General features: G+C 38.1%; 4 protein-coding genes across 11 annotated transcripts; 3 read left to right on the top strand and 1 right to left on the bottom strand.

The window, feature by feature from the left end:
* Positions 1-54,543: 54,543 nt before the first annotated feature.
* Positions 54,544-62,126, top strand: urp2 (urotensin II-related peptide). The gene is made up of 5 exons (XM_059328331.1): positions 54,544-54,667; positions 59,234-59,539; positions 60,673-60,707; positions 61,403-61,562; positions 62,095-62,126. Exons 1-5 carry the CDS (start codon positions 54,571-54,573, stop codon positions 62,124-62,126), a joined length of 630 nt encoding a protein of 209 aa, XP_059184314.1. The 5' UTR covers positions 54,544-54,570.
* Positions 62,127-68,002: 5,876 nt separating this feature from the next.
* Positions 68,003-82,341, bottom strand: LOC131962578 (chloride intracellular channel protein 4). Of its 3 annotated transcripts, XM_059327525.1 has the most exons (7): positions 81,298-82,341; positions 79,311-81,183; positions 71,393-71,502; positions 70,152-70,277; positions 69,968-70,074; positions 69,658-69,839; positions 68,003-68,485 (listed from the first exon to the last, which is right to left on the bottom strand). In XM_059327525.1, exons 1-7 carry the CDS (start codon positions 81,765-81,767, stop codon positions 68,324-68,326), a joined length of 3,030 nt encoding a protein of 1,009 aa, XP_059183508.1. In that variant the 5' UTR covers positions 81,768-82,341; the 3' UTR covers positions 68,003-68,323. The 3 variants fall into 3 exon arrangements, with proteins under 3 accessions (XP_059183508.1, XP_059183507.1, XP_059183506.1); XM_059327524.1 differs by lacking the exon at positions 79,311-81,183 and having other exon boundaries at positions 81,797-82,341; XM_059327523.1 differs by lacking the exons at positions 79,311-81,183; positions 81,298-82,341 and adding an exon at positions 72,958-73,119.
* A 1,772-nt stretch (positions 82,342-84,113) lies between these two features.
* On the top strand, positions 84,114-105,785 carry LOC131963139 (calcipressin-1-like). 3 transcript variants are annotated; one of them, XM_059328288.1, is made up of 5 exons: positions 84,114-84,178; positions 85,321-85,467; positions 99,142-99,315; positions 103,505-103,664; positions 105,094-105,785. In XM_059328288.1, the coding sequence occupies exons 2-5, from the start codon at positions 85,342-85,344 to the stop codon at positions 105,276-105,278; spliced, it is 645 nt and encodes a 214-aa protein (XP_059184271.1). In that variant the 5' UTR covers positions 84,114-84,178; positions 85,321-85,341; the 3' UTR covers positions 105,279-105,785. The 3 variants fall into 3 exon arrangements, with proteins under 3 accessions (XP_059184271.1, XP_059184272.1, XP_059184273.1); XM_059328289.1 differs by lacking the exon at positions 84,114-84,178 and adding an exon at positions 84,627-84,646; XM_059328290.1 differs by lacking the exons at positions 84,114-84,178; positions 85,321-85,467 and adding an exon at positions 95,217-95,817.
* A 1,550-nt stretch (positions 105,786-107,335) lies between these two features.
* On the top strand, positions 107,336-142,643 carry zgc:65895 (uncharacterized protein LOC393546 homolog). 4 transcript variants are annotated; one of them, XM_059327820.1, is made up of 5 exons: positions 107,336-107,630; positions 110,004-111,501; positions 111,604-112,765; positions 138,300-138,351; positions 140,976-142,643. In XM_059327820.1, exons 2-5 carry the CDS (start codon positions 110,787-110,789, stop codon positions 141,240-141,242), a joined length of 2,196 nt encoding a protein of 731 aa, XP_059183803.1. In that variant the 5' UTR covers positions 107,336-107,630; positions 110,004-110,786; the 3' UTR covers positions 141,243-142,643. The 4 variants fall into 4 exon arrangements, with proteins under 4 accessions (XP_059183803.1, XP_059183802.1, XP_059183805.1 ...); XM_059327819.1 differs by having other exon boundaries at positions 110,004-112,765; XM_059327822.1 differs by lacking the exons at positions 110,004-111,501; positions 111,604-112,765.
* The last annotated feature ends 1,536 nt before the right edge of the window (positions 142,644-144,179 follow it).

Raw genomic sequence — 144,179 nt, 5'->3', positions numbered from 1 at the left:
GGTGAAGGTGAGGACACAAGTGAGAGTAAATTCATTTTATTGTGGTTAATATTCTCCAGTCTGGTGTCCAGCTCTTACTTCAGATGTTTGGATAAGCCCTCGCCATAACAGAGTCAGTCAAACAATAGGACACACGCCGGCGGTGTGCATCACGCTTTGGTTTACTGAGTGTTTGGTGTGGACACACCTCCTGCATCTGTCCACTCTCTCTCCTCATGTCTCTCTACTTCTTTACATCAAAGCTATTCATGACGGTCCAGCTAATTATCAAGCACGCGCACACACACACACACACACACACACACGTGCAGCAACCTGATCATTGGCGCAGTAATTGCAGACTTGTTCTGACACAAGATCGCCACGCTACCTTGAACACCGTAATTATCGCACACACACATACACACACACACCTTATACACTGTGTAATTACAGGTAAGAGGAGCTAAGAAGTGCAGCAGGTGGCTGCTATATCATATTGTCAGACGCCCCTTGATTGGACATTTAAACACAACTCAGGGACACAAACAGAGGTGGAAAGATTTCAGGAGCTCCTTAATAATCATTAAATGTGGGGCGTCCCGGTGGCTCACACTGGTAGAGCACGTACCATTAAGGCTGAGTCCTTCCTGTGGCGGACCCGGGTTCGAATCCGGCCTGAGGTCCCTTTGCCGCATGTCCTCCCCTCTGTCTCCCCCTTTCTATCTATCACTTTCAATAAAAGCAAAAATGTTAAAAAAAAAAAAAAAATCTTAAAAAAAAAAAAAAAAATCATTAAATGTGATGATCTAATGTGGCATGTAGTTTCTACAAATGTACTTATATTTATTATTTTATTGCAACTTAGAACTTAGAATGTTGATATATTGATACTTTTTCAGATTTTGCAGCCCCAAACCTTGTTGGATCTTTGGTTAATTAACGCAATTCAACTTGCTTTGTGCTTGCTACTACTCTGTACAGTGTTCTTTACTCAAACACAGGAAAGTCACTTACCATAGCAAACCCGCCAGACTATGTCACATGTTACCCACATGTTTGTTTTCAGAATAATCTTAACCTGTTTTTTTTTTATAGCATTTTGAAGGCTGAAAATGCTATAAAAAAAAAACAGGTTAAGATTATTCTGAAAACAAAATTATTCCAACTTTATGAGCGACCATGTAGATAGTATAACATTAACACCGGACGACGGAGCACGGCGCATAAATTCAGCACAGAGCAGATTGTTTGGGACAGGAAGTCATGCACAGACACAAAATAAAACATCCGGTATATTTTCCAAATAAAATACCTCGGGTTCACGGCGGATCGTATTTCACAATTTGAAGAAGTCATGATGGCCGGGGACAGACCCGAAGTCAACAGGTTAGAGGTTTTCACTCGTCTTTTCACCCCACTGACACCGCTCACTCCGGTGCTTGTTGTAAACAACCAGAGATCGCTAAGTGAACACCTCCTGCAGCAGCAGCACATACACACTGTACTGCTACAAAGATGACTGTAGCTAATTGCCGCTAACCAGGTCGGCTGGCTCTTGTTAACAAGCCGGCCGAACTCTTTAGCGCTTGTTAAGACCGAGTCGCTGGATTTGTCTCCAGTCTTTAATGAGGAGATGTTGATTCTCTTCTGGTTATATCACTTGATTAGGCGTGAATTCGCGAGATCTCGTGCGTCCTCGGGACTCCGCTGTCCGCAACAGCTCAACACAGACAGATCCGCCGGTGTGTGTTGACGGACTGCAAATACGCAGCCGTTGCGGACGGACCAGTTTCGGAACCACCCCGGGGTTAGGGCGGCTATCAGGACTAACTGTGTACAGGCCTGCAGGTATGTGCGTCTCGTAAAGAAGTCAACAGGGTTGAAAGGCTCTGGCACCACTAGGGCCCTTAGGGACACCAGCACCACCGTCCCTCAATCTTCGGTTGGCTGAAGAACGCCAGTCACTTAAGGTGGAAGGGATAGGACCAAGGTTGAAGACCGTTGGGGATGTTGGTGGATCTGTTTCACAACATTAGCCTTTTGATGAAACCCTTGTCTGGGCTCAACATTGGGTGTGGTCGTAAAATCCAATCCGATGCTCTATTGCTGCTCCATCTCCTCAGACAGAGTGCCTGGACTATGGTCTGCTGCTCCGAGACTGTGGTACACTCTGGATTTACGAACAGTCCAGTTTGTGCTATGTACAGTCGTGCCGAATGCATCCATTATGTCTTCATCAACAGAGAGGTAGTGGAGGGCAATGCCAGACAACACATACTCCAACCTGGTTTGTGTGCCTCCCTACTAAGCTCTGCACCTCAGACAGGTGACTGAGGTTTAAAGCAAATCACCTCTTCACCCTGGAGGTTTATCTCTTGGTGAACATAGTACGAAAGGGTGCATGTTTGTTGCAGGAAGGGGGAGTCCCAGGATGAATTCCACATTAGTGACTCTGCTCCCAATGTACACCAGTAGAAGAACTTCCTCTTGGATTGCCAGACCCTCAGGTTTGCTTACCTACAAACATTGGATGGCTGTACTGTCTAGACTCAGTGGGAATTCCTCCATGCACCAGAGTCTGCCAAAGGACAAAGTTCTCCTGCCACCTAGTGGCCAACAAACCATTGAATTTAAGTTAAACTTGTTTACGACTTTTTTGCACATTCATGGACAATATGTTTTTGGGTTTTTGCAATATTATTATATTGAGGTCAGTGCATGATAATATTGACTTGAAATTCATAATATAATATTATGATCATTTTAATCCAACAAAATGATTATGTCCTTCCAAAATAAAAGGTCTTATTGAGACCATAAAAGGCCATGAAAGGGAACAGTAATAATACATGAAAACCACACACATGCATCCACAGACACAAACACACAGACACACACACACACACACACACAGGCAGGTTGTGAAGCCACACTGTGACTGCCAAGAGGTCTGTGGTGAGTGGTTTGCCACAGTGTTGGACCAATCCAAAAACATACAGAAACAATGTGGTATTAAAAAAGCCAAGATTAGAAATGTGTGTAATGTGTGTACAGTAAGAGTTTCAGTTGAGCCAGCTGTTCTCATCAAATATGACATGGTGTTGAGTCAACACTGTTGAGTCTGTGTTGGGACAGCTGATCCGTTTTGTGCCATGTCAGGACCTGATTACAACATTTCCCAGAATGCATTCCTGAAATTCTTACTGTACTTCAATATAACACTGTATTCCATGCTTCCCACCATACAGTATCTGCATCACTGGGATCAACATGGCTGAAGGGATCTACAGGATTCTGAGAAGGAGGTGAGATCCTGAAGTGACTGCACAGTCCTGGCAGAGTCTTTAGGTATTACTGGAATATCCAGTTGTTAGCAATTGAAACATCTGTTTTCAATGTTATGTGAGCTGCTACCAGCTAATTGTTGAGTAACAAACAGGCCACAGACGCACATTTGGCTTTCATGGCAACTACCTACTGGTGCTGCTTCAAATTAAAGAGATTACACTGTTAGAAACACACAATCCAGCACTCACACAAACAACTCGTTTAATGAAACACTCAGTTTATAAGCTGATTTATAGGAGTGTGTCTCACTCTGGACTTCCTTTAACCCTCTCACCTTCTTGTAAGTTGTTACTCATCACTGACTTGACTAAACACACTGATTTGGATGCAGGGAAACATATGCAATTAGCCACTGCATGATTGTGTGTTCATGTGTACACTGACTCATGCTGCAAGCATTATGAGGACCAACGGCTACTGAGCGACACTATGTGATTCATACTGTGTGTGTGTGTGTGTGTGTTGTGTGTGTACGTGTGTGTGTGTGTGTGTGTGTGTGTGTGTGTGTGTGTGTGTGTGTGGTATCACCTCAGCAGCATGGACTGGGTTTGCAGTGACCCCTACAGGTCACAGATGGCAGAAAACACGACAAACATTATAGAAGTTTGTAAAAAACACACACAGTCAACATTCTTGTGTTTTCTGTGTGCATCCATGAAAAAAGGTTTCTCATTCTTATGAAACCAGAATATGATAAAGACATCCCTTATTTATAAGACAGGTGTGTTCGAGATTGTTAGTACTGTTTGCATGATGCACATTTTTTCTGGGTCTGGCTTTTATTGTTTTAAAATTTGCTACTTTTTTTGACAGGATACTGAATTGAATATGTTTTTGGTTTGGTCTGTTGGTTGGAAAAAGGCCTCTGAGAACTCTGGGTTTCCTCACGTCTTAGACCGGACCATTATCACTAAAAAATCTATGTTAGTCAATGATGAAAATAATCTTTTACATTTTACAATTTTATGAAGACAACGTTTTGTTATGATATACGAGGAAAGGCTATAATGCAGATTTTTAGGGCTTAATACAGCAGGGCCAATTGCGGCCCTCGTGACGATATTTTGTGGCCCTCACCTTGATATGAAAGTTTAATGTGAGTTTTATATGAATGGCTCTTTACCGTGTTGTGTGTGGAAGGTCCCTTTATTGCGCAAGCTGGGGCTTTGTTTCGCTTGTTTCTATGACAACGTTAACAAAAAGAAAGGCAGCTGCTACCGGACCGTTGATTATCTGCCGTGTTGTTGTTACCGGAAGAAGCGGAAATGTTATGTAATGTAATTTTGTGTATTTTTGTGGTAATTATGTGTCTTTTTTTAAATAATTTTGTGTCTTTTTTGGGCCATTTTGTGTCTCTTTTTGGTCATCTTGTGTCTTTTTTAAGTGATTTAGTGTTTTTTCAGTCATTATGTGTCTTTTTTTGGTCATTTTGTGTCTTTTTTGAGTTTGAGACCCCTGATTTAACCGCACCAGAGTTGTAAACTCTTGGTTGTGAAAGCAGTCTAAGTGTATTATTATTTTTTTGTATTAAAGGACAAAAGCAGTATCCAAGTATTCCCATCAAATACACTAAAATTAAATATTCCTGTAACACATTGCCCACAAAATCACATTGATCAAATGCTCAAGCCATACTAGGTTTGACCTGGTCTTGTTTGTTATCACATGTTCAGGTTTGGAAGCCGGTACCCAATATGGTGGTGGCCAACTGTAAACAATCGTTTGATGTGTTTGTGATGTAATTTGCATTTTCATCTATCTGTATTTACACTCAGTTGGTAATGTGGTTGACCACACTGATGGAGTGTGATGTGTGTCTGTTCACATAGGAAGAAGAAAATAAGTCAGCCTGAGAGTTGACTCTGGGCCTATTGTCGGCACTGACAGTTATATGATGCAGGATGAAGGGCAAACCAAAAGAACAACAACAGCAACACAAAGAAATGACTCTGTGTGTGTGTGTGTGTGTGTGTGTGTGTGCAGCCACAGACAGCATGTCTCCTTGTCTGCTGCCCCTCAAATAAATTCTGCATTGTTGTTTTTCCACTAATACAGCTACTGGAACAATCAAATATATTGACCAACACACACACACACACACACACACACACACAGATAAGTCTTGTCATGCATTTGAGATGTGTATTGGTTGAGGCCTCTACAATTTGCAATATGCAACATTATCTGGTAACATACTGGCTCCACTTGGCCACACACGCACGCACGCACACACACACACACGCACACATACACGCACGCACGCACGCACGCACGCACACACACACATTTGTTTTTAAAGAGAAAAAATTATGTACAGATGCACACTTTGATATAGATGTATACTGTAGACTCAAACACACACACTGATATACACACTTGTGGTCTGCTGGTCTAGGCCCATTGATCCCAGGTTCGGTGCCACAGAGCTTTAAATCCAATGATGATAAGAAATACGCGCACACACACACACATAGAGGACAGACACATGGACTCCAGCCACAGCTGGAGTTGCAGTTTTTAGTCATTTATAATAGAGAGGAAAGGAAATGCTGTATTTTGTAGGCCGACCCTGAATAAGCATGGCCATGGGGAATGTTGCATTGTATTTTGGATATTTGAAGATTTAGCAAGTACACACAGACGCATGATTTCAACGTCACTACTATTATGCATCAGAAGGTCAGACAGCTAAGCAGCAGTTTTGACAAGTTAGCAAAACTGTAGCAGAATAAAGACCTTCCGTAAGTGTCCGGCGTGATGATGTTTAATGTCCCAGACGACCACTTAACTCTTATTTAGCCACTTGTTGGCAACAGACTTTTTAAGGGCATATAAAACATATCTCAGGTGGACACATGACCTTATTTCAGGCATCTAAAAACCCATTCAAAATATTCATTGAGTTTGTGAGGATTGACCGCTAAATGTCTTTTGCACCATTTCATCATTTCATGTAATTTATTTATTTTTTACAGTGAAACTGTGTTTTCTCCACATTTATCACAGTAAAAATTAAAGTGTTTCATGTTTTACTGTAATTTAATGTGTCTACTACAGTGATATTCAATTTTAGATTTTATGGGCAATTCTGGTGCAATTTACAAGAAGAAACAGTAATATACTGCAAATTTATTTTTAGTGATAAATTGATTTGCTAAAATAGAGTAAGAATTGTAAAAACTTTACTTTAAAAAGTGCTTTGCAGGTGAAGCTGCTGACTGTTAATAACTGTAAATTGACATTATAAAGTTTTACAGTGTGCCAGGCTTCTCACCAATGTTTGGTCACACTTTACTCAGCAACAATAGAAGACGTTGAATGTTCTATCGGGGTTAAGCCTCTGAAATCTTGGGCAATTATGTCCGTTGAAAAATCAGTCAAAATCTTTACCGTGCCATGTTGCTATCAGTTTTTTCAGCGTTACCTCACCTATATGTCCTGATAATTCATTTTTAACTTTGACTTACTTGATCAAAATGTTGAACCCAAAAGAAACAAAGGAAAACATAAAATCTGATCTTGAAAATTGTGTTTCAAAACGCATAATTTTAAATGTTGCAAATATGAACACAGGTTGCAAATATAACATATAACAGGTAAAATGAGGATAATATCTAGTTCTATATTTTTATACTAAATATATTTGACATTATCTCCGGTTTTACTTGGCCGATTATCATCAGAGAAAAATCTGGTATGGAGTTGCTTTTTATGTCTTCACGTCATGAAGAAGTCATATGCAGGTGCTTAAATGGACTCCAGAGGGTTAACTTTAGTGATGTCGTCTGTTGAGCAGCAGCGAGCCGTGCAGACAGTACTGAGGCTGAACAGCAGCACTCTCCTGCTGGGTTCAAAAGTGAGAAAAAGTGTTTTCCACACGGAGGAGGAGGAAGGAGAGAGAGAGAGAGAGAGACTGATGCCATCACTCTGTCCCCCCCAGGGATGACTGAAACCCTTTTAAGGCTTGTCTCTCTCTCTCTGTCCCTCCATCATCTCTTTCTCCAGTTTTCCTGTTCACTATCTCCCCCTCCCTCCCTCCCCTCTCCCTCTCTCTCTCTCTCTCTCTCTCTCTCTCTGTCACCCTATCAGGCAGGGCAGGCCCTTTAGTCGATAGGGCCATTAGTAAATAACAGATACATAATTTATTAAATATCCTTAGATACATATTTCAGCATCAAATTACCAGGCATGGTGGAGGGGAGAGAGAGAGGACATGCAGCAGAACAGTCGGGAGAGTTGACACGTGGAAATTTACACCAAAAATTGCACAAAATAAACAACACATTAATGTACCATAGCTTAAAAAAAGATGTAATAATATGATGTAAGTAGCTTAAATAAAAAACTAAAAATTCTAAATATGGCAAAATAGTGTTTTGTCTATTTGTGTTCCCATGTGTTTCTAAATGATCAGTGTCTCCAACCTAAATGACCTAAAAGAGGTCTTGTGTAAGTACCTCCCATAACGACACATAGGTACATATCATGGCTCGCAGTACAGCGGCACTTTCTAAAAATAGCAACACATACATAATTGCAGTTGTAAAAAAGGCTGCAGTTTCTGTGGATTTATGTTGTAAAACACTGAGCGAGGTTTAGGACAAAAACATCCTGGTAAGGCGTTAAAAAAAGACAGTTTAAACAGTAAATAAATGTACGTAAATGCCAGAAGTGAAGTAGTTACAAAGGTCATGTGACTACCTCAAATTATGTAAAAACCGTCAGTTATGTTAAAAAACATGATTCACATAACTTACGTAAACAACGTAACTTAAGTTAAAAATGGTTTACTTTTGTTTTCACATGGGATGCGTTGTGGCTGGGGAGAGGGACGTCTGGAAAGCCCTGCTTAGCCTGCTGCCCCCGCGACTCGGCCCCGGATAAGCGGAGGAAAATGGATGGATGGATGGATGGATGGATGGATGGATGGGACGTGAACCCTGCTCTCCTGGGTGAAAGTCCGCCATTTGTTCAACCCAAAGTGTTGCAACTTACTTTTTACTTCTATCAGTCTGTATGTTTATCTAGCTATTGATCTATCTATACGTATAGTTTCTAAGTTACACGGTGGTGTAGTGGTTTGCATTGTTGCCTCACAGCAAGTGGGTCGCCCGTTTGAATCCGGCTCCATGTGGAGTTTGCACGTTCTCCCCCATGTCAGCATGGGTTCGTTCTAGGTTCTCCGGCTTTCTCCTACAGTCCAAAAAGCTTAGGTCTAATTGGTGACTCTAAATTGCCCGTAGGAGTGAATGAGAGCGTGATTGTCTGTCTCTATGTGTCAGCCCGGTGATAGTCTGGTGACCTGTCCAGGATGTACCCCGCTTCTCACCCAATGGCAGCTGGGATCGGCTCCAGCCCCGACATGAGTTTGGATAGTCAGTTAATGGATGAAAACTATAGTTTTATTAAGTAAAACAAACAACGGAGTGGGTAGATCAGTAATGGCAGCAGTCTGTACAGCTGTGGAGGTGTTGAAGGTGCGGATGATGCAGGGTGGATGACAGCTGTAGGAAGGGACACATATCATATGACACTGAACATACATGAGCCTATAATGTGGTAAAGTCAGAAAGCTTTTCGTAAAAACGTGTTGTCCCTGCAATGTTCAAGTCTAAAACTTGTCCAAGTTCTCACAAAGACAGAACGATGAAAACATGGACACACCTTTGCATCCCTCCGACTTCCACTGCACATCGCACATTTTCTCCCTCACATACTAATATGTGAATATTTATTCATATCTGATGCCACTTTAGATAAAAATCAATGATGTAATCAAGTTGTCGCTATGAAATCGGCGATCCGGTGGCATTTTGCATATTTGCCGCTGCTCACATCATTAAAAACAGATCCATCGACGCCACCGCCGCCGACTCGCCTTTAATTAGTTTGAGCAAACATATCGAGCTGCATCACACACACACACACACACACACACACACTAACTAACACGTTCAACTACTAGGATGTCTGCATTGTGATAATGCTGAATCGGTATAATTTTCACTTCAGGTGCAAAACTGCTGTGTTTTGTCAGACAGAAAGGGACAGTGAGCTGATGAGGAGTGTTGCATTCTGGGAGAATCGGAGGTTGCTGGGTTTCCATGGCGAGGGTCAGTTTAGGTCAACGGATAATCTGGGAGGAAATCCAAGTTTGTAATATTATGATGAAGAAATACATGTACTTGAAATCTTAAAAATATATCAGGAACTTATTTCTTTCTTGCTAAGTGCATGCTGGCCTTTGTGTCTATACTAACTGACCCTCTGAACCTGTGGCCTTGTATTTCACTAAAGTATGTAAAACAGTCCTGCACCTCTATGGAAATCAGCTCAATCATGGCTAGAAGTTGGAACAACACAAAAATATTGCAGAATCATAAAGAAAATTTCTCTGTTAAGTTATTTTAAGAACATGGCATTTAAATATACAACACTTTTCAAAATATATTGAACTATTTTCATGCTTCCAGCTTCTCCTGTCCTCTCCTCTCTGCTCTGTGTAAACAGTGAATATTTGTCACGTTCGTATCAGCAGAATTTCAAAGTTTTTAACAGGATCTGGTCAGTGCAAACCAGTGGTGGAATGTAACAAAGTACATTTACTCAAGTACTGTACTTACATACAATTTTGAGGTACTTTTACTTGAGTATTTCCATTTTATATAACTTTATACTTCTACTTCACTATATTTTGAGGCAAATATTGTACTTTTTACACCACATTTAGCTGACAGCTTTAGTTACTTTACAGGTTGAGATTTAACAGTAGTTAAAATGAGCCTTACCTTCAGAAAATCAAAATGCTGCTTACATGAATGCATCAATAATAGTAATCCAATAATATATTAAGAATATATAAAACAATCTGAGTGGGTCCATTCTGCAAAACACGTACTTTTACTTTGATGCTGATACTTTTGTACTTTTACTTCAGTAAGTTTTGAATGCAGGACTTTTACTTGTAGTGGAGTAATTTTACAGTGTGGTATTAGTACTTTTTCTTAAGTAAGGGATCTGAATGCTTCTTCCACCACTGGTGATAAAGCTTTATTTTTAGTGATGTTTTAAAGGACACATGTAGAATAAAGTAATGTTGACAGAAATGTCCCAATTTTAAGCTTCATTTTGGTGACTTTTTGTAATGGAAACAGTAATCTAACAATCTGTTCACATTAGAAGAAAAGGCAGATAGCTTCTGCTGTGATTAATTTCAGGCACTTTCCAACTCTAATGTACATAATGTGTGAATTTCCCCCATTGTGTGTGTGTGTGTGTGTGTGTGTGTGTGTGTAAGTGCCTTTGAAGCGGCTCGCTCAGCCTCTTGCTGCTGATGGAAAACCTCTCAAGTGTCGAAATGACCGCATCACTTCTCGCTGCCCACACACACACACGCACACACACATACACACCCGCATGCACACATTCCCTTGCGCCATACCCGCTCCCACAAAGCCACAATGCATCTTGGGAACCATTAGGGAAACCAGAGACCACCGCATTGGGCAAAGGACACAAACAGAGGGAGAGAGGAGGAGGGCGAGAGAGATAGAGATGAATGATAGAGAGAGAGACAAGGTGAAACACACACACACTTCTTCATTCTGCTGATGATGTACATATTGTAATGTATGGAACAAACTATGATTGTATGGTTAGATGTTAGACGGAGGCCATGATTGTCCTTTCATCAATAAGGCTCCCAGAGGCTGCAATGTTGATTACACCTCACATTATTTTTAACAGTCACACTTTATGCCTTTGGGTCAATAAAAAGAAGCTAAATGAACTGTCATAGAAACCACTTGATTAGATCCTGGCAAGTTAAATTTCTCTGATAAGTTAAAACATGGAAACTAAATATGCAACACTTTTCAAAGTGTCCACAAGTGTCATCATAATCTTCTGCCCGCTCCTCTCTGATCTGTGTAAACAGATTTAAAGTGAATATTTTTCACGTTTGTCCGAGCAGAATTTCTACGTTTTTAACATCTGATCTGATCAGTGCAAATGCTTTTTTTTTTAGTGATGTTTTGAATGACACATGTAGAATAAAGTAATTTTGACAGAAATATGCCAATTTTAAAATAGTCACAGTGGTGGAAAATTGGTGGGACTGTTGGAAGTGGGAATATTTGACGTCGAGGTAGACGTCTAACACACACCTCCCACTTGGTCCGATAGTCATTAAATAACTGTTCAGCAGTACAACAACTGTGGTGGCCGTCGCTAACTGTTCACAGCGTCCACTGCTTATTGTAAACAAACCGGCATCGCTAACTGTGCACAGAGTGTCCGGTACAAACGGAGGTTGCTAACTGAACACATCCTGCTGCAGCACATACACACTGTACTGCTACAGGGCTAACTGTGTAGCCTATTAGCACTGTGCTACTGTGCAGCACTGCTCTCTGTTGCACGTCACTGTCGTTTCCTCCCACCTTCGCAGGATCACTACGAATACCCTAAGGCGAAAAAGCCGGCATAGATGTTTCCGGCAATATTGGCCTTTAGTTTCCACCTCCAGTCTGTTATAGAGGTATACAGCAGGATGCCCTGTGCTAGTACACCGAACTTCATGAGTAAATTGGTAAATTGTCTCTTTACGTAGTGCCATGCCATTGTTTTGATGGACCCAATTGTCTGAACAAGTGATCTTTCTCTAATCTTAATCAAGTGAGTTTGCTTACCAATCCATCAACACAACGTTGTAACATTATTATTATTTAAGAAGCACATCTGCAGTCACTGGACTACAGTGTGTATTTTTGGGAACCAGAAATTACCACAATATGCGCAAGAGTTTTAATTTCTACCCATTTGAATATGTTTTAGGTTAATGGTTAACAACATTAATGTATGGCTTTCTGATGTCCATTTCCATGCTCAATTATGTCCCAATAATAACAAAAAAAGAAAGGAAAATGCAATGAAATAACAGGAGAAATTTAACGGAAAAGAGGTGAACAAGAGGAGGAGGAGGAGGAGGAGCAGGGCTAAGAGTGATGCAGCGGGACAGCTCAGGGATGGTTGCCTGTGATGCTGCTGATATTGACACCAGTGGAACCAGAGAGGCTGCACCTTAATGCTAACCACTGCACTCTGCTGGAGCATCAATCACACACACACACAATACGGCTGGAATAAAGGTTGGTCAGTCAATCTAAACTACTATTGGATGGATTATCATGAACGTTTGTGCAATACCTGTAAATTGATGATGTTCCCCTCAGGTGAACTTTATGTTTAGTGTTACTTTGTAGTGACGAAAAAGTGCATTTGCACTGATTAATACCTCCATACTCATCTCCTCCTCCTTATGTTTCCTTATTCTCCTACATGGTCTTCTCTTCTCTTCTCTTCTCTTCTCTTCTCGTTTGAATTGTTTTTCTGTCGCTGTTCTTTTAGATTTTCCACTGTACTCTTTATCTGTCCCTTGTGCATGATCAGGTAAGCTTTTTCAACATTTTTACCAAGTGTTTGGGGAGTTTTCAGGTGGTTTTCGAGATAATTGGTGTCCTCTGAGATGCCAGATCCATCTATCCTTGATGAAAAGAAACACTTCCACCTTAACAACCCGTACTCTTTCTTTTCTCTGAGTTCTCTATGAGGTACAGTTTCAAGAAAAAGTATGAGAACCCTTTGAAATTACCTAGTTTTCTGCATTAATTGGAGAGTAGCCACAATTCTAAATCATCTCCAACTGTGGGCTGTTGAATACCTAAAGTCTGTGAGATTACTTTGTAACCCCTTAACTCCAAATCAACACTTCTTCATGGAGTTCTCTTTTTTGCAAGGCATGATTCAGATCATGGACCCCTCATTAGCCTAAGGGTTGACTTACTTTTTCTACCAGCACTGTGAATGGTTCATGGATGTGTTCAATAATGACATGAAAGATTATGATTTTTTGCATGGTATTAGGTTAAAGGCATTGGGTTTTCTATACTTGGGACTTGTATCTGACATGTGGAGAAAACTGGGTAATTCCTAAGGGTTTACATACTTTATTCCTGCCACTGTATGTCCCCATTCATGGCCTCAATGGTTTCCAATTTCTACATTTTTTACTTTTTATTAGAGGAGCGGGTCTCTGGCTTTCTATGACAAGTTTGTGACGTCAAGTGATTACGTGACAGTGATCTGGTTTCTTCTTGCAAAGCTAAAATGAAGGGAATTTGAAAACTAAACCTCCCTCTTCTCTCTCCTCTCTCCCTCCTCTCTCCTCTCTCTCTGATGTGACCTGATCTCAGTGGATTGAGTGTCATTTCTCTGCTGTAATTAAAGTCCAGTTTACTGCAGTCCACTCTGGTGTCTGGTGACAAGACAAGAGAGAGAGAGAGTTCACCTCCCTCTCTCCCTTTTCTCTGTTTTTCCTTCCCTCCCCCCACTAGCTCTTTTCATTTTTAATTTTAACTAATCTTCCTCCCTCCCTTCTTTTTCTGCTTTTGTGTTGTTTCTTCATCAGACTTTTTCCTTTACGAGATGTATTTACTTTCATTTAATTTTCTGAAATGTTTGAAAAAAAAAAAATACATTAACAGCAAAACACTTAATGCCTTTCATCTGCCACTAAAGCCAACAGGTGAGTTTTTGGAACTGCAGATAACATACGTTAGTGACAATAATGGATCCAGCAACCTGATAGTGTGACTGCAGTGACCATCACTGATTTCTGTGTCTCCATCATATGTGAGTGATGATGTGGGCAGCTGATAGTCCTACAGAAATACCCAATGATGATTGATGATTGAGCTTCAATGCATCAGGATCATCATTGCATCAATACAGTTGTTCCAGTGAAATGAATCAGAATGAATCAGAAAATAGGGGTTAGGGTTATGGATTAGGTTTAGGGATTAGGGTTATGGATTAGGGTTAGGGTTCGTGTTTAGGGTCAGGGTAGGGTAGGTTAGGGTAAGGGTACATTTAGAGTTTAGGGTTAGGGTTGGAGTTAGAGTTGGTGTTTATCTTCAGGATTAGGGTTTGTGTTTAGGGTTAGGGTTGGTGTTCAGGGTTGGGTTAGGGATTAGGGTTGGTGGTTAGGGTTAGGGGTGTCCAGAGTTTGATGCTGGGGTTTCGGACCAGGGGACGGTCCTGGGAAGAGGGGTGGTGGGATTTGGTGCCCAGGGTAATGATTTCTGGATTGTTGGATTGATACCACTCTCATGTCTGTCCGTTAAGAGTGCCAGGAAAATATTATCGTATCTTAGCATGAACACTGGAACAATTATTCTGGCTCTGTCCAAAATTTAAAAAAAAAACGGTAATCATTCAGCAGCCTTTCAACTGCTTTCATCTTATGTCATGGTCAGTTGTGTCCAAGCACTTTTACCTTTTTAAAATGGGGGAATATAAAGAGAGAAGTTTTTTTTCAGAATGGACACTGTGTTTGAATATTATCTGTGTGATATTGTTCTTTATCCAGTCTTTGTTCCCCACCACCCACTGTGACCTCCTCTTCAGACAGTTGGCGAGCAGCTCTCTTCAGTCTCAGCTGATTCTATTGGCTGTCGCATGCTGCTGTCTTTAGACTTTAAAATGACTAATCTGTGGAGTTGGGATTATGGATCAGGTCTGGCAAAGGCTTCCTCTGATAGGTCTAATTATAGTGGGGCACCACGGCGATATGATAGCCAGGAAGTATCATCTCCCCCCACCCTGGACTGAGCTGATCACATGGCCCGGTTTCACCTGAGGAAGGCAGATTGATGAACAGGTTCTAATTACATTCCACTCAGCACTTAAGACTCAGTTTTAACATGTATACTGTAGCTACTGTACTCACTTTACTGGCAGACTAATCATCTCAGTTCAGTAAGTAAAAAATGAATGACACGTTTAAAGAAATAAACAAGAATTCAAGGTGTCCATTCAGGGTCAGGGTTGTTTTTCAGATCTTATCGTACAGATAGAGAACAAAGGGTAGATGTCAATGGAACATTATCCAGTCCAAAACGTATTACTTGAGGTGTCCCACAAGGGAGTGTTTTAGGTTCAAAAGGTAGCGAGATGAATCCCAGATAACAAACTTCTCGGAAAAACAGAGGCCATCTTCTTCGGGTCACAAACCAAATGTAAATGTAAGGATTGGTTAGACATTCATTTCATCAAAATTGTCTGTAAATTTCCTAGGATGTGTTCTGGATTATATTTTATCAGGGGAGGAAAAATTGCAAATAAAACAAAATTCTTGGCGAGAAAAGCCGAATAATTGGATCTATCAACCCTAAAAGTACTAGCAGGAGCATTGGTATTAAGCCAGTTTTATTATGCTGCCACCTTCTGGTACAATAGTTCACAAAAACAAATTGCGCAAAATACGCTAATAAGAGGGTTTTTTTTAAGTTGTCCCCCGTACTCATCTGGATGCTGTTAATTTAAATTTTATGGCAATACATAACCATTTTCCTTGACAAGGTTTAGGTACTACTTCAGTGCCTGTTCGGAGTATCGCGACTTCTGGTCGAGTGTGCAAGTTGGCGTTTGTTGGTATTGGCTTCAGGGCACTCATACATTTTGATCTGACCAAACAACAAGCAGGAAGAAAGTATTAATTCCTTCCCACTGAAGTCTGATTCTTTCAAGTATATAAGTGTAGAATTGTATATAATGATTACATTCATTTTAATATCACATCCTCATGTTTTTGTCCATATTGGGCTCCATGCATGAATAGCTTATACTCACTGAGTTGATCTTAAATAGTGCATTTTTGCAAATAAAAATCGTTTGTGGCATTCATTTATACTTTATTCCCGCTTGTTCAAAATGTATGAGTGCCCTAGTCAATTTACACAAAAGTTGACTTGAATCTTGTGCTGTTAAATGTTAATATTGGTCGGGAAAAGGCAATTTACTTCAGATTATGTGTTGATAATTATGATTCACTCAAAATGTGCTTGTAGCAGGCCCCCCCAACCCGACTCCTCTAAGGCTTTCTGTTAGACAACAATACACTTAAAGTCCCAGCCAGTCCAAAGAGAGATGAGACGCTGCTCTGTTTTAATGTCACTATAAAGAGATCAAGACTGCACACACACACACACGCCCGCACACACACACACACACACACACACACACACAGAGGGAAATCTGTGTGTGTAAGTGTGGAGGAATGAAGAATAAGAAAGTGAAGGACAGAGAGGGCAACAGTGACAGAGTCCCCCAGTCTCCAAACATCTTTATACAATTAGAACTTACAGTAAGGCTTTATCAGAGAAACATACTGGAAATACTTTTCATTTTTATTCCAATTACTGATACATTTTTCTCTGCCCTCACTGTCACAAAAACATCCATTTATTACTCCATCTAAACATCTGTCATGTAGCTTAGATTCCTCTCTGTTTCTCATCCCTCAGTCTATGTCAGACAGGTTGCAGCTTAGCTTTCCTTTTACTTAATACCATATTTACACCTGCAAAACCTACACACTCACAAAATGAACTTCTCTCTTAATCTTTCATTTGTACGTCGCTTTGGATAAAAGCGTCTGCTACATGATAATGTAAAATTGTATTCCTATCAATTTAAATAGTGGTGTGTTCCGCCTCTCATTGAACATGGACCGTAGAGGTCAGTGTATCATAGAATACTCAAAGTCAAAGTTTATTTTAGAATGACTTAATTTGCAAAACCTCATGGGAAATGTGAGTGCTATGGTTTAGGTGTTAACCCATATAAAATAAAATGAATTCAGTTCACAGAGGACGGTAAAAGTGCAAGCACTATGAAATAAGCAGTGGTCCTAAAACAGAGCCTTGGGGTACCCCACAAAACAGTGTGAGAAAGAGTTGTAAAGATTTTGTGCCCTGCGAGTGACGAAAGAGATTCGAACCTTCGAATCAACCATTTTAATATTGTGTTAATATTCAAATTATTGTCATTGTGTGCTGTTGATTGATATTGTTGTATTTTGATGCTTTGGCAACATTGATATCTAAACTTTAATGCCGAATTAATCAAATTTAGAGAACACATACCTTTTGTCTTGCGTTATAAAAGAGCCACAAAGGCACTGTCACACCACACAAGTGTGTGTGTGTGTGTGTGTGTGTGTGTGTGTGTGTGTGTGTGTGTGTGCGTGCATTAAAAGCATCAGATAACACACAGAACATAATACAAACAAACGCTCGTTTAATATCCAATTTCTTTTGTCCGTGTCTGTTTTTGGTAAGCAGGTACACTTTTTTTGACGTGTAACTGTTATTGGGGGTTGTTTAAGGGAAAGAGCTCCATGGGGAACAGAAGAACTGACTGCTGTATGATAATATCAGTTTCTATTGGAGGGAAATATGAGCAGAAATCTTTAAGAGACAGAGAGGGTCCACATAGATCTCCAGGGCCGCTTCTCACTATGCTCAGCGCTCCACACAGCTTCTCTATCCAGCCCATCCCTGGTGACTATTGCAATCTAAGTGTGTTTCAACATGTGCATGTCTCTGTGTGTGTACGTACTTACCTGGACATCTGAAAACTGATCAGTGCCACAGCTACGTACAGGTGCATGCTGACCTGGTCCTATGCTCCCCTCTTTGTATGAGACTGGGGAACATAGGACACTTTTTCCCTTCTTTTCCCAAAAAAAGATATTCCCCAGTCTGTTACTTTTTCCACCATTGCTGCCAAATTCGATGGCAAATAGGCCTATGTAGGCCTATGGGCTGTTTGACACGCAAATGCAAATAACCTAACTCTAAACCTAATGTAACCCTAACCCTTAAAGGAAAGAGCTAAGCCTTGATGCATGACAATATGATTAGGGGTGGGAATATACAAACATGAGTAATCCTAGATTTGAAAAGAAGAAAAAAAAAAGGACCCCCCAGGGAACACAGGACCCTTTTTGGGAAAAACGGTCGAAACCAAAATGATGAATTATTTTAATTCAAGATGAAGCACCATTAGATTGTTACAGCCAATACAATATATACATAATTGCGTGAAATTATGGAGTCTGTGGCAGAAAGTGGGAGAAAGAAGAAACTGCATGGCATCGCTTGTAGGGACTTTAACATTAACAAGAGGAAACATTCATGTTCCTTCATATCTTCCCTTCTGTCTTCCTTTGTCTCTCCACTATCAATAAAGCCATAAAAGGCCAAAAAAAATACCTCTTGGTCAACAACTTACTGTTACCTCACATCTGACTTGCACTATTGCACAGCATACTGCACAACTTGCACTTTAAAAACTATTTATACCTGTACCTGCCTCTCGCTTGCAAAACCATATATTTACATACATGTATAATTTTCTTTGTATATTTGCACATATTTGTCTTTTTCTATCCTACTTTTTGAAATTATATTTCTCTTACTTTTGTCTTCTCTGGCATCTTTTTCATTGTGCAAGGAAACATGTTTCTATTGTGTATATGACAATAACCTTTGAATTGAATTGAATGAATTGAATTGAATTGAATTGAATTGAATTGAAAAAAATTACTTCCAAAAACAATTTGCTGCAAGCTAAATGCTTGTATGTAACTGGTTGTCAAACAAAATGTGGGTCACCTGTAGGCCGCTGCACCAATTGTATATATGCTTTTATATCAGTACCACAGGCTGGAGGCCTAAGCACAGCCCTGTATATCTTATAGTGACTGAGACAGGGGCAATGGCATCGTTATGAGCCAGCTAACACGGTAACGTTATTGTTGAATATCATCATTCATGCAGACTTTTTCTTTTTGTTAGTGAACTTTTGTTTCTGCATAATTTTACTTGTAGCTCAGGCGACTGTACAGTGAGCTCTACAGACATGCTCATTAGAGGATCCAGTTCTATCCGGAAATTATTGAAAATGATAAAAAAAAGGTCAGATCAGGCTTCCAGTCTTGACTAACATAACTAATTTACTTTGTTATTTATTCTACCAGCTTAGGAAAAATGGATGTTTCTATTTGACTATTGCAGTTCCCTTTTCACCTGCGTTAGCAAGAAGTGGTCCAAAATCCTGCTGCTAAGCTTTAGTCCAAGTACAAGGGGTCACATTATTCCCATTTTAATTTCTTTACACTGGCTTTCAAAAATCCATCAACATTTCATCAACATCTTTCATTTATTTCACTTTTCTGCAGGTCTGGAAGTTTTCTTTCATTTTAGAAGATGGGGAACAAAACTTAAAGGTATCATGGGTGACGGGCCTATTCAGCAATTTACTGTTTCAATGTTAATTGTTTTATCCAAGATGCCATCTGTACAACATTAAAACTGTTCTTTTTATGGGTTATTCCCAGCAGGTGACCAAAACACAAGAACATCAAGTCTCGCTGGTGTTAATATCCTCGGGCCTCAGCTCTTTTATAACTACAACGAAGTTAATTACAATCACCACCCTGTGATTTTGTCAAAAACTTACTTTTTAACCCCCAAATTCAAGCAAACGCTTTTTGCTCAAGGCTCAAGACAAAAGACTTAACATCTGTGGACTCTATGAATACTTTAAGAAAGTAGTGTTCAAGACCTCTTTGTTGGATTTTCTCTTTATTAGTTGTGGAGGTTGTTTTTTTTAATGTTATAGCTGGGTGCTCGCATTTTATATCTGTTGTCAATTATGTGTTTTGTTGCACTTTCTGCTCTTGAAATGTGATATATAAGTAAATAGTATTACTATTATATTTGTTGTTGTTATAGATATATATATTTCTAGATATTATTTTATTACCATTATTGTTAAATCTTATAATTGAAATTAAGACTCATTTTCCAGACTCTCCTCCTCTTGCTGCCGCTCAGCTCTACTGTTGCTGTTTTGGCATCTCGTTGCTGTTATTTGTTTGTGTTTGGCCGTAGTCGGTTCCGCTGGGCCGCCTTTCCTCCAGCGTGTCACGACCAAACGTCTAACCGAGAGCTAACGGGAGGCCTCGTGGGGTCTGAGTGCACGTGTGTGTTTTTGTGTGTGTGTGTGTGTGAGAGAGAGAGAGAGAGAGAGGGAGAAAGAGAGGTTTTATTGTGTCCTTCAGCAAGTGCTTGTATCTGTGTGTGTGTGTGTGTGTGTGTGTGTGTGTGTACGCTGGAGTACAGGTTCCCCAGGGTCAGAGTGAAGGGCTGAGTGCAGTAAAAGTACTGTGTGGCAGGTAAATAAATACACACACACACACACACACACACACACACACACACACACACACACACAGACAGCAGGCCCTGTCTACGAACTAGCCGTGTGAAACCAAAGCAGTGTGGGCTAAGAGGAGGGAGGGTGTGTGTGTGTGTGTGTGTGTGTGTTGGTAGATTCAGTTTTGAGCAGACGTCCAGTTGTGATGATGTGAGTTCGCACCAACAGAACACAAACTCTGATAGGGGAGTGTACAGCATCACTAAAGGTAATTAGAGTCCAGTCTTTCATTTAGTGATGTGGACATGTCTGCTTACTGAGAACTTCACCGTGAGTGTTTCTCTACAATGCAAGGCCACTGCAGATCACGTATGTCTCGGAAGTTTTAAAGAGTTAGGTGCTGTGCAGTTGTGGAATAATACCTTCAGTAGAAGTACTAATACAACACTGTAGAATTACTCCACTGCAAGTAAAAGCCCTTCATTTAAAACTTACTGAAGTAAAAGTACAAAAATATCTCAACTTACTATCAAAAGTAAAAGTACTCATTGTTTTAAATATTCCAAATATATATATATAATATAATAATATAAATATATATATATATCAAGGTAGGGCTCATTTTAACTACTTAATATACTGTTATGAGGTATAATTTAAAAACATGTCTAATTTTAAATCGATCATGTTTTTTATGTTAATACTCGACCTGAGAAGTCCCTAAATGTAGTGGAGTAAAAAGTAGTAGAAGTATAAAGTTGCATAAAATGGAAATACTCAAGTACAGTACAAGTACCTCAAAATTGTACTTGTGTAAATGTACTTAGTTACATTCAAACACTGGCTATGTGTCACAAAGAAGACTACTTTTATTTTTCCCTTTGGTATATTTACAATGTTAAGGCTTACTTACTGTCAACAAATCCCATGAAAAAAGTACTTTTTGACAGGTAGGTGTCATGATTCCTCTGTCTGTTAAGTCTCTTATTTTCCCTTCATGTTCCATGTTTTGTGTTTCCTGTTTTATTTTGAAATCACTCCTGTCTCTGATCAGGTTCCTGTCTGCCCCGCCCCCTCCTCGTCTGTGTGCACCTGATCCCTGATTGTGTCTCCCACACCTGTTTCTCATCACTCCCCATCAGCCCTGTACATAACCCCCTTTGTGTCTTGTCTCGTTGCCAGTTCGTTGTTTTTCCAAACTCATATTACAGCATTTTCACAGTCATAGCCTTGTTGTTTTTGAAACCTTGCTCACCTTTTGATTCTGCCTTTTTGAATACCTTTGCCTGTGTACCAACCTTGTTTTTGGAATAAACGCCTTTTGATAATTGGAACCTGATCTCTGTCGTTGCATTTGAGTCCTGCCTTCTGACAGTAGGGCTGGACAATATTGCCAAAGTCTTCTTTACCATTTTAGGTAAATTTGTACCTCAGTAGTGATATCTGGTCATAGTGTAGCATGTTTTCAATAAACAAATAGACATAGAAATGCTAAAGACATTTTTTTAATAGTCCTGTGTGAATTAAAGACTAGACAGTTCAAAATGATTTAATAAGGAACCTTATTGTATAAAATACACATTACAGTTTCACATATAGAGGGAAAAAAAGATATTTCCAGCCATAAACTGACTGTGTTTACATCCATGTGCACAATAATCTGATTAAGACAATACTTTGATTTAACTAAACAGTAATGCTGAATGAATGAAAATCTTTCACATTTCTGCTGAAAAACAAAACTGTTGTACAGTGGTGGAAGAAGTATTCAGATCTCTTAAGTAAAAGTACTAATACCACAATGTGAAATGACTCCACTACAAGTAAAATCCTGCATTCAAAACTTACTGAAGTAAAAGTACAAAAGTATCAGCATCAAAATGTACTTAAAGTAACAAAGTGTGTGTGTGTGTGTGTATGTGTGTGTCGGTGTGTGAGACTCGCCCTCAGTAACAGTGATTTCCTGTCAGCCTGCAGCATCACAACAGGATGAATCCTTGTTACTGACAGCGACGTGTCACCGTCATTTACACAAACAGTCGGTTCGTCTCCTGCTGACTGACTGACAGCTACTCCAGCAGCTTCACAGAGCTCAGAGAGGACACCGACCTGCACAGACACACAGAGAGAGGTCAACATATGCTTTGTTTTCTGACATAAACAGAGAGAAAGCAGAAGGAGATGACAGAGAATAGGAAACAAAAAAAGAAAGAAGAGAAGCATAGTGGATGTTAGAAAGGGTATATATATATATATATATATATATATATATATATCCCACAGGTACAATATGTTATTGATAAGGACCCCCGGTCGGTTCTCAGGATTATCATATTTATAGAATACAACACAGACGCCTAATGAAGAAAGTCACACAATCTAAATTTATAGACAAATATGAACAGTATTCTACTGTACTGATCTGAGAGAGAAAATATGTGATTGCAGCACATGCCCTAATTACTTTAAACGTACTCTGAAAAGTTTTACAGTGCACAACTGAAATCTTTTTTTCAAAATATAATTGTAAATCAGTGTAAATTATGTAATGGACAGTTGCTTCATGTAAAATGGGAGTTGAATGTCCATCAGTACTAATACCACACTGTGAAGTTACTCCACTACAAGTAAAAGTCCTGCATTCAAAACTTACTAAAGTAAAAGTACAAAAGTATCAGCATCAAAATGTACTTAAAGTATCAAAAGTAAAAGTAGTCTTTATGCCCAGAATGGACCCACTCAGACTGTATATATATATATATATATATATATTCTAAATATATTATTACATTATTTGTATTGATTGTATTGATGCATTTATGTAAGCAGCATTTTAATTTCCTCAATATAGGGCCCATTTTAACTACTGAATATAGTGTTACGAGGTTAAACATTTTTAAAAAGACAATTTTTCACTTTAAATTTATCATGATTTTCATGTCAAAAGTAACTAAAGCTGGCAGCTAAGTAAAAAGTACAATATTTACCTTAAAATGTAGTGAAGTAGAAGTAAAACATAACATAAAATGAAAATACTCAAGTTAATTACAAGTACCTCAAGTACAGTACTTAAGTAAATGTACTCACATTCCACCACTGACCACTACGCATCTGTATCCTCGCTGAACTGCATTTGTATTAACACATTCATCGCTCACACTCATGTGCTGTCTCCACATGGCGCTGAACAACTACGACTACCAAGTAGAATAGAAATGTAGCTCTGTCTCACAGGTCCTACTGCATTCATTTCTTCTGTGCAGAGACAGAGTTTTGCTTTTTCAGCTTTTTTCAGTTTTAAGTCTCACTTAACACAATGCAACGTCCAAAGAGACGGATATGTTTCTCAGGAGTTGGTGGAGACCAAAAACAGAGCAAAAAGTGAGTGTTGTACTCCCACTCAATTAATACCTAATAATAAATACTGCTTTAAACTCAGCATGTCTGCACCACTTACCTAGAAATGTGTTAATAATTTCACTTGATAACAGTTTCATTGATCAGTTTTGAGATAAATCAGCTGATGCTAATGAGGACATGAGTATTCCCTGCTGCCTCGATAACACAGTGACACTTAGTTTTGGTAGCTGCTGCACTCTTTTCATTTCAACTCAATCAACTGTATTGATCTAAGAACCTTGAATCGCCATCTACGAATACTACACACACACACACACACACACACACACACACATTAGAAACCAAAGAGATAAACAGAAAGGAAAAGATCAGAAAGAGAGCAGAAACTCAATCCCTCTGTCACCTTTGAGAGCGAGTGACCTGTGTGTGTGTGTGTGTGTGTGTGTGTGTGTGTGTGTGTGTGTCAAGGGAGGAGAAACTTAAATCAGCAATTAAGGTAAATAATTAACGAGTTTGACAATGTATTATTAATGAGACTGACGGCCTAATTGCCCCCCGCTTAACATGGACAGACAACACCTGAAGATAGATAGAGATAGATAAAGAGAGCAGGGAGAGAGGGAATGAAAGGGATGGGCAGCAGAACAAGAGTTGGAAGAATAGAGAGGAGGAAAGGGAGGTTGGAGTGTGAACAGAGAATTGGACACAGAAATAACTCCAGTTTGTACCTCGCTAGCTGTTTCCACCTGCTTCCAGTCCATATGCTAAGCTAGGCTAAACTATATGCTAACCACAGCAGGGAGATTACAGTGAGTGTTTGTATGAGTGAGCAGTATCAACACTCTATTGGATTGAGCTCAAGTTGACTGCATTAAGCGCCAGTAACATCTCTACACAGCCAAACACGGCGTGTGTGTGTGTTCTTGTACTTCATACATAGTGAGGACCGGAACACGTTTTTAACCAACAGAGTGAGGACATTTTTGCGAAGTGAGGACATTTCTGCTGGTCCTCACTTCTTTAAAGGCTTGTTTGAGAGTTCAGACTTTGTTTTAAGGTTAAGGTTACAATTAGGTTTCTGTTAGGGTTAGACATTTAGTTGTGATGGTGAAAGTTAGGTTAAGGGTTAGGGTAAGGGGCTCAGGAATTCACTATTCCAATGAAGGACCTCACAAAGATAGAAGTACAGAGCTGCTCACGCATCATCTGTTTATCGTCAAACACATTAACTGAACAAAGTAATCCACTACATGTATGTAGTATGTGATTACTGTTACAAAAATATATTTAGGGTTTTAAGACACAACTTTCCATGCTGCAATAAATACTTATACAGTCATAAAAACCCTTTTTCTTCAATTTCCTGTTCATTTTAATGCCTGGTACAACTAAATGTACATTTGTTTGGACAAATATAATAAGAACAAAAATAGCTCATAAGAGTTTAATTTAAGAGCTGATATCTAGACATTTTCAATGGTTTTCTTGTTAATGATTTTGGTTATCATCAAATTGAAGTTGAAGAAAAAGTGTGGTCTAATAATTTTTTCCATGACTGTATGTATGCACTGTAAAACTTTTCAGTCTTTTTCTCCTAGATTGCATTCCAGTATACAGTGTGACATCACTACAGTAGAATACTGTTCAGATTTCACTGTAAATTTACATCTAAGGTTTACATTGCACTCATATAATTGAATAATGATGCATAATTTCAATATTTCAATTTCAACTTTCAATAGTTCAATAAGCCATTCCAAAATAAAGTAAAATTAAATAAAATGTGCCCAACAGCCTGCCCTGTTTTCTTCAATGCTAAATTCTATTTGTGCACTAGTCATTTTACTTATAAGATACCATTTGTTTCTTTCTATTTAAGCTATTTTCATGCTATCGCGGTACAAACTGAACACTTATTTCACAGTTTTAGTATATGTTTTAAAGCTCCCTGTGGCCGAGGATCACTCACCTTTATGCTTCGCTGTGCTCAGCGTGTGACGGGCTGGAGAGGAATGAGTGCTGGTGTCTCCGCCGGGTCTTGTTAACCAGGTACAAGGTAACCTCTGGACTTTACTCGCCGCTGTGGACTTTGAAGAGAAGCATCTAATCTTTATGACTGAGGCCCGAGTGGAGACAGGAACAGAGATAGAGTAAGATATGAGGAGGTGTTGTAAGAGCTCACGGTACCAACACATGAATCACACTCTGTGGCCTTCAACATTTGATTTAGTGGAAAGAGGCTGTTTCTCAAGGAATGCAGAACTCATATCATCACTGTGAAGGCTGAGCCTGGGTCAGTTTGTTGCCTAAGCAACCTTGTTTAGTTCAGTTTAGTTTTTTTGTTGGGGGAATGAATGGAGGGCTGCATTTCCTAACAAAGTGCTTATACCTTTAATCAATACAGGAAATCAATGGGAGTCAAAGCCAAATATCTGGAACCTGATTGTACATTTTGGGTATATTTGAAAGCCTATATTTAGGATTATATAGGAGGATCAACTCATTTTTGCCGCCTTTACTGTGGCTTTTTAGAGAGTGAGAGAGGAGGCAGAAGCAAGGGAGAAATGCTGGAGAAATAAAATCCACTTATGTCATGTTTGTTTGACATATTAGAATATTAGTTACATTTGTTCATTTCACTGTTACTACTACCTTTTGGAATATATATGATAATGTTTGTATGATTGTGAAAAACATTACAGATGAAAGTTGGCTTAGGAGTTCAGAAAATCTCTCTCTCTCTCTCTCTCTCTCTCTCTCTCGTTCTCTCTCTCTCTCTCTCTCTCGTTCTCTCTCTCTCTCATTCTCTCTCTCGTCCTCTCTCTCTCTCTCTCTCGTTCTCTCGTTCTCTCTCGTTCTCTCTCTCTCTCATTCTCTCTCTCGTCCTCTCTCTCTCTCTCTCTCTCTCTCGTTCTCTCGTTCTCTCTCGTTCTCTCGCTCTCTCTCTCGTTCTCTCTCTCTCGTTCTCTCTCTCTCTCTCTCTCTCTCGTCCTCTCTCGTTCTCTCTCTCTCGTTCTCTCGTTCTCTTGTTCTCTCTCTCTCTCTCTCTCATTCTCTCTCTCTCTCTCTCTCTCTCTCTACATTAGCCATATAACTGATGCCACAACCATTATGTGGTCTGTGGGTTGCTCTCTCTTTCTTCACCTCTCCATTTTTTCCCTGCTCCTCTCTGTCTCTGTCTCTCTCTCTTGGTTTTGTCAGGACACAGGGAGTTGTGGTCAGAGGGAATTGTGGGAGGAAGAGGCAGAGAAATAAACACCACATCCCGATGAGGGTAATGTCAAATCTGCCTCATTATCAACATAAACCCTCTTTTCATCTCTTTGTCTTTGTGTGTGTGTGTGTGTGTGTGTGTGTGTGTGTGTGTGTGTGTGTGTGTGTGTGTGTGTTTAGACAAACATTGAAAGTATTATGAAGAAATTCACACTCACAACTTAATATTAAGTATATTAATTATTATTATAAATGCAATATTTAGAGATTGTAATGAGATTAGCTGAAAGCATTCCTCTTTTAAAACAACTTTGTCACATCCAGGAGCCACAGTATGCAAATACAATACATCAGAAATACACACACACACACACACACACACACACACACACACACACACACAATATATGTAAGTGTGTATGTGTATATATACATGGTGCCCATAAAGTTGGAATTAAATATTTGTATATATGCATATGTGTGTGTGTGTGTGTGTGTGTGTGTGTGTGTGCGTTAGTGTGTGTGTGTGTGTATACACACTTAAATAGATAGTACATATCCTCTTACTGTGCATTATGAAAATAAATAATTTCATACTGTATCCTGTTATTATTTCTATTGCTATAATAGTGTTGAGGAGAGGAGAATAGGTGAGGAGAATGAGTGTTCATCTGCTGTAGCTGGACGTTTTAAAAAGACTTTAGGTGCAGGTTTCTGTGAGCAGCAGTACATGAGCTGTTGTGCTGCAGAATAAAGACATACACACAGCTGAAGTGGTTCAGGTGCCTTACACCAGGCCGGCCTTTTATTACAATAATCATTGTATTATAATGAGTGAGTGCTTTTTTTAAAAGTGTTTTTATGTTTGGTCACATCAGAAGGTGGTATAGTGAACTACAAGCCCCCAGGAAGAGCGTCAGACATTGATGCCAATTTGACACAGCGGCGAAAACAGTGGAATTCCTATTTCTCGGTACATCATGTGATGTCAGTGAAACCAGAAAGACTTTTCCCATAGACTTACATTAGTAAAGAAATGTCTGTCAATCAGTCTGTCTGTCAATGACTTGTTTCAGTATCGGAGTTGAATCCATTCGGCCTGATAACATTTAGAAAGACTAGAAGAGCCATAGGACTAAATGGTTTGATAAGCTACATAACAAACTAGAGGGAGCTAGCTCTATCAGTGGTAGTCTTTAGTGTGGAAGTCTAACGGGCCAAACAGATGCAGAAGAGCTACAGATCCAGAATGCAGAGCCCCAACTCCAACACTGTATCCAGTTCTCTATAAATCCATGGTGAAGTACTGTAGCAGGGTAGCTTACTGCAAACACACTAGCAAGCTGAGCACATGCTATCAGTGTAGCTGAAGTCCTGAAGGTGAACTCCAGCTGTCTTTACAGCCCTGACCCTCTTTACTGACTTGCCTCTTTTGTTGAGCCGTGACATTTAAAGCTGTGACGTCTAGACGTCAGAGCTTATAGGGAATGTTTGCTAAAGGCCACTGAAAACAGAGGTATTGTCAAACTGTTAGCTTATTGGATCATTTTTAGGAAAAGAAACCATCCTTATCAGAAATGTTACTGTGGTTTTCAATAGGCTTTTCTTACTTCTGGTAAAGATCCCAGAGTTATGTTCTCCCTTTAGTCCTCTATAGTTCTCTGAGATTCTTTCTGTTCCTCTGTGCTGAGCTGTTTATTTTGCCCTGGCAGTTCAAGTGCTCAGGGTCATATGTAATTTCACTAAATTAGCAGTTAGCATGTCGCTAATATTGCACAGAATTATTCATAATTTCTCTGAATTTGCAGTTAGCATGTTGCTAATGTATATACTGCATACAGTATACATTAGCAACAGTTAGCATGTTGCCATTGCTATTAGCAACATGCTAACTGCAAATTCAGAGAAATTATGTATAATCCTGTGCTATATTAGCACATATGTATGTATGTATATATACTTTTTTTCAGTTTTTTAAAATATTTTATTGGTAGTGACAGTGGGAGAATGGATGACATAGCAGTATGCGCTCCACCAGTCTAAATATATTTTGAATACATTTATTTCAAAGACAGTCTTGTACTGTCAATTATAAATATGTAAAAAATTGAATAAATAAAAAAACATCCTCCTTTTGTGCAGAGCAGAGTTCCATTTTTGCCCTTGCCAATTCTCTGTTTCCTCAGCAAATCTGCATGTCAAAGTTAATTAAAGTATAACTCAACACTAAAGGCTTAGCCCAGGAGTGAATCAGTTGAAACATATTGATTGGATCCTGGTTTGACTGGGACTTAAAGCAGCTTACAGATAACATTTTGTGCCAGTTTATAAACGAGCCTTAATTCGATCCAATTTTGTCCACACCATGCCATAATGATTGACTAAAACGAGCATGTCCTTAGTCTTTTAAAATCCATGACAACAATAAAGGCACCGGTACTCCTGCTGTAATTAGTTGTTCACTTGTGTGCAATCTGATCCAAACACTTTAATTCCATTCGAACATGCTCAGGTTAAGTGGGTCTCCGAAGCCAGCCGGTGTAGTATTGATCAGTTCTACAACAAAGATGTGATCGGATGGAAGTTGGAATGAAAAGCTGAGGATGTGCCTGTGTCATTTCTTCTGCTTGCTACAGTAGAAAAAAGCAGACGGACAGAGAAATATGAGACATTTTATTGTTCCTCCCTGGTGTCTCTAAGCACTTTACAGTTTACAGTTACAGTCAACTTCTAACCAGGCAATTAAAACAGGAGCTGGCAGACACACAGAAACCTGTCCTCACACACACACACACACACACACACACACACACAGACACAGCCTTTTTAAATGGGAGCTGGCAAACATACGGACATCTCCCTCTCTATCTCTCTCTCCCAGTCTTCTTCTATCTTGTACGCCCTCAATCCCTCTCAATTACTTCTCTTCTCTTGCCATCTCTCTTTTCTCTCTTCTGGACTCCCACCCCCCCATCCCAAACCCCCCAGCCAATGCCAATGCCTAATGGCTTTGAGCAAGGCAGCCCACCCCCACCCTCCCACCTCCATCTGAGAGAGATTCAATTGGATTGGAAGCCAATCAATCATGGTGAGTATCGAGCTGTGATTGGATTTGGCTGGGGCTGACGGGGTGAGGTGGGTGGGCAGAGGGGGGCTGGTTTGATTTTAGCTCTGCTCCAATGAAGGTAGATCTGATGTATTATTGCTATGGACGTACAGACAGTGTGTGTGTAGGTGGTGGGGTGAATGGTGTGTGTGATTGTGGTTGACATGTGTCATGGTTTGAGGTTTTGAAGCAGTGCCAGCTGTGACTGATGTCTGCAGTCCACTGCTGGCTATCTGTCATATAGAGATGTACTGTACTCTGTGGCTCATGTTACATTTTACATTTCAGACATTAAGCTAATGTGATCACAAAGAAGTGCGACCGCAGAGTACTCTCTATTTTCTGCATTATACAGACATTTCAAGAAAACTGTCATAAAGGGGAATAAGAGCTGGAAATATCTGAGTAGTGTTCACCACATGTGACCAAAATCAACCTTTAAACATCAGTATAGTCCCTTACTAACGGGTCAGAAGTGCTTGTTGGGTGGTCACCCCTACTCTAACACTGATATAAGCCTCTTTTTCTGGCAGACATCTTTAAATCATAGCTGAATTTCATTCAGCTGCTTCAGTTTCTTTTCTTTTCACTATGTCATGGCTTACTGAGGCTACGTTCAGGCTGCAGGCAGAAATGGCCTAAGGCCGATTTTATGCTCATATGTGACTCAAGTCAGATTTTTTTTTTATAATGGTGTGAACGGCATAAATCACATGGACTCAGATTTTTTCAAATCAGACCTGGGCCACTTTCATAAATCGGATAGCTCTGATGTTTTCCAATGCATCTGAACGGTCACTTTTATGTCACTCAAGAGCGACAATCGTCACAAGTTAGGGTAAAAAAGTTAAAGTAAGATAAAGTTGAACAAGTTAAAGCATCCTTGGGTTTCTTGAAGGGCTAGTAGTAGTGCTATAGTTATTATTATTAGGGTAAAGTAGAGTGTGAGATGGATGGATAAGCAGGGATGCAGGTGCTATAGGACCAGTTGCCAGGTGCTAAAAGGACCTGTTGAGGTAGTAGAGGATCAGATGATCAGGATGCCTCCTGGGCAACTCCTGTTAGAAGTTTCCTGGACACATCCAACTGGAAAGAGGCCGCAGGGTAAACCCAAACCATGCTAGAGTGATTCTACACATTGTCTAGCTCTGCAAGACCACAGGTTTCCTCAGAAACAACTGGAAAACATTGTTTGGGAAAAGGATGTCTGGAATATTTTGCTTAGCCTGCTGCCCCTGTGACCCAGATAAAAAGCACAAAATAGATGGATAGATGACCATGAATGTCTATGGAAAATTCATGACATTTTTATTTACTCTGATCCAAATGTAAGAATGTCACGTCAATGGTGGTACACAAGTAAAGGTCGGGGAATCACCGGGCTTCATCCTCTGGGTACCATGAATGTTCAATACTTTGGGTCAATCCATGATGGCACTAACCAAAAATGTTACCTGATGGCCTTAGGAAACCAGTCAGGGGTCACTTAAGCTCACCAAAGCTCTAACATCCAAACAAGTCTGGACAGGACTTCTGGGAAGTAAACCAATCCTTGGCTTCAAGGAATTACGACCGAATTGGTCTTCAAGGCACAAGATGGTGATCAGATGAAGGTTCTCACAGTCTCTGAATCTATTTTATTTGGTTGTTTTTTTGGGACATTTTACATCATAATGTGGTGCCTTTAAGTTTGACCCACTGGTTTATATGTGTTGCGCAGAGGATTATGGGTTAGAATGGCCACAACAGGATATCCTCTTACTTTTGCCATTGGGGATTGGGGTATACTACATTGTTCTCTGGCATACTTAATATGGTAGTATAGGTATTGTAACCTACAGATTTTCACACAATTGCAGGTTGTACCTGGGGGGGGGGGGGTCCTTTTGTCAGGATCTCACCCTGGTCCCCCAATACAGCGGGTCCACCACTGAGTCTGGCTGTACATCGCTCATCTGTCTCTCTCTCTCTCCTAGGAAGTCTGCATTCCAGGCAAACTGAGATTAATCCCTCCTTATGAAAACTCTGGGAGAATTGACAACCTACACACACACACACACACACACACACACACAAATGAGACTCCTTGCTCGTGAATATGAGTGATGGCTGCATTAGGTCTGTGGAGAACCTCCTCTGTGACAGTTATGATGTTAAAGGATCTCTATCTCACACACCCACAAATACACGTAAGAAGCCAAACAATACATATATATTTATATATACATATATATATATATATATTTACATATATATAAATAATTATGGGGTAGGGTACAGAAGTCTTCATGTGTCAATAATGTGTTGGGTATGTGATAAAAACAGCGATTGTCGCGTCACATTTCTCAACGCAAAAGTTTTGTTAGAAATCACATGAACCCCTTCGTGAGAATATGTTGTTATTATACACACACACACAAACACACACAAACACACATATACATTTTAGCTGTAGTCCTGACACCAGTGGTAAGCTGTAGCCACAGATAATGCTGTAAGGAGCTGGTCGATACTAATTCACTATCCCTAACTTGCTTAGCACTGATCAGCCACCCTGCATGTGTGTGTGTGTGTGTGTGTGTGTGTGTAAGTGAGAGAGAGGAAAGCGTGTGTTTGCATGTTTTCCTTTTCAGTGTAAGTGAACGTGTATGTGACAAAGTGTTATTGTGTGTGTGTGTGTGTGTGTGTGTGTGTGTGTAACCCATTTAGTGCTTCCATACATATTTCTTTGCTGTAACATGAGCTGTAGACCAGATCAATAGAAATGTTTCTTTGTTAATGAAGATGTGTGCGTGTCTGTGTGTGTGTGTGTGTGTGTGTGTGTGTGTGTGTGTGTGTGTGTGTGTGTGTGTGTGTGTGTGTGTGTTGGGGGGGCACTTAAGCTGACCACTGTGTCTGACCACAGTGGTCAGTCAGTGGACGATTTATACAACCCACAAAAATTCACCACAGTGTGTTGTCATTCCAGGTCAAGGGCACGTACCTCCAGTAGAATATTTTTAGGCATTTTGGGTGACAAATTTTGAAATTCTTGGAAGGTCTTTGGGAAATTTGACATATTATTTATAATAATCATTATTATGATTTAATATTTTAACCTTCTGTTCATCAGTTTGGACAAAAACCTTAAATGTTAACAGTGTACACATTTTATATTGGCAGTGGGAAGTCACAGTATTATATTTTTCGAGTTTGAAATGCACAGAAACACTTTAGTCAGTAAATGTCTGAATAGCTATCAGAATCAGCTTTATTGATCCGCCGGGGGGAAATTACTTTTTTCCAGTTGCTGTTGTATAAGAATAGAATAGAATAGAAAGTAATTCTGTATTACATTAAAGGTTAAAAAAAAAAAAAAAAGTATGCTGCACCAAATACACAACAATATAAATACAAATACAATCCTTAAAGGAGTAAAGATATGTGCAAATAGAAATATGAAATATAGAATGAATATTGGAAATATATAGAATCTGAAGTAAATAGAGATATGTACAATAGAATGACATATATGTATATATGGAAATATAGAAATAAAAATATGGGAGCAGAAAAAAATGAAAAAAAATCCTTGAATGATGCTTGTTTTCAGCCGCCACATTTATGAACGCCTAATCATTCTTACACTGTGACTGACGAAATACGAACTTTTATGAATCATACGGGCCATTACATTGTATTAACGATATACTATACTGTCTAGACTAATACAGTTTTCAAGAATCAGCTTTCTGTAATACTTTCCTGCTCTTATTTTGGAGGTATGCTTCTTCTACAAAGATTATATATCCCAGCAGGCTGGTTGGAAGGTGAAGGGGCTGATTGGATGTGTATGTGGCTTCCTTTCCTCTGTATCATCATATCTCCTATTGGCAGTGTGTGCAGCATCATTAGCATATCTAATTCATACATTGCTCTCATAAAGTGTTGAGCATGCATGAATCCTCTGGGTCAATATTTAATTTATCCTCAATTTCCACACACATTAGCCCTCATTTATCAATCAAACGTAGAAACGAGCGCAGATCCGAGCGAATAAATCATCTTACGACAGGGTTCACGTGCGATTCGTGAAACGGTTAACCAATCACAGCGTAAGAATGATCAGCTGTTCATAAATGTGGCGGCTGAAAACAATCCCCATTTGAAAATCACACCGTTATATATATATATATATATATATATTGTGTTTAGAGGCATCACTCCAAGAGTTTTTGACATCGAAGGATGCAATACGGCCAAAAAAATTGAGTGTCACTAGAAAGCTGAGACTCTTTTTTTCTATATGTGGGATGATGTTAGTCAACAGTAGCCAGTTCAATGCAGTGATGGCATTTCTTGAGTTTCGATCTCATTATATAATTATAATATTATGAGCTGCTGTGATCTCTAGGATAATCGCAGCCTCTTGAAACTTTACAACCATAAAAGAGAGACCTACATCATACAGAAGGGTGTGCAGATTCCCTAGGTATATTTACCATAAGGGGGTTTCTCAGCAGTTTGTAGAACAGAAGTGCTCGTTATCCAATCGCTAAAAATACAGAAATCGCCAAAATGACCAAAGTATCATACTCAAACAGTTGCGACAAGTTGTGTCAAGACCTGGTGAAATTTGTGTTTGTTAACGGTCTTGCGAATGGGCATGGTGAATTACCTCAGTGGCGCCCCCTACAAACTTTCAACGGAGCGACACCTTATGGGGAGCGTTCACGTAAACGCACAAAATTTGGTACATATATGTATCATGGGGAGACGCACCAAAAAGCCTCTTGGACCCATACCCTAAACCTAAAAGGAAGTTGGCCATCTTGACTCAAACGTCGATTTTTGGCGTTTTTTGGGCTTTTCCAGGCTCCGTACTTTAATAAACTCTTCCTACAGCTTTGACCCGATCGACATTTTTTTTTAATAACAGCCTAATTAACCATAAACTAAAGACCTAGAGAGTTCAGAGGGTGTGCAGATTTCCTAGGTAGGATCTTGACAATAAGAGGGGTTCTCAGCAGTTTGTAGAATAGAAGTGCTCGTTATCAATCACTAAAAATACAGAAATCGCCAAAATTACCAGTTTTTGAACCCAAATCACAGCATGGATTCTTCTATGTTGCTCCAATGGTCTTTTTTTATATTGATGTAATATTCTGGATGGTTTTCTGACCATTTTTATCCATTCTTGGTATGTATAAAATTGCATCATTCAGCACCAAATGTGTGAAATAAATGGTATCAACCCCAAATTTGCTGCAACAACTCATGCAACATAGTTGAACATGGAAATTGACAAAGCCATCTATTATGTTATGAACCCTTATACACCCTAATAGGTTTCAATGAATAAATAATTAGTTAATTAAGTCATTTTTATTAGATATTTTTGACCAGAACAACTTGACACAGCTGAGCTGCATGATGCCACCACTTCTATGTGGCATTTATTTGACCTGCTATCTCCGCCTTAACATCCACACAACCACCAATTCTCACCTTGAACACTAAGTGGTTAAAGTTATTTACTCAAATAAATTCAGTGAGTATCTTTAAATTTGGAGCACAGACTTAACGTTTTCACAGCTTTTTGGTTGCAGAAGATAAACAATGTTTTAAAGTTTTAATTCAGATGTGGAAATTGAGCTGCAACAGAACAAACAGGGTTTGTTTGGCAGCATAAAAAGTTTCATCAAAGGAAACCACTGCTGCAGTCGAACTTCTGCTGAGGTTGGAATATTTAATTCATACATTTATTTTATTATTTGATCATAACCGTACATTCATTTTGGAAATGAATGAATTTATTTTTAGGACAGACAGTACAGAGCCATTAAACATTGCAACATGAAACATGAGACATGAGAAGATGGTTGTACAAACAGGCTTAGCAGAATTGTTATATTTCAAACCGGCTGTCCGTGAAGAGACCTGGGTAGGCAAGATTTTTTTGTAAGATTAAAATGTTTTGTTATATTATTAAAATAGCAAATTTTTGCTAAATTTAAAATACTTTTTTGATATTATAAAACGGCGTTCAGTGGTTGGTTGGGCCGACCTTACCTTGATGGTAGCGCCGGTGCAACTGGCCACTTGTGTAACTGTTTTTGTAAAATTGTCAATGATTATAAAATAGCAAATATATCGCTGGTAGGTTGCGCCAACCTTACCCTTATGGTAGCGCTGGTGCAACTGGCCACTCGTAAGAGATTTTGCTAACTTCAAAATGCTTTTTGATATAATAAAATTGTTTAAAATTGTTATGTTATAAAATAGCAGACTTAGCTTTTTGATATTATAAAAACAGCGTTGTTTTAAAATGTTTTTGTGTAATTGTCCCATTTTTCAGTGACTTTATGTGTTGGGGGAGTTCATTCCATTCTTTTGTAGCTATATAGCGGTGTGCGTAGAGAAGCGGCTGAGGCAAGTTACAGGCCATGAAGGCCATTGTGTTTGTGTGAGGATGGCAGGTGTGTACTGTGAGTGTGCTGTGGAAATGTGTCCATACTCTACACATGTATTCATGTAGGTGTGTGTCTGTGATAAGAGGACAGTTAATGATTAAAGTGTGATTAGATTTGGATCAGGAACACTGTGCATGTATTGCTTGTATTGGTTTCGGAGTTCAAAGTTTAGAGGCCACGTCTCACATGGGCTCAGTAGCTCTAAATGATCTGCACCATAAATCTTCACCAGTCTGCACAGTATTCATGCCCAGTTCTTGTTTCTTTCAACCTGAGATGCAGGGACGTTTTGTTCAAGACTATACCGTCTGTTGCACTTTTTCTTCTGCTGTTTGATTTTCAGATTTTATTTTCTGGTTCATTGTAGTGAAGCTACAGCAGGGCTGTTCAGGAGCCACATACAGTTCAATCTGATTTTAAGTGGGCCAGATTGGACCCTTGGGCGGACCCGTCTGGCCCGAGGGCCATATGCTTGACACCCCAGAGATACGCTTGTTTGTTTATAAGTGATCATCAGTTGTACCCACAGGATGCAAATGTCCTTCTTTAGAAATAATTGTTTATTTGGACTAAACATGGTGATGCAGTTTTCCTTATGTTGCCAAATATGGTCTTTAATTTAACAGTTATGTCAGATAACTTCACTCCACTTTGCACTGTAAACCTCAAATGTAAATTTACAGTGATTCTGAACAATATTCAACTGTATTGATGTCACACAGTGTCATATTGCATACTACATTAAGAGAATGGCATTTTTTAAAGGAATTAGATAGATAGATAGATAGATAGATAGATAGATAGATAGATAGATAGATAGATAGATAGATAGATAGATAGATAGATAGATAGATAGATAGATAGATAGATAGATAGATAGATAGATAGAAACATGACACACATAAAACATTACAATCTATGAATAGACATAAATACACATAAGTAATAAATTCACTGACAAAACACTATAGACCAATAAAAACATACAGCAACAAACAATTGTGCAATGTATTGTGAATTCACACTTATTTACAGTGTTCTGGAAATATTCAGTCACCTACTGACACAATCATGAACAGTATTACAAGTACAAGAATATAGTAATGTACTGAAAATGTATTTCTAGTAATTCACTGTGTCTAAATTACAGAAAGAAACTAAAAAAAAGAAATGGCAGGCCAAGCAGCCTACAGTTAGTTAGTCTTTTGTCTTATTTTATGGTGTATTATAGTGCTACTGTTGTCAGAAAACCAAAAACATTTTTTTAATAATACAACCTTTTTGATCACAGCTAAATGCAGCATCACAAGGCTTTTTTTACCAGACAGTGTGGTGTAATAAAAGACAAAGATGCTGCAAATTGCCAAGTGAAAAGAGAAAGCCCAAAAAGGAAGCAGTGATGAAGTGAGAGTGGTCAGTGTCCTCTCCTCCATCTCTCCCTTCCATCCATCTATACTTCCTTTCCACAACATGCATCAGTGGCTGTGTATGTATGTGTGTGTGACTGTCTCCATTGATCCCCTGTCATCCTGATCACATTACAACCCCCCTCCGATTAGATCTACATTTTTAATTTTCCTCCGTGGATGACAAAAACGACGTGAGCGCAGGATGGAGCAAGGGAGGAATGAGAGGAGAATTCTAGATGTGGATGAATATAGAGAGTGGGAGGGGTCAGCGGAGGTCAGGATGGAGGCAGGGGAACAGATGGATGACAGTATGGACAGCATATCTTAACATTGACCCCACACTGATGCTTTGCTTTCATCCTTTAGCCCATTTACTACAACTCATGTTTACTTTACTGCCCATCATCTCTGATAGCAAACCAGAAGATTTCAGGCCCTCAAGACAACTGTTACATTCAGTTTAACCCTCTGGAGTCCACCAAAGCACCTAGCAAGGCTTCTTCATGACGCTGCAACGTAAAAACAAAGTTTCCAAGTCCAATTTAGTGCATCAACTCTTTTTCAGCAAAGGTAAAAAATAAAAATAAAAACACCTCGACCAAGTGTAAGTTTTTGCAGAGGTTTTTCAAATTGTACTGATTGCATTCAGCATTTTTAATGCAATATTTTATTTTTAATGCTTTTTTGTGTGATTTTTGTCAATTTTTGTGTGTTTTCTGTGTGTTTTCTGTGTGTTTTTGTCATTTTTTTTAATGTTTTTGTGTGTGATTTATGTGTGTTTTTTTGTAATTTTTTGGGTGTTCTTTGTAAAAATTTAAAAAAAGTGGGTTTTAAAGTCGAAAGTGAAAAAAAAAAATCAGGTCATATAGATGAGGTTGTGCTGAAAACAATACCAACATGGCATGGTGAACACTTTTTAAGTCGTTTATACAGACGGAATGAAAAGGAGTCAAAAACCGACAAAATAGCCCCAAACTCCAGAGGGTTAAAATGACCACAGTTATGATTGGGAGAATTTCAACTCATGCATTCAACGCTGAGGTTCCCACAACCGTCGGTAGTCAATAACCCTAACCCATATCACGTTTGCGGTGATGGAAAGTAACTAAGTACATTTACTCAAGTACTGTACATAGGTACAATTTTGAGGTCCATTTTAAGTAACTTTATACTTCTACTCCACTACATTTAGAGGCAAATATTGCACTTTTTACTCCACATCATTTAGCTGACAGCTTTAGTGACTTTACAGGTTGAGATTTAACATAAAAAATATGATCAATTTAAAGTTATTAGACATTTTTAAAATTAGTATAACAGTAAAACAGTATATTAAGTAGTTAAAATGAGCCCCATATTTACAAAATTAAAACACTGCTTACATCAAAGCATCAACACAAATAATGTAATATTATATTCCGAACATATAAAAAATCTGAGTGGGTCCATTCTGCATGATGATACTTTTGTACTTTTACTTCAGTTAGTTTTGAATGCAGGACTTTTACTTGTAGTGGAGTAATTTCACAGTGTGGTATTAGTACTGTAAAAGATCTAAATACTTCTCCCACCACTGCATGTTTGTGTGTTTTCTACTGTGCTTCTCTTTGATGCTTTTACATTGAAACAAGCCGATGATCTATTTTACGTAGCAATGAGAGCTTGTGCTGCTTTCACAGACAGATGGCTGCTGGGTGACACAGCTACAGTACATCATCTCTCTGGGGAAAACATACCTCACTTTAATGTTATCAATAATCATATTTATTATCATTACAGTCTGTGGCCACTCTCACCCCTAACATGCACACACATGCTGCATGAATACACACAAGCACATACAAGTCGAGGCTGCAGACGCAGTAAGTGATATAGATGACAACACTCATCACTCCCTGCTGAATAAGAGTCAAGACCTTGGACCAAATGTCATTAAGGAGATCAGTGTTTCTCCATTTTCAGTCTTGCATCCTCTTAACCTCTTCTTCTTTGCTCCTTTTCTGCACCCCGTGTCTTTTTGTACCTTTTAAGTGTGCGTAGCCAGTGTTTATTAAAGGTTAGATGCCTCAGATGTCAATGTACCGAATAATACAACAAGAAAGATGTTTTCGTACATTGTTGCAGGGTACTAGAAAGTTTAATGCAAAGATTTTGTGTGTGTGTTTTTCTCATGGGAAGATTGAGTGCTATTGCTTAGGTGTTATCTCATATAAAAGAAAATTAATTCAGTTCACCGAAGACGGTACAAAGTGCAAGTACTATGAAAAAAGCAGTTGTCCTAAAACAGAACCTTGAGGTACCCCACAAGAGAGAACTTCTATTTTCTATTTTAATATTGTTTTAATATTAAGATTATTGTTATTGTGAGCTGTTGATTGATATTGTTATAGTTTGATGCTTTTGCAATATTGTTATCTAAACTTTCATGCCAGTAAAGCAGAATGAATGGAATTAATTTGAATTGAATTATACCAGAAAACACATACTTTTGTTTTAGGATATAAAAGAACCACAAAGGCACTGTCTCACTGTGTGTGTGTGTGTGTGTGTGTGTGTGTGTGTGTGTGTGTGTGTGTGTGTGTGTGTGTGTGTGTGTGAGTGAGTGAGAGAGAGAGAGAACAATAAACTAAAAAAGAACACGTGCTAATGAACTGTTATTATCTCCTAAACTTTGAACATGTTTTCACTCACACACACACACACACACACACACACACACACACACACACATACACACACACACACACACACACACACTAGTAATCAGTTGAATTATCAGTGAACCAAAGGTTGCTGTGATTAGTCTTTCTGCACGACTGCACATTTACTTTAATATAACAGGAGTTCTTGTTATTCTATTGTGTTTGCTTACTTTGATTACTTTCATAAAATGCCAATTGCATTTGAAAATAAGTGACATGATGAAAAGTTACAAGTGCATCTTTGTCACAAGGAGGAAATTCAATCCAGTGTTCAGGTGTCAAGTTCCATTTATTTGCAAATTGTGGAGCTTTGGACTATCAAACTAAATTGTAAAATATATAATACTGAAAATGAATATAAGATAAAAGTGATTTTAAATTTCAATAAAAATAAATATCTATCCAAGCTCTATACAGACTGATATGATCACATTTTCCATCTCAATTTTTTAGTGTATTTCTAATACACGTATGTCTAAAATAAAGTGTAGAGCCAGTTAACTTTTGCAGTGAACATAAAAACTATATTTGGGACCCTAAAATAATGAATAAAAATGTATTTTTCTTCTTCTGCACTTCTTTTTTCTGTGTCCCTCCCCCGTACTCTATCCTCTTCATCCCCACTGATCATCTCTTGCTCTTCTTCTTCTCTTCCTCCCCTCCCTCTGTCTTTCTCCTCTTCCTTATTTCTCCATCTGTCTCATCCTGGCAAGGCCATTAACTCATAAATCCAATACAGGCCACCTCAACACTATTTGTCTTCTGCCGATGGAAAGCGGGATGGAATGGAGGGAGCAGAGAGGAGGATCAATGGCTGCCCTGACTGTCAGTCCGCTCACTTGTTTTCACATCCATCTACCCATCGCCTCCTCCACTCCCCTCCCTCCCTCCCTTTTATTTCTTGTTTTGTTCTTAACCCAATGCAGTGTTGCCCAAGGGATCAAATGCTGACGCAGCTTCTCCACACACACACACACACACACACATACTGATATTACCAGTAAAGCTCTGGAGTTCCAACACGAAACTACTTATAATACAAGTTAAACTTTATTTACTGTAACCCATGTTCAAAATGGGCCATAGAGTGGTGTAGTGGTTAGCACTGCCGCCTCACAACAAGAGGGTCACGGTGTTAAGGTTCTCTCCAGGTTCTTCCTGAATGAGAGCGTGAATGGCAACCAAGCGGCAACCTCCGGGTCTGAGCAGGGAGGCAAACCAGGAAGTGCCTTAAGCTACATTCTACCAAAAATTCCAGCAGGGGGTGCTGACGGCAGATGCAGAAGCATTTGGGTCCATTCATTTCAATACAAAATTAGAAAACTTCTCACTTGATTTATTACCTCAGAATTTTTTTTAAAACAACACTCTATAGTCTCAATCGCTAGTAAAAAATCTTCCAGACAATTTGATCTTAATAGTGTAAATAATGGTGTAATTTGGGGCGTGGCTACCTTTGATTGACAGGTCACTAACAAGGCGAGCCGTCATCAGGAGAGAAGAAAAGCAATGCGTATCCACGGCAATGTGTCAATAAAGTAAAAAAAAAAAAAAAGGATATTTATCAGTTTGACCCTTTCACACTTGTATTTTCAGTTTATTTCAACGTTTTGTCCATTAAAATGTCTTGTTCAGCATTTGGTTGGACTAATAGTCCCTCAAAGGAGTCACTGTTCATTTTTCTGAGGTAAGTAACGTACATTTTGTTTTTTTGCTAGCCAAAATAAACATCCCAGTTAATGCTAACAGGAATTAGCAGCGACTTCTCTCAGTCAGGTTGAGGTGTAGAGAGGCTGTAGTCAGTGATCAGATCCCTCTCCTCCTCCACAGTCCAAATATGGTCTACTTCCAGTTCCGAAAAACAAGATGGCGACAGAAGATGGCGACAAGTGCAACGCTGAACTCCATGCCTCAAACACGCAGTCCACAAATGGGTGACGTCACGGTCACTACGTCCATTATTTATACAGAGTGGGGCTCCTGCCCCCGGCGTCCGTGAGTTTGGATAATCGTTTAAGGAGAATGAATGAATGAATGTTCATGATGCGTTCATGATGTTCATGGTACCAACACAATGACTTTGATGGGCAGCTTCCTCCAGCGCCACCTTGAGGTTGTAGTTTTGTTTCTTTGCAGCTATGGGATGGAGTGTCATGAAAGTCTGTTCATGATTTATGTTCCTCTCAGGATGAACTGTAATAACTTTGCTATTACATTATTTTAATTAATGTGTCCAATTCTTTGGTCTATTAGTTTCTTGCTAAGGATCCTTTGACATGTAGACTGCCACGGCCATGGATCAAACCACTCCACTATCAGAGCCACAGTCATGTGTGTGTGTGTGTGTGTGTGTGTGTGTGTGTGTGTGTGTGTGTCGACTGTGTTTCAAATATCTGGGAAGTGACCAGGAGCGATTGGTTCGCCTCAACCCGTGTGCAAGCGCAAAGAAATATTGTTATACAGACAGAGAGGATGGCCAGCGGCCTGCGGCTTTGGCACACACACACACACACACACACACACACACACACACACACACACACACACAGTGTGGTTAGAGTGTTTCAGCCCCCAGTGAACCACACTGGCCTCTGGTGAGCCACAGAATCCATGAGGTGTAGAGTGACAGGCTCTCTCTCTCTTACACTCATAGTGTCTCATTCTCTCTCTCTCTCTCTCTCTCTCTCTCTCTCTCTTTCTCATAAAGTCACAGGTACAGAGAACTACAGGTGGCAAGTGTGTATGTCTCTCTCTCCCTCTCTCTCTCTCTCTCTCACACACACACACATACACACACACACTTTAAAACAGACATTCATATATGTATGAAAGAAACTCATTTTAGAGCATTTGGACTTGGAGAATTTTACAACTAGTCAAAAGTACAGTTCTTTAGAGACCCAGGGACCTCTCACACTCAATGTGCTGCTTAAACAAATTAAAATCTCTTCTGACAGAGAGCTGAGAATAGTCAGACTTGATTCAAGGACACTGAAGACCTGAGCTCCTTCTGCATGTAGCAGTAACAACGGTTATCATAGCCAGCCCCACTTGGACCTGGTAGGACCTGGATCCCTGGTCAGGTATCCCTTAGACCAGGGGTGGGCAACTGGAGGCCCGGGCACCACATATGGCCCGTACCCTCACTTGAAGTGGCCCTCAGTACAACTACATGCATTTGAAATCTGCATGAAATCTTAAAAGTGCAGTGTAAAAGTGCACAAAATTACTTCTTGCAATTAATGTTGGTCTGCTGTTCTTGCACTGAAAAAAAAATCACAGTAAGTGGTTATTTTTTATTTGCTTCAAACCTTTTGTATTCCTATTTATACTGTTATACATGCAATTGAGCATGAAATATGTTATAAGTTACTGCACTGTAAACATATTTAAAATTGCAGTTTCATCATATCTGGGATGGGACGGTCCTATATGTGGCCCTGTGGTAGTGTCGATGAAAAATTGTGGCCCCCTCCAGCATTTAAGTTGCCCATCCCTGCCTTAGACTGATTCCCTTAGACTTTTTTTTATTTTTAAAATGATATTTACTTTTCACTTCTAGCTGTTAAATGAAAATCTTACACAGTTGTTAGTATCTATTTCTATGATACCAAGAATAACACATTTTGGTTTGAGAGTCTGTTTAATTTGGAACATTGTCATAATAGGTTTTATTATTTCCAGAATGTATTTATTACGTGGCAGAAGAAGAATACATGTGAGTCATTTGCATGTGTTTGCTTTGTTTGTTAATGTTTGATAAAATACATGAGACAAAGACATATTGTGTGTTTAATTTCCCTATGAAAAAAGTGAGAGAATGGATAGAGAGCAGAGGTTTCAGTGGGATGTCTGTTGACACTGCCAGACTCAATCATTTGTCTTTGTGAAGAATAAAATCATCAAGCATTTCAAAATCTGACACACACACACACACACAAACACACACACCCACACATTCTGCTACACACAATTGCAAACTCTGCGTATCTCTTCTTCTCAGGATGAAACATGTTTCACATGTTTCTTTTCTTTAGTCACACACACACACACACTTCCACAGTTATGTTTGTCCCATCAGTGGAACAAAATAGGTATTTCTTGTCCTTTATGATGCCTCATCGTCAACATCTGTTCAGCACACGCACACACACACACACACACACACACACACACAAACACACACACATTGCTAAATTAACATGGTTCCCTGTCCAAGTCTGGACAAAAACACAAGAGAAATTTTACTTAATATAATTTTTCTCCCATAATGTTATTATTATAAAAAATAATAATAATAATAATAATAATAATAATAATAATAATAATAATTTTTAATTTTTAATAATCTCCTGCACAGACTGCACTTTCACCTAATGAGTGTTTGTTTACTGCAAAGACTTAAATTGTTTCTTTAAAAAAAAATACAATTTATCATTAATATTATCAACATTTGAACGTGTGTATGTGATACGAATATTACAGACATAATCACAGCCACACACACACACACACACACACACACACACACACTGCTTCATCTCTACAGACTACTCTTCACCTTCCATCAGTCCGAGTGCTTTTATCCAGCAAAATGCAAGACAGCCATAACATCAGTCACATTAAGCTACAAATACACACACATGGTTTTAATCATAGCGCACACACACACACACACACACACACACACACACACACGACCAAGCACACCCATGCTCTTGTAAAAGCAACCCACACTTGATCTTATTCACTCTCTGTGTGTCACTCACACACACACACACACAGTCGGGTCGTGCCCTTCTCGTGTTTCCTTTGACACATGGTAATAGATTCCGCTGTAGCTCTACGCCTCGGCTAAGTGGCCTCACCTTTCACTGAAAACAAATCACTCTCTTTCTCTCCCGCTCACACACACACACACACACACACACACACACACACACACACCTCCAGCTCTCTCTTTCCACACACTCTCTTTCTCTCTTTCCATTTTCTCTCTCCTCTTCATCCTCGTCTCTGACCTTCCTCCTCTTCTCCCCTGGGTGCTCTCCTCTTCCTCTCCGTCACTCAGCCCATCATCCTTTTATTTCCATCCAAACTCTCCTTTTCTATCACCTCCTCCTTGTCTCACTTTCTTTCAGTGTCTTTTCAGCCATGCTGTCACACGTCAGATTATAAGATAAATTAATGTTTTTTTTGTTATCACTGCATCAGGAATTAAGTTAAAGCAGTTGAAATGCAGCAGTTTTCTGTTTATTTCATTATTATCATAATCAGCACAGCTTGTATAATGGGACCAATAATAGATAATAATAATAACAATAATAGACCACTTATTAACCATTGACAAAGTGCTATACATATTCAATCTTTAAATGTTTTCAACAAATTTCTTAAAGGTATATGAATCATTTCAAAAATCATTAACATACTTAATATGGAGTTAAAAATGTTAAAATCAGTGCAACTAAAACTATTGATAAACTATTAATTATAATTAAATTGTTTGTTAATGGTAAAGTAACTATAAACTTACATTAATATACCATCTATTTGCCATTCATAAATTATTTAGTTAGTTAAACATTAATAAATGATATATTTACCATTCTAAATGGCCTATATACGGTTTATAAATGATGATTAAACATTAGTAAACTATCTGTTTACCATTTATAAATGATGGTTATTGTGTAGTGATCCCGTATAATGTACAAAGTACAATTTTCTATCGTTGTCAACATCAATCTTAACTTTTTTCTATTTTATTATGCTAATAGTTTTATTATTTTCTTATGATAAACTTTTTTTCTCTCATTCATACTTTTATCTTTGTTTCAGTATTTCAAGAAATATATTTCTATAAGTAATACACTGTAAAAAATGTTTGCAAAAATTTTGGTGAAACACAAATTGCAACTGAAATAGATCCTAATATCTAAAATTTGAATATCACTTAGTACATTAAAGACAATAAATCAGTTAAAACAGTGCAAAATTTAACTTTTTACTGTCATACAATGTCGAGAAAGCACACAGTTTACTGTAAAAGTATAATATTTTGGTAAAATGAATGACAAAGACATACTATAAAACTTTAAAATAACGTGAGTATTCTGTCTAAATAATAGATTTGGCTGATATCTACACTTCTCATTTTTCATGGTGAAGTTCTGCTAGTATTTTGTCATAAATTACACAGATTTTCTTTTATTTGTCACAGTGTAAATTATCTTTAATCCACTCTCAATGTGGCTACATTCATTTTATCCCAAAGAGTCCATGTTTTTACTGTCTGATGAAAAAATATATGAAAATATAAAAATAGGTGACTGAAATGAGTGAGAAACGAATGAATGAGAAAGAGAAATGTGCATTTTGTGTGAAAGCAATAAAAACTGATGGTACTTTGATCCACAGAGACTTTTACTGGCTGTATGTCATCATTTTAGCAATAATAATAATAATAATAATCATAATAATAATAATTTGGTAATACTTTACAATAACCATAATTTATAGATGGTAAATAGACTATTTATAAATTGTAAACAGATAGTTTATTAAAGTTTAATCATCATTAATAAACTATATATGGGCCATTTGGTTGGTAAATAGAAAATGTATTAATGTTGAACTATAATTTATAAATGCCAAATAGATTGTAAATTAATGTAAGTTGATAGTAACTTTACCATTAACAAACAATTACATTATAATTATTAGTTTATTAATAGTTATTATAACATTTTTAACACCAATATTAAGTATGTAAATTAGTTCATAAATGATTCATATACCTTTAAGAAATTGTTTGAAAACATTTCAAGGTTAAATATGTATAGCACTTTGTAAATGGTTAATAACTGGTTTATAAACCATCTATACGCATCACTTAGATGGTTATTGTATAGTGTTACCAATAATTCTTATTACTATTATAAAACAACTGTTAGTTTTGTGTCATTTTAATTCACATTTCTACAAAATGTTCAACCTGACTTATTTGGTCAAACTTCAGGATATGTTTTATCATTTATACTGACCATCATGTCAGAGTGAAAAGAACGTTTAAAGGTCCACACTCGGCTCTGTATTTAATTTAGTTATATATAATTTGATAACTCATTATCCAAGAAGAACACTTGTGCAGAAGAATATGGAAATACTGTCATGGACTTGGCTTTGGTTTAGGAAATAGTCAGAAGTAATTTAAAAAATAAAAAGATTTTTATTAAATAAAATGTGGATGATGAATAATACGTCCTACACTTTATATCTACACTGTAAAACTTTTCAGTGTAATTGGCAGTAATTAACTGGCAGCAGCTTCACCTGCAATGTACTATATTTTTTATAGTGTATTTAAAAAATACAGTGTATTACTAGAAATACGTGCAGTATATTAGTGTTTTGTCAGTAAATTATGAATATTAAAAGTACACTGTTAAAAAAGTGTAAATTCATTTAAATAATGGCATTCTCTTAAAGTGCTGTAATCACGTTTTCCTCTCAATATACACATGACACTGTATAAGTATCAATGCTATTCAGATTTAGATAAATTAGATAAATTAACATCTAAGGTTAACAACATATACATGTACACTGTAAAAAAAAAACTGTTGTTTTTACGGGGAAAAACTGGCAGCTGTGGTTGCCAGAACTTTACTGTAATAATTACGGAGCAACTTTTTCTAATATATGGATAAAAAGGATATTGGCACTGTTGATTCCACGGTTAAGATTGCCATTTTATTCCATATTTTACCATATAAATAAAAAGTTTTTCCATCGAAAGAAAGGCTGTTTTGCCATATATTTGACCAGAAAATACTTAATAAATGCTGCATAAATTAATATGGTGTTTTTTTAACATTTAACAGTGAGAAAAAGTTTTTTTTTTTTTTAATTAATGCAAAAATTACAGTGATGGTTTGTATATATATTACAGTATATTTTTGTTACAAACAAGGTGCCAGTGGATTTTATAGTAGAGTAATGTATTTTTCAAAAAGAAAATGTAAAAAATACTGTTTTGGCTGATATTTAAGGTGTTTCATTGTTACTGAAACGGAATTAACCCATTTATCATTTTACGGCATTTTACTGTCATGGTTTAGCAGTTTCAGTTCACTGTAAAATCTACAGACATTTTTTACAGTGTAGATCAATATGACAAATTATACATTTCTTATTATGCTTTGCAAATGTTGGTAAATCTGAATCTTTGTCTAATAAATACTGCTGTTTAAATATGTTTAATCACTTAAAATTACATGCAGCATTTGTTGAAAAGAGACAGAAATATTGTAACATCCATTAAATATTTCATATCGATTTATCTTAGGGAGAAGTGACTTCTTGAAGTATTTATTGAATGCCTTTGCTCTTTAGCCCTGAGTTGTGTCTGCAGGATGGACACTTATTATGAGAGGTGAACACATCGGGCCTCTTTTCTCAGATCTCTCATCATTTTTTAGAAACCAGCTGAGCTGTAAAAGTGACACCAAAGTAAAACCGTTTCTATGTCGCATTTTAAAGTGCTCCAAAATTTGTTATTTTGGTCCAAATTTTACAGAAAAACCTTCAAAATGCATTCAATTGCAGCTGCATAATGTGAAAAAAATATGGGATTTATATACTGATATTATCTTCTTCACTCACTCTCTTTGAAATAGCACAATCCAGTCATCCAAAGACTGTCACTGATTATATTTAAATATCAATACAGTTGCTCTATTATAAGAACCCTTATCATCAATAATACACCTACTGCCCATTGCATTAGTCACAACATTTTGTCGTTCTAAGGCGTAAGAGGCTCGAGATAAATTACAAAGGTCCCCCAATGTCCTTAAGACGGACCACACCATGTATAGAGGAACACTGCCCTCTGGAGGTGACTGAGGAGAGCTGCAGCTGGTTACTGTGTTGCCTTCAGGTTCACAGCTGAGGAGACTTGAGTCTGGAGACTTGAAGATTTGGACCTCAGGAAACTGGTCTGGGCTCTCTGTCACATCCTGCAAATCCTGACTGTTTTAAGATCACACTGCAAAAAAGGTGTGTCTAAAAACAAGATAAAAACACTAAATCTGAGGGAAATTATCTTGCTGCTTCGACAGATAATTTCACTTGACAAGATTTCCTAAATTAAGATTGTTACATCTAGAAAAAATCATGTTGAACACTTAAAATAAGAAATTAACTCTTAAAACAAGAAATTATGTAACACTTCTAAATCTAAAGTTTTTTTTTATCTTGGTAAGAAACAAATAATTTGCAGTTCACTCTGCTTGGACCAGTTAATCGCTGCTTGCAGCTTTAATTTATCTTGTTTTAAGAGTTAATTTCTTAGTTTTAGCGTACAACATGCTTATTTCTAGATTTAATCATCTTCATGTAAGAAATCTTGACCCTGACCATGGCAGCCTACATGTCAAAGTATCTTTCTGTGAATTCATTTCTGATGGTGGCTGGTGGCACCATGTAGGGTAGCCTCGGCCACCCGTATGAATGTTGGTGTTAATCAGGGCAATCTGTAGTGTAAAGCACTTTGAGTGGTCACAAAGACTAGAAAAGCACTATATAAGTGCAGTCCATGTTAGGATCCCAGTCTGTCTCACCATCACATAAACTGCAACGTCTGCAACTGGACAACACTCACATATTACATTGCATAGTTATTTGGACAGAGCAATATTTTCGGGTGTGTTATCAGCTGTGTGTTGGCCAGGCGGCAACCTCCGGGTCTGAGCAGGGAGACAAACCAGGAAACCGAAAATTCCCAGAGGGATCGCTGATGGCGGCCGCAAAAGCATTTTAGTCCATTCATTTCAATACAAAATGAGAAAACGTCTCACTTGATTTATTCCCTCAGAATTTTTTTTAGGACAACACTATGGTCTCAATCACTCGTAAAAAAAATCTTCTTCAAGACAATCTGATGTTAATAGTTCTAATAATGTGATTTGCTTTCCTGCTTTCCCTCATGAGTTTCTATCTGTGTCTGTAGGTGTGTCTGGGTAGTGTGTGTGTGCTTGCCTCTGCTCATCAGAGCACCTGAGCCAGGCACTCGGCTGTCTCCACTCTTCCCTGATTGCCTGCCTTCTTAAACCCTGTGGCTCCTGTGTTCTACTGCCATTTCTTTCCACGTCTTGATCTGTAAGTTGTGCTCTGGCAACTCTCTAGGACAAGTTTGTCAGTGCCCATTCAGGACACCCCGTTGTCCCCGACTCAGGGTTTTTTTCCACCTTTGTGAAGTATGTTGTGGTATTTTTTATTCATTTGACAGGCAAAAGTACATACAGTGAGAAATAAAGACTTTTTCTTTTTCCAAAAACAAAAACAATCCCTTTTCTCCTCCTCCCCCTCCATGTCCTACATAGTCTTGTTACAAAACAGAGAAAATGAGAAATAATACACATCCTTCCTTTTTACCATGAGCAGATAGAAAAATAAGTGAGTACATGAAAAACAACAACATACAAAGATAAAGCATTGTCCATGGGTTGAAATGAGGCAGAGATAGAAATGAAATATGGTGAGAGGTTAATTGTCAGAGGTGAGCATTTTATTTATCCTGTAGTGTCTTCAATTTAACTACGTAACTAATCACACAGCCCCAAACAGAAACAAATTTTTCAGGCGTTCCCCTCAGATTATATGTAATTTTCTCCAGGTCTAAATACAGCATGAGGTCCTTAAGCCAAAGGGAAGCTTTGGGGGCAAATGACAGCTTCCAATCCAACAAAATTCTTCTACATGCCAATAAAGGTGCAAAGGCGATTCTATCCTTAAACTTCTTCCTATTTGTTTGAGGGTCTGATAGTACTCCAAAGAGTTTCATTATAAATAAATGTATTTTTGATGCATCATACTTCTCTGTGTCCTACACTTGAGTCCAGTTGTAAACCGAACCATAACAGTCCATTTACCATTAACCATAAAAAATAGAAATGAGACGAAACAGAAATGAGAGACTGATCATGCACCAGAGTACCTTAAACTGATTCACACTTTGTTGCAGCACTTTGGGTATGACCCTCTCCTCTTTCAATGTGACAAAGCTGGTCTATAAAGAAAAAACCCATCCAACAGCTTTAATGATAAAGTAGAACACGGAAACAGTTAAAGCAGCACATAATTGTCCAGTAGAGCAGAGGATACTAGTGGTTGGAAGGGAAACAACCACAGATATGTTGACCATGCTGGGCTGACGGATAACACATTAGTGTTTGCTCATGCTGACCTTTCCTTTCTTTCTCTGTCTGGGTGAAGCAGGTGACACATGTCTGGATGAGAGAACCAAACTCATCATCAGTAGCATTCAGAGCATTAATGTATTGCTCTCTGAAGTACATTTCCATGCTCAATTACATCCCATAAGTTGTAGCAGTAATTTTTGGGTTGATACAATTTGTTCTACACATTTGGGGCTGAATTATGACATTTTCTAATATCAAGAATGGATAAAAATGGTCAAACATCCCTCCAGAATATTATATCAATACACCAAGGCTACTAAAACAACATAGAAAAGGTCATGCTGTGATTTGGTTTCAAAAACTTTAGACAAATGGGAGTTTTTTTGTATTTTCGGTGGTTTGATCCTCTGTTCTTGGGAACCCCCCCCCCCCCTTATTGTCAACATAACTATAAAAAAAGCTGTACATCTTCTGAATACTCTAGGTTTGTCGTTTGTGGTTGTAAAGTTTCAGGAGGCTGTTTTTATCCAAAGCAGCTCATTTTATACAGTGAGGTCAAGTTTCAAGAAATGCTCTCTCTGAATCTCTCAATGAAGTGGTTACTAGCTGGCTGCCTGACATCATCATCATGAAGAAGACTTGGCTCACTGAATCCACAGAGTCATAGCTTTTATACTAATTCTACATTTATGCAATTTGCAGACTGTTCAGGGGCCCCAGTATGAAGAAATATTCAAATAGAGTAGGCAGAGGTAAAACTTTTTAATGTAGGATAAAAACAATATAGTTTTTGCCTTAAGAAATTCACTTCATTTTTGTCACATGAGGACACACACACACACACAGTTACTGTCTTCGCTGTTTGTGCTTAAAGCTCCCTGATGATTTGTCTTGATGTCCTTTTGAATAAATAAAACGATCAGCCTGACAGTACAATATCAGAATAAATTTGCAATTTTTCATGCATATTTTTAGTTTATTTAGACATTTAACAACACAGCCACAGCCAGTCAGAACAGAGAAATCCTGTGCTCACTGTTTCGTCATTTCATTTCTTAATAATTACACCCACACAAAAAAGACTCACACACTCTCTCTCTCTCTCACACACACACACACACACACACACACACACACACACTCACACACTCTCTCTCTCTCTCACACACACACACACACTGACACATACACTCACACACTGACACACTTGCACACACATTCAGACACACTCACGCTCAGACACACACACACTCAGACACACAAACACACACACACACACACACACACACACTGTATTAAAGCTCTTCAGACAGACAGAGCTGTAATGACTAGATGTTCTGAAGCTGAATTCTCTTCGCCCAGCAACTGACACACACACAAACACACACACACACACACACACACACACACACACACACACACACACACACACACACAGCTTATCTCATTGTCACTGTTCAGTATTTTGGCCTCTGCACCTACATCCTGAACTCATTCATCTTTCCTCCATCACTATGTTGGTGTGGTCTGAGTATTCAGTGAGATGGTGTTCCACCGTCATTTGGTCAACTTCCTGTCTGAGGGATTAGTTGTCACAATGCAGAATAAAGAGAAAGGCAAAAACCCCTCTGTTGGTCTTTTGTCATTTGGACACGACTTCTCAGCCTTTCAGTGCCCTTTGATGTGCATCCCACGCTTCTTTTTACAGTCTGTGTGTGTGTGTGTGTGTGTGTGTGTGTGTGTGTGTGTGTGTGTGCGTGTCTTTCTTCCAAGTTCAAACTGACCCAGGCATTCTGTGCGTGTGTGTGTGTACAAGTCATGTCGTTTTCTGTGTTTGAATGTTGTGTTTGCGAGCTGTGTGTGTGTGTGTGTGCGTGTGTGTGTGTGTGTGTGTGTGTGTAGTCAGTCAGTGTGGCTCCAGGCCCTCATGCGTCAGAGGGCCTTTCTCTCTCTGTGGCCCCTGAGCAAACATATTAAGAACTACCTTATCACTGCTTATACAGCCAGGGCCACACACACATTAAATACAAACCTAAACACACACACACACACACACACACACATACACACACACCACATTCACAGAAAGATAGCTTTGACTCCAAACACACAAAGCTCGCCGCCAAACTCCCCAAATGTCACCGATCCGTCAAAGGCAAAGAGGCGGGGCTAGAGTGTCTTCCAGGCTGTGATTGGTTGATGCTGAGCCGCCTGTCAGTCATACAGGAGTAAACTCTGGTTTATAAAGGCCCGATTGGTCATTTCGTCAGTTAGAAGAACGCAACATTGACAAGCCTTCTTCAATAGGCGCATCCATGGAACATGAACATCGAGACTAACTTTTTTTTGTACAGATAAAAAGAAAGATATTTCACTGGAAAGTGTTGCGATGACTTGGGATTAAAGTAGACGAATACCATCGTCTGGTTGAAAAACAAAGGAAAATTAGAAACATTTTGGCCCGTCACAGCCGAAGAAGGAGATTCAAAGGACTAGAAGAACTCCATATATCAGAACGAGCTGATTGATTTAAGATCCAACTTCAAAATCATATCAGTGAATGTCCACACCCTCAGCAGTCATAGAAGGTTCAAAAGAATGAGTTGAGCATAAGAAGGAACAATACAGTTTGAGAACCTGTACAGCAGAAATCTTGACGGAACAAATCCTGACACAGAGTTCAAAAAAAGAAAGAAAGTCAGTTCACTGTTCTCGATAACAGTCACCATGCTTCCCAGTGCAGCACTTGTGTCTGTGATGAAGGGAGCCACGATGATGCTGATGGTTCTGTGGACGGGAGTGGAGGCAGCACCCACTGACAGAGGTAAGGAAGCTGCTAGCTGAAGCTGCTGTTAGATAGAAACAGTATGGACTGAAAAAAACACTGATGCTAATTTAACATTGACATGAGAATAGGGCTGGGCAATATGTACCAAAAGTCATATCCAGATATATTTATATAGATATACGATATATATCCTGACATTTTTATCGCAAAGTGAGAGCAAATGTTCAGTCAAAGTCAAAGCCAAATATGACATGTCACAAGTAGTTTTATTGAAACTGTTTATTAAAGTTATACTGTATAATAACAGGAGTACCTTTTTAAAAAAATCAAAGCTCCATAAAGTGCACATTTAAATAAAAAAAATGTTATTTAAATGTTAAATAAAGACAGCCTATGAAATAATATAGGCCAATCTTTTTCTAAAATAAATATATTTATATGAGAAAATAATGACGAACATTTCAAAAGAACTAAATATGACAAACCCTGGTAAAGGCAGCATTTATTTATAAAGAAAGAAAAAATTGAACTATATCGATATATGGTCTAATTCCAAATCACACTGAAAAATATATAGATATAACGATATGTATCTTTAATATTGATATATCACCCAGCCCTACATGAGAATCAATAAGTCAAATCCACGTTCAAGGACCATACCATTAAATAAATATATATAGATATATAGATCAAACTAGGCAATCTGCCTAATTTTTTTGCCTAATTAATTTTTTACTTCACATCATCTACTGGAACTCCAAGTAGCAGCTTCACCTGCAAAGTACTGTATTATTTTTAGTTTCTTACTGTATTTTAGAAATATAATGTACCACTAGAAAAATGCAGTACATTCTAATTCTACAAAGCAATACTGTTCACAGCTTGTCAGTTAATGATTAATATTTACGGATCACTGTAACTTAACAGAAATTTAGATATTTTTTCTCCCAGATCACTTTGCACTATACAGTTTGACACTGTATGACATCAATACAGTATAATAATGTTCAGATTTTACTGGTAATTTAAGTTTTACAGTGAATGCATGGTAAGGCAGGTTTATTTTTATAGCACCTTTCAACAACAGGGCCATTCAAAGTGCTTTACACAGAACATTAGAGACACATTTATAAAATGACATTCAAATATAAAATATGTATATGTATATGTGGTGCATAAAAACTGAACATTGCCTCTCCATGTTTAGTTCTCACTTTTGAGTAGATGATCTAAGAGTTCTGGGTGGTTTGTAGCTAAGCAAAAGATCAGAAGGGCCAGTGTAAAAACCTCAGAACTGGAGTAATATGATCTACTTTTTGGTCTTAGTGAGTCAGTAAATATGAACAGAATTATGGGATACTGAGCTTTATTAACCATGATGAGAGCAGGAGCAGCAGAACATGCTCTAAGCTGCACAGGTTGGTATTCTGAAGGCTAATGTTGGTTCAGCAGACACTTCAAACTTTTTCAATTAGATCATTAGTGTTCATAGTGGACAGTTACATTCCAACATTCTGCAGGACAATTTGTATCCTGTACTATACAGTTCACCTTTATATCAACCTGAAGTGTGTTCAATGCCTAGACTAAACCATAATTAAAGGGATAATGCAAGATTTTGGACATACTTGTCAGTAGTGTAGTGGATGCAAGACTGTATGCTTAAAGCAAGCATGTTGGAGTTCCAGCAAACTGGCAGGCTCAGAACTACAAGGTTTTACTCCACAAAACTATGTGTACACTAAAAGGTCACCCATTCAAACAATGGTCCTCGTGCATACCAGAAACCAACTTAACTTTGCACTATTTTGTTTCTTGAAAAAGCCATTTATACGTGCTAAAACCTGTACAGTGTGTAGTTACAAGTATTTCCTACATCATGTCCAAAATTTTAAACTATCCCTTTAATGCCTTTATGCAGAACATAGTTTGAACCAGACTATTTGTTGGGTAAAAATAATGACACATAGTGACTTATTTCACAATAGCTTTTCATGAATTATTATTATTTCATGAGCAATAAATGCATAGTATGTGCTTTTCAGAGACAAAACTAGATTTGGACACTAAATAAAAATGTTAAAATGAAGAACAGAGGTGCTATAACTGGCTCTTTGGTGCAGTGTGACCTGCTGAAATTTCCATCAATCCTTACAAACAAATCCACCCAAAGTGTGTGTGTGTGTGTGTGTGTGTGTGTGTGTGTGTGACTGAGCTGCATTGTTGCAAAACCTCAGACGTCATTACGCACACACATAAACAAATTATACAACGTACAACTCTTATGTCACAGCTGAAAGGGCCCGTAGCAACAGAGCGGCCAAAATATGTGTGTGTGTGTGTGTGTGTGTGTGTGTGTGTGTGTGTGTGTGTGTGTGTGTGTATGCAGGGGTTAAGACTTGAGACTGATGATCAAAGCAAATTTAAGACCTGAACTCATGCTGCTTTTTCATACAAAACATACTTGAATTGGAATTAGTGGCAGGAAGTTATTTAGCCACACTGTAAAAAAAAATCTGTTTAATTTACAGTAAAATACCGGCAGCTGTGGTTGCCAGAACATCACCGTAAAAAATACAGTGAGCGTATGTAAATGTAAATATCAGCAAAAACTGTAATTTATACAGAATAATCCCATTACTTTTAGGATAATTGTTTCATCATGGTATTTCTCCATTAACTTAATTTTATATTTTCACAGCAAAACTGTGTTTTCTACAGTTTATAGCGGTAGAATTTAAAGTTTTATACTATTGTTTGATTTACAGTAATTAAAAGTATCTACTACGGTGATGTACAATGTTTAATTTTACGACCTATTTCTGATGCAATTTGACAGTTTTTTACTGTAATTTAAACAAACATTTTTTACAGTGCACTTTGAGCATGAATGAGACTGTGCACTTCAGGGACCATGCTGTGTTCATGTATTTGCACAACATGATTACATACAAAGTCAATGCATGGATGCAAGATTTGAGGCAGGCTATGTAAATTATGCAAATGGCACAAATACATGCTATCAGCATCTTTGTGTATTTGATTGAGACATTTGCTTGACACTGTGTCACAAAAGCCAATCAGCATTGACTTTTTACACATCAGTGGTGGAAGAAGCATTCAGATCCTTTACTGAGGTAAAAGTATTTATACCACACTGAAATTACTCCACTACAAGTAAGAGTCCTGCATTCAAAACTTACTGAAGTAAAAGTACAAAAGTATCAGCATCAAAATGTACTTAAAGTATCAAAAGTAAAAGTACTCATTATGCAGAATGGACCCACTCAGATTGTTTAATATAATCCAAATATATTATTGGATTTTTATTATTAATGTATGTATGAAGCTTTTTAATTTTCTGAAGATAGGGCTCATTTTAACTACTTAATATACTGGTGGTACTGGCATCAGTGCTTGCAGTGAAGATTTTTGTTGAATTAGAGCAAGAAATACTATATAAAAATATTTTTATATGCATTTCTTAGTAAATGGCATACTGCACGGTCAGTGTAGCCACTTTGTCAGTCGCCATTTTTAAAACTCCCAGGAGACCAAAGGCTAATCTGCTGCTCCACCCCCCAGTCTATGAGGTGACAGTAATGCACCTATATGCTGGTTTGCCAACCGGAAAAATAATTTCAAAAGAAGAAGATTGTGCACAAAGCATTATGGCTGCACAAGACGTGCATCCTTGGACATTAACAGAAATAAGTATTTTGTCCTCTAAGGTTCCTTGACATCAGAACAGTTCTTTGGTGGATGACGATCAGTGGTGGAATGTAACTAAGTACATTTACTCAAGTATTGTACTTAAGTCCAATTTTGAGGTACTTGTTCAAATCAAAATAAAAAAATCAGGCTATTTGATTTGATTTGATTTGATTTGATTTGATTTGATTTGATTTTGATTTGTACTTTACTTAGTATTTCCATTTTTTATGTAACTTTATACTTCTACTCCACTGCATTTTAAGGCAAATATTGTACTTTTTATTCCATTACATTTAGCTGCCAGCTTTAGTTACTTTTCAGGTCGAGATTTAACATTAAAAAAAAGAAAAAAGAAAAATAAATAAATGAAATTTTAAAGTGATAAGACATTTATGTTTAATTAAACCACCTACCAGTATATAAGGTACTTAAAATTAGCCCTATCTTTACAAAATTTAAACACTGCTTACATAAATGATACTATTTCCACCATTGATGACAAAGTAGCATTCAAATTCAGCCGTTTGAGGATCCTTACAATACAATAAATCTTTATTATCCACCATGGTGGAAATTTGCCTTTGTCTCTACGTAAAGATACAGAATTTCGCTAAAAACATACAGAAGTTGAGAATGCAGATAAAACATAGAATAAGAAGGAGAAAAAAAGACAATAAAGAGCATTGCATCAAAAGTGCCTTGACTTTGAGAACCCATGCACCCATGGTTTGAATGTGCCACAGGAAAGATGGCAAAGTACTGTACAGTTTACAATTACTGTTTTCCTGTAAATGTACACAGTTCACAGTTTTGTCAGTAAATTACATCTAAAGTTGACAGCAGGTGAAAAAGTCATTAAGTCTGTCTGTAACTGTTTGTCCTCAGGTTTTGTCAAAACTCTTCCCAGTCTCACTCATACACCAACCTTACCAGAGAAGTCTTCAGCACTCAGTCCAGGCCAGTACCTCAAACACTGGCTTCTGAGTACCAAAGTAGCTGGGGTGGATGGGACAGCAAAGACCACCTCAAATACTGTCACTTCGGGCGTCAGAGGAGTGCGACTGAGGACCAACGCTGAGACAGTCGGTCCAGAAAGACGAGCCCAGATGCTGAAGATGATCTCTGCCCTGGAGGAGCTGCACAGGACATTTAACAGCACGCTGAGCTCACGGATCACCATCATGCCCCGAGGTAATGATGCTGGGAAGCTGTTAATGTCACTTACTGACTTAGCTTAAAGATGAGTTCAGTTCAGAAATTATGCAGGGTTAGTGCAGAGAGCACTGTTTATTGCAATGCAACTTTAAGATAATGCCATTATTTATATGAATTCACTGTAAATTTACAGTAAAAAGTTTCCAAAGTACTGTAAATCTTGTAAATCATTTATTGAAAAAACTGAACAGTACTGCAAATTTATTTCTATACTGTAAAAAAATAAAGTGTAGAAATTACAGTTAAAGGCTGTCAAATCGCAAGAGAAATAGACCATCAAATCTAAAATTCTATATCACTGTAGTAGACACATTGAATTACCATAAATCATGAAACAGTAAAACTTGAATTCTTACTGCCATAAAATGTAGAAAACACATGTAAAAAATTATAACATTTTGGTTAAATGAATGAAAAAAATGTCACAAGCTCTGGATTATTCTGTTTAAATTACACATTTTGCTGATGTCTACATTTTAATTACAGTAAAAAACATTTCACCATACAGCAAAATCGTACCGTATGTCTGATATACTTATTGTAGTAGAGTGTAGTACAGTGATGTTCTGGCAACAACAGTGGCCGGTATTTACTGTAAATTACAAAGATTTTTTACAGTGTGGTAATACTCTGTATTTCTAAAAAAAATAATATAGTAGGAAACTGTAAAGAAAATGCATTACTGTGTACTCTTCAATGAAAACATGTTAAGTTATGTCGCATGAGGATGTGTGTGCTATATGAGTTATGTGAATAAATGGTTTGTCTCAAACACACAAACACACACACACACACACACGCACACACACATTTTTTTGCCTTGGAGAGCTACAGAATACAGTGATCACTTTTTAATAATGCGTAGTTAATGTGATGAATAGTTAGAGCAAGAAAAACATTTTCTTAATGTTTCATTAGTGGTGGAAAGTAAAATGTAATGATTTTAATTTTTTTTTAAACATCTATGCAGCATCATAAGTGACCATCAACAGACTCTCCGTGGGCTGAATTTTTTTCCCAATTTGCACTGAGTGGGATTATTCAGGAATTAACACACTGTCTTTGGACTTCATCCGTTTAATCGTTATCTGTTTTGTTCTTCCTTTCAGCAAACGGCAGAAATTCAGGAAGGAAAAATAAAGTGGTAAGATCCTGTAAAATATTTGCACAATTTCATTTTCTTGATATATCTGCACAGATTTCTGTCCGTGTGCTGCTTTAACAACCCCTCTTGCGATCAATAAATCTATCTCTTCTTATTCTTGCTTTTTCTTTTTTCATGACTAATATGCAAGTAGTATTCCAGGATTAGAGGTCCTAAAATAGAGCCTTGGGGTACACCACAAGAGAAAATATGACAGTGTGAGAAAGAGTTGTAAAGATTTTGTACCCTGCGAGTGAAGACAGAGATTGGAACCTTCAAATCCATTTTAATATTGTGTTAATTTTCAAATGTATTGTTGCATTTTGATGCTTTGGCAATATTGTTATCTAAACTTTCATGCCAGTAAGGCCAAATTAATAGTAATAAGTTATAAAAAAACAAACTGATCAGAATATTTTCAACAATATTGTTAAGAATAACTTAAAATGACAGAAACCATATTGGGGAAAATGTATTTGACCTCTACTTTGAGTTTTTAGTTTGGCTCATTTCCCATCCAGTAACATAGAGGGGGCGGGGTTTATAACATAAAACTGCAGCCCGCCACAAGGGGGCGATCCAGATGTTTTGGCTTTACTAGTGGGGGTGCTGTCAGGCAGTACATCTTTATAGACAGTCTATTGTTTCAATAATCAGCCCCTCTCCATTCTCTGTTCCTTTTTTTGTGGCTGAAGCTTCCTGCTGCTGAAGGAGGGGTGAAGCCCACCACAGTGGCCCCGGCAGCAGTCGACAGCACTGCGTCCAGAGCAAGTGCAGATGTCTTCGTCCCCAGTTTGACTGGTCGAAATTTCAAGAAATCCCTTCCACCGCAGACCAAGAAGACCAACAAAAGAGGTAAAAGTAAAGGGCCTAAACTTGGCCTTGGTGTAGTATCTTTACACAATTCATGGACTAGGTTTCTATTGGTAGCTTTCTGCATAGCAACACCAAAATTGCATCCACTTCAGTCCTAGTTGGTCCTCATTTGAAAGTACGAAAGTGTTCCTCTGGTTGGCCCATGTCCCTTTGCTTAGTCTATCCTGGACCTCCCTCTGGTTGATTCAACTGAACCATGAGCCTGTTCACATTGAAATGACATTACAATTTGGTTGATAATAAAGAGAAGGGTGAGTTATATAAAAAGAAAGGGCAGACTGTCTCATAAGAAAGTTAAAGGTCACTCAGCAATGGATTCAGAAAGAAACATCCAAAATACTACATCTGAAACTTTTCAAATACTCTTCTGGTGCGAAACGGGGAAAAAACTTGTTAAATAGCAGCCCAAAAGAGTGAATTATCAAAAATTTTAAAATGTGTATTGTGATTGACCTTTCAACAGTCTGAATGTATTGACACTACTTTTCTTGTTTTTCTCTGTTTCCAACAGTGTGTTTCTGGAAGTACTGCTCCCAGAACTGATCATCTCTCAGCCAGAGTTCCCCCATCCTCCTCACCCATTATCACCCTATCCCATCCATCCATCCATCCATCAATCCAAACAACCATCCACCCATCCGTCCATCCATCCATCCAACCAACCAAACAACCAACCAACCATCCATCCATCCATGCAACCATGCAACCATCCATCCATCCATCCATCCATCCATCCATCCATCCATCCATCCGTCCATCCATCCATCCAACCAACCAAACAACCAACCAACCAACCATCCATCCATCCATGCAACCATGCAACCATCCATCCATCCATCCATCCATCCGTCCATCTGTCCGTCCATCCATCCAGCCATTCATCCATCCATCCATCCATCCCATTGCTTGTCAGTTGTAACAGTTTTATGATATGTTACTAGAACCTCTTTGATTGAAATAAACTTAAAGTTCTGCACCTAGGAGCTTTAAGGTAAAGTTAAAGGAATAGTTTGACATTTTGGGAAATATTCACTTCCTTATATGATAAATATAAAGGTGGAGCCAGCAGTAACTACTTAGCTTAGTTCAGCTTAACGTATCTGAGTTGAGCATGAAGCCTAAAACCAGAAGCTCTGGACTTGTTGTTGTACAGAGCTAGGCTAAAGTCTTTACGCTAAGCAAAGCTAAGTGGCTGCTGGTTGTAGCTCCATATTTACTGAAATGTCTTGAACGATTAATACAACAGCAGTGACGGAGGCGTGATCAGCCCCTGCAGAGGTGAATCAGTCATGTCTATCATCATGTTCAACATAAAGATGAAGAGGTCAAACCTCCAACATCAGCGTCACTACAAGCATGTCATATTGCTTCATCCATCCATCTTTCCATGCACCTCCTCCTTCCATCCCTCCCTTTCAGACCTCTGAGTGCTGGGAGACTGTTGCCATGACAGGAGGAAGCCCCACACTGGCGCCAGCCTTGACTCAGACCTTTTCATTTACTCATTAATTAACAAGACTGACCAATCAAGGACAACGATGTGTGCCTGGGCACATGAACAAACATCCCTGTTAACTCTTTCGTTTTCTTATGAGACAGACACACGTCGTCTTTGTATGTGTGTGCCATCTTTAAAATAAAGTTCCTTTCTAGCATGGAAAAACCCCACTTTGACAATAAAGATTGATATTTTATTTTTATACAATGACACTCTCTTTAGTTACTCATTATGCAGACACACTCACACTCAATCATTTCCATTCTGCATCAAACAGTAGTTCCCATGACTTTCTTGTAATTCAACAATGTAAAACTTTTCATTGTAAATTTACAGTAATTAACTGGCAGCAGCTTTGCCTGCAAAGTACTGTATTTTTTACAGTTTCATACTGTATTTTGGAAATATATTGCAGTACATTACTGTATTGTAAATATGCAGTAATTTACAGTACACTCAAACTTTTCAGCATACATTTCCAATAAATCTTGTAAATAATGGTTCAGATTTAAGTGTAAATTTACATCTAAGGTTTAGAGCATACATTCAATTAATAACTAAGTCTCTTTGTGTGATCCAGGGACTTTTAATGCTCATTTCACATTTTTATATTGCACAGCAAATAATCATAAAAAAATCTGTTATTTTCAAATAAAGTAACTCTGCACATGATCCTACCCAGGTTAGTCAGATGCAGGCAGGGTCGGCAACAGGAAATCAACCTGCAATGGATGTGTTAACAATCTGGCATCAAATGTGTGTAAGGCAGGAATTTTACAGTGGATTGATTAGTGATTTCAGGCAGCTGGATGAGCTGGTGAAGGGAGTTTGGCCGATGAGGTGGCAGTGGTTGGCAGGTAGAGTGGAAAATTACTGGGACAGCAAGAACTGGAGGAATGAGCAGAAGAGTGCGGAGCTGAACTGTGACAAGAGTTAAAGATAAAATACTTGCATACAGCTCTGATTTGAGTCTGTCCTTTAGTTTTGTTGCTTTGTAGGGGTATCTGGTTCAGATACACATTGCCTCCATTAGGGGTACCAAAATATTTAGAGGTAAAGCTAATTTAGATCAATTTTGCTATCAGAAATTGACTAAATTTATATTTAATACTTTAAATGAATTAAAGTTATTTTGGGGCACCACCTATTCACTTAGGAATAGGAAAAGATAGCAAATCATAGTTAATCAGTCTCATAAAGTTAACAAATTATCAATTTGGAACATTGATTATTAATTATGAATATAATTATAATCAAATTACCTTATTAATATTTAGTAACGGTTGAAGGAATTTTGAGTTCTTTCCATAGCAGAGGTTAGCAAATCACTCATTCATGTGCAACATTAAAGGGAGAAGCATATTAATCCAAAAACATATTTATTCTAAATAAAGCAAAGCAAACAGAACACACAATAACTAATCTAAAAGACTATTTACAGTGGAAATGTAGGTGAGAAAGAATGTGTAACAAAATGGCTGCCGAAAGGCGGTCATTTAAATAAATCAAAATGGCGGAAGCCCTTTTGTTCTTGAAGAACAATAGACCATGCGGTCTTGAAGGTCTATGTGTTGTAGGAAGCCAAATTAAAGTATATTTCATGTGGATTAGTGTGTGAGCAAATCAAAGGAGTTATAGTTAATTTACATGTACAACTTGAGATATGTAGAGCAACATTAATCATACAACTTCAAGTGATCTAGCTACACAAAATATCCCAACAAATATACTTAAACACACAACAGATCAACACCATTGATTAAAGCTTAACAACTTGTTCTTGCTTACTAACTGCCCAGTACTATACCACAGAGTCCAGAGTTGAAAGGGGAAAGCAGCACTCCTTTTGAGGCAGAATCTGGTTCCTGGTTGGGTTTTGGTGGTAGTAGCGTTGGTTGCTGTTGGCTCCAGAAGCTTGGTGAGGGTCTCTGTGATTATGTCCAGTATAGATCACAGGCAGGAAACTTAGAAGCGTCGTGGTGGGCCCACTTGGTTTGGGGCCTCACCGGCCTTCCCTTAGAGCTGGAGACAGAGGGAAGGTGTCTGATCTTCCTCCTGGAAGATCAGACCAGGACAGCAGGCATGCTGTTCCTCAGGGAGTTGAGAAGAGAAGAGAGAGAAGGGGTGGCTGCAGGACACTTTTGTGTCTCAACCTGGAAGTTGTATTTCCTGTTGGTATCAGCCAATGAGACGCCTTTAGGTATCTCCAGATACCTGTGGGGGTGGGGGTCGTTTGTCTTTGTTTGGAGGGGGACAAAGAACGACCTCCATCTTGAAGTAGTTGAGTTGAGTAGCTGTGACCCCTACAGCTTTGTTAACTGCTTCAAATTGTTTGTATTCACTAACAATTACTTAGGTAATGCAAAGCTGATTCAAAATCTGCAAAGTTGCTCTTCAAGACAAATAGAGAAGGGCCTCACATTGGACCTCCAAATACCTAAAGCTGCCCCTGATCACTTACCATTGGTTGGTATTAAATACTGAAGGGTGCAGTTTCAGGCGACACATGACCATCAGATGATGAATAATGAAGTCCTAGGCTGCGGATATATGAGCGCTATAAGTGTGACTTTAGATAATGTTAGTTCACAGTACCACAGAATGAAGGACATTCCTCCTCTGCATGTTTCTATGGTTATTGAGCTGTGTGTGTTTGCTGTCTGGGTGTGCAAACTGTGGGTCATTACATTCAGAGGTCATTCCACAGAGGTCACTATCACTGTCGCCCCGGTGATGAGTGTGTGTGTCTGCACACGCCCCAATGTTAATCTGTGCACATGTGTTAAATATACTGGGTTTTGCATTTTTTGAATACTCTGGGTAAATTGTCCTCAAATGGCTTCAGAAATATGAAGTACAAAATGTTCATAACAGTGAAGTAACAGACTCTATGAGTAAAAACAGGGCTAGTGAATTTAACTCTGTCTGTAGTGCTTAACTTGGCAACTCATGTGATATCACAAGATCACATGAGAATTGAGGGATTACATTCCAAATCTATTTTGTCAAGCTCCAAGTGATGCGTTTGAGTCCCACAACTGGAGGTTCTGTTCAATCAATGTCCTCTGAGGAGCTTCTGGCAGGTAGACAGAGAGGTGATGTCATGAACAACAATGGCAGCTCCTGAAGACATGCTACAGCTGCTAATTCACTCACTCACAGTAATCTTTCTCATTGGAATTCATATTGTTCACAAATTGTTGTTTTTAAATGGAAAGATCATTTAAAGGAATACTTTGCCGTGTCTTAAGGCAACAGTAAAGATACAGGTATCATATGAAACTAGCAGACCATAGGAATGTATGTATGTCATGATGCCTTGCTGGGAAGTGGCAATTACAATTTAACATTCCAAAAATGGACTATATTTTAGCAAGGAAAACTAGCATGGCCATTTCCAAAGTGGTACCTTGACCTCTGACCTCAATATATCTGAATGAAAATGTGTTCTATAGTTCCCAGCTTTAGGTAAATATCATTAAGTTTTTTCTCAAGTTTCTGCACACTGGGGTCCCTAAACAGTCTTGGAATAGCATACATTGGATACATTTAAAAGAAATGACCCTCACTACAATGAAATGGCTACTATCGGTACTAACATCATCACACATTAATTAGGGACCCCAGTATGCAGAAAAAATTAAATACAAGACAATGACTTGCTACCTGAGAAAAATGGCATGGTAATTATATGACACTTGTAAGGTTTGCATGTATGTACCCATAGAACCCATTTTCATTCAGATATATTGAGGTCAGAAGTCAAGGGACTGACCATGTTAGTGCAGAAATATTTAAATCCAATAGGTGAAAGTAAAACTGTATAACTTTATAGTTTCTGCAACAAACTGCATGGGGTTAGTATAAAGTTGGCGTGTCCAAAAAGTCGTACTCAGTCACACTGAAATTCCAATGACATGATAATTACAGACGCACAGAGACAACGAAAGCATTGAAGACGGTCCACATAGTGATAAAATCAGTTTAATAGAGATTGTCCCCAGAGAGGACATAAGGCCAGAACACAGCAGGCTGGTGTCAGGGTGGTTTGGTGCAGATAACACACATCTCGCTCTGCCAAACACTGAATGGCTGGAAGATGTCTACCAAACAAACATAACTACTTCTGTCCATCAATCAAACAAGTGATTTTAATGACATAAAGCTGCATTCAAGGGAACTAGAAAAAAAGTAACATTTGTGTCCTGTGGTTAAGATGGAAAAATCAAATCAGACAGTTTTTTTTGTTATGGAATTCTGTCACCAAATGCCCGTAATAAAACAAACAAGATTTTATCATCTCACATTCAAATCATTGTGTTTTTAAAGATAGTAAATGACCATGGCAGCAGGCACTGTTTTTAACTGATAATGGGATTCTTGTAAAATGCAAGTCAAACAAGAAGACTTTAGATAACTGAGGGCAGTATTATTGTGATGGTCTTTCAGTGTTTTGAACTACATAATAGACAATAGACAATCAAAAAGTCATCATCACAAGTGAAACCAACCACCAAGGCCCGCCCACACTCAGCCAGTCAGTATTAGATACAAAAGAAGTCCAACAGCAGTGTGAGTAAATAGTCTCATGACATCAGTAGAGTGTCAAGTTTCAGGCTTTATAGAGCCATGCTAGCTGCAGTCTGTATACTAAACTAAGCTGATGAACTCCAGAATTTAGCTTCATAACTACACTGTAAAACGTTTCAGTGTAAATTTACAGTAGTATTTGGTGCAGTGAACTGGGCCCTGCCATCATCTGAAACGTGAAAAAAAAAAAAGAAAGAAAATCCTACAAGACCTCCAATTACTGGTGGTCGTTATTTGTAAAATGATAAGCATAAAGACAGATGATTGTGCAACCCAACCTGTGAGAGCACACACACACACACACACACACACACACACACACACACACACACACACACACATTGTAGACACAAAAACAGGTAATCAGGATCTGGCTCCACCTTACACTTACAAAGGAGTTAATAGATGTTTTAGTATGGATTGGTCTAGTCTATAACCTGGAATTCTTATTCTTTATAAAGCGTTATATGTGTTCATATAAATTTAGCTGGATTTCTTTCCTCATTACTACTAGGTTTGCCCATTCCTTACGTCTTCTTAACTCATGTTTTGTTACGAGCTGTCTGTTTGTTGTACCAGAAACAGACACAATGGATAAATCCCTCTCTGCTCTGATTAACTGTGTTGTTTCCATCAAAGTCCACTCATCTTCTTATTTGATTTGTTTTGCGACATCCAAATAGGCAAACTGGATCTCCCTCTCAGCGGGGCAGGTGCTGGTGAACTCCTCCCTCTGATAGGCGCAGTTTAAATACCTCCACACTCCTGTCAGCTCCACTGGAATCTCAAAGCCTCTGTATTTCTTGGCTACGACCTGCAAACAGAAAAATGCTTTTAGTTATTACCGTCTAAGCATGACACTACAGTATGAATTATAGAGACAGAGCATAGTGTGTCATGCTGTGAAGACCATTTAAGCATTTCAAATGATTATTTGAGATACTCTGGGAATCTATGGTGAAGACAAGCTAGCTATTAGCAAGCTAATGTTAGCTATGTGCAAGCAAGCTAAGGCATTTGAAACACAATACTGCAGAGCTTTTGTTTTTAACACAAGTTACATCTTGTCAAAATGGTTTAGCTTAACTTAAAGAAATGTAGTTAGCCTGGATGTATGGATTGGATATATGACTTTACTTTTGTCGTTTAAAAAAGTTTTTTTTACTTTCATCAGCTTGAAAAAAAGTTTTTTGATAGTAAATATTTTTTTATTTATTATTATTTTTTAGTTTTGGTGTAAACTATATCAAAATTATTTCTGTCAACTACCTTTTTTAAATTTCTTGTTGGTCTAAAGTTGGTCTAACATCATAATTTGGGGTGGTAAAACTCAAAATTATAGGTTTGAGGTTAGCAGAACTCAAAATGTTTAAGGATTCATTAGCAGACTGGATGCTGAGGGGTTAACATCTCCTGCTCTGACTGCAGCTGGGAGAGACTGCTGCCGGAGGACTGGGCCGCTTGTGAGTGCTTTGGGATGAGGGAGTGGCCCACCACTCCAAAAGTCTCCAATAAAACCAGAAAAAGTCCCTTGATTTGTCGCTAGTCGCTTTTTTGGAAAAGAGTCGCTTGAGCGGTCTGATAAGTTGTTAAATATAGCAACAAAGTAACTAAGTTGGCAAAGCTGGCTCCAGCCCCCAGCAAGTTAAAAAAAAACATGGCTAACGATAATGAATGAATGAACTTCCTTTATGTGAAAGTGTAAGTACATAGAACTTAAAAATGTAAGTTTCGTCACAAAGAAAAGATTAATTAGTTGAATAAAGAATAAGACGTTTTTCATTTCTACCGTACAGTTAGGGGTTCTTTTCCCTGTTGGTAGTGCATTTAAGCACACATCAGCTTTTCTGTTGTTTGCCAACAGACAGAATTGATAAGGAGGCTCCTTCTTTCAATACAAAGTCAATGAAGAGAGAGGGATTGTTTTCCCCTCTGGTGGGGGCGGGGCTTCAGTGTGCTCTGTCTCTATACTAAGGCTGAATGAACCTTCAGGATGTGGAGTTTCGGCAGCAGGTTGCAGTCAGCCAGAGTGAGCTCAGACCCATCCAGAAAGCTCCTGGTAGACTCGGGCAGGTCTCCTGAGGCGTCACCATCTATCTCCGCAGACAGGGGGGTCCTTAGGAAGTCATCAAGACGCCGCAGAGACTTCACCAAGGTTTTCTCTAAGGCTGCAGATAGAGAGCAGCAGACAAGTGGATCAGATAATATGCTGGGACCAGGATGCACATCACATAACCTCAACAGGTATAAAACTCAAGCCATACCAAACCATAGACTGATCATCTCTCTGTCTTACCGTCGTTGGTGTCTTTCCTTGGGTTTTTGATGTAAGCTGAGAACTTGGCAAACACATCGATGCCCGCTGTGTTGGCTTCACGATGTTTTGGAGCCAGTTTGGGGTAGCTGATGTTAACGACATGGGAGAGATGTTAGCAGACACTTTTTGTTGTAAGAGTGTGTGTAAATGTGAGTTTTTGTACCGTGGTGGGGTCAATTTCTCCTCCAGGAACTCCTCGATCTTGTTGACATCCACCTTGACCTCGCCATTAAAGGTGACAAAAGGAGGATGGGTTCCTGGAGCGAGATCCTGCAGGTCAGCCGGCTTCCTGACAACATAGCACAGACCAAATACTGTACATACATAGAGACTGTAGTGAGGATGAAGAGGATCATGTTTACCAAGTTACCACTATTGATTTTAAATAGATTCTTACTTTATCGTCTTTTACACCGGGACAAAAAATAACGATATTCATTGATGACTTTACACCAATATTGGATTCATACATATCATGCATGGAATAAGTTACAGAATGACTGGAAACAAACAGAGTTAATATCATTGAGTGCTCTTAAATCTAAACTGAGAGTACTTGAGGACGATTCTATAACATGTATGTGTTTTCCATAATCTGTTTGTAAATGTAATCATTTTTGCTTTTCTCTTTGTCCTTGGTTTGTGTTTTAACTGTGTAATTTTGTAACTGTTTTATATTTGCTGCTGCCTATCTTGGCCAGGTCTCCCTTGAAAAAGAGGTTCTTAATCTCAATGGGATTTTCCTGGTTAAATAAAGGTTATAATAATAAATCAAATTTTAAAAAAAGCAAGCAAAACTCATTTTTTGATGTTGCTTTGCTTGTTTCTTTTTTTCGAAAAGCCTAAATTTGAAGAAATAAAGAGGAAAATGAGAAGGACATTGAGATCTGTCCCCAAAGATCATCTTTAAACAGACACAGGACTGAGGTCAAAGGTCATGGAGCAGGAGCGATAGATGGGTTCAAAGAGGATTTATTCTCAAAAATTATGTGCATTTGATCTAAAAATATCCTTAAAACATGTATAACATGGTGTCTTTACATACACAGAGAATTATGGTGTTTCACTCAATGTTCTACATGGTGGACCTGACGGACAAAAAACATACAAGAGGGAAAACATGCATTAAAGGGATAGTTCAGGATTTATATCTACAAGGTTTTACTCCACAATTACTTTACATTGCACCGTACATACCGACTGCAGCTGTCATTGAATTTACTGGTTTTTCAAGACACAACACAGTGACAAGTGAAGTTAGTTTCTGATATGCACAGGTGGAATGCTTGACATTTTAGTGTACATTTAGTTTTGTAGACAACTTAATGTCCAAAATCTCAAACTCTCCCTTTAAGGACACATACTCCCAATACAGAGATGTGTTCAGTGTGTATGGGATATTACCGTTTGAGGTCGACAGTGGTGACGTTGAAGATGACTCCTTTCAGCCACAGGATCATAAAGAGTCTCTGAGAGAATGGACAGTTCCCAATGCTCTCCCCATCACTCCCTGCCTGCGCTCACACACACACACACACATAAAGAGACACACACAGAAGTGCAGAAATGAGCCTTAGATCACTTATAAAGCCTCTGACTTTATTGGTCCAAATGAACATTTTGATTGCTCGCACTTTTTCCACAAAATCGCAGTTTAAATTTAGTGCTTCTTTCTGAGCAGTTAGAGTTTATTATGGGTGTGTTTCTGCATGGCATGTTCAGAGCTAGAGTGAACAACATCACAGCTAGAGTGGAGAAAGGCTGGGAAGCCATAGACGATTTTTTTCAACTGTCCCAAAGAGACTAACCATTAGTCTCTTTGGGACAGTTGAGTTGGATGGGGTTGCTGTTACATTCAGGCCCACTGAGCCACATTTGTATGTCCAATTGATTCCAAAGTAAGATGTCTGTGACCGGGACGATTTTCCCTACAATATGCACTAGATTTATGAAAAGTGAAGGGTTTTTTTTTGGTTGCAACCAGACATCTCTAAAAGAAATAGAAAAAGCCATGAGAGCTATATCAACGCATTCAGCAGAGAACTTTCTTTCCGATGATACTAATATTTTGTTCTAAGGGCTCATGTTTTTTTAAAAATGAGTAGTTTGATCTCCATAAAATTACCTTTCTCAGCTGTTCGATAATGTGTGTCCTTACCCTCTCCCCCTCTAATTCTGCCCTAATCACATCCTAACTTATTGTGTCATCTCTTTGTTTCTATAGCTTCATTTTTTAAATTTTGAACACCAAAAGTGTGAGAGAAGTCTCTTGTAGTGATGGCCACTTAAATTCAGGGAGCATTCTGGCATCGTTGTTTTATTGTTTATTGTGGCACATTTACTTTGTGACAGAAACCAGCAGCAGTCAAGTCAAGTCAATTTTATTTATATTGCCCAGAATCACAAATCACAGATTTGCCTCAAAGAGCTTTACAGACTGTACATGGTACGACACCCTCTGTCATTAGACCCTCACAGCAGCCAGGGAAAAACGTCTTTAAAAAAAATTTAACAGCGGGAAAAAGAAGAAGAAACCTCAGGGAGAGCGACTCTCAGGACTGACAGACATGCAATAGATTGTACAGAACAGATCAACAGAGTAGAATAGGGTAGATAGTGTGTTAGGGGGGATAAAGGCTATAGGGTTGAGAGGGGGAGAGAGAGCAAGAGTGCTGGGAGGGGCACAGCAGCAGGTGAAGCGTCACCATTGGCCAGCAGGCACTGTTCATTAACCGCTCACACATAAGTGGAACATTAAGCAGCTTGAGAGTGAGATATTTTCCTCAGTAGTTAGCAGTTAGATCAAACCAGAGCTTAAAGGACACTACTGGACTTGTGTAGATATGAAAATGATTCTTTCTTATCCATAACCATGTGAGATAATTTGCCTAACCTTTACCATTTCCCATTCATACTATAGCTGCCATGCATGAATACTGTACAAATAATGAATCATCAGCATCTCTTACCTTAACAAACAGCTCAATGGTAGGAAAGCCCAGTTTTTTAACTGCATTGTTACACCAGGACATGGTGAGCTTACACTCCTCTAAAAGCACACAAAAGTATTGTCTTATCCAACAACCCAGAAATTCGATTTGAGGACAATTAAATATCAGTCATGTTTAGTCAATCCAAAAGAACAGTCATATTTCCGTCCACCAACACAATGTTAGCCACAAACCAGCAGCATGTCCTTCTGTGTGTCCATCTGCACGCTGCTCTGACTGCTTGTTTGGTTTTTCTCTGGTATGTCAGTGTCTCGTCCACACACAATCCCTCTTTGTCAGAATAAATATCTAACACTGTCTCAAGTGCAAAATGTGTGTGTGTGTGCATTTGGCGTGCGTGTGTGGTATGAGGGGTCGTATAGGCCATAATTCATTCTTCCATCTCACAAACACAAAAAATACCTCGCACATACATAGTTTTACCTCTCACATTAACATTAAATACCTATCACATTCACAAAGAATACCGCTCACATTCATATAAAATACTTTTCACATTCACATTAAATACCTCTCACATTCACATAAAATACCTCTCACATTCACATAAAATACCTCTCACATTCGCATTAAATACCTCTTACATTCACATAAAATACATCTCACATTCACATAAAATACCTCTCACATTCACATTAAATACCTCTTACATTCACATAAAATACATCTCACATTCACATAAAATACCTCTCACATTCACATAAAATTCCTCTCACATTCACATAAAATACATCTCACATTCACATAAAATACCTCTCACATTCACATTAAATACCTCTTACATTCACAGTTTTACCTCTCACATTCACAATAAAAATATCTCTCACATTCACATAAAATACCTCTCACATTCACAAATTTTACCTCTCACATACACAATTTTACCTCTCACATACACAATTTTACCTCTCACATATACAATTTTACCTCTTACATTCACAATTTTACCTCTCACATTCACATAAAATACCTCTCACATTAACAAATAATACCTCACACATTTTTTTGTGAATGTGAGAGGTGTTTCATGTGGATGTGAATGTATATGTTTATGTATATGTATATTATGGGGGAAAGACCTTAAAAGTCAAATTTGTTTTTATTGGGTTTTTTTTTTCAAAATAACCAGAAACAGAAGTCTGCATTAAACTTTATATGATGTGACTTTGGGTCAGTGGTTGTGTGAAGGTGGGAGGCTCTGAATTCCTTCATTTCTCAGAGGATGGGTGGGTGGCAGTGGAATCTCTGCACCATCACAAACACACAGTGTATGCACTGACACTGTGAATGTGTGTTACAGCAGAGATGGAAAGTTCTTTTTCACACCCACAGTGGCCAAGATGTCTCTTTTTTCTTTCTTTCTTAGATGTATGACCAGAAAAACTCTTCACCCAGTGCTTAGTTGGATCTGAAATTAATCTTTAAAGCTCTCAAATGATGTGCACTACTTCTATTAGGGATCTATTGTTGACCTGCTATCTCCCCCTAAAAATCTACGGCCAGCAACCACCAATTCTCTATAAAATGAGGGAGACCTTAAGAATAAGGGGTTAAGGATAAGTTTACTATCACTTTAGAAATACGATTAATGAATAAGTGCAATAAAACAAGTCCAAAGAAAGTAGGTCCATTTAAAAAGTCTAATAAAGGTTGTTTACAATTTGACAGGACGGGGGTGAGGCAGAGCAGGGGGCAGCCAGGGTCAGCAGATAAGCCATGGATATCAAAAACCCAGCAAACCTTTATTAGTCAACCCATGCTCCTTGTTGGGATTGTGTCTGACAGAATTTAATTTGAGGTGCATATGAGTTGTTTCCAGTAACATTATGCCCAGAACTCCCAGCACCAAACAGCAGGCTAATCAGCTTACAGAGTGAGAATGCAGAGATTAACCCTGCATGCTGCTGGCACCAGCACAGCACTGTTATTCAGTCACACAGCTAGCTTCTGTTTTTCATACAAGACAATATACTGGGAGAACTTTTCAGTGAAAATTTAAATAAATTCATGTAAATAATGGCATCCTCTTAAAGTGCCGCATTGACATTAATACAGTAGAATTCTGTTCAGATTTCAATGTAAATTTGCATCCAAAGTTTACATTGTATCAACTTTATTTTGTTATTTTAGTTATTTTATTACTTGTCCAAATCCACTTTGTCTGCTCCCTGTTGACATTTATTAAGTGGTTGGCTGATTGTGTAAGTAGCGGTGAATACAGTCTAAATTGTGTACCTCGAATGTTATTGTGAGTTTCGACACAGAACGATGCTTGAAGCTTTCCACAATATTTCCATCAACTTCAGTCTGTGCTGCCAACAGCGTCTCTGACAAAGGAAGCCATTGTTTGAATGTGAGCTCCCATGGAGAACAAGCTTTTTGTGTGTATGTGTGAAGCAGCTCTTACATATTAGTGCAGGTTTTTTCTTGACGTTAAACCTCTCTGCTGGCTGCCGTCTTTAATTTTCCCCTCAGTTTGGAATGTGCTGCACAATCACAGAGCAAGACTGACCTGTGTGTGTGTGTGTGTGTGTGTGATTGCTTCAAGGTTTGAATTAAAGTTTTACTATTTTTGCAAATTCCACAATTATAGGATTGGCTTCTTAGAAAAGTATCTAATTGTCATTGTTTTATGCAAAAGTAGGTCCCCATTAGTCACCAAACAATCTGTTTGAAATATGCTAATTCATGTAAATGATGTACCCTGAAAGCATGTTTACTGGTTTTCCTGGATGTCCCCATAAAGCCTGATTAAAACATCACTTCATCATTTCAGAGGTTTGAAGGCGTGTATAGTCTAACTAAGCTATGGCAAGTTTACTCAATTTTTTTAAACTCTCTACAACCTCTAGAAAGGGTGGTCCCCACAAGTAATCATTAAAACTGGAGTCCCCATGATCTATGAAAACCAGTATGTGGGTGTGTGCATGTGTGACACATTAGTGTTGTACGTGAAAAAAGACACCGACAAAACCTGACCAATATATGCTTCACAAATGTCACATTTCTAACAAGAATATTGTTTTGCCTTAAATTATTGTGTGAGTGTTTTATTATTTTGTCCACAAACTTTAGAATTGCATGCATGGAGCAATGTAGGCTACCATGCCTGATGGATTAGGATATCACTGTCTTAATGAGATAAGGTAAGCAGATCAAGATGGGGTTTCTCTCTCTTTCTCTCTCTCACACACACGCACATACTTACACACACAGCTGCCCTAAAATAGTTATTCATTTTACTGGCTGGATAATATAGTAAATGTACACTCTAATGAATTTCACTGTAAAATAAGTAAGTATTTTACTTTAATTTTATTTTAACAGTATATTATCATGTTTTGGATTGCAGTATATGACCGTAGGATAACAGTGGGTGTTGTGGTTATTTTACAGGGCATTTATCGTAATTTACAGTATAATTTACAGTATAATACCGTTTAATGCTGTTAAATTAGTTATCTATTTGTAATTGACTGATTTAAGTGTTAATTTACATGTGAGGGATGAATATTTAACAGTATTTTACTATTATTATTACAGTAGGATTCTGTTGTAAATTCACCGTAAATACACAGCAATTTGTTACAGTGTATAGTTGTGCCCATACAGATACTAAGTACATTAGTAGACAACGTTACACATACAAACTGTAGGCTTGATATAGAGTATGTACATGTTTATGGTGTCTCTAACATTTCATGTCAGCATTCTTTGTATTCAGCTGGGTCCCTGCATATCAACTTTAAAAAATAATAATCATACTTTTTGTCTGCTTGTTCTGTGCATGCAACAACTGACACTGCCCAACATACTGTTACATCAGGGAGGAAATGTGAGTGTCTTCGAGTACTGTAGTATAATCTTACATCAGTCTTTGTATGGCCACGTGTACAGTAGACAAACCAGCCTGTCAGTCTAGCCCACTTCTAACATTTTTAAAGCTATTCAGAAAGCCTGCCATGAGAGCAAGGCCCATTTAACTACTTTACCTTAAATTAATTGAATTAACTAAAGCTGACAGCTAAATGTAATGGAGTAAAAAAATAAAATATTTGTACCTCGAAATTGTACTTGAGTACTTAGTTACATTCCATCACTGAGAGCAGGGATGTATGGGAGGAGGTTATGAGTTTTGTCTTTACCTTTGTACATTTGTACGTTCCAGAACACTATCGATTCGCAATATTGCTACATTTGGTTCCAGAACGCTATCGGTTCCAAATGTTGCAACATTTGGTTCCAGAATGCTATCAGTTCCAAATGTTGCAACATTTCGTTCTAGAACGCTATCAGTTCCAAATATTGCAACATTAGGTTCCAGAACGCTATCAGTTCCAAATGTTGCAACATTTGGTTCCAGAACGCTATCGGTTCCAAATGTTGCAACATTTGGTTCAAGAACGCTATCGGTTCCAAATGTTGCAACATTTGGTTCCAGAACGCTATTGGTTCCAAATGTTGCAACATTTGGTTCCAGAACGCTATCGGTTCCAAATGTTGCAACATTTCCTTCCAGAACGCTATCGGTTCCAAATGTTGCAACATTTTGTTCAGGAACGGTATCGGTTCCAAATGTTGCAACATTTCGTTCCAGAAGGCTACCGTTTCCAGCTGACCATAAAACCGGTGATGTCGTCCACGCCCCACACACTCTCCTCTCCTGGCTATAATTATGTTTCTTCCCTACTTAGAAAATGAGACATGGTGCACACTGACAATGGAAACACAACCAACATGCTTCTATGTATGTGTTTAGTGGATGTATGTTGTTGTTTTATAAGTACAAAAATATATAGTTGAACACTTATGTTAAAATCAGTTGAATTTTATCTTTTGCATTGTGTTGCTTTCCTCTGTTGTAAGTTACAGTGACTCTGCTAGACGTGTGCGTCACTGTTTTTTATGCCCATACCCTGCAGCAAAAAATGGTCGGCTCGACAGCAGTTATAGCTTTGGATAAAAGCGTCTGCTAATTGACATTGTAGCAGTCTAAATCCATAATCCATGTTTGCCAAAGTCATGCCAGGCCCATGATGAATGATGCTTAGAAACCCGTCCATAGCTCTTCATTTGCTGCTAATTGGCACACTTTTTCAAGTCCACATTTCTCAAAAACTTGGCTTTAAACAGCCATATATGGACCTGTACCAGTTCACATTTGGCTCTCTTGTTCCAGCACATGCATATCGTATATTCAGGTTCTTATGGCAAGTGAAAAAGTGTGTTTCTGTGTCAGTGTTAACTCCGAAACAGCTAGATAGAATTCAAAGCAAAGATAGTACAACAATTTTAAAAACAACACCCTGAAGACCATGCCTGAGGGGAAAACTCAGTTCTACAATATGCAACCAAGAGCTGAAAGCTAACAAAAATAAATTTAGCTAAAAACGTTAGATTTAAGTTTTTCAAATGATTTATTACTGTACGTCTACCAGAGAGGATAAGTTAGCTGTTAGCATACTAATCTTAGCTCTGTGTTAGCAAGATAAGGTACTTGGAAACATAATACTGCAGAGCTTTATGATTTATTTAAGTTACATCTTGTCAAATGCTCATGCCTCATGTCTGTATACGTCTGTATAAACATTTAAAACCTTTTTTTGGTTTGCCAACTTGTATAAACGTAATGGATTCTGCATTTCACAACACACACAGCAGCTTTTGGGCATTTTTCTGTTGTTTGTTAACAGACAGAATTGACAAGGAGGCCCCTTCATTCAATACAAAGTCAATGGAGAGAGATAGACTGTTGCTCTGTCTCTATTGGTGGTTTCTGGTACCAGTCAAACAACGAAATACAAACCAGAAAGCCCAATCTGAGTAAAAACGCCATTTCGACCTACTTCATTTTGGTCATTATACACCATTTCCAAATGTTGATGCACAGTTGCATCAGTTAGTTCTCCACAGATTTCATCACAATTGCTTCCCTACTAATAACTGCTTGACGACTTCTCTGTTTGTGCAACACCTTTTGTGTGTGGATATACTATGATACAGTGATCAAAGGACCATGCATTTTATCCTCCCTTATGCATGGAGAAATATAGATTTTTTTGGTTAATTTCCAAATGACGCCAAGTTGAAAAAGCTGACAGAGGTCCAGCAGTTTTGCCTTACGACTGAGGAAAATATAAACTGTCATCTTCTATCTCTTGTTTCTTTATGTTAAATAAAAAGTAAATAATACAGATACAACTCCATCAAATAATTTTGTGCGACAGCCATTGACACCACTGACTTTGACCAAGAAACCTTAATTTTTATCACTGTAAATTAAGTTATTGACTCAGTATGTGGTTCATTACCTTGACATAGAGCGAGATCTCGTAATCTTGGTCTTGGGGTGTTTTGCTGGTCCTGGGCCCAGACGGGAAATGGCTCTCCACCATCTTATGGGAGATCAGTTTAACCTCCTCTCTCTTGTCCTCGATCATTGGCTCCCGCTGGGGAATGTATGAATGGCCATCCTCCAACAGCACCACTCGCTTTTTCTTTACCTGCTCATCCTTCTTTTTGGGCATGGATTCATGCTTGATCACTGACTTCAGCTCCTTTATCCAGTCCTCCTTCCTTGGAGGACTTTTCTCTTCTGATGGTGTTTCCTTCTTCAACATTTCGCTGGTCCCCCTCTCAGATTCCCAGAGGTCTTTTTTCACAGGCCTCAGTTCTTTCCTCCATGGTTTCATTTCCATTACATTTTCTTCCTCTGGTTGAACTTTTTTAATCCAGTCACTATCTTTTCTCTTGGCTGACAGCACTCTTGCTGACCCCCGTTCTTCTTTCCTGGGTAGCTGAGGCTCAGGACTTAAGATCCCATTCTCCATTGCTTGCTTCAGTCCTTTAACTCTTCCATTAATGTCCAAATCTATCTCTCTGTTGTCATCTTTTGGCTTCTCCTCCTTTTCTACCTCTCCTTTGTCATTCTTCTCCTTACTACGTTCAAGATTCTCCCCTTGTGGCTCTTGATAGTCTTGATCCTTTCTTGCAACTATGGTGTCTTCCAAAGGTGCTGTGATGGTGGAAGGCTTTTGTCCTTCAAGTTCACTCCCAATACTTTCCTCTATCTCTTCAATTTCATCATCTAAAACAGTTACAGGTTCTTCTGCCATCTCTACCTCTCCCTCTGCTGCTTCTTCTTCTGCTCCTCCTCCCTTCTCATCTTTTATCTGTTCTCTTAGCTGTTCTCTCAGTTTTTCTTCCCAAGCTGTCTCTTCGTTTCTGGGGAGCTGCAAAGGATGTTCTTGAAAATGACCTCGGTCCTCTGCTGTGGGCTCATTGTCCACTGATGTGACCTCAATGTCGGGCTTATCGGGTTCAACTTCACCCACTTCCTCCAGTTCAAAGGCCTCCTCCACCTGGTCCAAATCCACATCTTGCTGTGTCTCTAAAAGAACCTCCTCCACAGATGGAGGTACTGGTTCTGGGGGGTTTACTTGAGCCATGTTCTCTTCCTGCATTTTTAGGTCACCTCTTCCTCTGTGCTTGTCCTCCTCCATTGCCTCTCTAAAAACACTATCACCTGTCTTCTCATCCTCTTCCGAACTCTGTCCTTTCCCATCCATCACTGTTAGAGTATTAACCCCAACCTGTCGCTCTTGCTTTTCCTCTTCCTCCCTCTCGTTGATCCCTACCATGCTTGTTTCCTCAATCCCTCCTTCTGTCTGTGACTGTTCTTCAGAGGGTACAAAGGCAAAGTCTGCCACCTCTATCTCCTGATTTACTTCACCCTCTATGTCTAGAACATCTTTAGCGGTGGACATTGCATCTTTCACAAACTCCTCGGTTTCCTCATCCTCAACTTTTGCCTTGATGCAATCCTTCTGTTGCCCTGTGATATTATTATTAATGGTGTCTACTTCCTGTTTGCTGGATTCTGAGTTCTCATCAGTGTTCATCATTTCACCTTCTTTCTCACTGGTTAACTGGTTAGTCTGGTTGGCAGACACTTCTGTTGTGCCAGTTGAGGTTTGACATAGACCATCTTGATTGTTGACTTGTTCGTCTATCTCCGTGGTAAGAGGGCTCACATCAGTTGTTGGCTCCTCAAAGCTTTCTGTGACTTCAACATCAGCTTCTGTTTCGTCTGTGCTATTTGTAGATAACTGTTTAACCTCGCCTGACTCTCCTACAAGAGCACCTGAGTCGTCATCAGTAGTGGACACCACCTGGTCTTCTTCTAACCCTTCTTCTAACCCATCCCCATCTGTGGTCTCATCTTCTCTTACATCTCTTTCTGGACTTTCAATCACTGCTTCATATTTATTTCCTTTATCCTCCCTGTCTTCTTTATTATCTACATTGCTGTCTAATTTCTGCTCTTGATCTTTCTGAACCTCTATCAATGGTGAGAAGTTACATGGATTTTCAGTCATTGCCATTGTGTCTTTTGACTCTTGCTCTCCCATGCCTTTATCCTCTGTCTCATCTATATCATCTCCCATTTCTATTTTTTCCTCTCCATTTTCTTCCAGTCTTTCACTCCCTTCCTTCCCCTCTGGTATTACTTCATTTGGTAACAGGGCCACTTGGATAATTTCGCTTTTTTCCATACTTTCTCCTTCGGCTCGCCCCTCTCCTGCTTCGTCCATCATCAAAACATCCTCCCCTACTTCTTCTGCTAGTTCCACATCCTCATCTTCCTCTTCTCCCTCCCCATCCTCTCTTCCTATCTGGGTATCCAGGTCCGAACAAATGCCTAATGGGCCATGGACAATGGCACCATTGGACAGGTCTGAATTTTGGCAGGAGCCTGACTGAGCCATTGGGAGTTTGAAAGAATTATGACACTTACTTAGGAAGAATTGGTGCACGAGTGTCCTGGATCAGTTTACAGTTCTGCAAGATGTCAAGTTGATTGCAAAATGGTTAAAATGTCCAGATTAGGTCCAAAAGTAAATCTGTGTTTGTGAGGTTCTGAAGATTGTAGCCCAGCTTTCCAGAAAATATTTAAAAAGGAGCTCACAGTGTTTATGATGTTCCAAATCAAGAGGCAAGGAGCAGGAAAAAAAATGTTTCCAAGGTCACAAGAGGACTCAAATCCAGGAATACTTCCCAGATCTGATGTGACAGATGATTTCCGGATGAGTTCAGGTTTCTGGAGTAGTTCCAGGATGGATCTCAGAATGTTTTACAAAGCCCTTAAAATCGAAAAAAGAACTGTAGGATTCCCAGGAAGTTCCAATTTCCCAGGCAAAGGAAAGAAAATCCAGATTTTGTTTGTATAATATATAAGGGTATATATTTAAGAGCACAGGTTTGGGGTTTGCAAGTAGACACTCGCTAAGGTACTCGAATTAGTACAGAGCCTTAAGCCCAGTTAGACATCAATAAATACAGTCTCTCTCTCTCTCTCTCTCTCTCTCTCTCTCTCTCTCTCTCCACAGAGGATTAAATGGAGGCTGATCCCCACATGACCGGGAGTTAAACCCCTCTGCCACCCAGGGACCAGCACCATTTGATTTGAACACGCACACACACACACACACACACACGGCTGTAAATTTACACTGAAAAGTTTTACAGTGTACTGTAAAAATTCAGTTTTAATATACTGCAATTGTATTTACAGTATTTCAGTAAGAAACTGTAAAAAAAAAAAAATACAATACAATACTTTGCAGGTGACGCTGCTGCCAGTTAATAACTGTAAATTTACACTGAAAAGTTTTACTGTGTATTTTTGCACTTATTTTTACATACTAATTTGCTTATATAACAATTATTGCTGCTTGCAGTTTTCTCAAGAACCACTTACTCTTCTGCCCCTTACAAAAAACATATTCATGTTTAAGTATTTACGATTTATCCTATATGACATAATCTGTGGTGGAAAAAGTATTCAGATCCCTTACTTAAGTAAAGGTACTAATAGCACACTGCATAATTACTCTACTACAAGCAAAAGTCCTGCATTCAAAACTTACTGAAGTAAAAGCATCAAAATGTACTTTAAGTATCAAAAGTAAAAGTACTCATTATGCAGAATGGACCCACTCAGATTGTTTTATATTTTCCAAATATATTATTGTATTATTATTATTATTATTGATTAATTTATGTATGCAGCATTTTCATTTTCTCAAGGTAGGGCTAATTTTAACCACTTAATATATATTATGTCTAATCACTTTAAATTGATCTTGTTTTTCATGTTAACCCTCTGGAGTCCACGAAAGCACCGGAGCAAGGCTTCTTCATGACGTTGCAACGTAAAAACGAGGCAGCATGGAGCCCTGCTGTCAGCTTTTTTAGAAGTTTCCAAGTCCAATTTAGTGTATCAACCCTTTTTCAGCAAGTTTTTGCAGAGGTTTTTCAAATTGTGCTGTTTGCATTCAGCATTTTTAATGCAATATTTTGTCTTTAATGCTTTTTTGTCAGTTTTTCTTTGTTTTTTATGTGTGTTTCTTGTGTGTTTTGTCATTTTTTTTAGTGTTTTTGTGTGTGTTTTATGTGTTTTTTTGTAATTTTCTGATTGGTTTTTAAAAAAAAAAAAGTGTTTTATGTGTTTTCGTGGGTTTTATGTGGGGGTTTTTGTAAAAAAAAAAAAAAGTGTTTTTATGTGTGTCTTTGTAATTTTGTGTGTGTTTTTGGTGTGTTTTTTGTGTGTTTTTTTATGTTGAAAATGTTGATCCAGTAAGTCAAAATGAAAAAAATAATAATCAGGTCATATAGGTGAGGTTGTGCTGAAAACAATACCAACATGGCATGGTGAACACTTTTGAAAGTAAAAAAACCGACAAAATAGCCCCAAACTCCAAAGGGTTAAATCTCAACCTGAAAAGAAACTAAAGCTTGCAGCTAAATGTAGTGGAGTAAAAAGTGCAATATTTGCCTCAAAATGTAGTGAAATAGAAGTATAAAGTTACATAAAATGGAAATACTCAAGTAAAGTACAAGTACCTCAAAATTGTACTTAATTAGAGTACTTGAGTAAATGTATTTAGGTCCATCCCCCCACTGGATATAATGAGATGTGTGAGTCTGCTGTAGGAGTTAATTGACTCCAGAAGATGGCAGTAACGCAACACTAAGGATACCAGCTGCCTCCCATCCCCATGGAAGAAGAAGAAGAAGAAGAAGAAGAACAAGCAGAAGAGGAAGAAGAAGACGAAGAAGAAGAAGCCGCTTTCATCTCCTTTATCCTCTGCGACATGCTAACACATCTTGCCGAGAGGTTTGTTTACATTTCTGTTTACATTGTGCTGTTTTAGTTTCAGACATTACCACGTGGCCAGCTGCTGCTTTCAGCTACAACTAGCTGACACCAGAATACCACAATATGTGTCGCTTGTCAAGCAGCATCGTTGCAGATTCATAGTTAGCAACACTTGCTAGTCAGCTTAAAGCGGCTTTGACTTGTTGTGCCTGTTAACTCTATGGAGTCTTTTAGGGCTATTTTGTCCATTTCTGAATCCTTTTCATCCTGCCTGTATACACCACTTAAAACATGTTTGAATGCCATGTTGGTATATATTTTTTTCAGCACAACCTCACCTATACGACCTAATAATAATTGATTTTTTATTCTGATTTACTGGATCAACATTTTGATCCAAAAAGGAACAAAGAAAAAACAACATAAATGTGATCTTGTGATTGTGTGTGATCCTGTCATCCAACAAGCGTAACAATTTTGGTCAATGTAAGTCATGTTGTGTCTTTTTTGGTCATTTTGTGTCTTTTGTGGTGGCTTTTTTAGTCATTTTGTTCTTCCTCTGTTTTTTGTGGTCATTTTGTCTTCTCATTTTGTGTCTTTATTTAGTCATTTTGTGTCTTTTTTTAGTCCTTTAGTCCAACATAAAATGTGATTTTTAATCTTTTTTTACTTTCAAAACACTATCATGCTCAATAAGGAATGTTAAATGTTGCAAATGTGAACAAAGGTTACAAATATAACATATAAGAGGGTTACACCCAGTTCTACCATTTTATACAAAATATATTTTACCTTGTCTCCAGTTTTACTTGGTATATCATCATCAAACTGAAACTGGCCTCATGGAGTTTACAGCCAGAACTTTAGAGGTAAATTTACAGTAGGGCTCCACGCTGCTTTGTTTTCTAGTCTGGATGTGATGAAGAAGTCATGATCTGGAGCTTTTGGAGACTCCAGAGGGTTAAGATAAAACATGTCAGAGACGGAGAGCTGTTTAACTCCACAGTATCATTAAAATAAAGTCTGAAGCTTGTTTTGGGAGGCGTTGTGGTGAATGAATGCTCATATTAGCCACAAGCTAGTAAAAGGCAGGGCAGTGGGTGTTGGATAAGCTGTGTTATTTAGTGTCTGAAGGAAATGTTTTGGTTGGTGTGTTTCAGAGAACATCTGACAGTATCGTGATGCAGCAGCAGGCAGAGAACGGCGGCGGGGAGGAGGCGACGGTAGATGTGCAGTTCACCGACCTACCCAACGCCCTGATAGCCTGCAAAGTACCAGAGGGTCTGTTCAATGAAGGCAGTCCGAAGGTAAGGACAACATGTTGCATATCACTGCTCATCACTGGCAGACTCGCACTGTTTGAAGGGCAGGGGCGAAAAATAAAAAGGGCACATTCTGCACCAAGGTTATAAGAGTTCTGTTTTTTTCATTAGTTTTAGTTTTGATTTTCGTTTCATTTTTGTTTTCAAATTTTCAAACAGTTAGTTTTAATGAGTTCTTAGAGTGTGTTTGCTAGTTTTTATTTTTATTTCAGTTAACACACAACAAAAAGGTTTTTTCAATTCTAGTTTTCGTTATTTCTTTATCGTTAACTATAATAACCTTGTTCTGCACAGCATGAGGCCCCACCAGTGTGCAAAAAGCTATGATGCATTATGTATGATGAAATACTCCTCATCCTTGATTACGATTAGCATTAGGTTAAAATTAGATCCAGATCAAAGTAATTAATGATATGGTACTGACAATTAGAACCATCGAACCAAACCATGTAGGCGGGGCCCTGGATAAAATTTGTAATTTTTTAAGTAAAATGCATCAATCTTGTGCACTTTGAGAGCTAAATGAGAGCAACAACCTCACATAACATTTTTCAGTGTATTATAGAATCTTTATTGATATCCTACTGTGACATTTTTGTATCGCTGCAGATCATTTTCTTCACTGGGATTCTTTTTCTCTCTATTGCAAGGACACTTTATTGTGTTTTATTGCTCTTTTCTATTACGAGTACAGGCATACTAATAACTGCTTATTGCTTCCTTATCCATTGCAGATTTTAGTACCACTCAATGTAGCTGTTCGTCATAGTAACGCCACATGAAAGCAACGTCTCTTTCACATTCTGCGTTCGTCTGCTACCAAAGAGAGGCACCATGCCACCAGAAGGGCACTCATTAAGGCATATTATCAAATATTTTTGCATGAAAGCCACATCATCATAATTTATTATATGAAGGGGCACCCTAGAGGGCACCCATTCATTTTTTGCAAGTGTAAAGGGCAGCCAATAAGGCACTTCATCTTGTTTTCACCACTCTAGAGGGCACTTTAGCGCGCTTTTTCAACCATGGAGGCATGAGGGGGGGCAGTTGCCCTCCTTTTTTTTTTTTTTTTTTTTTTTAAAATCAAAGCTCCATAAAGTGTTCATTTAAATTAAATAAAAAATCTTGAATAAAAAAAGCCTATGAAATTGAAAAAGCCAATCTTTTTCTGAAATAAATATATTTATATGAGAAAAGAATAACGAACATTACAAAAGAACTAAATATGACATTGCACTACCACCATTCTGAACTATTTTGTGGACTATTTTATTGTATAATATGCATGTACATATTTTTGAATTTTATTCTTGCGCAGCTGGAGGACTGTTCCAACAAAATTTAATTGTGCTGTGCAATGACAATAAAGATTATTCTATTCTACCCTAGTAAGGGCAGCATTTATATATAAAGTAAGACTTTTTTTTTAAAATATATCGATATATTTGATATGGTCTAATTCCATATCACATTTAAAAATATATCGATATATTTTTTATATCGAATATCGCCCAGCCCTAGTAGGAATAATGAGATGTTTTCAATCATATGCATTCCTGTGTAACAGGTCTACTGAAAAATAGATTATGTAACAGTCAACATAAAGAACGCTCATATTTAAGCAGCTACGTGCATGTTTGTTATTGGATGCACGCCGACTTTAACAGTGCTGCTGTGAAGTAACGTCATGTGAACTATGGTGAAAGAAACACTGGATCAACAGATCTTTGAATGGGGTTTGGTGCTACACTGTCCAGCTGCAGTAATACATAGAATGCACTAGAATGTGAATTTCAACCAGCAGATGGAGTTGCTCGTTCAATGAGCATTTGCTGCAGTTGTGACCAAGTTCACTTCCTGCTTTATTAGTCACTCTGGTTGACTGAATAGCTTCACTTGCTTATTTTCTCCTGGTGGAATAACGAGATGTTTCCAATCATGCATTCATGTAACAGGTTACTGAAAAATAGATTAACCCTTGTGTAGTCCTCCCGTCGACTATACTGGTGGTCCTCAGAGGTCAAAAAAGACCCCGTGACACAAGAGTGGTTTTAGGACATGTAGAGTAGCCATTTTTAAAAACAGATTAAAAACCTGTCTTTTTTCAAAAGCATTCGGTTGAACTGTGTGCGTGCGTGTGTGGGAGTTGGTGTGCATGTGTGAGTAAGTAGATGTGTATGTGGTGAATACAGCATAGCTTGTCTACCTGCACTCTTCAATTAATTCGTAATTTCTTTTTTTAATTGTTTGTTTGTTTTTCTTTTGTTTTGTTTTGGTTTTTAACTGTAATTATGTATATCCATTGTGAAGCACATTGAGTCTGCCTTGTGCATGAAATGCGCTCTATAAATAAAGTTGAATTGAATTGAATAGAAAATAACAACTTTTTTTTCACCTTTTAAGGCAACTCATGACCAACACATTGATATATAATTTTCAAATTTTTTTCATTACTATTGGTCAATTTTAGTCAAATATACAAAATTAGGCCTCATTTCAAAAGAAAAAAGCAAAAGAAAACCTAAATATTTTTTTCAATAGTAATAGTGGGAAAAAAAACATTTCTTCATGGGAACGGATGGAAACGTCCCTAATTCACATTTTCTTTCATGCGAAATTTCAAAAATTGATTTCACTTTATAGAAACTCCTTTTAACTCCTCTGCCTTTAGTTGTCCGTCCACATTAGGGGTGGGGCAATATACGTCTGTATCATCTTTTACCACTCTATCTTCCTGAGAGTCTGCAGTTTCCATGGGTTTGCCAAAGAAAGGCCCAAATAATAATTATGGTGGAAGAGCGGTTCAGTTTGAGCCCCGCCCATGCACACACAGGCAGTAAGATGAACCACTGTTGGTGGTGTTGTGCTATAGAGGTTTGCTGACGTGGATGGAAAAGGAAAAAGAAGAAGGGCAAAGGGCATCTGGAGAAAAGATGACTAGAGTTGTTGTTGTTTTTCCATCTTCTCTTTCTTCCATGATCCTGCTGCTTTCCCACCCGGCGTCTGCAAAGACCTGAGGTCAGCTGATGGATCATATGGCAGCATATTCCACTAAGGGTGTGTGAATGTTTCACACATCCTTAGTGGAATATTTAACATTTACACACATCTTCTGTTTAAAACGGAAAATACAACAATCGCTTCCATTGTTCTTTATCAGCACAGGAGTGACGTAATTGATTAACAATGTCACTATGATAGCTTGTCAGTGAGTTACACAGTCTATTTTAATATATTCCAACCACTATCTTAGTTGCAGTTCTTCTATAGAATTCTTTTTAGTCTTCTTAATCTTCTTAAAAGAAAATTTTTATGTGCTTTCAGCTAAAATGATTAATCCATTAGCCGATCAACATAAAGTGAAATTGCAACTGTTTTGATAATTGAACAATCTTTTCCCTCATTCATTAAAAACTGTCAAACATTCTCTGATTTCAAGTTCCAACAGTTACAGATAAGCAGTCGTTGAAATGATAGTTTTGGATCACAGGCTCCCTTCAACAATGCTTATTAAATAAATATATAAAAGGAAACTCATGCAAAAAAATAAATGGGATCTCCGACATAAAGTGCAGGCATTAAAATATATAGATACAATGTAACGGATACAAAATACAATAATATATGTCATGAATCTTAAAGATTTGGAGGCAGTTTTGATACTTTGAAATGCTTCTATTTCCATGCTATTGGCCATCAGTGAAAACTAGGGCTGCACCGATCTATTGGTCGCACATCCGTATCCCTGTTAACTGCCATCGGCAAATAAGATGACATTTGCCGATGGCAGAGCCGGCAAAATGTTGACTTGGGGTCTGACTCCCATAGGCTAATTCAGAGAAGAAGCCTCATTTGCTGGGACTCTGTCATGACGTAAGGGGGCAACGGGTAAAATAAAATGTTAATACTTTATTGCTTTTCTAATTGCCTTTACATCTAGGCTATATTTGATTTATGTTTCACCAAAACTAGATTTTGTTGTGCTAAGTAACTTAGCACTGTAAGTACTTCAACATTCTTATTATTGAGTAGGTAATTGTATAGCAGGCTAAAAAGGCTTTTGTAACAGTTATTTTCACAAATCTTTGTCATGTGAAAGAATGTTATATGAAAGGTTGTTTCATTAATTTGGATTATAGAATTTGTGCTCAATTCAGGTGAGCTATTTTTTAATGAAATATTTAGTTGATTCCATGGCACAAAATGGGGAATAAATAACAACAAAACAAAATATAGAAAAACAACAAAAAAACATTGGCATCTGCCAAATTGGCATTTTAAACATTGGTATCGGGACTGGTTAATTTAAAGCAACTTTTTTTTCTAAAATGGGTATTGGTATTAGCCCCATGTTGGTCGGTCGGGCCCTATAAAGCCCACTTAGTGTACTTGTATGTTGTGTTTGATCACTGATCTTGGTTTGTGTCGTTTGTGTAAATTCTTAAAGCATTTAGCAGTGGAAATGTGAAGGGGATCAGAACAGGACCCTGAGGTACTTTACATGAATGTAGCAGAATGCATTGCCAAATGTGTTGTGCAAGTTGAACAGTTTTCAACCCAAGTGCAGCAGAAAGCTTACTAAAAATACCATTTATAAACCAGCATGGAAGAAAAGATTTAGGTCAGGGAAAACTGCAGTGTAGGTCTGGAAAGGCAGACAAGTGTGATGGTGTTCCAGCAGGACGTCCAGTGGCAACTTTGGATGAGTTCATCAGAATCAGGACTTATTCAGTTCACCACCCATCATTACTTTGATGCAAGACTACAGGTGTGTGATTCAACACAGAGATTAGCATTCCTTGTCTTACACAACAGCATAAGCATAACATGGATGAATGGAGAAGAAGCTCACAAACAAGTTTTAGGCCAAATGGAAAATCTGAGCAGTTTGTTGCACTGACTCAGAGTGAGTGTGGAAGAGGGAGAGATGTACTGATGTTATTCTGAAAGTGTTCAGTGGTAATCTGGTAGAGCTGGAAAAGGGGCCAATGTGTCATCACGCTCGAGGCTTATTTCCCCCGTTCAGATGTGGAATTTTGTTTAAAAACGTAAGGAAACAGCTTGTGGAGTCTGGCTTCTGTTACTGGATATCGTCTGGCTGAAAGTGGATATTGCTGCAGGACAAAACGCGGAGGTGTTCAGAGCTGGATAGGTGAAAATACGGATGTGTCACTGGAATTTGACTTGAAGGAACTGGAATCCACCTAAAAGTACAAAGAGTGTATTAGTCTGACTTTCAGTGGTTGAAACAATAAAACCATCAGTACAACACATAAGTGGTTCTCCTTACATTTTAGGGATCACTTCCAAAGTGTCAACTGTAGTAAAAAGATCCTGCACCAAGGTTACATGGTTACATACTTCAATGTATATTGTTGCTTTTCCTAAGTGATGTATGTAGTTGACTGTTATATTACTGTTCCATTACATATATCTGTACATATAACTTTGCACTGGAAAGATGAACATTATGTAATCAAAGTTCAAAGTTCCTATGTGCACACCTGTCTGTGTGTGTGTTGCTTGCTTATCTGTCCGTTGACGGAATGGAAAAAATGTAAAGATGAAACAAAACATAGGGATGGAAAAAATGCGAGCTAGGCATTCTCTCTCTCTCTCTCTCTCTCTCTCTTCTGTCTCTCTCTCTCTCTTCTGTCTCTCTCCCTCTGTTTCTGTCTCTCTCTCCCTGTCTCTCTCTCTCCCTCTGTGTGTGTGTGTGTCTCTCTCTCTGTTTCTGTCTTCCTCCCTTGGTCTCTGTCTCTGTCTCTCTCTCTCTCTCTCTTTCTCTCTCTCTGTTTCTGTCTCTGTTTCTCTCTTCCTCCCTCTGTCTCTCCGTCTGTCTCTCTCGCTCTCGCTCTCTCTCTCTCTCTCTCTCTCTCTCTCTCTAGTGGGTGAGGTAGGTCTGGAGATGATTAGCACATACTCACACGGTAATGTTTAACATCAACAAACAACACTTTCACAAGCGCATCAGCTCACCAGCATTATACCATACACACACACATTTTCCATCCAACACCCAGGACAGTGCTATTAGTCATTCCACCATGCATTAACACCTGCACTCACTAAGCCCCAGTATGTGGACACGCCAGTCTAATAGTTTATGATAGGCACCTGGTGTAACAGAGATTTACTCTGGGTAACACTGTGTCCTTGTGTCCTGTCCCCTCATAGCCAACAGCTCCCAGAGTGAAACCTGGGACGACGTCAACAATCATTTATCGTGATATTTTCTGGGATAATATATTGTCCTAAAACATTTGTTCTCGTGACAGGCCGAGCCCAAAAACAGTTCATATGTTGACAAAGTTCACCCAAGATTACAACTTTGGTCGTGTGATAAAGATTCTAGTATCTTCGACTTCTAGTCTCACATAGCCAGACCTGTCCCCACAGCACTGTGTCAGCATTAAGGCTGGGAATCAACCAAAGGCCCCATGGTGCTATTTATTATCATGATACTTAAAGGAGCTGTACAGGACATTTAGTACATTAACCCTCTGAACCTCAACAAGCTGTTCAGGGCTGTTTTTGCTCTCTTTTTTTTACACTTTACTCACTGTGGCTTGTATTTGTATTTTACTGCAGTATATATAAATAAAAAAATATATAGAAGTCGTGAACTTATATGGTAGGGCTGCACAATTAATCGAATTTTAATCGTGATCATGATTTTGGCCGCCACGATTAAATTAACGCAATTTCTACGCTAGTAGTCCACCAACCACCAGGGGGCTAACGCATAGTTAAGGTTTCATGTATCTGCCTAAATAAATCACGAGCGAGTGCTAAGCAGGATGTGACGCAGTACCATTTGTAAAAGCCGGCACAGTCCTCCTGCAGCAGTCTCTCCCAGCTGCAGAGCCAGAGGGGATGTTAACCACTTAGCGTCCAGTCTGCAAATTGCTAATAGGCTAACAGTTAGCTCCGTAGCAGTACAGTGTGTATGTGCTGCTGCTGCAGGAGGTGTTAGCTTAGCGATCTCTGAATGTTTACAACAAGCACTGGACACTAAAAACTCTTCCTATTGTTTGTTTTAAAGTAGTGCAATAAAATACAGATGTTTTCCCTAACATGATGTATAATTGTGATTACAATATTGATCAAAATAATCGTAATTATCATTCTGGCAATAATCCTGCAGCCCTACAATATGAAATTGGCACAATCATGGCTAGAAGCGGAAACAACACAACAATAAATATCTTTTGTGCAGAATAACACAAAAAAGAAAAAACGCAAGTTGATACATATACATATTAAACTTATCTGTTCTTTGTAAACAGCCTGCAGTTCTATCTGATTTTCAGTGGATATTTGTCATATGACCGTTCATCACTACGCCCTACAGACATTATATAATGTGTCTAGCTACTTCTCATAACTGTACTTTTTGTTCTGGTAACACATCAGGGACTTTTTACATATGTTTTTGTATTGCCCTGTTGTAGCTAATTATTGGATATTTGTTAATGATTGTTTATCAGACCTGACTGGGTTGAACTATGACCCAAATCCATCTCTCTGTCTTCTAAACAGCAGTTCATCATCGACTCTTAATCAATGCAGGATTTACAGCTGCAAAAAAGACAATCTTAGAAATGTGGTACACTCAAGTCCAAACTCTCTTTAGCCTTTAACAGAAAAGACATATATAGATGTATACAGTGGCACAAGATGGCCCTTGAATGGCCCTTGAATGCATTTCTTCATGTTGGATTTTTGGGTTTGATTTTGTATTATAATGATTATTATGAGTCTTGTTTTTATATACACATACAGCAACAGGGTCTCTGTGTAAAGCAACTGTTCACAAAACCCAAAGCTTGTTATTTCTGTTACCAAGCGCTCTTGTAGAACGGAAAAAGCACTTGATCTTTGACCCTGGAATGTTCTCTGTGACAAGTTGTCTATTTAAGGTTGTTTCAAAGGTATGATTTAACTAGATTTTTCTCCTTCCTATCCTTAAATGTATATTAATAGAATGTGGAAATATTTAAACATACAGTACCTAATGCAGCCATAATATATGACTGTAACAGACTTGTGTGCACATGATATCTTATAGTGAGCAGATAATTTGCAGACCACACAACAAACCAAAAAGTTAAATGTCTAATGCTTTTCTGCATCATTAATATGTTTAAATATCTCTATAAAAGCTACACTGTAAACCTTAGATGTCAATGTACAATGAATTCTGAACAGTATTCTACTGTATTGTTTCATACAGTGACATACTGTATATTGCAGTGTAATGTGGGAGGAAAAAAGCACAGCACCTTAAATGCCATTATTGACTGGAATTTATTGTAAATTTACACTGAAAAGTTTAAATATATATTATAATACTGATACTGATTTACAAGAATACAATAAAATACTGTTCATTTATTTAGTGATACACTGTAAAAAAAAAAAGGTTTAATTTACGGTAAAATACAGTGAGAGTTTTGTACTGTAAATTTAAATGTAAATATCAGCAAAAACTGTAATTTAGACTGAGTAGTCCCTTTTTTTAGGGTGATTGTGTCTTTGTCACATTATGGCATTTCTCCCTTAACTTAAAATGAAAAAAAAACTGTTCTACAGTTTTGTACTATTAGTAATAGTACAGTTTTGTACTATTCCTCGATTTAAGTTAATTAAAAGCGTCTACTATGGTGATATAAAATTTTAAATTTTACGCTGCAATTGACAGTGTTTTACCGTAAAAGTTTTACAGTGAACTGTAAATATTCAGCAGTTTACTAACAAAAAAACTGACGTGTACTGTTTTAGTTTTACAAGAATACAGTAACATACTGTAGATTGATTTGTCTAAAATACAGTACTTTGCAGGTGAAGATGCTACCAGTTAATTGCATGCTCAGTTCAGCAAATAGAATAACATGCTGCTTCCTAAAAATAAAAGCCGTACGTGTAGAAAACAAGAGTGTGCTTTGTCTCGGCTGTGTCCGTGTCTCCTTCCCAACCAAGAAGTGTTTAAGTACTCTCACGCACACTCTCGTGCAAACGTTGGTGAATTTGCTGAAAAGCCTGCTCTTGTTTTTCCAACTGCTGCTCACACACTTCCCCTCCACTTCAAGCTCTCTGTTATTAATACCTCATAAAAGCATGTTATCAAACTGCATACTTTCCATGAGCACTGCCTCGCTCCCACCTCTTGCCTTTTATCCCTTCATCCCTCCACCCTGCATTCTTCCTACCAGTCTGTTGTTCCATTCTTTTTTTTTCTCTATCTCCTGTCTGTCAGCTGTCAGCTTCAACCATATTAACTCATGTTTTCCACATCTTGCTCCGTGCACTCGGAGTCAGCTGATACGTCTTTGGTATGTGTGTGAAAGCAAAGGCTCTTTGTCACATATTTTCCATTCAACAAAGGATTTTTGTTTGAGATTAAATGCAACAGAAAGCCGATTAATGTGTCAGTTTACTCAGCGGTGATGTCATGATTTTCCGGTATATCCGCATGCACAAACACAAACACACAGTGGCCTTCTTTCTGTCTGATTAGTCAGCATTGGCTAGTATCTGTCAGTAGAGGGAAAAAATACAATGACGCTGCCCCTCCCTCTTCCACAGCTGATTGGCTTGCAGGGAATGAACGAATGAATGGGAGCAGGATGAGGAGAGGGAGGGGATTGCGGGTAATGCGTCATCGGCTGGCAGGAGCTCATTTAAGCGGCTGTGGAGCAGTTGGAGAGAGAGAGAGAGGGAGAGAGTGAGCTTAGAAGAGGCCGGATGACATTTCCAGTTCTCCACACCCAAATCTGTGGAAAATTCCTTCAGTTTGCTGCAGAACTAAGGCAGGCTGAGGACGTGTGAATATTCACCGGACTGAGAAGAAAAAGCTTAATGTTGGATTGCAGCTGTAGCTGTGGCCAGAGATCCAGACTAGCTAACCTTTGAATGTGGGTTAGGAGGCTACGTTGTGACTTGAATGCATTGTGATGCGTCTATGACGTCGTGGTCTGATACAGCGTGAAGACGGAAGAAACAAACCGATTCACCGTGACAGATAAGATCCACATGTAAGAAGCCAGAGCATCTATTGCACCCTTCTTCTCCGTCACCCTGGGGAAGGCAACGATCCTCCGATCTCCCCGATTTCCCCCTTCCTCGTCATCATCATCACCATCGTCCCCACCATCACCACCATTGAAGACCAGTTCGGCGTCCAATCGCAGCCTGACCTCAGGTATCAAGTGGAAAAGGTTCAGATTCTACGGATCGCCCATCATGCACATCAAGACTACAAAGTGTAACCGCTTCTGCCTGGTCGGCTCAGTGACCAATCAGGAAGTGTTCAACCGTCCTGACGCCCAGGTAAGGCTGTAGAAACAAGAGCTGCAGCCAAGTATTTGTTACTATCGATTAATATATGAATATCTACTCCCTTTCACACATTTACTACAACTCTGAGGTTGTTTAGACATTACCCGGATGTTTGAATGAGTTGGACCAGTTGAATCCAAGTTAAGCTGGTCATTGTCCAGAGAATTCACAACAGATTGGGTGGATTGATAACGTTTCGATCGTGCAACTGGTGTGAAACCAAAAGAACACAAACAACCCAGGTTGGACAGGAAGGCTCATTTACACGAAAATGTCTCTCCATGGTATTTTGATATGCGGTACGGGCAAAAACATAAGTCCAGCACTATATGTTGGCCAGAAAGTCGTAGTTATATGAGTAGGGGCTGTCATTGTATTTACTGGCTTTTTCCTGACTCTGCCGACTTGCTGGAACTATCCATTCTACGATTGGAACTGGATCAAATTGTATTACATAAACGGAGGGTTGAATGAAAATAGGCTGTTGGGTCATTATGGGAAATGTAGGATTAGGTTTTTTTAGGACTTGACCCACACTGGGGGTATAGAATAAAATAAAATATAGCTGTTACATAAGGTTAAAGGTAATGTTGTAGAATTAATTGGAAGTTATATTAAAATATCAGACATATAGCAGTTAAAAATGCCTCTCATAGGATTTAAATGAAACAGAACTTGGCCAAAAGTCAGACTCTCTGTGCAGGAAATTTAGTGGGCCCTTCCAACTTCGGTATTTCCTGTTCTGAGGAGCTGCTTGATTAAGATATGGCCGTCTCTGATTTAGGAATTCCCGAAACAAAACCGAATCATGAGACTTCATGCACGAACCTAAGGTATAAAGAACCAGGAAATGAAAATGAACCGCGCACTTGCTTTTTGAATACCCATTTGTGTATCTTGCCTATTGTATGTTTTTGATATTTTTCATTAAATCCTGCACAGGGACAACTCTTGTCGTCTGTTAAGATTTTCCACAACATAAATGGCGAGCTAGCCAGGAGAAAAAGGTACATCATAGAGAAAACATCATAACAGTCCATACATTCTTATACTCTTTTCCTATTCTGTTAAAGTGACAATATAGATTTATTGTGTGCTTGTATGAAGTACTGTAAACACAGTCAGTGTAGAAGGCGGTCAGCATGCCCCCCAATTTGGAGAAGTCAGCTGGAGCCAATCCCGTCTGACAGGTTGCCAGACTATCACAGTGCAGAGTCACCAATTAAACCCAAGCTGTATGTCTTTGGATTGTGGGAGGAAGAACCTGGAGAAAACCCATGCTGGCACACAGAAGTAGAGATGTTCCGATACCATTTTTCCCCTCCTGATATCGATACCGAGTACCGATCCAATACCAGTATGTTATTAAAAAAAAATCATGCTACACCTGCATGATTGTGATATGATTGTCATTGTGGTAAGGCCTGGCTCAGGTTAAACCCTTTGTAAAACATTTTACGATTTTGTCTGTTGTCTTGGTTGCTTTTATGCTGTCCCTGTGGAATTTTTCTAGTCGCTGCAAGGCAGCTTCCAGAGTTTGCTGCTGAGGCTCGTCCATCTTTTTCCCTTTTTGTTTTAGAAAATTCGTCATGCTCTTTCCGCAGTGAACTAAAATATATCGTACACTTCTGTGTCGGTATTGCTCTGTTCCTCTAAACCCTTCTACTGTAGGTAATACACTGACTCTGGATAATAACCATACTATCGCTTCAGAATCCAATGGCTGATATGTTTGAGTATACTGATCGAAATGTGTTGCTGATTTTCCTGGAGACCAAACTGAGAACGAGTTCGTGTTCTTGTGGACTCTGGAAACTGCTGTTATGAGGGGTTTCACAGAGACCACATGGGTTAAGTGTTTTGCGTGTTGTGGGTTATGTGTCATAATGAATGGTTCAAACAAAAGACCTCCTAAGGCCTGGCTGAGTACGTCTTCCTTTGACTTCATCATGACTCACTGCACAAGTCTAGTGCCAGTGAATGGATCTGTGGTGCACTGCAGGGTTCACTGCAGGAGGCAGAGACTTGTGTAATACCATCTTTTTTCAAATACTAAAAAAAATCCTTTTTTACATTAATACAGATGCAATGACGTATCGAGAGACAGTTAATAATATATATAAATATCCAATAGGCTAATAGAATGTGCTTAAACATTATTATTTTCTTCAGTCATAAAATTATTAGAACTAATGAGTTTCTTTTGAACCAGGAACAATCCTTATGAAGTATAAAATGTTTTTGGCCTTGTTCTGTTTCTGGGCTGGGCACACATGATCATTATGTTGCCCTACAACACAATCATTTTGTCTTGTTGCGTACACACAGGCCTAACAACACTCTGATTGAGAACACTGAGACTGAGTGCAGCTGAAAACGGATGCTTTCTACATCTTTTTCATTAGACAACTGACTGCATCAGTAATGAAAACAGGTCAAAGACTGCAGGGAATGTGATCTCGGTCGGTCCACTGCAAGCTGGTTGCCTCAGGCGGTCTGGCTGGAGTCTGAGCTGTAAGCTTCTGGAGAACCTGAATTATTTCATATCAATCCAACCTGTTGGCATTGTGACTGGTGTAATAGAAATCCGTTGAAAATGTATATGTAGTATAAGCAGTTAATGCATGATCTGGTAACGGGTAGTATTTCAGTTTTCATGGGAAAGGAAAAACTCATTAGACAAGTCAGCTTAGCACATCTGAAGCGGATGCTCTGGTTGATACGATAACATTAGAATAGGAATCTGACCTCCCAAGTGTGCTCTTATATCAAAAGTGGAACATATCAGGAATTTACAGGACATTGAACTTTAGTTACACAGAAATAGTGACGCACGAACCTGCAAATATATCAGTCGACCTCTAGTATATTAGTAGTCTATAAGTAAGACGCACACACGCTTCATATTCCAAGTGGAAAACGAAAGTGCTACCAAAAAAAGGAATGTCTCAGTAAAATACATGTTGGTGTATTTATTCTATTAGAATGACAGGGCACACACCTGAATCAGTTGTCCAGTTCCTTCTGTCTCTCTTAGTTAGCCTTTGTAAAAAAATAATTGCTTGTTTATCTAATATTGAGGCTAAAACTCTCCTTCTGTCTCACGCAGTGCTGCAGTGAGGAGGAGGAGGGACAGATATAGTGTCTACTAATAGAGGCTATTTTTATCGAATTTCATTCTTAGCGATGTACTTCAAAGTCTCATAAGTGTATTCATAGCTGCCTCTGGCTCACAGTGTTAAATATTTTTAGATAAGAAGAACGGGAGGAGATGATGTAGAAGCTGTTCTAAACACTCTCCTTCCATCTTTCCAGGCTACTTTCGAGGCCTTGTTCCGCTCCTTCGACCCAGAGGTGCAGTTCCAGTACTTCAAGTCTTTCCGGCGGGTGAGGATCAGTTTCAGTGATGCTCTGGCTGCAGCCGAGGCCAGGCTCCGCCTCCACAAGACAGACTTCAACGGCAAGGAGATGAGACTCTACTTTGCCCAGGTACTGTCTCATTTCATCATTTTCTTCATTATTAAATGCATTAATAGACCATTCATTGTTGAATTACTTTATTGAATGAAAAACTCAAGACATTATCTTTTTTTTTTATTGGATATTCTTGGGAACATACAGCAGAATTACAAAACTGTACCAGGTAGACCCTTATTTTACAAAAAATTACAATAAATTTAATTATGTTCAAATGTAATAACAGTTAGACCGGAATAAACAAAGAATAACAAACCATCCTGACATACAGGACAATACAAACCAAAGCAAAAGACAAGATACGAGAAAAACAGTAATATTAATCAAATTAAACATTATTATATACATATGATACATGATACAATAAAGTAAAACAAAACAACACACAACGAACGACAACAAAAAAACAACTACGCTATCAGCTAGAGAAATAATGAAACGAACGATTATTGGTCGTTAAGAATTTGGTCGATCACTTGGAATTTTTAATCGATCTGTGTATTTCTTAATTTAATCTGAACTGAAACAAACAAAAACACAGAAGTTTGCAAACTGAAAGTTGCAATAACAATTATAAAACACAGAGAAATACAAGAGGATTAATTTGAGCAAAACTAGCTTACTGTATCAAACCTTTAAATATGAAGATTACTGTGAAAACTAACCTCATGCCTCTTTGAGGGCTAAAACATAAAACATTTAACTCCTTGACTTTATTTTTACATTATCACCTCACTTGATTTAGTTTTACGATCGACAGGAAGTCTCTTTTCGTCCTTTCAAAATAAAAGCGTCCCTTATCAAAACAGGCTTTTGCATAGTAGTGTATATACCGTACTTTCCGCACTATAAGGCGCACCGGAGTATAAGCCGCAGCAGCTAAATTGAATGATGTGTACATATATAAACCGCACTGGACTATAAGCCGCAGGTGTTTTAATGTTTAATTACCATATGTAAGGGTTCGTGCACAGAGGGGATTGTCGGGAAAGAGATGGCTGCTTGAGGAAGCTTCTTTTACAGCCAGATTGACTGTCTTTAACTTAAAAGCTGCATCATATGCATTTCTACGTTTGTTTTCCATAATGACGGTTTGTGCATGAAAACTTCCTTTGCACAAACTATCTCGCTCTCGTAATGTCGGTCTTGCTCTCGTTCTGTCTCTCGTACCGCTCTCGGTTTCACTTTTACTTTTGCGCGCTACCTGTTTCACTCTTTTCCGGCGCCCTGCCAGATTGGCTCGAGGTCCTTCGTCTGCCGCTGATTACGGCACGGCGACTCCGACAAACCAAGTAGCTTTCGAAACAAATACACACAGACAAGTGAAAAATAGCTTAAAAGTATATGAAGGACCCCGAGCCGATCTGGTACGTATACCTGCCTCCAGCTTTTCCTGCTGGAGCCCGCCGCTCCTCGCAGACCGGTCATAGAGCCCAAAGAGTTAAAGTTGGTGGACTGTAACCTGTAAAATCCATAGATTTAGGAGGTAACCTAGTGGCCGTTAGCTGTAAAAATCCATAGATTAGCCGCACCGTTATATAAGCCGCAGAATCGAAAAATGGGGAAAAAGGTGCAGCTTATAATCCGAAAATTACGGTATATCTTTTATTTTTCCCATGTATGCATCTTTTTACACAGAGTATGTGTAAAAACAGCAATTAATCGATTAATTGATCATTAACGTTATAGATGCTTGAGTTGGCAGGTTTCTTCTAAACGCTCATCATAAGTCCCAACCAGCTACTGCTACCTGATAGTTAATTCTCACAAAAACACAGATAGATTCAGGACAAAGGCAACTGGAGGTCAAAGGTCAGTCTGGAATGAAATTGATTCATAGTCTTTCAACAAATTGGAAGAAAAGTCCCCAAATTTTCCCAAACTTGTCGGAAAAACTTTGTAAAGAAATTCTGATCTTTTCCAGTTTTAGAAAATATAAAACATCTCTGATCCAGTGAGAAAAAGAGGGAAGAGAAGGGGATTTCCACTTGAGTAGAATTAATCTTCTAGGGAGAAGAGTGGAAAAAGCCAGGAGATCTTTGGTAGAAGAAGAGAGGGAAAGAGAGTGAGAGACACCAAATAAAGCACAGAGTGGACAAGAAGCTACTTTTCCCCCAGTAATTAGGGATATGGTGTTAAACATCTCAGCCCAATAGTGGCCTGGAGCTGAGCCAAAACGTGTGTAAAAGGTTAGCTGGGGATCAAGGTTATTATAGTTAATGAAAACTAACGAAATAACAAACAATAACTAACTGAAACTGTATTGTGAGGTTACAAAACTAATTAAAACTAACTAAAATTATGGTGAAAATGTCCTTCGTTTTCGTCTATTTGGTTTAAGGACTTAATGAACTTATTGGAGCTGAGATGGATAAGACAAAGGAAATAAATAAGTTAAAACTAGCAAACTCACTCTAAAAAACTAATTAAAACTAACTGAATTTGAAAACAAAAAATCACAACGAAATTAAAACTAAAACTAATGAAAAATCCAAAACTATTATAACCTTGCTGGGGATACTATGTCATACATTTAAGACAGTGTTGCCTTGGTGTTATAAAAACAGTGTACCAACTTAAATTGAATTAGATCATGCCTGGCACAGATATAGGATTTCTATGCACATGTTTTAAAATTTCCTTCCACATTTTGTCTGAAAAAGCTTCACCCATGTCTTGTGTTCAAGGAGTCATAGTGCAATAAATTAATCAGATTATTAAAATACAAGACAAGACTTTTTAGAGCGCAATAAAGAATCATCCAAACGTGTAGTCTGGTAAATTGGGAAATGAGGGGAATATATTACGGGAGAAAACACAAGATTTGATTTTATAGAGTTTAAGTGCAGAAATTATACATAAAAAGTCACATTTGGTGCAAAAACTACATTTCTTCCTCTCGAAAACACGTCTCCTCTGCTCAGCAGCGCCCCTCTCAGGACATTATCATGAAATGTTCTTTCATTTTACATTCATTCAGAATATTTACCTTTTAAAAAATCACTTTACATTTTTCACTTGTCATGACAGTGGGGTTATCCCCATCACCCACCTTTTAGCTAATCACACGCTTCCAGATTAGTTTAGCAAACAGCTGCTAAATTTAGCCAATTAACCAGAGAACCTGTTGCTGCATGTGATTGGCTGCTGACTAGTAACAACATCAATGGTGGAAAAAGTATTCAGATCCATTACTTCAGTAAAAGTACTTATACCACACTGTTTAGTTTAGTTTATTGGTTTATTTAAAACAGGGACTATGTACAAGGTTAATTAATTATGTGGAGTAAAAAGGTGGCTTGTTCCAGATTATAGCTAAAAGCTCATTTCCATCTGCAGTCCCTGGGCAGGTACGAAGAATAAAATAGGATAAAATACAACAAGAACAAGCATGCACACACACACACACACACATACACAAATGCAATTTTTTTAATTATTCCAAAAAAATACTCCACTACAAGTAAAAGTCCTGCATTCAAAACTTACTGAAGTAAAAATACAAAAGTATCAGCGTCAACATGTACTTAAAGTATCAAAAGTAAAGGTACTCGTTATGCAGAATGGACCCACTCAGATTGTTTTATATATCCCAACCCAAATATGGTTTTGGATTATTATGACTATTGTTGATGTATTTATGTATGCAGCATTTAATTTTTTTCTCAAGGTGAGATTAATTGTATCTTCTTAATATACTGTTATGAGGTTTAATTTCAACAGACGTCTAATCACTTTAAATTTCTCAAGTTGTTTAATCTCAACCTGAAAAGTAACTAAAGCTGAATAAATATTAGGAAAATGTCTAATAACCTTAAATGTACCGTATAATGTTTTTTATGTTAAATGTAGACCTAAAAAGTAACTAAAGCTGTCAGCTAAATGTAGAGGAGTAAAAAGTACAATATTTACCTCAAAATGTAGTGGAGTAGAAGTATAATGTTACATAAAATGGGAATACTCAAGTAAAGTACAACTTCATCAAAATTGTACTTAAGTAAATATACTCAGTTACTTCCCACCACGGAACAAAATCACTATCATTAACAGAAACATTATAAAATCTAAATATCTTTCATGTATTAAAGAATAAACCTATTACACAAATATTGAGTGATGAAATAACTATTTATTGATTTAAGAATGTCAACTGCGTGTTTGTTTCTTTAACATTGATCAATAAACCCACTTGTGTCTGCAGTCGGTCCACATCGGCAGTCCTCGTCTGGAGCCCCCCAAGCCAGACAAACAGTTCCTGATCTCGCCCCCCGCCTCCCCTCCAGTCGGCTGGGAACAGTCTCAGGACGCCACACCAGTCATCAACTACGACCTGCTGTGTGCCATTTCAAAGCTAGGACCAGGTACAGTCCATCACATGCTGTATATGATGTCACAGGAGTTTTAAAACATGTATTCCTTGTCTCAGAGTGAAAGAGCCCAAACCAACATGAGCATTAACAAGAAGATAGAGCAGGGGTGGCCAATCTGTGGCTCCAGAGCCTCATGTGGCTCTTTAGGCCCCCTGCAGGGGCTCCCCATGGCTGAGAAAAAAAAATTATATCCATATTTTTACATTAAAATGTTCATTTATCAATGGTGTAGACCAAAAGCTATTTGTATTACTCAATTGTAAAATTGTATAGCCTTTTTACAGCATATTAAAAAAGTTTTGACATTTAAGTCAACTAAAATGTGCTTCATAGCTTACGAAAGTCTCCGGCCCGGCGCCTTAACCTTTAAGTTTTGCCAACTTTGAGTTTAGTTTTGAGTTCCCCTAGATAGACTAGTTTTCAAAATCATATTAATAAATGCTCAACATGACTATTAATAATGTTGGTAGGCTAATTTAGACTTATTAGGCTGTTTAATTTTCATTTTAGGCTCAATATAAGGTTTGCGGCTCAATTCCGCAATTTTTTTTTGGCCAACAGTGGCTCTTTAGTTAGTAAAGGTTGCCCACCCCTGAGATAGAGCGTGATTTACCCTCTGGAGTTTGGGGCTATTTTGTTGGTTTTTGACTCCTTTTCATTCCGTCTGTATATAAACCACTTAAAAATTGTTCACCATGCCATGTTGGTATCATTGTTTTCAGCACAGCCTCACCTAATCAAATCAAATCAAACTTTATTGATATAGCGCTTTTCATACATATAAATGCAACACAAAGTGCTTTACAAAAAATAAGAATAAAGACAGACAATAAAAATTACAAAACCCACCCCTCCCATCCCCACATACACATCTGTATGTACATGTACACAAAGATGCACACACACGCATGTAGACACGCACACACACAAACACACACTCAGACTCACACACAGCACATATTGATTGACAGTGTAGATACATGGCAAGGCACCGAGGATCCAGATGAGGAAAAAGCAACATATATGACCTGATTATTATTTTTCATTTTGACTTACTGGATGAACATTTTGAACACAAAATATACACATAAAAACACACAAAAAATAATTAAAAAACATGAAAAAAAACACAAAAAACACACAAAAACACAAAATTTTTTACAAAAAACACAGATAACACACAAAGAAAACATTAAACACAAAAGATTTTAAAAAATGCATTAAAATTAAATTAAAGCAAAATTTGAAAAATCTGCAAAAAAAGTAAAATCATGTTATACTTGGTCGAGTTAGTTTTTACCTTTGCTGAAAAAGAGTTGATGCATTAAATTGGACATGGAAACTTCTGGAAAAGCCAAAACTTTAGACAAAAGCTGACTCTCAATAGTGATCACTGTCCTTCTCCTGTGTGCAATTTTAGGGGACAAGTATGAGCTACACACTGCCACCCCCACCACCCCCAGCGTTGTCGTCCACGTCTGCGAGGATGAGCGCGGCGACAGCTCCGCCCCCGACGACAGCGACCAAGACGACAAGCCCCGCCCCCTGCGGCCGAAAATCATCCAGACACGACGCCCCGACTTCGCGCCCGGAGTGGAGCAGTGAGAGACGACGTGTGCGAAGGCTGTAACATTTCATCCCGCAGTGATTGGTCCAGAGCGGAAGACTCTCTCAGAGCAATGAAGAAGGTTTGGAGACTTTGGGAAGACACCCGAGGGTGCCGTCATGTCCTGTAGACGGAGACAGAAAAGTTAGTGTCTCATGCTGCATTCATGTCCTGTGGGAAAGGCAGGCGATAGGAACTTTCCTAGTGGAAAACATTGTTCCGTTTAGCCATCAGATGACATGCACTGCTTCTGAATTTCAGGATTGGAGACTGAACTGAAGGAAATATTTGTTCTGAAATAATATATACTCATGTTTTGATCAAAGAGCTTAGCTACAATGGTGGGAGACATTGCTTGATTTTTTTTTTTTGTTTGTTGTGATATTTAGCAAAAAAGCTGAAATGTACCATGACTGAGTTTGTGTGTTTGTGAGATAAAGCTGGTCAGGTGCAAATAAAGTCTGTGTCAAAGTGATTGTGAGGAAAGTGATCACAATTTTAAGGTACTTGTACTTGAGTATTTTAGTAATTATCTGCTTCATTATACACATACTGAACTACATGTCGGAATGAAATACTCTTTACTGCACTAAATTTATCTGTCAGCTTGAGCTCCTAATATAAAATATAATCTATGAATAAAATAAAATAAATATATAATATAAATAAATATAATATAAAATTCTGATTACAAAAATAAAATATAATTTGTAAATAAATGATGATTTATTAATAAAGATTACATTACCCAGTAGTATATAAAGCAGGTTAGTTAAGATGAGATCACCTTTAGCAACTGCAACATTAAAGTGGTGAAAGCATTAATGTATCAATAACTCTAATACAATAATATATATTAATCTGAAATGGGTCATTAATGCATAATGAGCAGTATACTTAAATATTTTGTAATAACACTGTGGAGCAAAGGTCCAATAGGACCACATTAAAACAGCAGCTAAATTACATGTATGATAAAAATTAACACTAAGCTACCACATAGGTGATTTGAAGAACATAATAGAATCCCAGGCTGCTGTACGGGAGACCGGGGTTCGATTCCCTGATGTGCAGTAAGTCCTTTTCTTTCCTCTTCCATGATAGGATAAATAACTTTACCCACTGTCACATTAATCTTTATATTGTTTCAGTTTTCCCATACAATTTTCTTATAAAAAGTTCTATTTTTATGCTGCAGTTATTTTAATATTCATGTTTAGGGTATGTTCTACTCTTGCCATTAAATTCTACAAATATTTTTGTTTCTTTTCAGACACATTCACAGACAATTTACCTCTTGCAGATGGGCCTGAAGCACACTGCCACAATGGTTTCTTCATGTGCTTTCAGTAGATCTTGATTGGGAACACAGACCAACAACTGAGAGAGACCTGTTTCAGTTTAGATGCACCTCCCAAACTAATAATTTTGCTTTTATGCAAATCTAAGTAAATATATCTTTGCTTAAACACAACTATGCCTATGTGCATTGCAGCTCTGCAGATTGGCATTTACACATGCTTTCCCTAAAGGCATCACTCACCACCTCAGTCCCAGCAGCAGTGTCTTGGAGCAGGCAGACCAAGTTACATGCCTGGGGTGCATTGTTTCCCAGGTGGCAACCTCCGGGTCTGAGCAGGGAGGCAAACCAGAAAGTGCCTTAAGCTGCATTCTACCGAAAATTAATTAAAAATTAATCCTGAAGACCCAGCTCATCAGAGAGCATCTTCTCTTCTAGCACCACACGATAACTCTACTCCTTAAAGAATTGTCACTAGCGCTTATTGCTGCACTAATGGCTCTTATTGCACGATACCTTGATTCTGCCCCTTTTTTACCTGTAAGTCGCTTTGGATAAAAGCTAAATGTAAATGTAAATTCCAGCAGAGGGTGCTAAGTTTGGCTGCAAAAAAATCTCTATTCATTTCAAGGCAAAATTTGAAAATTACTCACTTGATTTATTACCTCAGATTTTTTTTTTTATGACAACACTATAGTCTCAATCACTAGTAAAAAGCATAGACTGTATAAAAGTTTTCAAGACAATTTTAGGTTAATAGTTCTAATAATGGCCCCATTTCGAAGAAAACAGAAGATAAAGAATCGTATGATTTGGGGCGTGGCTACCTTTGATTGACAGGTCACTAACAAGCCGTCATCAAGAGAGAAGCAAAACAATGCGTATCCACGGCAACGTGTCAATAAAGCTATATATAACGTTATATAGATTAAAAATATATATAAAAAAGGACGATTAGCGGTTTGGTCTCAGTAAAAATCTATTAAGTAAAAATGTCTTGTTCAGCGTTTGGTTGGACGAACTTCAAGGAGTCGCTGTTCAAAATAATGAAGTAAGTACACTTTGTTTATGTTTTTTGCCAAAACTAACATCCCAGTTAATGTTAACATTAATTAGCAGAGACTTTTCTCAGTCAGGCTGAGGTGTAGAGAGACGTGCAGTCATATGTGTCAACAGAAATAAATAATAAATAAATCACAGTAAATTAAGGTTGTTATTAGTAATGCCAGTAAACTTTAAAAAAAAAAAAAAAAAAGTAGGGAGGATCATAAATAAATAAAAAGGACACTGAAGGTCAAAAAACAAACAGAAAAAAGGGATCGGAATGTAAATACATAATTCTTTGAAAATCCTCTGGTAAATATCTGTGGATGTAGTGCTTTTAGTGTCAATTGGTGTGTACCACCAACTCGTTACCATGGTTTTTGAGTATTCTTCGGAGGGAAGTCCATAGAGCAAGAAGGATGGTGAAAGAAACAAGGCGGCTCTGTATAACCACCCAAACAGGGAAGAGGTGTCGCCCCCTTGTGGCGCCATACTGTACTACAGTACACATCTATACTGACTTACAGGTGTAAGGGTTTTTTTTTAATGTTCTCTTTAAACTCATGCAAGAAACTTCTAAAGTTTGGTGGAGTTTTGGAGTATTTGCGTTTGTGAATGTGAAATTTGCCATACAAAATGAATAGGTTTGTAATAAAGGAGATGTCATTCTCTCCATATAATACAGTATATTGTTCAAGTTGAGTCCAGAAATTGATAGATTGGGTAGTGGTAGAATAAATGAGTTAAGGTTTCTGGTTCAAAATTGGAAAAAAACTGCATTTGTTTTCAATATTTCAAAGTGTAGAGAAATTGTGTAGAGATTTGTTGGGTATATAGTGTGTAAAATATTGATGTGAACCTCTTTTATTTTATTGGAAATGCAATACTTTGTCCAGGCAACTCGATGCTTCCAAAGGGCAGTCCACAAACCAATGGGTGACGTCACGGTGACTATGTCCATTATTGATATACAGTCTATGATTGTTTCTCAGAACCACTTTCTCTGTGCGTGATTTCCCGAAGTAAACAGATCCAAACCACAGACAGGACAGTAGAGCCCCCTGTAGGCAGCAGCAGGGAGTTATGTTTCATCCAGCTGCATATAGATATAGATATATAGATATATAGGTATATAGAGTCCGGCTCTCACAAAATGAAAACGCCGCTTACATAAATGCATCAATACAAATAATAAAATAATATATTTGGAATACATAAATCAATGTGTAAGTGGGTTCATGCTGCATACCGAGTAGTTTTATTTTGATACTTTAAGTACATTTTGTTGCTGATACTTTTGTAATTTTACTTAAGTTCTGAATGCAGGACACGAAGTGGAGTAATTTCACAGTGTGGTATTAGTACTTTTACTTATGTAAGGGATATGAATACTTTTTCCACCACTACTGTAAATACACATAATGATATGGTTTGACTTTCACTTTCTACCTCAACAACTGCGTGTTGTACAACGCAGCAAATCATGCACATTTTTTCATAATTTAGTCTTTTGATAAATTATTCTTTTTCATTTTCTTTTTTATTGCAAAAATAGCATTTTAGTTGATTATTTTAGTGAGAAACAAAGGTTGAATTTCTTCAGTATAGAGCATGTTACAACAATCTAACTGGATAAAGTCAAGTCAAACTTACATCACATTTAGTTTTGTTTAGTCAGTGTGTTTATCGTAGAACTTCTCAAACAAACAAGTAAACACAACCGGGGTTCTAGTGCTGCCTTCAATTGCTTTGTTAATGTTAGAAAATAGTCATTCTGACCAAGGACATATGGTTCTACTGATAAGTACTTAAAAAACGCCCAATTCCCGAATATGAAATGTAACTAATCTAAACTGACCTTGTGACTAGGCGAGATTAACCTATGTAGCAAAAAAAAAAAAGAAAAGAAAAGATTGGAACTTTTTGAGTTTTTGGAAGCTAATCTATAATAATTTGCAACGATCTTTGATCGGATCCGATCTTGTGCTCAATAAAGTTTAAAGGGGTTTAAAAAAAAGTAATATTGTCAAAATAATGTAAAACAATTAGGATAATATCAGAATAAAGCTTAATAATTTGAATGTTATCGAAGTCGCAATGTATACTTATATACAATAAACAATTCAAGTGGCAGGAAAGTATGCGTCAAAATATCATTCTAAATATTGTAGAGCTAAAGATAATGTCCTGCATACAAATCGTACTAGAAGAGTCTTTGTTTGGTACAGACAAAAAAAAACAATAACATGATTCATTTCATATATTTTCCAATGAAAATTAGGATGATCATTCCCTTCAAAATAGTGACTCACATCGAAATTGCCATCAGCTTTTTTCAGCTCTGTGTCAGAATATATCATTTTTTTTTCCGATTTAACAGCTGAGCATGAACGTGGCACACTTCTGACAAGAAATGGGCAGAGCCGCGCCTGCGCAGTGGAAGTGTTTGCATCCCTCCTCCCTCTGTTACTGACAGCCCCGTTAGCTGCTGCTGCTCACCGGCAATGAGACAGCAAACGCGGACTCGGTAAGACCTACAGACATGGACTTGGCGGGCACTTTTTACCACTACAAAGACGGCTATTATCTAGACACCTTTGTCTTTTAACAACACACGCAGTTTATTCCTCGCCAGGATTATTTGTGCTTCGACGACGTCCGGGAGAAGAATTGATGCGACGACTGATTTCCTGCGACACACACCGGCCAGCCTGGACGCTTTCACTTTGAGGACTACCTGAGAAACTATCCTGGACTATATTTACTTACCTGTGCTTGATTGTGATACCAATGTCTCCAAAATTGCCGCAATAAGAAGAGAATAGATAAATCAAGTTGTTGAGGAGAGTGTCTAATCGCTACTGGCGACCCAGCTTTAAGCTAAGCTACGGCTAGCTGAATTTACATTCTTTTGTTTATTTTATCTGCTTAATCAAATCTCGTTAAGATAACAAACACTGCATTATATTAATACTCGTATTAAGAAGAGGGACATCGCTTATAAGCTATTATAATTACAGCCCTGAAGCTTGTTTTTAAAGGACATAAATGATCTGACTTCTCACTCATGGCTCGGTAGTATCGCGATACTTCAGCTGACCCAGCCAGCTAGATTGTAGTTAGCAGCTACTTCTCGGCCTCTAGTAACTCATTAACGGCAAACATGCACCACCAGGAGTTTTCTGGAGACCCGCCTAGCACCGGGAGTAGGAAAAGTGCTTTCCACTACAGGAGGGGTAGCAGCGGTGCGTCTGCCTCCTCTGCAGCCGCTGGCAGTGGAGTCAACACGGCTGAGGACAATCCAAGCCAGGCTGGATCCAACTCCCCCGGACTCCACCACCAGCCCCAATCCCAAGCAGCTGGAGCTCAGGTGAAGAAGAAAAGTGGCTTCCAGATAACAAGTGTCACCTCCGCTCAAATCAACGTGAGCGGCAACAACAGTTTAGCAGATGACACAGAGAGCTACGATGATATGGATGAGTCGCACACAGAAGACCTCTCCTCCTCTGACATGCTGGATGTTTCTGTGTCCAGAGCCACGGATACAGGTGTGCCAGAGAGAAGCTCTTCTGATGAGACGCTCAATAGTCTCCATGGGGTCGACACACCTGGGATTGTGTCTCCCAACGAGCCTCTGCACCCTCATTCCATTCCTCAGGGGTCTCAGCAGCACACCTCTATGGTAAACGGGACCATGCACCATCCCTATTATCCTCAGCAGCAGAGTCAACCCCACCATCATCACTCGGATAGCTTGGGAGGAGGTGAGCAAAATCTTCCCATTGTACCCTTGGCTAGCTCTAGTCCAGCTATGACATCCAAAGGTGGGCCTAGCCAGTCACAGAGGCCACCGATTTTGGATAACAGTAAACCTACAGGTGGGTCAACCCAACAATTAGCCCCTAATGTTGGTGGGACAATCGCTGATCCACAACTACAAGGCAATGTGAACGTTTCTAACGTGTCTGCTCCTCCTTCAGGGCCTGCAGGTTTTGACAACACTAATGTTAGTGGGCAAGTAGCTTCGGTTGGAGGAGGGACAGGCTCGTCTGCTGCTGCTGCTGCCCCCAACACTCAAACCCAGCACACCCAAACTCAAGCAGCTACCGGCTCTCGTTTTAGGGTGGTCAAACTAGACACTAACTCTGAGCCATTCCGCAAAGGACGATGGACATGTACAGAGTATTATGAAAAGGAGGTTCCTCCTCCAACTACGTCCGAAGCACCAAAAGGTGTAGAATTGGTTGGAGAGCCAGATGCAGCTAATGCTGGGATTAGTCAGGGTGTGGCTTCTGTGCAGCCCCCTCACACGCTTCAGCCCTATCAACCTCCGAGCCAGGATTTCACGAGTCCACAAGCCATGCAGAGCCCACCACAGGGACTGGCCCAAACTACTACTCTGACCTATGTTTCACCACAGGAGGCTGTTGGTGGGGCCCACATGCAGCAACCTGTGGCTCCTGTCACTCTCCCTACAGCAGCACCACAAACCGGTGTAAATCAGCCTCCTGTAATACCCCAGCAGCTGCCCTATCCTGTGGATCCCCACCAGGGAGGTTACCCTGCACCCCAGTTCCACGCTGGGGTCATGGCCTCGGGAAGTGTCAGACAGCCAGACTTCATCCAGCCAACTGCTCCCTTCCAGACCCAAGTCCAGCCTCCGCTTCCCCATGTCACAACGGGGATGTCCATCCCAACAGTTCCAGGGGTCACATCACAGCCAGCCATCAGCATTACTCAGCAGCTGCCCCATCAAGGTCAGGTGGCCCGACCTGCCCCGGCAACTTTCGCAGCTCATCCTCCCTCTGCTGCTACAGCGCCCACCCAAGGGACCCACTACATGCCTTTGACTGCCCTTCAAGCTGACCTCCAGCCTCTCCTCACCCTGGGTGCCACCCTCACTCAGGCTCCTGGAGGAGGGAGCTCCGTAAGAGCGTCCCAGCTGGAGGACGCCCAGAAGCTTCTGTTCCAGCACCAAGGCCTGTTGGGTCTGCCCAGACTAGGGGTGGCAGCAGGTGGGGAGGGGGCAGCAGAGGCTGCTGGGACGCTGGCCCACATGGGGATGTCTGCTGAGGCCAGCGCCTTCATGGCCGCCGCTGCTGCAGGTCTCAGGACTCAGCATGGTGAAGGAGAGGAGGACAGGTGAGGATGGATGGCTTTATTCTATTCTCTATTCTACTGTAGCTCAGGCTGCTTTTTGTTGGAGCTTTTTTTATCACAAATGCATTGTTTTGAGCAGAATTAATAGGCAAAACTGCCTATTTACAGCAGTGAAACCAAGTGTGATTAAGTGGATTGCTAAGGATTTTAATTTCCCCATCATTACGGTTTTGCAACTGCTTTTTCTGCATGACTTTCATTCAAATCCAGCCGTCCTGTTTGGTCGATCTCCTCAGAGGTCACTCAGTTAGCCTTCAGTGGTTGTAAAACAGCTCGCTGGGCATGTTATTGTAAAAATATCAGGGGGCTGAGAGTGTAAGCAGCAGAGTTGCTGAGTCACAGAGAGAGCTGGTGACTCAGCAGAAGATCTGCCCTCATTGACCCCCTACCACCACACATCCACCTCCATTAGCACAGGACTCTGTGTGTCAGTAAGGCTGCATCATATTCACTGTCGTACTGCCTCACACTGTCATTCTTTTCTCATTCAGTATTTACATCTCTTTCCCCCCCAATCCCCCCTGAGGTTAAGTCTTTTATTAGACCCTGTATCTGTTAATTTTTATGAACTTAAAGGGGCTAGGTAAAGGCTTATTTATTTGTAGTCAATCCTGTGTTTGTCTGCTGCTCTAAATTTGTTATTGCAGTTGCAGGTGATTTTCTAAAAATGCATGCTTTGTCTAAATGGAGCGTGTGCCCCATTTGAAGATTCAGGGCTTCAGAGTTTGTTGCATAAATCTTCTAAACTGTGGCTGCAGAGAAATGGAGCACTGTTGTGGCAGCAGTCTAGTGTTACCACAGTACTGCCCTGTGTTCTGGTTTAGCAGGAGTTTCATGTTGTGAGTATAACAATAATGCCTGCAGGGTATGGAGGGAGTTTAACAGTACTGTCAGCCCCACCCAAGCACCCAGAACTGAAATCAAAAGCATATTCTGGAATATTGTTGCATTTATTTAGCTTTTGGCAACAAATGCAAGTCCTCCCGAATACAGGCTTGTAGCTCCATGATTAAAACAACAGCACAGCAGCTCCTTGGTGTGTTGTGTTTTTTGTATTCTCAGCTGTTCAGACTGTGTCAGAACTTCTGGACCTTGGAAGCTGGAGCTACTGCTTGTTTAATTTTGACGTAGTTCTCTTCAGCTGCAGACAGAGCAGGACTGTGTTCTGTGTGGAGGCTTTTGTAGCAGTTCATGACACCCCATCATGTCTCCGTCTCTAAGTGGAGACATCTATTTGTCCTTTTGTCGGCCTGTGTTCTTGTCATGAATTGGCCACTGTCCTGCAGACAGTCTAAGTGTGTGTGTCTGCTTTGTTGCTTCATAGTCATGGTCATGTCTTGCAGTGATCCGGCCCTGTCTGTCTTTTTCTGTGTCTGCTTTCTTTCTGTTTATCTCCCTTTGTCACCCTCTTTCTTTCTCACTAGAAAGACACTAGTCTGTTCTTTTAACACTATCCCTCTCCTGTCTCTGCATATATGCAGTTTTTCTGAGGTGTATGTTAATTCAGGTGGACAAATTAACTCTAACTTTTAATGCTTTTGACATTACAACATTTTATTGATTATTGTGGACCACATCTGCATACCTTTATTGTTTGACCAACAGTCCAAAATCCAAAAATGTTCAGTTTACAATTATTTTATACAGAAAAGCAAAAAAAAAATATCAGACTTAACCAAAATCAGGTGATTTCAGTGATTTCTGCTTGAATAGTGACATGAATGTCAGACATATCCCTCATCTTCCCGTCTGTATGTCACTTAAAGGCATACTACGCGGAAATCTTGGCGCACTGTTTGTAAACACAACATGCAAACTTCCTCCCTGGCTCAACGAAAATGCAAGTAAACCCCGGATTCCTGTTTTTTTTTTTTTTTTTTAAACGGCTTCTGGCTTTTTACCTTGCTATATTTGCATATTTTTTTGTGTCTTTACTGACACAGAGATACGCTTGTAGTAGGTAATGTGTTGGTCTAAATGTCAGGGTTTGTACGGGTGCTTGAAATCCTTGAAAATGCTTGAATTTTAATGTTGAATTTCGAGGTTTGAAAAGTGCTTGGATTCTGGATTAAGTGCTTGTAAATGCTGGAAATTCTTATTGTATTTCTCTTGCAATCTGACTATAGATAACCGCATTTTCAATGGAAAAATATATATAAACTGAATAGCCTATCTGAAATGAAAACTTTTTCCTGAGATGTTTCTTGTTGCTCTACTGTATCTTCTTACTGAAGGGAGTTTTTCAAATTCCTAGTGGATGTGAGGGCTCCTGAAGTAGCCGGTTGATGATTTTTGTGAGCTTACTTTTGCTCCTAGCCCCTAGATTCCCATACCAGTATGTTTTATGAGATTAGCAAACCACTTTTAGTTGTTAAAAGTGTAATACCATTACTGGTGGTATGGTTAAGTGAAATTACCCCTTTTAGTATCGAAGTACTCATCTAAAATATACCATTTACAACCGTTGAAAGGTACTGGAAAAGCTTGAATATGGACCCTGAAATGGAAAGGAAAATCTGCAATTCTACCCTTTTTAAAGTATTCTAATACATTTTCCAGTTTTTTTTCTCTTTTTGGCATGAAAGATTGTACGATCAATAGCACCTAATAAGCCCATTCCAGTATAGCTAACCAAGTATATCGCAAACATTTTTGATAAAAATGCTTTTCTGAGCAGTAATTGTTTGTTGAACTCTAAAAATTGGTCGAAATTTGAATCATTTTAAAATCCATTCCCTTTACACGGGAAGGACATTTTTCATACATTTTGCATACAAACCACAAAAATATGCAAATTTCATTCTTCAGAATTCAGATTCAGAATTAATCTCTGTTGTTGAGTTGTATACAGAACAGTCTGATAAACATAGAAAGAGTTTAAATAGGCATTTTTAGACACTTTATATATTTTCACATTTTAAATCCTTATTGGTCTTTGACCCAAGTACTGTTTGACTGCTAGTCACGTAGTCGATTGTTTTGCACGGAGCAGAAGTGAGCTACATTCATTCTCTTTTCACTTGTTGTCAGAGTCCAGTACGGCATCACGTTGCAGCTGTCACGACTTTGATAACGCCTGATCGAGCACAGCTGACTACATGACTTGTGTCATGGGTGTGTCTGTTTTTTCAGGGCTGTCTTTTCACCTGCTTTGCTGTCAGTTTCTATATCTGTCAGTGAGAGTGCAGCAAACACGCAGTTATTAATCAGGCCTTTCATCAGCTCCTTCTGCCTTCCTGGGTGGAATTTCAGCCTGCAGGTCGCTGCCGGTATAATATGACTTTTGGAAGGCTGCCAGTGTCGGTTCACAGTGGAAGGGAAGCATTTGTGACTTTCATACACACATTTGCAGTGTATTATAACACTGTTGTTGTGTAAAGTCCACACACATTTTATCATATCTTTCTGTTGAGAATGGGAAATTACCAAAGTAATAATAATTAAATGTATAATAAATAAATAATGTAAAAAAAGCTTAAATACAGAAATAAATAAATACACATACAAACATTAATCATTAAATAGATATTAAATATTTAAAATAAAACAGGGATGAAAAGTAAATACAGAAATGAAAGAAAATTAAATAAATAAATAAAATACAAAAAATATAATTAAATATTGATATTTATTACAGAAATAAATGCAATAATATATAAATCTTAAAATAAATACAAACAAATAGATGTACAAACATTGACAACTCAATAGGACAAATAAATGATTAAAATATATTCCTATATTTTTGTTAACTTACATGTATTTCTGTGTCTGCCTGCTAAGGATGTGGCAGGTCCTAATTTATTAATTACTATTACTAATTCACATCATAATTTATGTCTAGTTAATTATCAACTTAAATGTATTCATGTGTTTATTAATTTATTTATCCATGGATTTATTTCAGCATTTAAAAAAATCTGTATTATTATTTCCATATTAATTTATTCCTGTGTATATATGTATTGTTACTTGCATCATTTTTTTTTCATCAGTACCTTTCCAACATCAACAACATGGAAATATGGCTTTCACACAGGCTGTAGAGAATGCCTTTTCCCCTTTTTCTTTGTAAAGCTACAAACAGTGGTAAACAAAAAAAAAGTAGTAAGCAAAACATGCACTTTATAACATTATCCTTTTTAATCTGGGTTATATTAGCTATAGAGTGTTTTCATCACAACCAAAAACTGTGACTGCAGGTTGTTTTTGCTACAGAAAGAGGAACAAAGCTCTTTTTGTGTGAACACAGTCAGCATCCTTCTTCTAGTACAGCATGCTTTTTAAACAAGCCTAAATAATGTAATTATACTAACCCAAATGATAGCTTTTAACATATTGAAAACTGTGATTTAAGGTAGGGCTGGGCGATATATCGATATAAAAGATACATCGATATATTTTTAAATGTGATATGGAACTAGACCATATCGATTTATCGATTTCGTTCAATTTTTTTTCTTTCTTTATATATAAATGCTGCCCTTACTAGGGTTTGTCATTTGTAGTTCTTTTGTAATGTTCGAAAAAGATTGGCCTATTTTATTTCATAGGCTATTTTTATTTAAGATTTTTTTTTTTATTTAATTGTGCACTTTATGGAGCTTTGATTAAAAAATAAAAAAAAAGGTACTCCTGTTGTTACACAGTATTTATAGGTTCACTTAAATAAACGTTTCAATAAATCTACTTGTGACATGTCATATTTTTCTTTGACTTTGACTGAACACTCGCCCAGCCCTAATTTAAAGCATCATTTTTGGAATAATTTCTATACCATAATAATTTTAAATTCTTCACTCACTAGAATCTAATCTCTTACCTTTGGTGTTAAACATGTATTTACACATACATGTGAACTATATGCATGTTTTTTGAAAAACACCACAGTGCTGAAATGTATTTCCCAGCCAACTAAATGTCAAAGTTATATGAAGTGTCACAGTACAGTTAGTGTGTTTTATTAGGGCAATTTATCAGGATGACGTAATCCTTTGGAGCCATAAAAGTTGGAGGTGCAATTTTTGTCCTATTCTTCGCTCATAAAACTCGCACACAGCATTTCTCAGCAGTTTTATATTAGCGGCGTTCTTTTGAAACGTGACGTCTTTTACGACTATTTAACTAACGTGTGCAGCAATGCAAGCTGGAACGAGTTTACAGCCTGAAATCAATCATTTAACAGTGAACAGGTGTGCAAAAGGTGCAGGAAATAGAGTCAAGACTTCTTTGTGTTGTCCGTAGCAAAGCGATCCTTGATCTGTTTTCATAGAGTGCTAAGCTGTGTAATCTTCTGGATAAGCAGGCTTACGTTATGATTGAGAAAATGTGATTATTTGCAATTTTATGCATGTCTAAAAAAACCCTAGAAATGTGTGAGTGCACACCAGGAAAACGGTACTATGGGAAAACAAAATCCAAGAGCATTGAATACATATTTTCTCTGACCCTTTATAACGTATACAATCTAAAGTCACTTTTTAATATGAATTTATAATCTATTTAAAAAAATGTAAGGTATTTTCTGACATTTTTAGAGACACTTTGAGTAAATTTCATTACCATAAAACATTTTTAAATTTAAAAATATATATATTTTCTTGCTCAAGGGTAGCTGGTATCACCAAAATGTTTTATTAATTTTATTAAAATATACACATATATTAATGCAAACGATTATATCATTACTGTAACATTTAACCATTTTTTCTCATCATTTTTCATTCAGATTTTGTTCTTTATACATTGTTAAAAACCAGTATGTTTGATTATATTCTGTTAAATTATACATTTTTAAACAAATTTATTGTTATAGAGTTTATTAAATATTTATTGTATATATGTGTGGGGAAACCGTGACATTTTTATCTGGACGCATTACGGTAATGAAATTGTGAATCAAAAATATGTTCAGAAATATAGAAAATATTATTTTAACACAAAACAATGAATTGTGCCTCATTATGGCTAAACTGTTCATTCATATAAAAGTGAAATATATTTAGTTTAATAAAGTATGTCCTTATAATCTTCACAGACAGAACTGGCTTCATGAGAATCACCCTATAGCTGTCGTTGTAAAAATGTTAGTACTTTTTAAAAAATCTTCAAAAAAAAGAGAATAATCTGTTAATTTGCTCACTTTGTGCGTTGTTTTTTTCATATGTTTAAGTTATATGAAGCTGCCTGTCAAATGCGGCAGTAATACCGGCTTTGAGTCATGATTTGTGTTCGGTCAACATTGACACGCCTTTTCTTTTTATTGGCTCGTCATCTAAAACGGAGCTTTTACAAGGTAGAGAGCTCCTGAGGGCTGAGACAAGCTATGGAATAATGCTTCCAGCTACTGTGGAAAACAGAGTTGGTGTTATGATGTATGATTTCTAGAAATATCCCCGCTTCTTTAAGTCTGGATCCCCACGGTTTCCTGGAGAAACTTTTTTACTAAGTGTTAAGCTTGTAAATATAACTTAAAAACTGTCTTCCTGCTCCTTTTTATTGTATAAACATAAAACTAAGCAGTGAGTCATAACAACAAACATATTAGTGAACCTCTTGTGAACACACCCAGAGATAATAATGTTCAGTGTACCTGCCTGTACAAAAGCCATATTTTCTTAAAGGAATATTATTCAAGAACCTTTTAGAGCTGCAACAATTATTAAACGATTTATAATCGATTATTGAATTAATCAACTATTTTGATCATCGAATAATTGGTTTGAGCAGTTTTTTTTAAAGACAATAAGTCCAAATTGTCTGATTTCAGCTTCTTCAATGTGAATATTTCTGGTTTCTTTGTTCTTTTATGACAATAAACTGAATATCTCTTTGGTTGATTGATATTTTTCAACTTTTTATTGACCAAAAAACAAATCGATTATCATCATTAATTATTTAAATAATCGACAGATTAATCGATGATGAAAAAAATCGTTAGTTGCAGCCCTAATAACCTTTTTAAACAGTCATGTTGTGACCAAAAACTTGTAGAATTTAGGGGAAGTATATGGGTTTTGCTGGGCATATTGAAGTATCATTAAATAGAAAATTTTAGTATGAAAAAACAAATGTTTAAACACTGTATGTTAGGTCTCTCAGTCAAATTAATAAGAAAGAAAAGACGAATCTGAAGTAGCGTGGGATTGTGGGAGGTGTTTTCATCGTTAAAACCACCTCTGCAGAATAAAGTCTATAATATATACAGTGTAATAATGTTTACCGACTAGTAAAAGTTTTATTCATGTTGCATTTATTCACGTCATTTAATTCTATTGAAGTAGTCACATTAGCGAACGTTATATGGCCCAATCTGTGTTATCCGTGATCAAAATAATCACACTAAAAATATTATATCTTAGAGTTATTATGTTACTGTACACATTTACTTGGTGGCTGGCATGAGCTATTTTTCACATAATCATAATCAGGTGGGTCAATATGAAAATATATAAAAAAAATGTGGTCAGTTTTTGAATACAATTAATTAATAAAGTATGATGTATGGCAGAAGACATAACAACAACACTGTGATTTCCAGTGACACTGGCAAAATGTATAAGTTACTACCTTAATTAAAATGACTGACGTTTTATGTGGAAATTTTACATATTGTACCTTTTTAAGAAGCTGCACTGTAATTTATTTTTAAGTTAAGCTTATTCGTACTCTTGTTTTTCTCTTCTTCGCACCTTTAACCTGCACTTTTTATTTCAAATGGTACATATTAATGACTTTATTAAGACTTATTTGCAATGAAGTTTAACATGCAGTTGGTGAGGGTTGGGCTGTGTGGTTTAAATAATTTTGTTATTGGGCAAGATCAGGAGGTGAATTTGTGTTCGTCGAGACAGTAAGACTCTTCAGTCTTTTTAGGAACTTCAAAGCAAAAGACTTGCATATGCACAGAGCTGATTATCCATGATAGTCATTCAAAATTATGAACAGACACAACACACAAAATGATAACTTATTGATTGGAATTAGTGAGAGAAAAGTTCTACAGGGCCACATGACCGTGCACTTAACCAGATATGATGAAACAGCAATTTTAAATATGTTTACATTGCAGTAACTTAACATATTTCATGCTCAAATGCATGTATAACAGTATAAATAGGAATAGAAAAGGTTTGAAGCAAATAGAAAATAACCACTTACTGTAATTTTGTGCATTTTTACACTGCACTTTTAAGATTTCATGCTCAAATGCATGTAGATGTACTGAGGGCCACTTCAAGTGAGGTTGCCCATCCCTGTACTTTAAAGTTTATTCATATGTTGGCCCTTGCACCTGCTCATGCCACCACTGACTAAATCTTTGCTGCATGGTTTGTCCTACAATTTAATCTTAAATGTTATATTGTTTTGCTTTTTAAAGCTCTTATAAAGTATTAAAGTTAATCTCCTTTGATGTCCCAGCCAAAAGACCTCTGTTGGCAGGTTTTTATTTTTATGTGGCGGCAAATGGTGTAACCACAAAAAGATGATAAATATTAAATACCTCATCCACCTACATTGTATATAATTACTTAATTTTTAATTTTTAACATCAAGTAAATTTTTTCTAAATACAGCCTTTTTTTTTCAAAAGTTTTGACAAATTGTGTAAAAATTTGTTCTGTACCATAATGTTGCAATGTTAACGTGGATTGTATTTTTTCTCATTTTAGTTCACATTTATTTCCCTGTATATAATCAGATTTTTATGGGGAAATAATTACTGGTTTCATTAACTGACACTGCGTTAGATCACGACATTGACCATATATGGAAATCTGATGTGCTGTCTTGGAGCAACCAGGGAGCAAACATCAGGCCTGTGCATACCAGTTGCAGTCTTGCTTTTCTATTTCATTGCTTTTACCTGTTTGCTGGTAGTTTGGAAGTCGTACATCTTGTTTTTCTTCCCATCTTCTGCATGTCAAGTGCAATAAATCGCCCCTAAAGGTGCTTCAGTCATTTGTCTGTTAACGAGATGTGACATCATGTCCCGCTTCACTAGAGACATCAGCTCGACTCTCGTTCTCCTCTCTGGCTCACTGTTTTACTGCCGTTACCCCACAAGGTGGCGCTGTTGGCTCATATATCCTCCCCGCCTGCTGAGCACTTGTTTATATAACCCTAACGTGCTTTGAGAATCACTGACCTAAAATGTGCCTTGCAGCTAAGTGGAAAGATCCTTCCTGCACGCTATGTATGAATCACAAAGAAAAAGCTGGTTTTTGATGTTCTCTGCTCTCCTTTCTGTCAGAAACGGGTGTGTACAGTGATTGATATTATTTAAGCCTTTGGCAGAGCTTAGAACACACTAGTTTGCTTCTTTTTAGGGATGAACTATAATATATAAATCTGGAGGGCCTTTTATTTTTGCCTATAGCATGGTATTTTATATGCAGTTTTACTTAGGGCCATCAGAAATAATTTTCAAGTAATTATGACATTAATCAGACCATATGGTGTTTTTGTTTATATAGCTATGATATGGTTGCTATGGCTCCCTACACATTATTTCAATCAACTTATTTATTTATTTATTGGATATCCATTAGCAGCAGCACATTAGCGTAGCTATTCTTCCTGGAGTCCAAACATTAAATCAAATGATCCATTATCCGAGATCATCAACAAAACAAAAACAACAACAACAACCGTCAATACAGTCACAACACATATACAATCATAAACGCTGACAAACATGAATCACAAGACATGACGCAACACTTGTTCAGTAAAATTAAGAGTCCATACACAACATACAAACACCATAACATACAAACAGATACCAAAAATAAATAAAAGATAAATACTTGTGAAAACTTGTTCTTGAATTATGAGGCTGATTGATCAAAATACTAGAGCCAGTTGCACAGCCGATACTGATTTATAGACGGAGAAAATTAAACGATATTTGATATGATGGCTGATATGTGGATTGTGCACCAGCTTTACACTACATTAACATAGTTATTGATTATTATACATTTGACAAACAATGTATACATTTTTCAGCTAATTTTACAAATGATAACTGAGAAAATAAAGGATAAATATGAATGTAATATATAGCGGAATAAACATAATTACTGTCGGGTTTGTCAATTGCTGACTTAAAAAAAAAAAGATACAAAAATTAATAGCTGACACCATTTCTCTTGGTGTTATTTTCTGCATTATATATATATATTTAAAATGTTTTCATAATGGCACATACCGGACAGCATATACAATAATACCCATATGCCTTTGATAGGCCGATATCGGCCCATAATATCTTTCAACTGATATTATTATTATTATTGTTACATACCAAACTCTTAAATATATATATTTAAACTTAAACTCTTTTCATTTAATTTTTTCTTTTTTTTTTAATTATTTTTTTTTGCTTCTGTAAAACCTTTGCCAAAACAATTAATTAGCCCATCAAGAAAAAAAATCAACTATTTTGATGATTGATGAACAGTTTAAAATTATTATATGTAACTTTAACATATTGAAAGATACCGATGCTGTCATGAATGTACTTTTTTCCAGTTTTAAGCCACATTTTTTAACGATATACTTTTAATGTCTCAGCCATCCTTAATGGCATATTACAACTGGATGTCTGGAACGAAAGTTAACAGAGAAACATGCCCATTTTCAAAGTAATCCAAATCCAAATAGGTTTTATGGGCACTGAATAAAATAACCTGTTTTCATGGGCATTCAGGGGACAGTTTCCAGAACCAAAGTGCTCACCATCAAACCAACAAGTAATTTAATTCTTGTAGAAATCTCTAAAATGTGAAAAGTTTTTGATACCAAATTTCAGCATGGTTACAGATTTAAGACTGGAAAAAATGGACACAGTGCTGAGCTGCATCTCAAATTAATCTTCAGCTTTCATATGATGTATATAACTTATGAGTATCATCAACTGTTGACCTGCTATCTCCCCCTTAAAGCTTGTTTTAGGGTCTTTATTTTGTATACTTGTGCTCTTACTTCCTTATTTATGCATGCACCACGTGCACGTTAGTTCAGACTCCTTCATGTTTGAGTCTTAGTTGAGATGACATTGGAACATTTTCTGGTTCTGCTGTTGTTCCTTAAAGTACATCTTGATATGCGTATGATTATGAGAATGCAGCCAGATCAGAACATCACCCGGTTCTGGCAGGTTCAGTTTTAGCCTAAAAGGGTGGGGGTTTGGAGAGAGTGGGGGTGGGGGGTGGGGGGGTGCAGGGCCAAGTAGACGGGTGTCACGTTTGCTTGCCTTGTGCCTTCATGTGGAGCTGCAGATTCTTCAAGAGAGGATGTAATATGTGTCCGTGCATGCCTTTCTCAGTAGCAGTTTATAAGCTCAGCCGTCAGGATGGTTTATAGTGTGTGTACATGTGTGTGAAATGGTAGGTGTTTAAAAAAAAAAAAAAAAAAAGTCGGAGACACATTTTAACTGCTGTTTTTTTCGCTTCAGGCATTCGTGCTCAGGGAAATATGAACAAAGAGGAGGAGAGGCAAGATTACTGGTTTATACTGGTTATGTCACGATTAGTTTTCACACCTGTAGTGTTGTTTTCTTCATTCTGTCATGCAACAGAACAATCTATACTCTATCTATACTAAACTACTGTAGCCTTCCACTGAATGAATTAAATCTTTTTCAGGTTCCTTCTGTAGCTCAGTTTTATGTTTTTTTTGCACCTGACTTCATAACTTCTGCACCTCTATGGAAACAGCACAATCATGACAATAAGTGTGAAAAACGCATTACTTTTAGATTTTAATTTATAAGAATTGCGAAATAAAGAGGATTCTAGATTTCCAAGTGCCCACAATATTACAAAAATGGACCTCCTCTCTTTTTCTTTTTCCATTTTTGTTGGTGTCAGCCAAAGCATTCATGGTTTCCCATCTCTACTGAGAAGCGTGGAATTTAAAGTTGTTGTTATTTTTACAAATTATTTATTTTTGGCCGAATTTTCAATGAGACCTACAGAAAAAAGTAATTTTGGTGAGGTATGATTGATTATTTTAAGCTACAATTTTGTCATTTTTCCTAAAGAAAGCGTTCGTCACGTGATGTGTTCAAGGACAGTCGGAAAATTCGGAAATCCGATGACAAATGCAGCCTTTACAGTCTCTGGCTACGATAAATGGTGTAATTTCAGCAAGTGCTTAGGTTTTAATTTTTTTGTTTAAAGGAAATAGTGCCTGGGTAGGAAGCAATAATTTCAAAATAAAATAAAAAAATAAATAACAATTTAATTAAAAAAAAGAAATGTGTTAAACATATAGTTATACATATCTATAGTTTATATTATAACTCTACATTCATGTAATATTACGTTAATTTGTTTCTGTGCTTTAAATCGCAGAAATGGCAGCAAACTCTTCTTTTTTTTGTTTTTTTGTTCAGTTCCCACGATTGAAATCACCTGAGACACCAGAGAATCATGCTTGGTGTTTTATTTAGCCATATATCAGGCTCTCTCATGTCTGTGGGTGTTTTGTCTTAAAATAAACACACTTTTAAACCTTACTGCTGTAGTTTGAGACAGGCGAACACACTGGTGGTAATAATACTTCAACTGGAAACAAATGAAACGGGAGAATCTGCTGGAGCATTTTACTCCTTGCAAATAAATGAATGTAACGTGAGGCTTTGTTGAATAGAAAAGCAATGGGACGTCACCCCCATAAAGCAGGCAGGGGTTGTGTCTTGCTGGTACTTGTTGAGTCTCTATAATCCGTCCACCAATTATCTCTCACGAAAGAGTCTTCGGGTTATTTTTCAAGGGAAACTGTCATCCACAGTAACATGACTGCTGTAAGAAAAACATGCCTGAAAGTGACACTTCGTGGTAGGGAGCAGTAAAGATAATAAAAATAATAACTCAACTGATTGTTTTGAGTCAGAGCCTCGACCCTTTCCTACTGTGAAAACACATTCAGGCACCGCATGAACAGCGAACGCCACAGAGCGCCTCGAGCAAAGTTTCTCAACAGCCGCTGAGAAGATCTTCAGTGTTAGCGCAGCGACAGTGAGCTTTCTGACTGTTTACATTGACATGGAGCCCATTAAACACAAACACTGTGCAGGTCCATGTGAATGGGGCACAACTTCCTGTGACGTTTTTAATGTAGTCAGTGTGTTGGGAGGTTGTGTAAGATTTGATTGTGTAATCTTTATTGTAACGCATGGATGGCAGCGAGATTACCCCTCTTGAATCCCACTTTTATGTAATAGAAATGACAATGGGTGTGAAATCGTGTGCTTTTTGCTAAAACAAATGTACAAAATAACAGCATTCTTGCCAGTTTGTGTGGCATGTAGACAGAAGTGGAAGCAAGAGGAGAAAAAGATACGTGGATTGATTTTCACCTGATTGATTTTAGGCTTAAATTTATTTGTTTTATTTTTGTTTGGGCACATACATGGAAGAATTAAGCCTGATATAAAGTTAAATGATAATATATATTGATAAAAATATATATATTTTTAAATTACATAATTTCAAGTTTTCATCTATTTGAAAATAAATGATGTCTTTGTGTAGTTTTTAATTGGATATTTGTAAAATAATAATTAAAAAAATGATAATAATAATAAAAATATCATTATAGAAGGTTCTTATTCTGTTTTATTTAGACAGTGTCCCAACTTTCAGGTTCGTATCCATCCTGCTCCTCTATGGAAACAGCACAATCATAACCAGAAGGTTTTTTGTCCATTATAATAGTTATAAAGCCATAAATCATCTTAAAAATTTAATTTACAATTATATTACATTATTTTTACAACCTGTTTTGTGCTCTCCTCTCAGGTCTGTGTAAACAGCCTGTAGTTCAGTCAAAAATTCTTGACATTTTTTCACTTGACTCAGCCAAGTCATTCATGATTTCCTAGTTGCACTGAGGAGCACAGAATTAAATGTTGTTTTTTCACGATTCGGTTGGTAAAGCAATTTATTTTTTGGCTGATTTTTAAAAGAGACATGTAGAATGAAGTTATTCGGATGAAATATCACTATTTTCAGCTTGGATTTGGTTATTTCGGACAAAAATGTTCGTCACATGTGGTGTGTTCAAGGACCAACGGAAATGTCAAAATTGTATGATAATTTATATTTTTGTACTTTTCAAGTTCAACTTGCTGCTAAATTGCAAAGAATTTGAGTTTTCTTATGTTATATTAAACTAAACATCTTTCAGGTTTTGGACTGTAACAAACTAGCAATTTTATTGGCTTCACCTCCAGTTTTTGGATATTTTTCATGCATGGGAGTGTGTCCTCTTTACATAATCTTTTTTTATACATCACATATTTCTAGGCCTGTCACAACAATATCGACAGAGACTCGAACAGAGATAGTTGTTATCATTATATTTTTCCAAACAAATGTACCTTTAGTTCACCAGGCATTAAAATGGACAAGAAATTGAAGAAAACAAGGGTGGTCTAATAATTTTTTCCATGACTGTATGTGGAAAAAAACAAAAATGTGGAATTCTTTAAAAGAACAAGTATACTCTCTAACTTCTAAGGTGGAAAAAAGATTGAGAACTTCTGTGTCATGAGGTTAAATAAACCAAAATCTCTATATACAAACGTTTTATAAGCCAAAAAACATGAAGAGAGGTGTTTTAGTGATAAGATGTGTCAGAAAAAACACCAAATTTGTCAACAGGAAGTTGACAAATTTGTCAACAGGAAGTTGACAAATTTGAACCAAAATCTCCTAGACTTCAGAGGTTTAAAAAATGTGTTTTTGTGACAGGCCTACATATTCCTTGCTAGGGTTGTCAAAAGTATCGACAAAAGTGTCCGGATAAGATACTCATTTTCAAAAGTACCGATACCCCCCCTGTGCACAGCATACAACCTTAATATTGTTATAATGTCATCGTTTATTGTATTTATTTATTTTTTGCACTACCTCAGACCTGAAGCTTGTTATCATAGTTGCAGTTTCTTGTTTACTTAGTTACTTAGTTACTGATTTTTGTTATAAATATCTAACCTGTGGTTCTGTTAATTTTTACATGTTGCTTTTTTCTTGTTTATACAAATATTTCTGTTTTTTGGGGTCTTTGTTTTCATCCTTGTGGTATCGAAAATGGCATCGAGTATCGAATATTTTCCTGAGTATCGGTATCGAGTTGAAAATTTTAGTATCGTGACAACCCTAATCCTTGCTAAAACATTTTGTTGATAGTAGGTGAGGATTGATAGGTATGTCTGCAGCATCACTTAACCAGCACAGTCTCCTCTTTCCTCCAGTCTATAGTCTGAGTCTTCCTCTGTGGCCCATATGGCAGAGGCTGGTTATGTAAGGCATTGCGTGCATGGCAGAGACCGATTCACTTACGCTCCATGGAGCCGCTGCCCTGCAGCCCTGTGATGCCATGAGAGCTGCTCGACTTCTGGGCGTTCCCGCTCTTTGTTTTGTCTGTGTTTGGGCAAAGATCATCCCACGTTGCAAACAAGTCCAAGGCTGCTTTTTCCGGCTACCTACTTCGCTTAGTCATGAATTATAACTCGAGAAATGATTGCATGCTGCAGGTCCAAATTATATTATGCAATTCTCACTTTTCACCTACAAATACAAACATGTTTAATTGTCAATGTGTGTGTGCGTGTGTGTGTATTTAGAGCGCTTGATCTTGCTGTCGGCCCTGGTTCTCCTCTGTGTTAAATGCCAGTGTGCAAAAGCCTCCGAAACCGGATCCCGCCAGTTTGCAAACATGCCTGACACACAACCGGGACACGCACGCGCAAGCTCATGTCTCCCAACTGCTTGAGGACAAGTGATGCGGAAGGAGGCGGGCCAATCACAGAGCGGCACACAAAGCGGGATGGAAGGAGAGAAGGAGGGATATAAAAAAAAAAAAAAAAAGTAAAGCCAGTATTATAATGTCTGACATCTATTTTAGTCTCCTACTTGCAAATTGCTTTGTGACGTCGCCTGTTATAAAACACTTTTCTTACAACTTACGCTAGTTGGATTCCTTTCAAGACCACACACAGCAGCTTGAGTGATGACCCAGCTCCACTTTCACTCAAACTGCACAATAAAAGTGAGGCGGAAGCGTTACTTACACTCAGCTGGAGGCTTTTGTGGGAGAGAATGTGGATTTTGGTCAATGCCTTCTAGTGTATGTACAGCAAATACACAAGCGGGCATTGAGGTTTCTGTTGGCGTTTTTCTTGTTGCCTCTCTTCATGGTTTTGTGGCCCATAAAATGTTTATTTATATATGTTTACATTATAACAATATTTTGAGGTTGTATGCTGTGCACAGGGGGGGTGTCGATACTTTTGAAAATGAGTATCGTATCCGGATACTTTTTTGAGTATCAATACTTTTGACAACCCTAGCAAGGAATATGTAGGCCTGTCACAATAACACATTTTTTTAAACCTCTGAAGTCTAGGAGATTTTGGTTCAAATTTGTCAACTTCCTGTTGACAAATTTGGCGTTTTTTCTGACACATCTTATCACTAAAACGCCTCTCTTCATGTTTTTTTGGCTTATAAAACGTTTGCATATAGAGATTTTGGTTTATTTTACCTCATGACACAGACGTTCTCAATCTTTTTTCTACCTTAGAAGATAGAGAGTATACTTTTTCTTTTAAAGAATTCCACATTTTTGTTTTATTCCACATGCAGTCATGGAAAAAATTATTAGACCACCCTTGTTTTCTTCAATTTCTTGTTCATTTTTATGCCTGGTACAACTAAAGGTACATTTGTTTGGATGAATATAACAATAACAACAAAAATGGCTCATAAGAGTTTAGTTTAAAAGCTGATGTCTAGACATTTTCCATGATTGTCTTGATAATGATTTTGGTTATTATCAAGAAAACTATGGGAAATGTCTAGATATCAGCTTTTAAACTAAACTCTTATGAGCCATTTTTGTTGTTATTGTCATTATACATATTATCATTATATTTTTCCAAACAAATGTACCTTTAGTTGTACCAGGCATAAAAATGAACAAGAAATTGAAGAAAACAAGGGTGGTCTAATCATTTTTTCAATGACTGCATGTGGAAAGAAACAGAAACGTGGAATTCTTTAAAAGAAAAAGTATAGTATATCTTTAGTTGTACCAGGCATTACATTAACAAGATATTGAAGAAAAAAATGGTCTAATAATTTTTTCCATGTATTTATAGTCCAGGGTTTGATAAGTGCTTGCATTTTCCTTAATCTAGTTCTGTAGAATGCTGCTATGAAACATAATTGCTTGTTTAGAGCATGATAATATCTAATCTAATGTGATTAAGAAGTAAAATAATCACTTCTGTATGTATTTATATAGATATCTAATGTACCACAACTGTATGCTGCTGGAAAAGCTTGAAAATGTACCTTGAAAAGTGCTTGAAATTGATTTATGATGACATATTTGAGATTAGACCGTATTCTATGATCTCTCATTGATTTTCAAATTTAAATATTGTTCATTGAACAGTGTCTTCTTTCATACGAGTGGAGAAAAATCCACATTTAGATGTTTTTCTTACTAACCTTTTGCGTCCATATATTTGATTTCAGAAAACTGTTAATCCAAAAATGATAATCATCTTAATGTAAAATATTTATATATCTGTTAATTAAAGTGTGATTAAAAACAATGCTTGAGGCGTAACTGCTTAGCATCTGTAATAAACAGAAGCCCAAGCAGTAAAAAAAAAATGTTTTCCCCAAGCTAAGAGGCTAAAACAACGATTTTAAAGATAGGTGTCACTTTCCACTGCGTCTATGCAATGAAACTTTATATTTTTAACAATGTGAGCAATGCAAGAACCATCTGTTGTGTCATTATTGGTCCACATCGTCTGCTGCCACTGTGGCTGCACACCCGCCCTTATGTAAGCTGGGCAGGGTGTGGCAAGATGAACACCACCACTTCATCTCTACTCAGATCTGTTCAATCTTTAAGTCTGGGGAGCGTTTGTTAAGAAGGTAGAGAAGTGATTAACGTGTCTGCAGCTGAAAGAATTTTGTGATGTGTGAAGATGTGTGAAGGCTTCAGAGAGAGCTTGTTACCAACTGATGAAGCCTAATAGCTTGGCTGATCAGCATCACAGTTGCCTTGCCAACTAGGAAAACTTACATTTGGCTATAAAGTCCACTTCAAATAAATCAAATTATTTAGGGCTGACAGGTTAATCAAATTTCTTCTTCTTCTTCTTCTTCTTCTTCTTCTTCTTCTTCTTCTTCTTCTTCTTCTTCTTCTTCTTCTTCTTCTTCTTCTTCTTCTTCTTCTTCTTCTTCTTCTTCTTCTTCTTCTTCTTCTTCTTCTTCTTCTTCTTCTTCTTCTTCTTCTTCTTCTTCTTCTTCTTCTTCTTCTTCTTCTTCAATTTTGGCTTAAACTATTTTGAGAAGTTGAATAAAATTGTACTTTTTTTCATTATTATAAATTGAATATATATTAGTATGCAGTGGATTGTGGCAGAACATTACAACATATTTGATTAAAAAAATATTAATATTTTCATATATTCAATTGATATATTTAGTAGTTTTCAGTGAGTTGTCAAAGTGCACTAACTTTTATCAATTTTTAAAATTTTTATATTTAAATCAGTATGCATATTTAACTGATTATTACATTTTTTTATGAAATATAAATAATAATAAAAAAGATATATTGCATTGTAGTTCCAAATTCAATGAGTAATCTAAATATAACTTGAAATGGTACAAAATCTTCTTAATATAATAGTGATAATGATTTTTGCAGTAATGGAGCAGCCCTCTTATTATTATTATTATTATTATTACATGATCACTACTTTTCCCTGCAGCATGTTTATTGTTGTCCAGTAACTAAGTCTCCCACATGTATACAATAAGCTTTAACATAGTGGTTAGGTAATATATGGGTCAGGCCTTTGCACATGCCACGTACACAAGCTTTAGCTGGACGTGGATACATAATGAATGAAAGCATCCCATCTGTGATGCGGTGACGTTGAGGCCTCTCGCTATTGGCTGCGCCGCTCTGTTGCACGGTCAGCGATTGGCTTAAAGTCGACCGTCTCCACATCAGCTCCGCTTTAGACGAGTTTCGAGCCTTTTGTTCTGAGCGGGCATGCGTACATGACCCCAACCCTGAAAGTACACAATGTACAGATATCATATAGGGTACATGTTGTACTAATCAATAGAAGCAGACACGCTAAGTCGCATGTTGACAATCACACTTTTAGAGACGTTTTCCCGTTCTGTAAAACAAAATAAAACTTGTTTCGCACTGTTTACTATTCCTTGGATTAGTGACACATACAGTGGAGGGAAGAATAGAAGACGTGACCTCCACCTAATGAGGTTAATATTTTCACTGCATGCATTGAGCCCAATCCCACCAACAAACCGCCATCTTGTGTTCCCGTCTTCGCCCCGGCCTGTCCTCCCTTTGTTCTCTACGCTCCCTCCACTCCACGCTTTCACATTTTTTTTTAATTTCACCCTGTTGATGCTTTAAGTTTTCTTGTCACCACCACTGTTCAGAATGTAATGTGCGTCCGCGTGGGAGCCTTTTTGCTCGCTAACGTGGAGTTACACGTGAGGCATGCTCCAGTGGAGAGCCATGCTGCGAGTGTGTACGTGTCCAGTGTGCATCCACTGATGTGGAGCGACAGGACGGTTAGAGGCGGGTGCAACATACACATTCTCCTTAAGAGAGCGTGAGGAAATGTGAGGGTTGCAGGAGGTGCATGGTTGGTGTTATATTCAGGGTTCGGACGGGTGCTTGAAATCCTTGAAAATGCTTGAATTTAAATGTATTTTCAAGGTGTAAAAGTGCTTGGATTTTGGATAAAGTGCTTGTAAATGCTTGAAATTCTTACTGTATTTCTCTTGCAATCTGACTATATCCATCTATAGACTATAGATAATCACATGTTCAATGTAAAGAATAATGAGTAGCCTATCTGAAATGAAGACCATTCCTCCTAAAAGTGTAACACCATCGCTGTTGGTATGGTTAAGTGAAATCTCCCCTTTTAGTATGTAAGTACTCATCTAAAACATGCAGTTTACAACAGGTGTAATAAACTTATTATTTATTTTCAAAATATTTTTTTTTTTGTAAATATGTACTATTTAAATATGTATGTTTAGGGGGGAAAAAGGTGTTAATTGAGTAGTGGAGAAGGGGTAGGTTTAAATAAGCATATGCTTCATCCTACTCCTTTTCGGACATGTTGCGTTCACAATACAGCTTTTGTTTTGACTATTGCTATTTTTTTGTTTTTTTGTTTTGATTATTCTCATTGGATGTATTTGTTTTTGAGTTTACTTTGTTGTGTTACTCACACAAAAAAATGCTGAACTGAACTGAACTGATACTGGATACTGCTTGAAAGTCCTTGAAAAATGCTTGAATTTGACAACTGCTAAAGTGTACGAACCCTGTATATTATTATTATTATTATTATTATTATTATATTATATATTATATAGAGGGAATTTAAGGGAGAAGCCATCTCCATCAGAGAGGATGTTGCAGGAAACAAACAGGAAGACGTGATGTTGGAGAAATGGACGGGTGTGGCTTGTTGGCGTGCGAGCGGGGTGTGTGGTCAAAAGTAGCTCATCCCATTGGCCGGATCACCTTAATCTCTGCCGACAGTTTATGTAACAACAGAAGGGGAGGTGACGTGACTCCTTATGCCCGTGACATCACATCGCACCCACCTATCTCCCCTCACCATGCATCCAATCGTCTGAGAGGCTATATGGGATGCAAGATTAGCAAAACGGGGCAATCGGAAGGAGACCCGTTGTACGCACATGCACACTCTCATCCCCGTCCTCCATTGTTGATCAGGCTCCCCTTATGAGAATGTCCCACAGCTAAGGGGAGCAGGGGGTCGGGGGCCAAAGGGCGTGAGGTCAGGAGGACTGAGGAGGTGCAGTGGTAGAGGCGGCGGGTTTGTTTTGGGGGGTGCGGGTGGCGGAGGCCCTCTGGTTTTGGTCGGAGTTTGTGTTTTAGCATCAATGAGAGAGAAGGGGCTGCCCGGGGCAGGAGGAGCGCCTGGCAGGGACGCCATGGCCGTGAAGCTGCTCTTCTGGGAGCTGGAGAAGCATCTGAAGAGGTAACGATGGCTGTGGTGTTGTCAGGGGTCGTCGCCGGCGTGGCGGGGGTCAGGCCCGGGGATTTAACGAGGGGCTTTGTGTCGTTCTATCCGTCTTGATTGTTGTGGTAGCTGATTGTTTTTTCCGTCTGGCGTTTCGAGCGCGACCTGCAGGAAACTCTACCTGCAAATGTACCTGCAGCAAAGCATCAAGCATGCACATACTGCCGATCAGCCGCCCTCGAGGGGCTACCGGTGTGTTCGAGGACACAATGTTCTTGCTTCTGCACATGCATGTTGTTCCGCCTGACTGTGTGTGAGCATGAAAGTGAGGCTGGCTGATGTTCATTCAGTGGAACACGGATAGATCCAGACAAAAAACTTATCTAGTTGAATTTATTCCGCCAAGCTCAACTGCCAGACATGAGCATCATGTTCCAGTCCATCAGTTAATCTAATTAGCTCATGTTTACTTCCCTTCGCTCAGTTATCGCGCCACTAATAGACTTCAGTTCCCAATAAACCAATATGTATACAACATCAAATCCACAAACAACAATGAGATGTTTTTCCTGCAGTTGACCAACTTTTGTTTTGCCCTTAAAGCCCAATTTATCTTAAATCCCAAGCAGTCTCAGGTGTGTGTGTGTTTTTTTTTCTCCTGTTACATTATTACACTGTGTCCTTGTTTTTAGCTGCAGTATATATCTCCTGCAGCTCTATTGAAACAGCACAATCATGGCTGGAAAATGGCTCAAAATATCTTTTGTGCAGTGTAACACACTTATAATGGCATAAATCTTTAGAAAAAATATATATGCAAGTTAAAGTTTTGACTTTCTTAAGAAAAAAATTAGAATCTATACATGAAACATTTTCTTAAAGTGCCCACAAGTGTTCCACACGTTATACATAATGAACTTTTTAGATCTTTCCAACCTCCAATGTTAAACCTCTCTTGTCCTCTCCTCTCTGCTCTGTGTAAGCAGCCTGCAGTTCAGTCCAAGTTTTACTGAATTTTTGTCACGTGATCGTTGGTCTCTGCTGAGTTATTCATGGCTTTCCATTTGCGCTGAAAAATGCAGAATTTAATGTTCCTTTAACAGGATCTGGTTAGTTAAGTGAATTTAAGAATAAAGTAGATTTGATTAAATATTTTAAGCTTTAATTTTAAATGTAATTTTAATTTTTTCTGTGGGAAACTATAATTCCTATCTGAATAGTTTCTGACTGATAAATTTTGCAATTTTTTAAATTCATTTAAAATGTTTTAATATATTTATATGCCTCCACACATGCAATAACAGTTGCTGGAACTTGAAATTTGACAATAATTTGTTTTTTAAACTGTTTATGGCTATGTTTTTATTTTTCATTTTCTAAAGAAAATATTCCATTCAGACCTTGAATTGAATCCTAGAGATTTATTTTTATTTTTTAACTCTACAACCGCACATACATGTGACACTGCTCCTTTTGTAAGAGAGAAAAAGAGGAAGTCGCTCAAGCCATTATTTTCCACTTCTCTAAAATCACTCTATTCTATCAGCGTTTCCTTAATAGCTAAACCATAAAATATGAACATCTGAACAGTTTGAGGTTTCTGATCTCCCATGTTGACACACTTCCACCAACTGAACTTGACTCATTGGATGTTCCAGCCAGACACAGACAGATATTTATATATATATATATAACAGCTTAAAGGTGCTTAAAGGTGTCTGAAAGCAGCTCCTGACGTGAAGTCAAAGATCTTAAAGCGTTGTTGTTGACGCTCTTACGTGTGTCCAGTCAGAGTCAATGACAGGTGTGAATGAGCAGCAGTTAGAGATCAGCTCAATTAAAATGTGTCTGTGTAGTGTAACACACCACAGTACACCGGACAGTTTTTCTTTCAGCATTTTTTACACAATATTGAGCAGCTTCTTGAGTAATTTACACCTCATGGTCGAATCAAAAGAAATGAAAATAGCTTATCAGCTCAGTATGTTCCTAATTATTTTAGATATCTTTGGAAAAAGTCTTTTATGTCTGACCAACAGTACAAACATCTTCAGTTTAATATCTTAGGAGACAATAAATTGACCAAATATTCACGTTGGAGACACTGGAATACATTTTTTTTTTAATCGTTTTTGCTTTAAAAAAATAAAATCATATTTGACGGATACATTAACTGACCTACTTGAACTATTTGCACTTTTCAGGCAATTTTTTTAATTGAAAATTGCTGAAAAGATGAGTCAGTTAATGAAGAAACTTGGCGATGTTTTGATAATTAACCATTACATAATTTAAGTCATTTGTCAAGTAAAAAAGGGCATTTTTATGTTTTTTTCATTAAAGTAAGTTAAAGGAAAGTAACCATTTGTTATACCTCTAGTTCCCTAGGATATCTGGATAAAAAGATATATATATATATTTTTTTTTACAATAGATAGATTGTAGAGACTTTTTCACTCAACCAGACTTACTGAGAATTGTTTTTTTGTGTGTTTTTTTTAACCCTAATCGAGTCATCTTTCAGATATTGGTTCAATAAGTTAATTAATCTATCATTTAGGCTATAAAATGTCATAACATTGTTAAACCTTCACATTTTTCTTAGGGTTCAGATATCTTGACAGGCAATGTATCATGGGTGTAAATAACATCAAATAAAATATTGTTACCATATTTTTTTCTTGAAGCAAATTATCTGATTAAACAAGATTTATAGGAATAATTGTGACCCACACAAGCAAAGAATATTTTCTGTTGAGCGAATCATAGTTTTACACATCAGAGTGTAACACAGAACAGAGGGGTGGTCCTGTGTTACTGTACAGAACAGCGTGTTCCCATTTCAGCTATTCAAACTGATCTAATGAGGACAAAGACCCTTCTACTGTTTCTACTCTTATCTCTTTTTTTTTTCTACTGAACACACTGCACACACTGTCGGTGTGAGTGTTTACTTAATGGACAGATCTGAGGTCAGCTTGCGGGCAATTGATCACTCAAATTACAGTGTGACAGTCGTGTCATTATTTGTCTATGTGACCTCTTAAAGCCAACAGGTGGAGACATTGCATCAGCCAATCAGTTTGTATAAGTTTGTCCATCACCTGAAGTCCTCTTGAAATCCTTGAAATCCTTGAAAATGCTTAAATTTTAATGTTAATGTTGTATTTTCAAGGTATAAAAAAGTGCTTGGATTTTGGATAAAGTGCTTGAAAATGCTTGAAATTCTTACTGTATTTCTCTTGCAATCTGACTATAGATAATCACATGTTCAATAAAAAAATAATAAATTGAATATTGAGATTAGCAAACTGTACTTTTGGTTGTTAAAAGTGTAAAACCATCGCTGTTGGTATAGTTGAGTGAAATTACCCCTTTTAGCATGTAAATACTCATCTAAAATGCAACTTACAACCGTTGTAAAGTCCTGGAAAAGCTTGAAAATGGACCTTAAAAGTGCTTGAATTTGATCACTGAAATAGTGTATGAACCTTGAGTAACATAGACTTCACTTTTTTTCTTCTTCTCTGGTCCTAAACTGCTACATAACTGTGCTAAGTCCTCTTTCTTTCATTCCGTGGGTGGATGCGGGCTTTTATAGAGGACGTTGCAGCAGGTAGAGGGATGCTGCATATATTATTACGATGAGGGAGCTTCCCTCCAATCCGCGGCGTTTCCTCGCATATATTATGCTAATGAGCTCCCCTCTCCGCCAATCACGCGGCCGCTGGCGCCGTTTCCCCCCTGCATACATTATCCAGCGAGAGGGAGCCGCGGTGAGCGCGGAGCTGCAGCCCCGCAGCTCAGTCTTTGTGTGGCTCCGTCCCGGCTGCGAGCTCTCGGCGGTCGCTCCCGGAGAGCACACCCGACATCCTGCACTTAATAATGCGCGATTTTTTCTACTTTTATACCGCTGGATTTCCAGTTTGCGCCGCCGAAGAATCGCCTTTGGAGGTTTTAATGGGCTGGATAGCATGAATTCCCAGTGTTACACGGTGGCGATGGATCTTGGCGTTTGTCAACTGAGGAATTTCTCGATATCGTTTCTGTCCTCTGTGCTCGGGAAGGAGAGTGCGTCAGTCCGGGTTGACAATAGGTAACGTTTCTAAGCTTTTCCTGCGCATTATCTCTCTGTGTGATATGGGATGTGCGGTGCGTTCAAATGCCTCATTGATTCTCCGCCATCGAACCCCGCATTCCCCACCTCCATTTACTTTAATACAACATACATTTCCTCATCACTGTTTCATAATCTCACCCTTATAGGCCTTTTTTTCTCTCTTTTTTTCTCTCTTTTTCTCTCTTTTTAAATCCGCAAATGCCAGTCGCGTAACGGAGCCAGTTCATCAAACCCACCCTGCACTAATCATCTAACGCAACGTTATGCTGTTAATAATAAAACCTGTTTTTCTTTCTGTTTTGCAGCTCTTCCGGTGCAAGTGTTGTGGCCATTGACAACAAGATTGAACAAGCAATGGTAAGCATCTCTGATCCAGGCACTGTTTGTAAATAGGCCCGTCTCTTTATGTATGCCAGCGGTGTTACGTAAACCAAGGAGCTGCCTGACTGTATGCTCTGACTTTGTCACGTAGTATGTGCCAGTTGTGTAATATTTTAAAGATAATGATAGGGTTTTATATACAGAGATTAGCAGGTTGACATGCAGCTATTTGAATGAATGAATGAATGAATGAATGAATGAGGAGCATAGATGTGTATTTTGTGTGACATTTAGCTGCAGATGCGTCAAACCCGCATTATTTCCCGCATATCTGCACCTGCTGCGTTGTTAATTAGAAGCAATAGGAGATTCCTGCTCTGTCACGATTTAGACCGATGACCTCCGGTCCTGCTGGCAATTTGGAGTGGGCCAGGCTAAGGTTCACACGCTATCCCCTCTCCCTCTTGCTCATGCATATACATGCACCGTCTCCCCCTCTCTGTCCCGTGTTGCTAGGCAAGCAGCAGCCTCCCCGCAGCTCAGTATAAATAACTCCGCCGGTGATTGGCTCCTCCCATCCCGGTGCAGGAACATTTTGTTCCCTCGCTGCGTGCTGGGGCAGGGAGGAGGTGGAGGAGGAGGAGGAGGAGGAGGAGGGGCGGGTCCACAGAGGAGGGGATGCTCAGATTATTAAACGCAAATCCTCCTTCAGCAGCAGACACAGCATCATGGCTCTGCACTATACAGCAGTTCCAGCTTTTTCTGAGGCGTTATTGCATGCATGGGGTTTTCCATATGCAAAATTAGTCTGCTGTGTCACAGGTAATTCCCCCTTAACGGGCTGTTTGTGAGTCAGTTTTCCTGCAGTTACATCCAGAGTATTTTTTGCTAGTAGAAGCTTGTATGAAGTGTATGTATGGAGTAAAAAAAGAGCCAAAACTACATTTTACATAGTCAAATAGAAAGGAAGAAAGATACTCATTTAGTCCTCACAGTGTTCAAAAATGCTCATTAATGATGCATGCACTCAAAGCCACAATGCCAAAAAAATGTTCCAAATGTTTCAACATGAGTCTTTTTTCTGAGTTGGATAATTTAATATCAATATTCTGAAGAAGACTGTCGTTTAGAAGCATTTTTTTTTTTCAAGACGTCTATTTTTACCATGGTCAATAACTCGCCGACAATAAAACTAAATAAAAAAAGACTAAAGAGACATTGTGAAATTGCTTGTTTTGTCCGAAGAGAACCAAACCCCGGTGATATCAATCGCAGAAAAGCACTAAAATCCATACATGAGAAAACGTTTTATAATAACACACTTTTAATTGATAAAAAGTGAAAAAAAATGCATGTCACGATTCCCCCGAACCGAGGTGACGCCCCTCTTGCTCGTTTGACCAACAGTCCAAAATCCCTCCCAAACTGGAACGAGGGGAGTAAGAAATGTTGACACACTGTATCACGATATTATCTTTCGTATTGCCTCTCAAAAGCACTAGCTACTTTAAATATTACTTTACATGCAAAGATTTAAGGCACAAAAAGTAATGCAATATATACAAAGGCACATCTTTCTCTTCTAACATCATAAAAACACTTTTTGAAACTCATATTTTGCTGCCTATGGTAGCGTGTTCTTTATACTCGAGCCAGACCTGACAGATATGGAATTATTAATTATTATAATTATTCTGACACAGATTTTAGGAGGATAAGATCAATTTATATCCTAGTAGTTAATATATTTCATTTTTGACTTGGGATAATAAACACCTTTTCTATGTCCTCACACAGTGATATAACTGTATAAAATAGTATTTACAATATATTGCTTTCAACAAATTCTAGAAATGATAATCGAGGAAATAGGAAATAAAGAATAATTAGAAATAAAATAAATGTCAATACTGAAAGTTCATAACTACTTCTTAAAAAATTATATTTACAATTTGAACACAATGTTTATTGCATTATACAATCATGGAAAAAATATCAGACCACCCTTGTTTTCTTAAGTTTCTTGTTCATTTTAATGCCTGGTACAGCTAAAGGTACATTTGTTTGGACAAATATAATGACAACAACAAAAATAGCTCATAAGAATTTAATTTAAGAGCTGATATCTAGACATTTCCCATGGTTTTCTTGATAATGATTTTGGTTATTATCAAAAATAATGGCTAGATATCAGCAAAAGTTTTAATATATGTGCATATCAAAGAACAAATTCACAAATACTGCCAAAATGGATATGCCTTTGATCGGCCAATACATCTGCCAGGCTCTAATTTGGCAGTTTTCCATAAAATTATGTTAAAAAAAAAAACAATAAATTGACATCATAACACTAGATTCTTACAGATGCACAATCCCAGTTGGAAAATGACACAAATGATTATTTAATTTTTATTTATCCTTTATTTTCTTGAGGAATCATTGACATTGATGTCGAAAGTACAGAGAAAACACATGCACAAACATTAAAAACAGTTACAGTGAAAGGCAGAATTATTGGTTATCATCGTTTCATTATTGATATATTTACATACATATATACATAAAAACGTTTCCGTATGTCAAAATGTGGTTGAAGAAGATCTCCTTGTCCTTCTGAATGACATCACTGACTTCATCCCTCTTTGTGTCTCCGTCCTCAGGACCTGGTGAAGAGTCACCTGATGTACGCCGTGCGCGAGGAGGTGGAGGTGTTGAAGGAGCAGATCAAAGAGCTGATCGAGCGCAACTCTCAGCTGGAGCAGGAGAACAACCTGCTGAAGAACCTGGCCAGCCCCGAGCAGATGGCTCAGTTCCAGGCGCAGGTCCAGACCGGCGGCTCCCCGACCGCCACCGGCCAGCCGCCGCTCCCCATCCCCGCCGGGACGCAGATCCTTCCCTCCGCACAGAACTCGGGCACGTCTGCGTAACACAGAAAGTAGAGCCCCCTCGTGATGAAAGACAGAGGGGATGGAAGAAAGAAGAAGAGGAGGAGGAGGAGGAGGGAGGAGTCTTGCCATACTGTGAACTGACTCTAGCAACAAGACCGACTATGCCACCGCCTCGTGGAGTGCACACTTTTAACCAGACAAACTTTTCTTTTGTTGCACATTAAATTAAAGACTACGGAGTTGCACCGGTGTCCGCTTTTATTACCTGCTTCAGACAATCTTCATCGCCGTGACGATTAAGGAAAAGGACAGCGCCGGTCCAGCAGAAGGGGCCGGCCAATCAAGGGACACCACACGCTCGCCAGTGTCCAATCCCTCGCCTCGGTGTCAGCGTGTCACCTGAAAGTGTGCCATCGTCTTATTTCGCCCCCCTTTCTCAACCCCCCCGCACTCTCCATCAGCACACGATTTTTTACTCATCTTGTTTTTTTAAGTACTGTGGTCCTGCACTTTTTTTCAGACGGCATTAAAAGGGACGACCGCAACCCCCATCTGGAATGGGAGTCATTTTTCTTTACCCGAAGAGTCGACAGGGAGGTTCTAAAGAAATAATATATATTAGCCGCGCCTCATCGCTCACTTCGAGAACTCTTTGTTCTTCTCCGAGGTTCACGTTGCCGTCCCCGCCCCTCGGCGCACTCTCCCTGCTCTTAGACGGAGCATTAAACATTAACGCAGGGAATCATTTTGGTTTTTTTTAGGGAAAGGTTTTTTTCTGTTGTTGATGTAATTAATGTCCTGTTAAAAAAATTTGATGGAAAGGCAAATAAGTAGGACATGACTGTTTATAGGTAGTGAACTTTGTACAAAAATTTCCAATTCAACTCTGCCAAGTGCCTGGTTTCTAACCATAGATACATATATAAAGCTTTTTTAGTTGTCTTATTCAATATGTAAATATATATATGTGTGTGTATATATATATCTATGGTTTTGCCAGGTTTTGAACTACCTGTGATGTCATTCCTCAGGGCGGGAACACAAAGAGGATTATTTACCTCGACACTAAGATGCTGTCTCTCCTGCAGTGACACACGGCCTCGTACTGTATGTGAACTCTCCTCAGCTGTCGCTTAACTCACAAATGATCTGGACTATTTTACCGTTTGGGACGTGTTTGATGTTGTTTTTTTTTCATGAATGACAATGGGGTTTTTTTTGTCTTTTTTTTTTTTGTACAGCCAAGTGTTTTGAGTTGCTCGCTGTGCAACTGGAGCGCTAAACACAATAATGAGACACTTGGCAAGAAAAAAAAGGAAAATGCCTAGCAGAAGTATGTCGATGTTTTGTGCATGTTCCTCAGCCCATCACAAATGTGACGTTACAATTGCACTAGACAGTTGCACCTCAAATAAAAAATTAAAACTAAAGTAAGAAGTGGATTGTTTCGGGTTTGTTTTTTAACAGCGATTTAGTGTTTTAGATACAAGTCTGACGTTTTCTAGAAGACAGTTGGTGCAAGAAAGACACGTCATGCTACAATCTGTTAGCTTCCTTTTATTTTCTTGGTACATTTAGCCATCAATATACTACAAATTTTAGCATTTTCTCCCTCTGGAAAGCCTAAAAGTCTGGATTTAAGTCATTAAAATTAAGTTAAAAATAATATAAATACATTTTTAAAAAGCTGTGTTCTTTCATGCACTGGTCGATTATTTATGTTGAGATTTCTGTCCTGACATTTATGCAAAGTAGTGCAGATTTAGTGAGATAATGCCTCATTTGCAAATGTATAAATACAATTTAATAAAACATGTAATACAAAAAGAAAAAATCCTGAATGCAAGTGATAAACCTGAGAAGTTTGATGCTACAATCTATTAGCAATGTGTTCTTTTGGTAAATTTAGTCATAAATATACTACAAATTTAAGCATTTTCTCCCTCTAGAAACCCTAAAAGTCTGGATTTAAGTATTTAAATGAGGAAAAACATAATATAAAAAGATTTTAAAAAGTGGTGTTCTTTCATGCACTGGTCGATTATTTATGTTCAGATTTCTGTCCTGGAATTTATACAAAGTATAGTGCAAATTTAGTTAAATAATGCCTCACTTGTAAATGTATAAATACAATTTAATAAAACTTGAAATGCAAAAGGAAAAAATGCCTTAATGCAAGTAATAAACTGGGGACGTTTGATGCTACAATCTATTAGCAATGTGTTCTTTTGGTAAATTTAGTCATAAATATACTACAAATTTAAGCATTTCCTCCCTCTGGAAACCCTAAAAGTCAGAATTAAAATGAAGGTTAGAAAAAATATAATTCCATAATGTAAAAATACATTTAAAAACGCTGTGTTCCAGGTGATAAATAACCCTTACTGCCTCCCAGTTCACCCACACATCCCAGTTAAAAGCATGAATGGTTGTTCCTCGCTTGACCTCATTACACATGCGCAGTAGAACCTCCCAATGTAAACATATATCCCTATATGAAGAGCTCTCATTGGTCACATCTGACCGAGCCCCCTTATAGCCGTCTGACGGAGGCTCCGCCCACCGCACGTGGACCTGCACGCTGGTAGCGAGGGCGCGCGAACGGGAGCGCGCGAGAGTATAGGAAGACGTCATGGGAAAGCGATTATAGCAGCAGTGATTAATGTGTTTATTCCCATGTAAACTGGTTTAAAACTAATATTATTTACAGTCATTCAATAGGTAAGGATTGTTTATTTTTACTGATAGTAGGCAGTGAGCGTGCATTTTAATCTCCTATAGATTTATAGTTCTTCTGTGATGTCTCTATAGTATTAATGTAAAATTTAAGATAGGATTACTATAAATCATTTTTATAATCTCAGGTCAACATGTACAGATGCTGCATACTTATGTAAACCCAGTGCATAACCCAGACAATAACATAATATATACATTACAGTCATGCAAAAACTAGTTAGACTAAATATTGAATAA

The sequence above is a fragment of the Centropristis striata genome, chromosome 24 (assembly GCF_030273125.1).
Source record: "Centropristis striata isolate RG_2023a ecotype Rhode Island chromosome 24, C.striata_1.0, whole genome shotgun sequence".
NCBI lineage: Eukaryota > Metazoa > Chordata > Actinopteri > Perciformes > Serranidae > Centropristis > Centropristis striata.
This window is presented reverse-complemented; position numbering and strand designations above follow the sequence as displayed.

Bases quoted from the DNA above. Each gene is read 5' to 3' on its own strand.
- LOC131962578 (XM_059327525.1), bottom strand. From the start codon at position 81,767: ATGGCTCAGTCAGGCTCCTGCCAAAATTCAGACCTGTCCAATGGTGCC. The intron at 70,075-70,151 runs GTACAAAAACTC...CGTTAACATCAG, and splicing joins GAGAAATTGACCCCACCACG to CTACCCCAAACTGGCTCCAA. The intron at 68,486-69,657 runs GTTCATTCAGCC...TTCTGTTTGCAG, and splicing joins CGAAACTCCACATCCTGAAG to GTCGTAGCCAAGAAATACAG.
- LOC131963139 (XM_059328288.1), top strand. From the start codon at position 85,342: ATGCAGCAGCAGGCAGAGAACGGCGGCGGGGAGGAGGCGACGGTAGAT. The intron at 85,468-99,141 runs GTAAGGACAACA...CCATCTTTCCAG, and splicing joins TCAATGAAGGCAGTCCGAAG to GCTACTTTCGAGGCCTTGTT. The intron at 103,665-105,093 runs GTACAGTCCATC...GTGCAATTTTAG, and splicing joins CATTTCAAAGCTAGGACCAG to GGGACAAGTATGAGCTACAC.
- urp2 (XM_059328331.1), top strand. From the start codon at position 54,571: ATGCTTCCCAGTGCAGCACTTGTGTCTGTGATGAAGGGAGCCACGATG. The intron at 54,668-59,233 runs GTAAGGAAGCTG...GTTTGTCCTCAG, and splicing joins GGCAGCACCCACTGACAGAG to GTTTTGTCAAAACTCTTCCC. The intron at 59,540-60,672 runs GTAATGATGCTG...TCTTCCTTTCAG, and splicing joins GATCACCATCATGCCCCGAG to CAAACGGCAGAAATTCAGGA.
- zgc:65895 (XM_059327819.1), top strand. From the start codon at position 110,787: ATGCACCACCAGGAGTTTTCTGGAGACCCGCCTAGCACCGGGAGTAGG. The intron at 112,766-138,299 runs GTGAGGATGGAT...TCTGTTTTGCAG, and splicing joins GGTGAAGGAGAGGAGGACAG to CTCTTCCGGTGCAAGTGTTG. The intron at 138,352-140,975 runs GTAAGCATCTCT...CTCCGTCCTCAG, and splicing joins ACAAGATTGAACAAGCAATG to GACCTGGTGAAGAGTCACCT.